This window comes from Mustela nigripes, chromosome 15 (assembly GCF_022355385.1).
Source record: "Mustela nigripes isolate SB6536 chromosome 15, MUSNIG.SB6536, whole genome shotgun sequence".
Taxonomy (NCBI): domain Eukaryota; kingdom Metazoa; phylum Chordata; class Mammalia; order Carnivora; family Mustelidae; genus Mustela; species Mustela nigripes.
In genome coordinates, this window is record NC_081571.1 from 28,328,416 (window position 1) to 28,447,090 (window position 118,675).

Here is a 118,675-nt window from a genome sequence, read left to right on the forward strand (position 1 = left end):
CATGAAAATGAGACCTGACTTTCCACATGTGTCCTGAATGGTTAGACTAAGACCACCACCTTCAGGGAACTATGTGAAGAAAATGAAATGGTTCCTACTGCCACAGTGGGATGAATCTTCTTAAAAGCCAGAGAGTTCCTTGTCTGCAGGGGGCTCAGCCCCAGCTGAGGAACCAGCAGGGCATGACACAGCTCATGTGTGGGAGAATTCTCATCCGGGCACCTCGGGCCAGGCTTGAATCCCGTCACCCCCAGGAGAGGACAGCATGGTTTGCCTCTGCTTGTTCACCACTGGTCTGCCACTCTCTGCTCTGAAGACTGGTGTCCCTAGGGTGTGTGCACACACGCATTTAGGGAAAGGGGGAGGTGGGGGGAGATACAGAAAGGAACAGGAACTACAAAATTCCAGTAAGTTAACAAAACTAAAGAGGAGAGCCAGGGGACCCACCCAGTACTTGGCCTCAGTGATCTCCAAGGTGCTCCTCGCCTCTGTGGATCAGCCTTGGGCACCTAGGAAGACCCTCAGGTCCAAAATATCTGCTGTGAACCCCCTGGAAAAGGGAAGGTTAAAATCGCTAAGTGGTCGCCTTCTTCTGTCTTCTAACAGCACCTGTAAAACCAAAAACGAAAACTGGACGAGAAATGTCAATAACCACGTTCCCCTCTTTAAAGTCCAGTTCAGAAGGTATTTACATTTTATAATTTGATGATGATTTTAAATGACTTGTGAAAGTTGCCGATCTACCCACGAGAAGGTAAGAAAAACAGAATCAGCCTGCTCCCAGCCAGAGAGAGACCTCCTTTTGACCATTTTAGACTAAAGCCATCTTTTTTTTTTTTTTTTTTAAGCCATCTTAACTAAGGCCTGTGGTTAAGGTATTATTTCCAGGGCTTCATGCAGGGCTTAGGGCTCAGGGAAGAAACTGAGCCAAAGGGTCAAAGGGCTTTCAAATGTGAATTAAAATTGAATTTTGAAGAAGGAGGAAATAGCATTCACCACTGGAATTATAGAAGGAAAGATAACAGGTTACCCATACTCAGTCTATTCCAAGGTATACTTACTGTATACCTACTGACATTTATCGTACACCTACTGCATATGGGGCAGGACACAAGATGGACAAAACCATCACACCCTCTGACAGAGGATAGCCACGCTTGTGTGTGAGCAAAGCAGAACATACAGAGTCCTATGTTGTATTCAGAACTTAAATTCTAATGCGCAAGACGAAATATGAACAAAGGGAGGGAAATCAATATTTGTTGAGTGTTAAGCAATAAGCCTCAGACTGCTGAAGATTATGAAAGCTACTTATCCTAAAACACATGATCTCTACCTTTTCTTCCCACTATTTAGGACGTCCTTTTTAAATTGATTCCCTTGGGCACCAAAAGGTTCAGATAAGGGGAGCCTGGGTGGCTCAGTCAGTTGAGAGTCTACCTTCTGCTCTGGTCATGAACCCCAGGGTCCTGGGATTGAGTCCCACATCGAGCTCCCTGCTCAGCAGAGAACCTGTTTCTCCCTCTCCCTCTGCCCCTCACCCCACCCTCCGTCCCTGCCACTTGTGCTCTTTCTCTCTGACAAATAAATAAATAAACTCTTAAAAGTCCCCATGATTTCACCATACCATATCCTATTAATAATTGCTCTTATTTTTCAGTATATGTTATCCCTGACGTGTCTCAGAGGGAAGAAAATGGTAAGCACCCAACATAATACATCCAAAGATCCCTGTTCCCTGCAGAGTGTCCTGGGCTGGGGATAGTGCCCCAGGTGGATGGGTCTCTTGCTGGTCCAGCTTGCACTGAGTCCTAGAGAGGAATTAGGGACATGCTGGGCATGTAGCCTCCAAACTTGGATGAGCTTCGCTGTCCTTCCCTGAAGAAGAGGGATAGGATGAGAGAGAGAGAGGGTCTCTGGAGCAAGATGGAATGACCTGGGACAGAAATCCATCTCTATATTCAAGAGCTCTGGTCTAGGGAGCCCCACATTTGAAGAGGGTCTGGGCTACCTAAGGTCTTGATTGGGCTTGACTGGGATGCAAGGGCCCCTCCAAACAGACTTATCCAATGGCACCTTGGAAAGGAATAAATTGGCACCCCTACAAATGGCACTTTAGTAACTTTTAATTCTTTATTAAGGAGGGCCTAACTGAATCCTATGAAAAGAAAAGAGAGAATCCTTAGGGTGGCAAAATCCCATCTTACACCTATCATTCCATAAACCAAAAGCCCCATAATAAACCAGGCCCACCTTATTAGAAGACAACTTAGGGACTACAATCTCTTGTCTTTCAGCATGGTGGGAGCCAAGGGGAGGATCAAGTCTCACACACACAGGTGGCTTAATAAATGAGCTCTCAGATTCTAGATAATGCATCCCACCCAGTGCCCACCACCTCCAGATGGGAACTGATCAAGAGAATTTCTTCATCTTATCCCATTCCCAGGGAGAGTTTAGAGCCATGCTGCTCAAACTTTAATGTATAGAATGATCACCTAGGGGGACACCTGGGTGGCTCAGTGGGTTAAGCGTCTGCCTTTGGCTCAGGTCATGAGCCCAGGGTCCTGGGATCAAATCCCACATCGAGTTCTCTGCTTCTCCCCCTGCCTGCAGCTTGGTCTGCTTGTGTTCTCTCTCTTACAAACAAATAAATAAAATCTTTAAAAAAAAAAAAAAAAAAAAAAGAATGACCACCTGGGGATCTTGTTGAAATGCAGATTCTAACTCAGTAGTTCTGCATGTCTCACAAGCTCCCAGCTGCAGCCGCTACTGTTGCTGAACCATGAACCACACTTTGAGTAGTAAGATTTGAGAACAGCTTAATAGATCTGTGCCCATAACAAGCACCAGACCAGCCAAGCCCTCCACCCACCTATGGATGCTAAAAAGGAATTTACTACAGGAAAGGTGGAGGAGGTGAAACAGACGGTCGCCACTGTGTGCCTATTTGTCAACGGCACTGGCTTGCTCGTTCTTCAGAGCTGGCCCCGAGGCCAGTCCAATACTCCCTCTCCCCGCCCTTATCTGCCCCACAGGGCTGACACACACTGCTCAAACTCCCCTCCCAAATTCGGGAACTACGGTTCTGCCAGGAAGAACCATGAGAAGAGAGGCACTGATTGGAAGGATAAAAATTTAAGATTTGTTCTTGATCAGATGCAGAGAAGACACACCGTACATGAGGGAATGGGGGACGCCTGGCGCTTACCTACGGTAGGGCTCTGGTCCGCCACCCTGAAGACGAGCCTGACTGTTCCCATGACACAGATGAGGGGCCCAGAGTGCCAAGGGGCTGGGGGACACCACTCAAGGGCCTGTCACTTCCCCCACCTGTAGAGTCACTTCATGGGAAGATAATGATCTCACTAGAACAAAGGGAGCGGTTGAGAGAAATCACCAAAGGAAAAATTAATTAGGCAGAAAGCTTTTCCTTTTCATTCAGCCCCAGTTATGACAATTACTGCATATTTACTGTGCTTGTCTTGACATGTAGACAGTGCCCACTGATGTTAATAAGGTTAATTACGCTGTTGAATCGAACACTTCTCAACGGTGCTCTTCAGTATCCAAGACTGCTGGGTCACCTTCTTCCCTTGAAAAACACCTAGTCTACGTTCCCTCCAATTAACTATGTATTATTCAATAAAGCCTATTAAACCAGGCAATCACAAATGATGGGGGTCTGCTGAGCTACTAGATCCAGAGCCAGACTCTTGCTCCCAATCGAGGGCAGGCACTTACTCGAAAAAATCTCACATGGGAGGTGCTGCCCCTCAGCCTGTCCAGACCCGTTCTCCCAGTTCCTTCCCCTCTCCTCCCCGGTGACACCTAAAAGGAGCTTCCTCCTCAGAGCTCACTGGGATTCCCATGGATTCTTGTCAGGTGTTCCTGGATGTCTTTTCCAAACTCTTCTCCACTGTTTCCAGGGCGGGCAGTCTGGGGACACACGGTGTTCTTGGAATCTAGCTGAAAGGGCCCCGGTGCCTTGCCAGCTCAGAGGACCCCAGTGTGCATGGGAGAACTAACAGAAGGAATTGCCAGAAGGGTTCTCCCCACACAGGGTCTATCACAGACATGTCAGGTTTCTGTCAGAGACATACCGAAGCTGGGATAGGGGGGCTGCAGGCAGATCTAGCCGAGTGGTGTTCTCTATCCCAACAGAGTTTTTATTACTGAACCAAAACTGGGGACAAATGCGAAGTTCATGTGTAGAGGGATCCTGAAGAATGTCTCTTCTCCACCTCCAAAGGTGTCATGGACACACAAAATCAGAAAGAATACATCTGCCCTGCACCAGCCTGGTGGATTTTCAGGGCTCTCTGGACAGGCCAGCTTGAAGAAGCTGCTGTCATCCTAAAGATGAAATTTCCCCAGGGATCCCATTACCGCATGAGAGCCAGTCCTCGAGCTCCCGCCTCAGGAGCCACACCTTCCCAGGAGCAGGAGATGGAGTCCAAGTTGTAATTATCAATTCCTTGATTTAATTTGCACCCCATCAACACTGGAGGCTCTAAACCCCTCTCCTGGCCCAGACACAGCAGGCTGTAGCAGACCTTGAGAACAAAGGCATTTACTCTCTGGAGGGCTCTTCATGAGCTCACTGGGTTGAGAATATATCTCATATACTTTAATTCACAATTATGAACCCATATGCAAGTGTAGAAATGGACAATTCTTTACAAAACTGGCAAGAGATAGGAAAATTTCTCAGGATTTCCAAGAGAAAATCACACTTAGAATAGACCTCTTCCATAATAAAACTAAAATCCTCGCCATAGTCTGCGGGGTCCTCTGCAGGTATAAGGTGGGATTTTGCCACACTACAGATGGCCCTATACCTCATCTCATTTCCACTCCTGCTACTCTCCACACTCCCTCCTCTCCAGGAATACTCTGCCTCTTACAGTTTGTCAATTATATCAACCACACTCCCACCCACTGTCACCACTGGGACTTTGCACCTCCTAGCCCCCTGCCAGGAATATTCTTTCCCAGCTATCTGCCTCCTTGCTCATTGCTTTCCTTCATTCAGGACCCACTCAAATGTTACTTCCTCAGGTGAACCTTTGCTGTCCATCAGGAACACACACTATCTAAAGTCAGCCACAGAAACTGACCCTTTTGTTCCTATTTTACTAATACCCCCCCCCCATTAAATTTTGGGTTATTTGGTCAATTTACTTCAAGTCTTAACAATGATGCATGCATTTTTATTTAAACAGGCAAGGATAAATGCCATAACTCTGTTTCCTTTTGGTTTTGTTTTTGTCTGTTTCTTGTTGTGATTCTTTTTCCAAATGCCTTTCTTTCTGCTGTGCCTTCCAAAATCAGAAGTCTTGGATTTTGTTACCAAAGAGAACTTTTTGAATGATTTATTAAATGAGCCCACTGACTCATTGGAAGCTGAGGGTCCAGGTGAGAAGGTAAGTCAAAAACTCAAGACCACCATCCTCCAAATGGGGCAGGGTGGCCTGAGGCCCGGTGGGAGCTGTCCCAAGAGCACAGGGATTCCTAGCTTCTCTCTGTTGTTAGCACAGCCCAAGAGAGATTTTCTTAAAACAGAAGTAAGTTTAAATGACACATACTACATCAAAGTGGGTCAGAGGAAAACCAAATGGAGTATTCCACAGCCCTACTTCCAGAGCCCCGCTGATAACAGAAACACACTCCTGTGTGTTTGTCCAGATCACATCTGAAGGTGGCAAAGCACACACACACAAAACAAAAAAACATTTATCTAGCTATCAAGGCAAATTCGTCTTTGTAGAAGCCCTCAATAAAAATGAAGTTCAATTCCAGAAAGAGGCAATAGATGTATTTTTCCCACTTAGCACAGCTTAAAACCCTAGACATTACCTATAAAACAAACAGAAGAAGCTTCTGGAAAGTGAACAGAAGTTGGACTGGCTAGGAACTGCAGGACCCAAGGGATGACATGGCAGTGAGTTCCCTGGGTTTTCGTTCTGCTTCATCTCTCCCTGGCAATGAAGTGCTGAAAGACAGCAACTCGGAAACCCCAACAAGCACAGACAACAAAAGCCCCCAAGGAACACCTGCTATCTCTGACCAAAGAGCCAGGAATGGGGCAGCCTGGCAAGACAGAAGCTGGAGACAACAGCCGCTGCCACCCAAGTGGACACCACGGCAACTAGCAGCAGATGACCCTCCCCAGATCTGTCACCTGCCACTAGCACCTGCAGAGGGGTGCAGAACCATCCCCGAGCGTCAAGGGATGTCCTTTCCCCAGCTGGAGCCCATAACCAGAGAGGAGATGGGAAGTCATAATAATTTAAATAAGCCTTATGTCTACAGTATGCAGTGTCTTTCCTGCATGAATATTTTATCTGCTGGTACAGCCTGGTGGCTCTAACTTCCTGTGTCAACTTACTTCTAAGACTTACAATGCATGTTGATGCAGACGGAAACATTAATATGCATCCTTTCCATTATGGCTAAGAAACTTTCTCAGGATTCCTGGTATTAACTACAATCACAAGAGTAAAATCTTGTGTCCATGGAACTCAAAATTGATATCTATTTTTCTAAATATACAACAGAAAAAGTAACAAAAAGAAAAGAAAAGGCAGGTATTTGGGTTTGTTTTTTTTTTAATGAGGAAAATTTCTGGTCTCAGTTTGTATTTAGCCCTAAATTTCTGGTTGTCCACAGCTATTTCTGTATACATCATATTAGTAAGAATTGCTTTTCAAATACAGGAAAACCACATTAAAAGGGAGAAGAAACAATTTCTGGAACTCAAGTTCACCTCACTGGATTTACTAAGATAGGAAAGTAAGCTCAGGCATTTTCGAAAGGTTGTTCAGCAAGAGCTGAAATCTCAATGAATTGTTTTAATTAGAAACTTAAATTATTCAGAACCTGTCAGCGTGCCTGTCAGCAGAGGTTCACTGTGGCGGCCGAAGCTGCAGTCGCAGGCAGAGGGGAGACATGGCCTGTGTGCTTGTACATGGTGACCTGGGAGGGCTCAGTGACTGCTGGGCTACACAGCCCCCTGCCCAGATGCTGGCGTTCTTATGATAGGCAGCTGTCCAGCTTGGAAAGCAGTACTTCGAGAAACATCATAGGTGGCAGATGTGGACAAGTGGGCCCAGAGCAGGACAGAAAGATCGGAATAAATGCCACATGGTCCCTGCAGCTCAACAACTTGTTTGCATGGCCTTTTGAGGCCCCTTTTGGAGGAATACCAGAAACCACAGAGGTACAAACTAAAGAGAGGCAGCTGAAGTCCTTCTCTTTGGATAGATGCTATCAACCTATACCTTGGGTTATTCTGACAGTTCAACACCTTTGCTCTTTTTAGTTCACTATACATTCTTGTTTTAGCTCTATGACATGCCCATGTGTCCCAAACCTTGTTGTGCAAATGCTTTTTGTTGTAAGAACCAGAGATTCCCCCTGGAGGAGTCTCTGGGCCTGGAGAACTCATCACTGGGGTACTTGATACACCTAGCATGATGAGGAGGACAGTTCTACTCTACAGGCAGGGGACACAAATGGGGCAAACCTCTAAGATGCCACATGTGCTGGCTAAATTGAATGGGGTGGCAACTCCTAGATGGGATGAGAACTTCAACGAGGCCCATCGATGGGTTTGTTGTCTGCTGGACCATGGTGGGCATCATATTTTCTCATCATATTTTCAAATTTTGAATCCGAAGGGGATGGTGAGAGATCACTGGTCTAGGCAAACAGGGAGTCTTTCCATCCCACAGGCTGAGTTGTCAACCATGAGGAGTTTAGGGGAAGACATACTGGCACCCTGGGCCTTAACCTCGCCGGGCTCTGAGGTGCTGACTCCAGTGTTAAAAGATAAACTGAGGCATATGAAACATTTTTATTGAGCATATATTGATTGGAACTGTGCATCCCCAAACTGGAAGTGGTTAGGAGTGCTCCACTGGCAGGAGCTGGGGGGAGAAGCGTTTATCAAGAAGAGGCAGAAGCGGAGCAAGGATGTTTTTGATTGGCCATCGCGTAAGACCTAATTGGCTGCTCGGAATTGGTTGTCCTTAGGTTTTGATTCATAACTTTGAGACATCAGTAGGCTGAGATTTTGGTTTGCTCACCTAGGCCCAGCATTTGAGCCACCTCTGTGGAATAGCCTGCTAATTTAATTAACACCAGTGATGGGAGAGGCACATACAGAGGCTGGGAATTGGGCAAGCCAGACCGGAGGCACCTCAGCTTTTCCCCAAACCTAGAAAATATGGTCAACCACAGGCTACTTTCTTATCTTTGTCCCAGCCCATATGCAACTTTGGCTCTGTCTGCCTTCCGCTTCTGACAGGAGGCTGATAAGTTAATGGTCTGCTATACATGATCAAATGTTGACCAACCACCATAAAGCCTCAGCCTGTAGGCGAGCAGGGCAACATGAAAGCACCCTGGTTTTCTTCGACAGTGAGCTGGATTTCTCCTCTGTCCAAAGGGATCCAGAAAAGAAACTCCAGTGAGGACTTACCTATGAGTCAGTCATGGTCATTAGCTTCACAGACTTGGGACAGAATGCTCCAATTTACAAAATCAAAAGGCAGCTGGCAACATCATTGCTTTGGAAGACTCTCTAAATACAGAATTGTCCACCTCTATAACATGCTAGATCCTACCCCGCCTTCCTGAAACTGCCATCCTTCATAGGGAAGCAACCGTTCCTGCCAGGCCTTTCCTGCAACTCAGAAAGCCTGTTACACTATTAAATCATGGAGGTGTTTTTATGTTCTATACCCATCTCCACATTTGGTAAAAGGGTAGTTTTATGGTCTGAAAAGATTTCTTGGCATGCTGTTATTGAAAAACAAACAAACCAACCTTGAGTGAATTGGGGAGTGTGGAGTCTGAGGATAATGGAAATATTCTTTAAAACAAATCTTGCCAGCCACTCTACTGTTCCCACTGTTCGCGTTTTTCTAGTAGCATGTTGAAATCTCACATGGCGCCTTTGGGAGTCAGGAAAGGGCTTCACTGGTAAGCTAATTCCCCTTTTCTGGGTCTTTCATTCTGTTCTTTCTGTAGCATCATAGCACCTCCTATCAGGCAGTGTTTAGGACCATGCTCAAAGAAATGGCGGCTCGCAAAGAACAGGAAGAGGATATTGATGTCCCGCTGACTGGACTTCTGGAGAGTGAAACCAGAAGGAAACTGGGAATTCTGTAAGTGACAGGAGGGATCAAGCTATGGGTCAGTGGGTTCAGGCAGGCTGGCAGTAGCAGTAGGAAACGTCTAAATTGGGCCAGCATAGAGAAAAGAGCAGGGTCAGGCGGGTTCCCTGAGTCAAAGAGCAGGCCCAAGAGCAAGGGCAAGTTCAGGGGGTGGGGGAACAGAATGATCTGGCTGCCAAAAGCCAAGAACAAGGAAATTTATAAGTGTGGAAGGGTCGAAATAGTATCAAAGGCTGGCAGTGACAGGGGATGGAAATCCAGGGTAAGAAAAGTCTTAGAGGGACCATGAGTTTATACAGAAGTCTAGGGAGCAAGGCTCAGAGACCTGGCCTTGTAAAAGAGGGGACAATGGGGGATCAAGGCATCTGCATCATAGGTTAGGCAATACTCTTCCATGCCCCCTGGAGTGGGAAAAGCCATGAGCTGCACCAACATGGGAGTCATGGCCAGAATCTCCAACTGGAGTGAGGAAAAATAAGGTTACTCCACACTTCCTGGCACCAAGTCTTCCTAGTTTTCATGGTCCCAGGTCACAAAATGCTCCCAAACTCTGTTTGTACTTCCAGTCTGTGATGCGTGATAAGCCTGAATTTTCAATTATTCAACTATCAGAAACCTTAGCAAGCAAGAAGAATGTTCAGGCCTCCTGTACATCTATTGCAGACTCTGGCAATGGTACCAAGGAACAGGCTGTAGGGACACAGGGTGCCCCACATAACCTCCTTGAGGAGTTGAAGCTTTCACAGAAACCAAGACTTCTGCTTTGGGTTCAGTAGACCCCTGGAGCCAGAGACCCCTGAGGCTTCTCTAGGAAGCAAAACACAAGGACCATCCAAGCTTTCAGATCCTTACAGAGCTACAAAAACAAATGCAAAGTAACCTCCATGTAGGTTATCTTGCCTCCTATGTGACAATTCCCCAACCTGTTCCATCCATTGAAGTCCATAACCAAGGTTCATTCTAATCTTACTGCACTCAACACGTATTTCCTGAGCACCTAGTACATGCTGATCTACTGGGTGCTGATCGATAGAGCAGTGTGTATCTCAGAGTCTCTGCTGTTGAGGAGCTAGCTGGCAAGAATTCCACCAGCTTGGAAAGGTGGGCGAGGAGCCAAAGGAGCAACATCTCCCGGAGGGCCTTGGGTGCCTCTGGCTGGGTCCCCTCACTGGACTTTACTCTTGCATATGTTTGGCAACCTGCTCTCAGCCTGTACGTCAGGCTTCACCCCAACCCCAGTTCAGTCCTTATTCTTTCACAGAGGATGGCAGGCTAGGTAACTGCTTTAATTCCACTCAAAGTGCTCATAGATAAAACAAAAAACATTTGATACAAATGGGCCATGAAGAGTTCGTTCTCAAGTTCCACCATTGCTTCCAAAGTACAAACAGGAAACCTGCTCCCTGCCAGGGAAAACAGCTCAGCCCTTCCCAGCAAAAGGCATTTGCTTCCTGGAGTTACTTGAGGTTAAATTATTCCTCTCCCCTTGATGAATCCAAACTGAGAACTTGAAATCTGTCCTGTCAAAAGCCGCCTTCTTTCTCAGATCCAGTTAAGCCTGGGAAGCTCACTCCTTCCAACACATTCCCTTTCAAAGGAGCTGTGATCTGAGAACCAGGAAGCATCCTGGAGACTACCCTTATTTAGAAGTAAAATAGCCCCAGCCATTGCAGTCCCAAGATGACTTGCTTTGTATATGGATAAGAGAATGGGGTAAGGGCTTGATCACTCTGAAGAGCTGTACCTCAGTGTGGCTTTCATGTCATTTTGAATAAGATTATTGGAAATGTTTCCACTCCATGCAAAGGGGTCTTGAGTGACTCTGCAGGGCTGTTCCTCCCAGCTATTTGCAAATGCAACTTTCTCTGGGATATGCACAAGCCATTGAAAGGTCAGACCTACATGAGCTTAACTCATAGAGCCAGCCTTGCATTTGGACTTCCCAGCCCTGTCGCAGCTCCTGAAGACCCTTGTTAAATTCATTTTGAATGGTTCGGGGGTCAGCTCAGAGTCCAGGATCAAGCACTGAGTCTATACAATGTGCTGTCCCTTTATTCCTGAGTCCTGACTGGAAGAAACAGTCTGAAAGCAGAGCCATGGGCCCGATTTTTCAACGATGAGAAACACCCAGGAGGCTCTAGCATTGTCTACAACGCATAGCATGACATGTACAACACATGAGTTTAGTCCCAGCTTTTTTTTTAAGATTTTATTTATTCATTTGACAGACAGAGATCCCAAGTAGGCAGAGAGGCAGGCAGAGAGAGAAGAAGGGAAGCAGGCTTCCTGCTGAGCAGAGAGCCTGATAGTCTCAGCTTTTAAATGTAATTCGCATTCCTTTTAGGTTGAAGAAAAATTTTGAAAAATACAGAACAACGATCCTCTGGATTATGAAGAAACGTGAAAGTAAGGACCGCTCTCCCATTTTCCATCCTGTGATCAGCTCTGCTGTGGGAATCTGGCTGCCTCTCACCTTCTGCCATGTATCCTAAAGGAGGCAGAAATGTTCCTCGCCTAGCTTGAGCACCTACTGGGTTTGCAAGGTCCTAGCTGCCAGGGATAAAACATCAAGCAAGATGGACACAGTCTGGGGCTAGCTTATCCTTTTTGGGGTGGGTTGGGGGGATATGGATGAGGATAGATAAGAAATCAGGGGCATTCACATATGCAAGGGTTAAGTACTAGAGTGGGAAGAAGAGCTTATGCAGCCCCATAGGAAAGAATTTAACCTAGATTTGTGGGGCTACCTAGATCAGATACTGAATGCATCTAGGTCCAGCTGTTAAGATTTGCATCATGGAGGTTGTCAATGTCTTTAAGTCTCATTGTGGAAACTTGGGCCAAGAGCCTAAGCTGTGAGCCTACTTCATTCAGAAACTCAAAGCCACCACTTATCTTTCAGATGACTAGGTACAACTAATGTAGAAATGGCAAGAATACCCATGGCAGACATAGCTAACCAGTCCTAACCAGTTTCTCACTGGGCCTCAGATTCCTTCCCAAGACCGTGTTCCCGTCCCCCAACACTGATTTATGCCAATGACCTCACTCTTCGGGAGTAACTGCTGTGGACTAGGTTCTCTCACATATTCCATATGATTCGAATAATCTTCCTAACCACGTGAAGCAGGATAAAGCAGCTAAGGCTCAGGGAGGCGAGGAGGAGACTTAACCTGAGATCATCCAGCCATTGTGAGGGCACAAGCCACATTCTGCCCAAGACCTCTCAGGCCAAACCTGGGGCTCATCCCCTTGGCATATTCAACAAAAGGCCAGTGTGTCTGGAGAAGAAAACGTGAGGGCCTTCTAAGCCTAGCTCTCGTGTCCTCACTGGGGTTAGGAGGCAAGGAGAAGAATGGCTACCTTCAATTTCCATAGTAAGAAGCCCCTGCCTTTCACCAAGACACACACAGCGGGGTGCCCCCAAAACAAGGAGGGGGGTTCAGATGCTCAGCTGCCAAAACACAACAAAAATCTCTTTCTCTTCCAATGCTATACTTGTCTACTGCTCATAGTTCTGTTCCCTCTGGGCTATAGACAACTGTGTCTTTCATCCCTTGGCACCTTCAAGCAAAGCACACAGTAGGCACTCAATAAGTGTTTTGTTTGATAGTGTAGGCATGCATGATTTTGTTTATCTGTTCCTGTGGGAAATTAAGGCCTACCAGGATACTCCACTGTCACATGGCCAGGGTAGGACTTCCAACTAGCAAATGAGATTTGATACGCCAGACTCCCATAGTGCCTCACCACCGCTCCTCGCCACTCCCTGCTCCTCTGGACAGCTGAAGCCTAGAAGGTTTGAGCTTTTTAAACAAACAAAAAGAGCAACATTTCAAATAGATAAAGGTAACCTCTTTGCGCTCTTGTTGTAACCAGTCCCAAAGAAACCTCCCAGCCTCTTTGAGATATAAACTCACTTACTTCCAGTAGGCAGACCCTCCCTATTGTAGGCACACAGCCCCAAGTCTCTGCACACACCGATTTCTGAGCCCAGGCTGGGTGCATGGGTGTGGGACCTGTGATCAGTCCCTTGGGGCCCCATACTTAGAGAGGCCCTGTGCTTGGTTTAATGTCCGCTGCTGTCATTGTCTTGAAATTCTTAATAATTTTAGAACAAAGACTCCTGCATTTTCATTTTGCATGGGGCCTCTTAAATTACGTAGCCTTTCCTGTTCAGAACCATCTCGTCTAGGAAAAGAGGTGGGAGAGTACTACACAGCCTAAATCATGAACGGTCAAAATTCAAAGCTCCTGCGTGAAGACCACAGATCTATGGACACTCCCCAGGCGGCTGGCGCCCAGCAGGCAATATTCACAGTAACTCCATAGGTCTCTATAGAAAGCATCATCCTATTTTAAGGAAACTGAGGCTCGGAAGGGTGGTCTAAAGCCTCGCCCTCATCATGGCAGAGCTGGAGTACAGCTCAGACCAGAATGTCCATGATTTTAGCATTCTGACAGGGAAACAAAATGAACATATAAATGTCTTCTTTTACCTTCACCTTTTTCTGAAATGCTATTAATTTCTAATGGACACTCAGGAACCACAGCTGGGCTCACGTCGCTTTTCCCCTCTGACAAATCATTATCATTTGTAAGCAGATACTAGAGCAGGAAGGTGCTCCTCACAGGGAGACTGAGACCTGCTTCCAAACTTCCTATACAGGTCTCCAAATGACCCTGCCCTGCCACCCCTGTTTCTGCCTCCCTGAGCTCTACTTGGTAGGTGCTTTAGTTCCTCAGACATGCCACGGTTCTAGATTCTCCTCCCATCCCCCAGCCACCCCTCCCCATTCTCACTGACTCTACCTCAAGAACCTTCATCTCTCCTGGGAAGGAGCTCTCCCTAGTCTCCCTGATTCCCTTCTCCTCCTCTCTCAGTCCTTCCTTTGCACTGTTTTCTGAATAATCTTTTTAAAACTCCTCATTGGCCCTCCATTGGCTCCAGGAAAATGCCCACCTTCCTCATATGGCTTAGAAAGCCCTCAGTTCTGGGATGGGCCAGACATCCCCTGCCACAGGGCCTTTGTACTTGCTGTTCCTCTGTCTAGAGCACTCTTGGCTCCAATATCCCCATGGCTTGCTCCCTCACTTTATTCAGGTCTCTCTTAACTGTCACCTTATCAGAAATAGTTTCCATGGCTACCCTTTATAAGCCAGTGTGCATACACCTACACGCGTGCACACACACACACACACACACACACACACACACACACACATTTTCCACCCTTCTCACCCGGCCTGACTTTTCTTCAAAGCGCTCCCAGCCATTTGGCATGTTAAGCTGTATCTGCTCACTTGTTTAGCATCAACCTCCTCTACTAGAATGGAAAGCAGGGACTACAGCAATCCCCAATACTGAGGAGAGTTCTGGGCCCCAGATACACAGATCTTTACTAAATGAGTGATCAAGGGAACGCCCTGCCTGACTCCCTGGAGTCACCAGTCACCTCTAACTGTCCCACTGTGGTCTTCCACGGCACCATACTTATACTGTAAATTCCCCTTACCTGTCAGAAGCTTACTTCCCTGGCTGTCTCCTCAGCCTCCAGGCCTCCTTGGGTCCCCTCCTGGGAGCTCTCCTGGCCCCTGGGGGACACCTTGGCAGGGCTCCGGGTGAAATTAGAAACTGGAGGCCCAGGAGAGACTCAAGAAAGCCCTCTCCAGACTGGTCGGTGGCCATCTCAATAAGCAAGAGAACTTACTTCTGAGGCTCATCTTGGGCAGCCGAGAGACAAGTAGATGTCCACACCTGCCCGCCAGGATCTTGCAAGTTGACCTAGAGGCCTGCACTGGGTTCAGTCCCAGGTCTCAATTCCATGCAGCTCTCAAGGCCTTGAAAAGCCTTGAAAATGGCTCTGGCTGTGGGAAGGGCTGGCGGGCAGAAGGTACATTCCAAGGATAGGGAGCAGGTGAGGAGTTTCTAATTGCCTGGCTCTACGTCAGAGGTCAACCAGTGATCCCATGCTCCCATTGACCTCCTCCAACAGTGCTGACCCCAGTGGTAGGACAAGGAAGCTCTCTTAACTGACACATACTCCCCACTCCCGCTGGTCCAGTTAGCTGCCAAGGGAACCGGGCCGCAGCCCCTCAGTTCTGGCTGTTTGTCTGATGCCTGTGGAGTCACTGGGAGCAGGGTTGTTCCTCAGCAGCCCTCCTCATTTAGTTCCAAAATTCAATGGTTATCAAAATGGACAGAAATGATGATAAAAGGAAACTTTATGCTGTGAAAAAAAAGCTGAATGCTTTAAAAAAAAACTCAATAGGAAAATAGCTTTTTTAAAAACCTGCTTTAAATTAGATGTGGACAAAACATACATTAAAGATTGAGAAAAAGGGACGCCTGGGTGGCTCACTGGGTTTAAGCCTCTGCCTTCGGTTCAGGTCATGATCTCAGGGTTCCAGGATCAAGCCCCACATCGGGCTCTCTGCTCAGCAGCAAGCCTGCTTCCCCCCTTTCTCTCTGCCTACTTGTGATCCCTCTCTGTCAAAATAAGTAGATAAAGTCTTTTTTAAAAAAAGTTCAGAAATTTCTAAGCATGAAGATTTAACAAAAAAAAAAAAGATTGAGGAATAGCTAAAACTTTTTAAAGACCATGATTCTGCACTCAGACTATTTAGAATCTACCAAAAATGAAAATTATAGATAATAAATTATGAACATGCTTTGAGCAAAAATGACCACAGAGCCTGTCATCAGATCCACCCACAAAGGAAAGACCTTGCCCTCGTTTCAAAATGGCATGCTAATACACATTTAGGTTTTAAGGTAAAATAGCATGTTTAGAGTATGTTTCCTTTTTTTTTTTTAATGATGCCCCACTTTTGCCTATTTTTTAAATGAACAGTTTAGCAGCCAGTCCAGTTAGTGGCATGGGGTTGGCATATCACCCCCAGCATCCCCAAGTCTGGCCTGGTTGGTCTTTAGCACGGTGTCTGGCAGCTAGCCCTGGGTTGGCACACGGTAGGTCTGGATAAATATATGTTGAATGCATGAATGCAGAAAATAAGAAAGCTGGAAATTCAATGCCTACATTTCTCTCCAAAGGTTTACTCTTTCTACTTACCGGGCAGCCTTCGTTACTTGGTGGATAGGGTCAATATCTCAAACCCTCGCCCTCCCTTTGGTGTCCTGAGAAAGATTGGGCTAAACTTTCTTTCTCTTCTCTCTCAGACTTACTCAACCCCAAAACTGCTGCAGAAGGCCCAGATATTTCTACTTTCACATTTCAATTATGGAATCAGCCACCAGAAGTCCAGGAGTCTGTGACAGAAGTAAAAAAACCCCGTCGTGTTTTTCATCCTAAGAAGAAATTAGAAATAGATACAGAATGGGTACAGAGCAAGACTGAGGTAGGTAGGGCAGTGCCTTGGGGTTTTCACTTTGTGTGGGGTTTTTGCTCAGATGAGATATACACACACACCATCAGGGAGCCATCAGAACTAACATGCAATGTGAAATCAAACAAGAAAACTGTGCTCCACATAGAGAGGCACACTTGAGTGTGTGGGTTATGGGCAGATTAACTGGGACTTTCGCTTGGGTTCATTGAGACTCCTCTACCTGCAAGGCCTGACTTAGGCAATTGGATGGGATTGGGAGGAGAGTAAGGGAAATATATATTACAATACATAAATTCCATCCCGTAATAAATTAAAAATCTCTATCAAAAATCAATCACATAGGGCACCTGGGTGGCTCAGTGGGTTAAAGCCTCTGTCTTCAGCTCAGGTCATGATCTCAGGGTCCTGGGATTGAGCCCCACATCGGGCTTTCTGCTCAGTAGGGAGCCTGCTTCCCTTCCTCTCTCTCTGCCTGCCTCTCTGCCTGATTATGATCTCTGTCTGTCAAATAAATAAATAAAATATTTTTTTAAATCAATCACATAGTAAATGGGTAAATAAACTGGTACATCCAATAGAATATTATCCAGTGCTAAAAGGAAATGAGCTATCAAGCCATAGAAAGACATGGAGGAGTCTTAACTTCATATCACTAAGTCAAGGAGGCTAAACTGAAAAGTCTACATATTATAGTGTTCCTACTATAAGAGTCACTATATGACTATTATAGAGTCACTACTATAGAGTCACTATAGTAGTGACTACAGAGTCACTACTATATGACTACTATAGAGTCACTCCAACTATAAGACAAAACTACAGAAACAATGTAAAGGAGGAATGCATAGGTTGAGCATGGAGAATTTTTAGGGCAATAAAAATAGTCTGTATGATACAGTAATGGTGGACATATGCCATGATACATTTTCCAAACCCATAAGATATGTAACACCAAAAGGGGACCTTAATGTAACCTATGGACTCTGGGCGATAATGACGTGTCAGTGTAGGCTCCTTGAGTGTGATGGACACTGTGGTGCAGGGTGTAAAATGTGGGAAAGGCTGTGCATGGGTATAGGGACAAAGGATGTATGGAAATCTCTGTAGTGTCTGCTCAATTTTGCTGCCATCTACTCTAAAAAATAAAGCCTATTAAAGAAAACACATGGTACATTTAAAAAATGTTTATTATAGGGACGCCTGGGTGGCTCAGTTGGTTGGGCAGCTGCCTTCGGCTCAGGTCATGATCCCAGCGTCCTGGGATCGAGGACGCTTGCTCCGCAGGGAGCCTGCTTCTCCCTCTGCCTCTGCCTGCCGTTCTGTCTGCCTGTGCTTACTCTCTCACCCTCTCTCTCTGATAAATAAATAAAATCTTTAAAAAAAATGTTTATTATAGTATTTGGATACTATCCAAAAGTAAACACCTCTCAAAGGAGAGTCATTCAGAGTGAGTGAACAACCAGGTCTGAAGCTCAAAAAAGAGTCACTAAAGTGGGAATGAGGAAGGTGTGATGGGCTCTATGCCTTCTGAACACATCAAGTAAGAACTGACTATGCCCCAGGGCCTCATCTAGGGGCTAGAGATACCAGGGCCAACAAAAAAATCCCCCGTGCCCATGGAATTTTTGTTCCAGGTGAGGAGACAGCCAATGTGTAACAAACTGTTGAGTGGCCAGCAGCCACCCAGGAGGCAGGGAGAACTCGGGGCCAGACAGACATCTCTCACAACACAGGGCCCGGCCCCAGAGGCAGAGTTTCCACTCTAGCAGAAATGAAGGATGGGCCAGAGATGTAGTCCCTCCTCTCTTAGGTAGGTAAGACTAGGTAAGACTAGGTAGCTCCTAGTCTCAGACTCTGTCCCCACACAAATGGTGATGAGGCATCGGCTTTTAGAGAAGCCACTTATACATTACATAATTCCCAGTGAGAGAAAATGCGACAAGTCCACCTCCAGGTCAGAGATTTTGCTTTGCCCGTGGGGTCCTCCTCGCAGGAAAACATCATTCCATGACAATTGAATTTGACAGGCAGACAGCATCTTGACGAAGTCAGGCTTTCAGGGGGTGCGTGAAAATAAGACCTAAAATACAAATATTCTCTCCTGAGCAACAGCTAGAAGCTCCTTCCGGGCCATCAGGAACAAACCAACCCTGGGTGTCTTTACAAGGCACTTTTTTAGGTTAAAACAGAAAAGGGCAGTGATGTGTAGCCTGAATGTGGGAAGTAGCTGGGAGCTGAATGGTTGGAGGCAGCGCATTCCACGGACGAGTCTGTAGGCAAGGGGCAGGTCACGGGCCTCTGGCTCTCCCCTCACCGGACAGCTTTGTGTATGTCATCTGCCCTCATCTTCAGGGGAGCCAATGATCATGTCTACCTAGTAGGGTCCTTGCACTGTGGAAGAAAGTGGTCGGCACAGTGCTGGGTGTAGGGATGGAGTCAGTTTGCAGACCTTTGTCACCTCAAGTGGTTCTCACCCGGATGCCCGGATTATGGTATTCCAAGGCCTGCCCTAAGCTCTTCAGAGAGCTGCAGCTTTGTCTTTGATCATCTCAGATCTGGGCATTCTGCTGTAAGCTTTCTTGAACAAAGCGGCTTCAACAGTTAAAAATACTAGCTGGAGAACCACTGACCCATTTAGAGCCATGTGGGACACTAGATGACCCCAAAAGCTTTCCTACTGCAAACATCTGGGAAATGTAGATGACACATAAAAAGTGTCAGTGTCAGAAATACAGAGCAGAGTGTGTAAGAAAGCAAGAGGCAGAGTCAACACCAGGAGGGAGAAATGGAGACACCGGAGGAGTGAGCGTGTGAGCAGGGGGTGGTGAGGCGGGGCGGTGAGCTGGGAGTGGAGGGCGAGAGGCGGGAGAACAGCTCATCTGAATAAGCCAGGGGCTTGGGTGTTCGTGCCCACATGGAAACACAAGACAAGGACATGTGTCCTTCACAAGGAAATAGCCGCATGTGACACACCTCCAATAACTGAGGACACCCTGGGCCACAAAACAAGCCTCAGCAAACGCTCAACAGCTGATATCACATAGACTGTGTCCTCTTACCCCAGTGGGGTGTTTTGTTTTGTTTTGTTTTTTAAAGATTTCACTTTTTTGACAGACGCAGCAAGAGAGGGAACACAAGCAGGAGGAATGAGAGAGGGAGAAGCAGGCCTCCCACTGAGTGGGGAGCCCGATGCGGGACTCGATCCCAGGACTCAGGGATTATGACCTGAGCCAAAGGCAGATGCCTAGTGACTGAGCCACCCAGGCACCCAGCCCAGTGAGTTTTAATTGGTCATAATAACATCACCCAAATGCACACCATGCATTTGCAAATTTAAAAACTCACTTGCAAATAAATTATGTGTCAAAGAAGAGATCGCCCTGGAAATTCAGAAATATTTAGAATGGAATGAATCGTAAACTTTTCTATTTGCGTGGGAAATAGCTAAAATAGTATGTTGAGAGCACTGCTATAACTTTTAATGCTGATATTAAGAAGGAGCATTGATTCGAATTTCCCTGATGGCTAATGATGTTGAACATTTTTTTGTGTGTTTGTTAGCCATTTGTATGTCTTCTTTGGAGAAGTGTTTCTTCATATCTTCTGCCCGTTTTTTGACTTGTTTTTGGGTGCTGAGTTTGAAAAGTTCTTTATAGATCTTGGATACCAGCCCTTTATCTGTAGTGTCATTTGCAAATATCTTCTCCCAATCTGTGGGTTGTCTCTTGTTTTATTGACTGTTTCCTTTGCTGTGCAGAAGATTTTATCTTGATGAAGCCTGGTGATGGGTATTAAGGAGAGCATGTATTGCATGGAGCACTGGGTGTTCCATGAAATACGTTCTCTTGAATCGTGGAACACTACATCAAAAACTAATAATGTACTGTATGGTGACTAACATAATAAAAATATATGTTAAGAAGGATTGGGCGCCTGGGTGGCTCAGGTCATGATCTCAGGGTCCTAGGATCGAGTCCCTCATCGGGCTCTCTGCTTGGCAGAGAGCCTGCTTCCTCTTCTCTCTCTCTCTCTGCCTGCCTCTCTGCCTACTTGTGATCTCTGTCTGTCAAAGAAAAAATAAAATCTTAAAAAAAAAAAAAAGAGTAGGAAGATTGAGAAGAAAGATGAAAACAAATGAGCTCAATATTCAATTCAAGTAATTATAAAATAGAATAATATAAAAAAGTATAGAAGGTACAAGTATATAAATGATAACATTAAGACTAAAAATTGATAAAATGGGAAACAAATAGAATAAACAAACCAAAAGCAAGCTCTCTGAAAATACTAGTAAAATAGGCAAATCTTTAGGTGAGGTTTATCCAGGGAAAAAAAGGAGAGAGAGAGAGAAGATAGTCATTATAAAAAGAATGAAGACAAAGTCATAACTATGGAGACAGTAGAGGGTTTTTTTTTAAAATACCATATGACAATAGTTTTAGGACAATAAATTTCAAAATTTACCTAAATTGAACAATGTCCTAAGGGTGCCTGGGTGGCTCGGTGGTTTGAGCCTCTGCCTTCAGCTTATGTCATCATCTCATAATCTTGGGTTCGAGCCCCACATTGGGCTCTCTGCCAGGCGGGGAGCCTGCTTCCTGAACCTCTCTCTCTGACTGCCTCTCTGCCTACTTGTGATCCTCTCTCTGTATCAAATAAATAGATAAAATCTTTTTAAAAATAATAAAAATAAATAAATAAATAAAATGAACAATGTCCTAGAAAAATATAATTCACTAAAACTGAATCAAGAAGAAACTTTAAAAACCCTGAATAATGCCAGTGTTATGGGTTGAATTGCATCCCCCTAAAGAGATGTATTTAAGTCCTAAGCCCTGGTGCCTCAGAACAGAACCTTCTTTGGAAAATTAGTCTTTAAGGATGTGGTTAAGACGAGGTCATGCTGAAGCAAGGTGGGCCCCTAATCCAGCGTGATGGGTGTTCTTTCAAGAAGATGGCCATATGAAGACACAGAGGCCCAGGGAGGATGGCACATGGTGATAAAGGTAGATATTGCCGCCAGGCACATACAGGCCACAGAACAAGGATCGCAGGTCATCACTACAACCCAGGAGAGAGGCACAGAAGAAATTCTTCCTGGAGACTCCAGAAAGAGCTAACCCTGCGGATTCCTTCATTTCAGACTTCTGGCCTCCACCTCTGTAAGAAAATAAATTTCTGTAGTTTTAAAGTGCATCCTTGGTTTATTTTGTTACAGCAGCCCTAGAAAACTAAAACAACCAATAACCAGGGCCCCTGGGTGGCTCAGTTGGTTAAGTGTCTGGACTTTGGCTCAGGTATGCTCTCGGGGTCCTGGGATCAAGTCTCGTGTCCCTGTCAACAGGGAGTCTGCTTGTCCATCTGCTCCTCTCCCCGCCTCTCCCCCCAGTTTGTGTTCTCTCCCTCTCAGATAAATGAATAAAGTCTCTTAAAGAAAAAAGAAAGAAAAACAACCAAGAACCATTAGAGAATTGAAATGATAGTAAAATCTGCACGCGCACGTACAAGCATACAAAGTGGTCCCTCTCTAGCTCCTGGTCACACAGATGAGTAAACCAAGGAGGCCCTGAGAGGCTTCCTACCCAGAATCCTCAGCAAGGTGGCAGTAGTGATGGGTGGGGTAGTGATGGTGGATTGGCAATGTGGACATTGGGAGAGTAAACCAATCCCGAGCACTCTAGTGACAACACCAGACTTTGAATTGGGGACAATCAGCCCCTGTGCACTTTCTATAATAAGCTCATCTCTTCTTCCCAGGTGCCTCACCATGACGTAAAATTAACCCTCTACCCCAGTGAGACGGTCTTCCAAATCCTCTTTCCTGATGGATCAGGCCAGATACAGTATCCACCAAAGCCCAGGGCCACTCACATTGACACACATGGCGCCTGAGAAGTGTGTGGGTCAGGGATGGGGCGTGATCTTCCTGAGGCCCATGTCCTCCACAGGGCTCTGCCTTTCCCAGGGGACCACAAGGGGCTGCATGTGCCTTAACTGTCTTGCAGCTATCCATCAGGAAAGCTGGCTCTGCTCATCCTCAGTACAAAACAGAGGGAGTTAACATTCATCATTCTGGAAGACAGTGAAGAAAGGTGTGTCCAGGCCCTTATCAACAACTCTGGGCATGCTACCTTCTATGATGAAAACAGAGAAATCTGGTAAGTTTGGGTTGGGAGTCCCAAACACACCTCTCCACAGAGAGGCAGTGTGGTTAAGAGTTGATTCCCAGTCCACACAGCCATCCTCCTTCAATGGGTTAGGTCTCGGTCTCTCTCTCTTGCGCTCTCTCCCTCATTTGCTTGTGAATTTGTTTCTCCGACCCACACATGTTGCAAACAGGGAGATGGGTATCATGGTGGCAGCAAGGCAGGTCCCTGACCTGCGGGAAGACACTCTGTCCTTGTCCCCATAGCTTCCCCAAGGGTAAAATAGCAATCAGAGACTCACGGTGACTACTTCTCTTGGTTCCATGTCCTCTACACCTCCTGAGAGTCAAGCCCGGTAAGAATTATCTTAGAAGGACCCAGGGCCCCTCTGTCCCAGGTGCCTCAGAGAGGAGGGTGTGGTGAGGGCTTTGGAGACACATGTATCATGCCCAAAAAACAAACTTCTAAGTATTTCATGATCACTCGAACTTAGTTCTTAAGTTCCCATTTCTGGCCATGGTGGGAAACTTCATCTTACCAAATCAAACTTCAGAATCTTTCTCCATCTTTTTGGGGGTAAGTACTCCATTTTTTGGTTTTTGTTTTTTTTCAGGATTTCCCTCTTCCCTTCCCCACTAAGTGGTCATGGAGTAGGAAAGGCCTACCATCTTATATCAACTTTCTACTTCCTTTCTTCTTGGTAGTCAAAACCAGACTTTGGCTTTTAATCCCCCCAAAATATTTTTACTCCACCAGTCCTGGTTTTTAAGACTATTTTCTTCCTTCTTTCCTTCCTTCCTTCCTTCCTTCCTTCCTTCCTTTCTCTCTCTCTCTCTTTCTTTCCTTCCTTCCTTTCTTTCTTTCTTTCAGATTTATTTTTTTGAGAGCGGCAGGAAGGGCTGGGCAAGACAGAGGAAAAGAGAGTCTTAAGCTGTAGGGCTTGATCCCACAACCCTGAAATCATGACCTGAGCTGGATCCAAGGATCAGACACTTAACTAGCTGTGCCACCCAGGCACCCCTTAAGAACAGTTTCTTAAATATTCTTTGAGTTTTTAAATTTTGTGTGTTTTTTGCTTTTTCCTTTAATTTTTCTTTTTTTTTCTTTGAGTTTTTAAAATGCTATTTCCTAATTGACAACTTTGTTCTCAGAGGTACCTGCCCTGCCCTAAGGGCCTTTTGTATAGAAACTGATGTCTGAAAGGTGCAAGAAGTACCAGGTGGCCAGTGGGCGAGAAACCCAGACAATTATTTCAAATAGTATCTGGCTACATTCTGTAGGGCCTCTTCTCCATAATGACACTTCCTTTTAGGGCCAGAAGAGACCTTAGGGAAATCTAGGAACTACTTTTATTTTCTTGACAAAGAAACTTAGAGAATATAAGTGACTTACCCAAAGTAATACATAAAATTATGGGCAAAGGGGGCTCCTGAGTGGCTCAGTCAGTTAATCATCTTGGGCTCAGGTCATGATCCCAGGATCCTGGGATCAAGTCCTGCACTGAGCTCCCTGCTCAGTGGGGAGTCTGCCCTCCCCCTACTTGTGCTCTCTCTCAAATAAATAAGTAAATAAATAAATCTTTTTAAAAAGTGTTGCCTGATCCCTCCTTGGTCTAGGGTGAGCCTGAGCCAAAACCTGGGCTACTACTTCCCCAAAGGCAAATACCAGAAGGCCTGGAACTGGTGGGACCTCAGCCTCCACGTCCATGCACCCCCTTTCCAGTCCATCTCCTTGAAAATCAACGAGTACATCAAGGTACAAATAAGGAGCCAGGATAAGATCATCTTCTGCTTCAGCCACCAAAAGAAGCAAATCTGCTTAAACCTGGGCACCAAGTACAAGGTAAGGTCTCAACTCCCTCCACCAGGCAGGTGCCCACTGGGCCATGCCACGGGCCTCTCTCTGGGACATGTTCTACATCACTGTGACCCAGAGAGCAACCTGGCCAACTTTGTTAACATGATGCTTGACAGAGGTGTTCATTTACCTTCCGAGTCCCTCAGGACTCCCAGCACCTAGAGATTCCCAGCTGAGGAACCAGACAGCCCCAAAGAGCCCAGATGCAAGCCAGACAATAAAGCGAAGATGTCAACATACATCTTCTCACCTGACACTCACATCAGCCCTGTCAGTTGGCAGGAACAGAAACCATGGGTAAATCTGTGTTCCCACGCCTGCCCTTGGTGTCCTCTTCTCCCCCAAATCACTCAAGGAGCACCTAGAGGTTCAGGGGGCTCAGCCTGGGCTGAGCAAGAAAGTAGCAAAGGTGTGTTCATGTCCTACGGTTGCCATGACAAATGACCACAAATTGGTTGGCGTAAAACAGAAACTTCAGCTCTCACAGCTCTGGAGGCTGTAAGCTTGAACTCCAGGTGTCAGCAGGGCCACACTCCCTCCAAAGAGCTTGGGGGAGAATCCTTCCTTGCCTCTTCCAGCTTCTGGGGGCCCTGGGTGCCCCCTGGCTTGGGGGGACATCCCTCCAACCTTCTACCTTCACGCAGCCGGCTTCTCTGTATCCAATATCCCTCTCCCTTCTCTTGTAAGGACACCAGACAGCAGATTCAGGGCCCACCCTAAGTCCAGGCTGGCCTCATCCTGAGATCATTCGCTTAATTATATTGGCTAAAACCCTCTCTCCAAATATAGTGACCGTCACAAGTCCTAGGGACTGGGAGTCAGACATATCTTTTGGAGGTCACAGTTCAACCCCCTACAAATGGGGAGTCTGCACCCTGGAGTTCTGACTGTGAGTGGGAAAGAAGGTGGGCTCCTGAGACCCCTCTCTCTCCAGAGTTCAAGACAGGAATAGGGTGTCCTTGGCCCCCCTCTGAGACCCAGACAAGACCCTGCTCGTGCTCTGGCTCCCCTTTCCCGTTCATGGAAGGCTCTGTTTACAGACCCACCAGAGAAGTATTCAAGATCTCTGCAAGTAGGACGGCCTGTCTGGGAGACAGACAGACAGACCTGTTTCCTGGGAGGTGAGCAGATGGAGAAGTAGGTGGATGGAGGGAAGAACCAAACAGCAGACTCTGCCAAAATTAAGCCATATGAAATTCTGGGAAGGAAAGCAGAGAACGTGGAAGGTTTAGCCTGCCCAGGACTGAGGTATTTTCCTGGACATATGACTCTGAGTGCTCAAACTGGGAAAGTTCCAAACAGATCTGGACAGCTAGCCCAGCAAGGCCTGCCATTTTATATCCTAAGTAACCACGTCCAACCTCCTTACCTACCCCGGGTCCCCCGGAGCAGCCAACCCAGTAGAGAGGAGGAATGTAGGTACACAGCACCATCCCCAGTGATCCACTAGCCTCCCCCTGCACAGCGGTGATGAGCTAAGGGAGCAGCTGGGGTGGAGAGGGTATGAGGGCCTGGGCCCCTGGACTTTGGATGACAGTGGGGTCCCAGTGATGGAGGAGGGCCAGGAAAGGGAGCCAGTGCCCAGGAAGGGCAGGTGAAGGGCTGGTGCAGGCAGAAAACCCAGGAGGCCTGGCAGCCCCAGTAGCTGGGCCAGTGCAGGGGCAGGGGGTCAGGGGCAAATGAAGCCAATAGCACACATGCGACTAGTCAGCAGGTCCACCAAGGCCAGTAGCCAGGGCACCCTAGGAAGAACATACTAGCCCCTCCTCTTGCCATGAGACACCAGGCAGGCCTCATGAACTTTCCGTGTCCGTTACTGCCTGCAAAAGGGACACCACATTATTGTAAGGATTAAATAAGGTACTAGTGTGAGAACATTTCATAAGCTGGATACGTCACAGAAACAGAACACACTGCTATGCCCCTTTATTGTTTCCCCCTCCAGGAGACTCTTTGCTCAGGCTCTGTAGCTCAGGCTCTTTGCTCAGGCTCTGTAGTTTCCCGCCTGCAGTAGAGCTTGTCTCCCCCACCCCACTTCCACGGTGGGAATCCATGGGGAGGAGCCGGACAGTCCCAGGAAGACAGCCTTGGCCAGGCAGGCTGCACAAGGGCCCCAGAGCTGGTAACCCATTGGTTTAGGGTCAGGCTTGAGTGTAGTCTCAGCCTTCATCCCTGTGGCTGTGTGGTCACAGGCCTGGGCCAAAAAAGGGACGTGTTGCCAGTGACAAGGCTGGGAGCACAAATTCGCCCTGGAGCGAGTCTCCAGAGAAAACTCAGTCCTGGTCCACGGGGCCTAATCCTGGGGTGGAAAGCATGGTGTCTGGGCAGCATTCATCCTCACGGAGCTCTCTGTGGATTCCCACAGTTCGTAACCCCAGAGGCGCTGAGTGAAATGAAGCAGAAGGCCATCCTGGAGGTAGAAATTGTTTCAACAGCTCGGAAGATGCAGGTCCTCCTGGGGAAAATGAATAGGATCCTGAATTTCTTGACCATCCCTGACTTGGAAAACTTCATCAATAATGCCAGGATCTTGCCAATCGACAACGTGGAACCGAAGGAGAACTCTCACCTCCCAAAGTAGGGTGGTCACCACGTCGTGCTGGGGCCTTTTCCTGCCACCGAGGACTGTCTCAGGAAAGTTACCAGGAGTGCTGAGGAAAACCCCAGAGCCCTGTGGATGTCCCTTGAGAGTTGATTTGTCATTTGGGACTTACCACAGCTCCTTGGTTTGAAAAAAGAATCTGTAGCTGGGCACAGAAAAACCCTCACCCGACAGCATGAGGAGCAAGTTGTTTCAGTAGGCAATACCCGTCAACCCCTGTCCCATGCGCCCTCACTGGTCACCTTTTTTGGTCACAAAATGCAGGCCTTTTGCAGCCTTCCTCTGTACATGGGTTGACTCAGTATGGAGACAGTCTCAAAGCATACCTCTGCCCGTCATTGGCTGTGTGACCTGGGGCAAGTCACTTTATGCCTCAGTTTCCTTGCCAGCAAAGTGGGTCTAGATACCCGGGAAGTTCTCACTAACCCTAACATCATCACAAACACCCATCTCTCACGTCTGCCAAGACACAGGGAGACCCAGACAGTGACCCAACGCCAGACTGCTGCAGGTCCCCTAACCCAGGAGCCCATCGGGAGCCCGAAAGCACACACACTCAAACCCCCTCCACTAGCTGGGACACTTCTGGTAACAGCCACTAATTCAAGGAGGTAAAGCAAAAAGGGACATGAGTCATATGGACAGAAGGTGCAGTGGGTCTCAGAAAAGGATCAGAGCATGGGAAGTCCCCAGAAGCTAGATGACTTCCATTCCCATCTCTGTGACATTCTTCAGGACATGTTGTCTATGCCCCTCACTTCATGTGGTTTTGCCTCCCCATGTCTCAAAAGACACCAGAGGTGTCTGATTGGCCTGGCTTAATCGGGAAGCCATTCTTGGTGCAGCCCCATGTGGTAAGGAGGGTGGAGCTATGTCTTGACACCTATGCACTGGGAGGGGCAGGAGTTTCTAGAAAAGGAGGACTCAGGAGCTGGGCAGCCCCCTCCAGTGTGCCTTTTATAGACCCCAGGGCATGGCAACTTCCCAGGATGACCTCCACTGCAGCCTAAACTGAGATGAGATAGGAAAACCCTTCCAGCCAGCCAGCCCAGCCTGGCAGCTGGCCATTCCCTGCTGTGACAATGACACCAGAGTCCCACCTTCATGGCCCTGCCCCCTTGCTGATCTCACACTGCCTGCGACCAACCCTCACTGGAAGTCACCATGACCCCGAACCATGACAACCCAGCAGCTGGGGGAGCCCTGGAGGTGAAGGCAGGGAGTGGGGTTGGGGGGTGGGGCGTCCACAGTCACCCCCACTATTTGCCACACCTTGCTGTCCTCAGCTAGAACAACAGTCACTATGGGGCAAGGACATGAGCCATAAATGACAGATGACCACCGCAGCAGCCCACACTCACAAGCCCACAGCAGAGCTTCAGTGTGCCCTGTGGGCTCCACACTCATGTTGCGCGCACAGAAGCCCTTTTCCTCACCCACCACGAGAGGCAGAAGCTTCTGAGTGGGTTTCAGCAACAAGAAAGTCTCCCCCCCGCCCCCGAGCAAGGAGCCCCTGTTTCCTCACCTGGAATAGCAGGGCAGTCCTGGAGCTCACCTCACAGAGCCACATGCCAGGGGTCAGAGGCAGTGGCATGGAGAAGACATTGTGCTCCCTGCTTCCCGAGTGGGTTCCCACCATCATCAGCCAGCTCCCCTCCATCCCTGATCATCCTCTTCCCACCAACCTGCAATCATCCTGCTACTCACATAGAGCTTGTGAACAGGCCGCCTCACCGGGGTGTTTTGCCCAGTCAGTCCTGTCCCATTGGCCAATCCTTCAAAAGACCAGAAATCTCACATAGCAGCACGGGGTTCCTGGTCCTCTGGGAACCATGGCTCAGTGCCACGGTCACCAGAGAGTGGACTCCGGGACTGTCCTCATGAAGGAAGGCGAATCACCTCACAGAGTGGTAAGGAAGTAAAGTCCCCAGCCAGATAGATGGCCAGGAACTGCAGAGATCAAGGACTCCTCCCCCCGACACCGGCACTGGGTGCCATCCACCACAGAAACTTACTGTTCACACTTCTAGAGCCTGGAAGGCCGAGATCAAGGGCTTCCCTCCAAAGGCCCGAAGGGAGTGTGTGTTCCAGCCCCGATTGACTTCTGGGTCCTGGGCTTGAGACAACACACTCCAGGCCTCACCTGGCCTTCTCTGTGGGTGTGCATCTCTGAGTCACAGTCCCCGTTTTTATATGGACACCAATCACATTGGATGGGAGCTGATCTATGCCGGTATGGCCTCATCTGGACTAACTGCATCTCCAACAGCCTATTTCCAAACCAGGTCACATTTCTAGGCACTGGGGGTTAGGACTCCAACACAGGAATGTGGGGCGGAGACAGGGGCACCTAATTCAACCTGTAACACTCTCTGCCTCACACCCTGGGCCCTTGCCAGGCCCTCACCTACCTGAGGGGACAAATCCTGCCTGACCTCCATTCTCTCTTCAGTGACATGGCTTCTCCTGGAAACGAAAATGAACAAAAAGCTGGGCTGTTTATGAATACCAACCTCTTCAGTTACACACAAGGGTCCTCTGAAGAGTAACAATCAGTGACTGCCCCAAGGCACACGGGGCTTCCTGCAGTGCCCACAAAATTACTAACAAATTCAGTAACTAATTAGGCCATGCAACAAATACACACTGAGCTTCCACCATGTGCTCAAGGTCGGAAGAGAAAGGAACAGGTTGCCCGCCCCCCCGCCCCCAGCGTTGAGTGGGGGGTGGTTTACAGACTTGGGGATCAGTGAAGCAAGCAACAGCAAAACAATGCAACTGTGGCTTTGGGGAGGAGCCCAGCACAGCAAGGACCCTGTGTGAGAGGGAAGGGGTAGTGGAATGAAGCGTGGGGGTGAAGGCGCATGATGGGCGTGCTTGGAAGGGAAAGAAGAACCTCGAAGAGCCCCCACCAGCACCAAAGCTAGGGATGGAAGCCCGCTGGCTTTGGGAGGGTGTGGGGGTACTTCACTGGAGTGCTGGGGAGCTGCCAGCTTTCACTCGGATCAAAACTCACTATAGAGCAAGAACCCCCCAGAACCCCCCGCGCTGCCACAGCGACCGCGTAGAAGGAAAAACTGACAGGCCAGCAACAGGAGGCCCCTTCTCCTGCGCCTTACAGTGTACCTCCAGCACCCCACAAAGCCTAACCTTGCACCCGCTGGGCGAGGAGGAATATTCTCAGGGCCCAGCTCCAGAGTATCCAATGAGGGCCCAAAAAGGTGGATTTGGAGCCGAGAGGCCATAAATCAGTACCTGGAACAGAGACGGTCTTCCGAGTCTGCCCGCGATGAACGTGTTGTGGGGACACTCAGTCCAGGACCACAGCAGCGGAGTCCACACCCACTCCTTCCGTGTTGAAGGAATAGCTACATCAGTGGGACTTTCTGCCTGTATCCCTCTGCTCCTGGAGCCTCTGGTATGTCCCCGGCCAGCGCCCCATTTCCTTCCGACAAAGCCCTTTCCGGCCCACGTGAGACAGTGACGTCATCTGGCACATGCGCTCACGGACCCAGACCAGCCTGGAGCATGAGCAGGGAGGAGCCGAGGAGACCCACCTGCCCTCAGAAAAGGTGAACAAGTGGAGAGACGAGCCACCACCAGGAGAAAAAGTGCTCCCGAGAGGAAACAATGAAGTTCCTCCTCTCCTTTCTGAGAAGCACCATTCTCTCACCAACACACCACGGTTTCCAGTACAAATGGCCCCTTTTTAAAAAATGAAGGTTGACTATTCTTTCTTGTAATAAATTGCAGAAGAGAATTTAAAGATATGGGATTGTTAAACCAGGGGGAAAATACAAACTCATTTTTATTTCTACTTACGTAACATTAAATTTCAACACGACTATGCGCTGAAGATGCACAGGAAATTGGCAGTTTTTGCAAACAAAGAAAAAAATTATCTTTCAACTAATGAAGCATTAAGAGGCTTCAAAAAATGCCTTCCCACAATAATTATCTTACCAAAAAAAAAAAAAAAATCCACACAGTACAGGTAAAACTGGGGAAATGTGAACAGACTGGTGGGGTGTACTTTTGTCCATCTTCTGCTTGTGATAACCTGTTCTACTTTCGCAAGATGTTACCACTAGGAGAAATCCAGGGAAAGGTACACAGAGTCTCCCTGTATTACATCTTGGACAACTACATGTGAATCACAAGCTAGCTCAATAAAAATTTCAATTAAAACATTATTTTTAGGGGTGCCTGGGTGGCTCAGTGGATTAAGCAGCTGCCTTCGGCTCAGGTCATGATCTCAGGGTCCTGAGATCGAGTCCCGCATCGGGCTCTCTGCTCAGCGGGGAGCCTGCTTCCCTCTCTCTCTCTCTGCCTGCCTCTCCGTCTGCTTGTGATTTCTCTCTGTCAAATAAATAAATAAAATCTTTTAAAAAAAATTATTTTTAGGGGTGCCTAGGTGGCTCAGTTGTTAGGCATCTGCCTTCGGCTCAGGACATGATCCCAGGGTCCTGAGATCAAGCCCCACATCAGGCTCCCTGCTCTATGGGAAGCCTGCTTCTCCCTCTCCCACTCTCTCTGCTTGTGCTCTCTGTCAAACTGATAAAATTGTAAAAAAAAAAATTTTTTTTAATTATTTTTAAAAAGAATCCATACAACAGACATGTGAAGACAAAGTAGGAAGCAAAAATCTTTATTTTTTAAAAAATTCACATTTATTAAAAACTGCAATTTCTAGCCAAATAATATAAAGCATTTTAAATAATTTGAAAGTATGTACACGTTTTGTATAAGTAAACACCTGAAACTGTACAGATTTAAACAAATATTCATTTAGCCAACAAGTTGGATCACTATTACCTACTCAGCACTTTCTACGATGTTTGAGTGTTTCAGAAAGAAAAGATTCAAAACACAAGAATGAGTGCCATCAAATATTTTTATCCTTAAGAATGTAGCCTGCTCTGTACATCAAATTAAATCAGTCACAGTACTGTACAATAATCATGCCCTCATTTCTTTGGAAAGGCTATTTAAAAAATCAAATGTACATACAATACAGAAAACAGGATATTTTACAGTTTATTTCATTAAACATGTATTTAAAATAGTTAAGTGGAAGTAAATACAATCTTCCTGATTCATTCATTTCATGTCAAAGAATGAATATGGACCCTCTTTCCCTTCTATCTTCCCAAAATAGACTATTAAGCTCTCTCAAGCCACATTCATCACCAATTTAAATGGAGTTGAAAAACAAATGACCTGTTTAAAATGACAGACATCAGGATATGTAACCTAACTACACACTACAAGAGTCGCTGCAACAGGACAAGTCCTGTAGAAGGAGGTCTGCTGGCTACATTCCAGAACCTTCTCCAGTGTTCCCTCTCTGGATAGTGTTTGAATAACTGAAAATTCCTTCTGAACCAAAAAAGCAGCTTATGTGAGGTGAAACCCATCCGCTCAGAAAATAGGTGTTTGTAGGAAAACTCATAGATGTGCATAATTTATCTGATGATCCCTGAATAATACAGTAGATTTTAAGGGGTGGGCCACCTTCATCCTCCTCACCTTTGTTGGTAAAATGTATCCTGCTGTGACAGGGCTGCACCTCCATGACACTGGTACATAGCACAGCCAATGAACAAACACATGGGACATGAAAGTGTTCACTGTTGAAAGAACTATTCATACCAAAGCAGTGTACAGAAAGCTGGTAACCCTCGCCTTTATACGTGAGATACATGATTCAGCAGGCTGCCTCCTCTCCCTTACGTGCCAGATTTAAAACAACCTAATTGGTGCTTCCCACTCACAAACACGAACTATTGTACCATGAAGATGATCATTAAACATACCGCACGTATCTATTATGAGGAGGCTCCAGGCCCTGCATTTAAACATTCTGCACCTAAGCAATTCAGGGAGTACAGAGGCTGGAACCTTACACGGGATCCTTGCATCTTCAAACTACCTCACATCATCAAACACATAGAAAGAGAACACCCCATATTCCCAGGAAAGCAGAATGTGTTCTCAGATGCACCCAATCTACTCCAAACGAAACTTCAAAGTGCTAGGAGAAACATTACATTAAATAGAGTGTAGGAGTAAGATTTCTAGAAGTAAAAAATAGCCCCCGTGGAATCTCTGTGGCTCAAAGTATTGCAGTGTTTTGCACTTTAACAAACCGTACTTGTAGAAGCTTTCTAATTAACAGCGCTTCTGTGTAAAGCTCTTCTTTGCACTACTCTTGTAACCTAGTTTCATTGCACATCTTTGCTAAGAACCATCTCCCTGTATGCCCACCATAGCTACCTCTAAAAAACTCACATTTCTCGTGACCTTTTCAAGAAGGCAGTTCTCACACTCCTAGATTAATCTTTGGCATTTTGATGTTTTTAAAAGAGAAACACCAATCTTCCAAACACTTTGCTTGTATTTCATGCTGCAGTCAGCACCGAGCAGCACGCCGGGGTGGCGCTTGAGGACACTCCCACATACGGTTCCTCGGCGTCCTACAGGCTGCCGGACCTCCCAGCCCACTCCGACCGCACAGACGCTGACGTGCACAGCCCGGCCAGCCTGGTTATTTAGCAACGGACAGCAGGAGGTTTACCTGAAAAGCAAAGTGAAGGGCTATGTTAGTTCTACCGTGGAATACTAATCCTCAAACACAGAAGAAGAGAAAAAGTCTATGATTTTTTTTTTTAAGATTTTATTTATTTATTTGACAGAGAGAGAGAGCACAAACAAGGGGAGTGGGAAAGGGAAGGGAAAAGCAGGCTCCCCACAAAACAGGGTAAGCCCGATATGGGACTCGATCCCAGGACTCCAGGATCATGACCTGAGCCAAAGGCAGTGGCCCAACCAAATGAGCCATCCAGGCGTCCCAAAGTCTGAGATTTTTTAAGAAGCCAAATGAACACAGCTGAACCCGCAATGCTGGTCTGAGTCACCACACGGCCATTGGGCAGGGGGCTTTGTGGTGGTCTGGGGGAGGATGCCATACTCTATCACTGAATTGATGCCCTCAACTTATTTAGAATCCAGTGAAAATGACAGGAGGAAAAAAAAAAAACAAAAACTACACACCAACCCTGAGAAGGGATAGAAATAGATCTAAATTATCAATTTCACCTTTTTCTGTGCAGAGTGTGTTGTGGGAAGAAGTGTGTGTAAGCTGAATTCCTTGAATGACCATTTTAGATACATAAAAACAGGCGTAAAGAGTGAATTTCAGCACAAACCCGAACTCTGAGCCCTAGAGACCCCAACCACTTGTGAAGGAGGGCAGGACATGGAGCCAGCCCCCAGGAGAAGCAGAGAAACCCACCTGGGAGAGAGCAGGGGAACTGCAGTCTGCCCATGGCCAATCTGGAACCCAAGCCCTAGAAGACGTGCAGCCAAATGAACCTGGCAGGGAACCCTTTGACATAACACAAACTATTTTGGTAATCAAAATAATCGCCCCCTCATCTCTTCTATAAAACTGTATCCCCAATGAGAGGGACTCTCCATCACCTCTGTGCTTTTCCTGCCCAAAATACAAAACCTCAATCTAATTATGATGAAACAAACACCAAGCTACACAGAATGATGGGCTCTGTCACTGGTTTTCAAACTACAGGCTGTGACCCACTGGTGCATCATGAAAACAATGTACTGGCTCATCAAGTGAACAGGGAAGAGAGGCAGAGCAGAGTAATCTGAATTATATGCAATGTGACTGATTACTGTCAAACTTTTAAGTTACGAACACACACACACACACACACACACACACACACACACAAAACATGTATCTTGCTGGCAGGAGTCCAGCAGGGCCCAGGAACTCTGCATGTTCTTAGCAAGCCCTGTCTGGCTACCCCACGTCTACACTCCTGCAACTGACTACATATTACTGGAGAAAACAGACAACCATGCTGACTGGCCTCTCTTGGATTCATAACCACTGAACTCAACTGAGCCTTGCTCCCCAAATCTTTAGTACCCCCACATTTTTGTGATAACCTCTTCCTGTTTCACTCACAGACATGAAGCAATCAGATGAGAGCTTCTATTGTCCTATCGTGTTCACCGCCTCCCTATACACATGCCCAAACACTGGGCCTTCTTTCCTTTTGCAACTGAACACATGCACCTAACAAAGGCTCCATCCTCCTTCCGACTGTCCCTGAGATTCCATCCCCCCTTTGCTACTCAAGAACATTTTCCAGCATCAATTTTTCCCTTTCTCCGGATCCTCCGCATGAATATAAAAACATGTATTTTCTATCTTTAAAAGAAAAAAAAAAGAAAAGATAATCCAATAACAAATAAAACAAAGGAAGGAGAAGGCTGGAGGGGTCTGAAAGGAGAGCAAAACACCTCCAATTCTATCTTGTTCTAGAATGCTGACTTGGGAAGCATGTTAATATTTTATATTAAAAAAACTAAATCAAAATGGTGGGGAAAAAAATCTCTAAACACTGAAACAAACCTAACTATATATCAAGTTAGTGGTATAATCACAGAGAATACAATGACTTCAAGTGACTCTTAAAAAAAGCATTTTAGGGGCACCTGGGTGGCTCAGTTGTTAAGCGTCTACCTTGGTCTCAAGTCGATCCCAGCATCCTGGGATCAAATCCCATACTGGGCTCGCTGCTCAGCGAGGAGCCAGTTTCTCCCTCTCCAGCTCCCCTGTGCTGGTGTTCCCTCTCTCGCTAGCCCTCTCTGTAATAAATGAATAAATAAATAAAGTATTTTAATTACAATCCTGGAACCACAAACACATCTTTTTAAAGTATGAACCATCTATCCATACAAAGGAATATATAAAGCCATAAAAAAGAATACAATTCTGATACATGCTACAATATGGAAGAGCCTTAAAAACAGTCTGATAAGAAAAAGAAGCCAGTCATAAAAGGCCATGTATTATATGATTCCATTTAATGAAATGTCCACAGTGAACAAATCCACAGAGACAAAAAATAAATTACAGAAGATGGAGGAGTGGGGAACCTGCTAAAGGGTATGAGGTTTCTTATGAGTGGGACAAGAAAACGTTCTGGAATTAGATAGTGGTGATGTTGCACAACTTAGTGAATATACAAAAAACCAATGAAATTTTATGGCATATGAGTTCTATGTCAATTACAAAAAGACTCCATTTCCCTTCCAGCTACACTTTTTCTCTCCCAAAGTGATAAAACCCCCCAAAGACTCACCCTCACTCACTGCCTCTCGTCCCTTCCCCAACTCTCCACCTACTCCTCTCAGGCTCCATACCTTACTACTCTCTCCCATACCCTCTAGTCCTGACATATATAAACTCCTAAGCTATACCAAACTTAAAACTGGAAATAAAATACCCTCCATAGCACCAGCCTACTCCTAATACATAATACATGCTCAAAAAAACTTGCTGGCTGTACTGAATGATAAATACAGACTAAGCTCTATATTCAGTTTTTCAAATTTAGGAAGAGAGAGGAAACAGAAACACTTCTAACATCAAATCCGTGAAGTAACTTTATTTCATGTGAAATGTGAGCCTCCTATCATGCATACTGTAAATAAAATTACTCAGCATCCTAAACACCATTATTTGAACTTTTCACAAACAGTTCGCTCATGTTAAACACAGCAATTTTCAATATCAGAAAGGATTAAAAAAAGCAATCAAAATTTATAAAGTCATCACTAAAAATTTGAGAGAGCAATTCAAAGTCTGAATTCTTGCTCATCAGAATAAAATAAGGTACAATTTTAAAATTAAAATTAAAAACATGGTTATACAAAGACAGACATTACCTACTCAAGTAAAATAACCAAATAATCAAGAATAAAAAGTAACAAGGATCTTCAGGTGATAGATTACCTGTTCCATAGAAGGACAAGCAATGATGTCCATATCTTCAGGGCTAAACTCTTCCTTTAACAAAACATGGAACTTCTGGAAGACTTGCTGAACATTATTCTTATAAAGAAAGGAAATCCCATTAAATGAGTTACTAGAAACATATGTGATCATCTCAAACATAAAGCACTAAGACTGTTAAATCTTTTTTTAAGTTTTCATTTAAATTCCAGTTAGTTAACATACAGTGTTACATTAGTTTCAGGTGTACAATATGGTAATTTAGCACTTTCATACATTAGTGGGTGCTCACCACAAGTGCCCTCCTTAAACCCCATCACCAATTTCATCCATCTCCCCACCCACCTCCCCTCTGGTAATCATCAGTTTATTCTCTATAGTTAAGAGTCTGTTTCTTGGTTTGCCTCTCTCTCTCTCTAAGAATATTAAATCTTAATGGTATTTGCCAAACAAGTAGAGGAAATGTATCTTTCATTGGATTACCAAAGACATATAATTCACACTTAATAATTCACATGCTAGCACAACCCAACTAAGCCTTATCAGATAATACTTCCTGGAAAAGCTAAACTCTAGTAAGCCCTGGCCCCCTCAGAGAATAATAAGAGCCTTCAGCAGCAATTTCTTACACAAAAGATAATAAAGTTCCCAGACACATAAAATGTACTTTAAAAACCAACCAATGCCTTCAGTAAAGATGTGAGCTCAACACAGAGCTGGAAGTTATGAGCACTAAATTTGCTCTGACATTTAATCCCTTGGCAGCCACTGCAAGCCATTTATTTCCACTACTCACCAGTAAAATGAAGCGTAATTCCTGAAATGCTGCTTTCTCAAGTACTGGGCCACATTCAATGTTAGGGTCTGATGACTTATTTATTTACTAATTTGTACTTTAAGGTCAAAATTACCTTGTCGCCAAAGGTAACAACATAAAGAACTTAAAACAAAGGCTGGGGTGGATATGATCAGGCCAGTGCTGGCTTTGTAATCCTCTCAGGAATTACAGTGATTATTAATCAACTTTACTAGAACAGTATACTAACACTTTTAAATGTCTACAGGAAGAGGAAAATGGTAGACAAGGCAAGAAATGAAAACTTGAAGAGACTGGACAACATTCAAGTAAAATATCACAATACTCACCCTCACAGGTTTAAACAAGATGAACTCTGTGTCTTTATTGGATAGGTACAATGACATACTTCTCAAAGTCAGAGGCAGCTTTGCTTTTATTGTCTTGTAGGCATTTGCTACAAGGTCACTGACCTTTGCTGGAAAGAATAAACCTCATTACTGTTACAAAGAAAAAGAGAAGAAACACTTCCATTTTCCTTAAGAGGGGAATAAGGGGAGAGAAAAACAGCAGAAGAAAGGACTCAATTTCTCCCAAAATTTTCTTTCCTTTTTCCTGTTTACTCACAAGTCCTATAAACATTCATTATCTTCTACATACAAAACTCTACTCCCCAAGGGTAAGGCAGTAAAAGAACTCCTCCAATACCCTTCAGGACATTCATAGGGGCTATACTATGGAGCCTTTGGAATTCAGAGATAGTTAAAATAAAATAAAAAATTATCTGCAGAGAGACAAAAATAAGAATCACTTCATTACGAATGAGCTTATTCATTTACAGAAGCGACTCACAGCAAGAGATGCTCTTTCGTCTTGTGGGATGATTCTGGAAACATCCACACATATTTAACGGTAACTAAAAATCCAACTGTTACTTTTTTTTTAAAGATTTTATTTATTTATCTGAGAGACCTAGCACGCACACTCGCACATGAGTAAGAGGAGGAGGAGAGGGAGAGGGACAAGGAGACTCTGCTAAGTGTGGATCCTAACATAGGGCTCTATCCCAGGACCCTGAGATCATGACCTGGGCCAAAACCAAGATCACACACTCAACTAACTGACTGAGCCACCCAGGTGCCCCCATCTGTTACAATCTTACACTGTATTGGGACAGAATTCCAGAAAACTGTAACTGAAATAATTATGTAGGCTAAGTGTAGTGTCTGAAAAGAAGTACAAATGGAAAAGAAGAGTAGTTATCTTTATGAGGTCATTTAAAAGAGGAAACTACCTAGAAAGCTATGAAGAAAAAGACTGATTCATAATTACAAAGACCTTCAACTTCACTCATAATTAAAGAAATATATATTAAAACAACTGAGGTATTTTCAGATTGGTAAAAATCACTAAGCCTGTGAGTACCCACCCGCATTTGGTAAGGGTGTGCAGAAACAAGCCTTCTTACTCACTGCTGCTTGGGAGTATAAACCAGGCAATGTTTAGCAAAACTGAAACTACACATATATTCTATCACTTAACATGCTGCTACTAGAAATTTACCTTACAGATATACTTACAAAATACCAAGATACATGTATACAGGGACATCTATTAAATAATGGATGGGGGAAAAAAACTAAAAATATTTTAACAATTAACAGAATTATTAAAGAAATTATGCTAGAGTGATGCGTGCCATGCACCATTAAAGAGAAGGCAGAGAGCCAGATATGCCAGTACAGAATGGGCTCCAAGACACCAAGTCATGAAATGATCCCCAGGAACCTGATCAAGACTGCATGAACCAGTCACCTTGGGTTTCCAGGGCCCTAGACAAGTCCCTAGGTTGTTCCTGATGCTCCCACCCAAAGGCCCAAACATCCCTGACATTGCAGTGTGGGCATCTTGTCCTAGAGATGAAGAAAAAGCATCTCCACAGCTCCTCACAGCTACACGGAACAGAAGATACAAGAATGGAGTGAACTGGAGTGCCACTGCTCTCTCTGCCAAGCCCTCCTCCCTTAGAAAGACAGGGAAGGGGTTAATGACAAAGCAGCAAGCCCTGCTGCAATATGTCCTGTCATCAGCTTCCTCTCATCCACTCCTGCTTTACTAATGACTGCGCTTGTAATGCTGGAGAGCACAATACACCTAACACCGGGAGCTCCACTTGGATCCCACTTGAGAAAATGACAGCCCGTTTTGAGTGAAAGGGGATCTTTCCAAAGAGGAAAGAAAAATACATTAATAATGCATCAAGCCCCTGGGCTTAGCTATATTAAGTACACCTAGGCCTGTTTGTTGGTTTCTACCTATTTTAAGAAAGATTTATTGCACCCAAGAGTTTCATTTACATAAACATTCAAAATAAAGTCAGCTCCTATTTCTATATAAGTTCTATCAAAGACTGAAACCTTGAGCCAAAGTCCCAATTAATCCAAAGGTGGTCAGAATTCCTTCTAGAATTGTGCTGAGTTATGGAGTGAAAAGTGCGCTCCTGACTGTGAGAGGTCAGAACAGGCGGCTACTACTACAGCTAACTATGATTAGAGTTTCCAGGGTGGGGGCACCTGGGTGGCTCAGAGCCATGAGGTCAAGGCCTGTCTGGCTCCATGAGGATCCTGCTCAAGATTCTCTCTCTCTCCCCCTCCCCACCACCCCTCCCTACCCGCATGCTTTTGCACTCTTTCTCTAAAAATAAATAAAATCCATTTTAAAAAGAACTTCCGGGGGCGCCTGGGTGGCTCAGTGGATTAAGCCGCTGCCTTCGGCTCAGGTCATGATCTCAGTGTCCTGGGATCGAGCCCCGCATCGGGCTCTTTGCTCAGCGGGAGCCTGCTTCTCTCTCTCTCTCTCTGCCTGACTCTCCGCCTACTTGTGATTTCTCTCTCTGTCAAATAAATAATAAATAAAATCTTTAAAAAAAATAAAAATAAAAAGAACTTCCGGTGTTATCAATAAAATAAATTGGTTTTCTTTCTTCTGACAGAATGTACTACTGCATCAAGTATGATCTCAGTTTGGTAAGATGTTATTTCAATCTCACATGATACAAAGGTATAGTAACCCTTGTAAACAGTAAAACAGTTACTGTCTCCATCACAGGTAAACAAAAGACCTAAAGCAGTGACAAAGTTCATATGCAATAAAGCAAATCAATGCAAACCCATATTGACATCATCAAAGTTCTTATGACAAATTGTTGAAATAAAATCCGCTCTTCCATTCAAACACAACTGATAATTCAGTATATTTACAAATCCTCCTCCGAGGTGCACAGCTACTCTTTTAGCTTCTCAGTTCTAGTTCAACTTCAAATTATCCTGAGCCATTATTAAGAATAATCAAAAATTTTTAGAACGGCCTCAATTCTTTTCCCCAAAAGAAATAAGTACCTGACAAACATATCATTCTGTCAATAAGGAAAACCAATCATATTAAAATCCCAACACTAGAGGCACCTGGGTGGCTGAGTTGGTTAAGCAACAGCCTTCGGCTCAGGTCATGAACCTGGAGTCCCAGGATCAAGTTCCACATCAGGCTCCCTGCTCGGCGGGGAGTCTGCTTCTCCCTCTGACCTCTCCCCTCTCATGACGTGTCTCTTTCATTCTCTCTCTCACTCTCAAATAAATAAATACAATCTTAAACAAACAAACAAAAAAAACCCTAATACTAGATTGGGTGCCTGTAGACAGTCAATTTCTTATGGATGCTAAACCTGAATTTGGATCTCTCTCATTTTCAGCAAAAAAGTTGCCCTACCAACTTAATACAGCTTATCTATAATTAAAACACGAATTCTTTTACCATTTTGCCCTTTTTGGTTTCAAAAGATCTCTATCCTGATGTAGGCCAGGGACCAGCCAGAAATACTAATCCTCTACAATGATTTATTCTGGCTTAACAGCAACTTAAAATGCCACAAAATGAACCAAAAGTAACCCCCAAAGGTCTGATTCTAAATGTCTGAGGTCTAATGCTAAAGATTAAAAAAAAAGAAGAAGAAGAAACTCTTTGGCACAGAAAAATTTACATTTAGGAAAGAGTAAAACTAGGAGCATCTCAAGCACATCCGCCAATCAGACAGGGATACTGTCTGCCAACTCCCCAGTGACACCACAATTTTTATAATTTTTTTGAACACTCTAAAAATGTTAACAGAGGATATAACTTGCATAAAATGTGAAACAAAGTAATGACCAACATCCTTCATCTAATACTTGAGAACAGTAGCATTTCCTCCCTAATTTCAGACTATCAAACACGGTACTTTCATCAAAGCTCTAATAACAACAAAAAGCAGATGTACAGAATCAGAGGATTTCCATGTAAGCCATGTTTTATTTTTAACTCTGCGTGTATTTTTTCTTTTTAATTCCTCTTTCCTTGAAAATTGCTTTTTAAAATGCAAGTAGTGCTGGACCATTAAGACCTGTCAGCTCCAAACTGCACCTAGCATCAACACAAACCACAGCAGAAGAAGGAAACCAACTCCAAGCTGTCAGAGACTATATAAATGCAAATTAATCAACAGGTAAAAAAAAGAAATCCCCGGGAGTAAAACGTGAATACCTGGCTGTGCCCAAGGCTGCTGTGAAAGCCTATACTTGGGTCCTCCCTGACTGGCCATCGTCTTTAATGCTGAAACCTGTGAGACAAGACAAAAAGAAAAACATTTCTTTTCATTTCATTGCTCTCCGAGGACATACAACACCATCTGGACATATTAAAACATAATGATAGTCAAATGTGCAATCCTAAAAAACTGCATCATAACTCATAATCCTTCCAACTAATAACACATTTTAGAAAACTTTTGTGATTTCAAGGCATCTGCTGTCTTGCAAAAAAACACCACTGATGTCCTGAGGTATTCTGCCTAAAACATTTTAGAGAAGGAAGACAAAACTGAGGACAAAACTGGTCCCTTTTCAAGTAAACTGTTATGTCAACATTTAATTATTATTGTATTCTGTTAGGAAAATGTCACCCCAGCAGGACAAAATCTCCTTTACATACCTAGAGATTCCTTTCCTTTATTATATCTCAGGCAGAGAATGTTATGAAAACAAACAAGATTTTCAAATAGCATCAAAGTGCTGGAGGCAGACCAACCAGTGCTATAGGCAGACTGGAATGCCCACCCTTTGTTCATGCCCCTTTTATTCCTCAGCCATTAGTACAGAGCAGCAAACGAAAAAATGTACATTTGGCTGCTTAGACAAGACTGCTCTTAAGATGTTCTCAAGATGGAAAACCATGGGGCGCCTGGGTGGCTCAGTGGGTTAAACCGCTGCCTTCGGCTCAGGTCATGATCCCAGGGTCCTGGGATCGAGTCCCGCATCGGGCTCTCTGCTCAGCAGGGGGCCTGCTTCCCTTCCTCTCTCTCTGCCTGCCTCTCTGCCTGCTTGTGATCTCTGTCAAATAAATATATAAAATCTTAAAAAAAAAAAAAAAAGATGGAAAACCATGGTGGGGTATATGGTAACTAAGGTGTAATTGGGGAAGGTGAAGGACAGAAACCGCATAAAACATTTTTTTAAATGGATTGTTAGGGGCCAAAGGTGCAGGCTGTGACCTTGGCCTCACCAGAGAGTCTCATTAGAAAAATCTGAGAACAAAAACTTTCGATTAAAGAAGGCCACAAAAATATTTAGGCAGAACACAGGCACAAGACAGAATACAATGTTAAGTAAGCTCACAGGCCTTTGCTCATGCTGCACATGTGTATAAAATCACCCCTTTCCTACAATCTATCCCTCTTGATATCTTTATTTTTATTGTGAGATGCAGCTTTAAAAAACAAATTATACATATTGTAGATTAGACAATGCTAAAAGAAAAACATGTTCGTTTAGTATGTATTATCCGAAATCTTCTCCAACATAAATAAACATACTAACGTGTCTACATTTACAAAACAGGACCATAGTGCTCTGACATCTTTTTTCCCCACCTAACTCTAAATTCTGGACATTTTTCAGTGTCCAACAGTTATGTTTTATTAGTAATGGCTGCCTATTATTCCATTGATTATTCCAGAATTTAACCAAGTTCATAATGATATATATGTTGTCTGTTTAGACTGTATTAATTATTTTTATATTAAGGACAAAGACAAACTTACATATCCATGTCTCTTTATTATCTAGGTAACATACTTCCCTTTAAGTCAAACTGCAGGGAGTATTTTCTTGAAAAGTTTTCCCCAACTAGCCCTATCTTTCAAAAACCCTACGAGATGAACAGAGACCCACTGTCTCATGATGACACTGCTTTACACCTCATAATGTTTACGTATTTTCTATCTTGATTTTCCATTAGGTTATTAAGTCCTTGAGAACAAAAATTAAATTTATAGGTCAAATTCTGTTACATGAACTACAATCAAGAAAAAAAATTTACATTTACAGTGTTGCTGAGGAATTAATAACACTTCAGAGGGAGTATTAAGAATAAACTTGTAGGGCACCTGACTGGCTCAGATGGTTAAGCGTCTGACTCTTGGTTTTCGGCTCATGTCATGTCAGGGTTGTAAGACTAAGCACTGAGCCTGCTTGAGATTCTCTCTCCCCTCTGTCCCTCCATCCCCCATCCCCCGCCAAATAAACTCGAAATACTTCAATAAATTGCTTGGGGAAAAAATGAATATTGCTAAATACAAGTCTTGAGTTTTTCAGCATAAACTGGTCCCACTAGGGGGAAACACTTTGAGCTTCATTATGAACTTGAAATGTACTTCCTTTAAAATGCGTTTATTCAGAATTTTTCCTAAAGCAAAACCTGCACTTCAAATTTGTCATATTTTCCTGTAACGTTTCTGCAGCATTTAAAGTACTATTACATATATGATCTTCTTTTGGTCCTTATAATAACCTTCAGTTGGGAAGAGGGATACCGTAGCTATCTCTGATGAAGAGATTAGAAAACCAAAACTTGGAGAATCTACCTTGCTACCATTTTACTCAGGAGGTGACAAAGGGGGGCTGGAGCTCAGCTTTCTGGAGTCAAAACTCTATGCTCTTTCCACCACACCCATGACCAGTCCAACCCCTACTTAAGGGTTCATTTCACGCAATATTCAGTATAATGAAATTCTAAGAAAACAGAAAGTATCGACAGTTTTTTGGTGGGTGCCTGGGTGGCTCAGTGAATTAAGTGTCTGCCTTTGGTCAGGTCATGATCCCAGGGTCCTGGGATCAAGTCCTGCCTTGGCCTTCCTGCTCAGCAGGGAGTCTGCTTCTCCCTCTCCCCCCTCCCCCCTACCCCCAGTTTGTGCGTGCTCTCTCTCTCTCTGTCAAATAAATAAATAAAAACTTGGGGGGGGGGGAGGAAAGAAAAAGTATCAACAGTTTTTGTGTTTAACAGAAGATATTTGACCCAAATTATTTTCCTATGAACTTCTACCCCCAACACTTAGAACAGTGTTATACTCCCTAGGGCCACCAAATACTTAGAAAAAAGATTATTTTTCAAGGAGCAGGAAATAGGATATGTTCTTTTAGAATTTATTTCTTTTTCTTAAGAAACTTCATTAGTTGTACCAAAATATCAGGGAAGATGTTTATACTAGTCAGATTAAGTTTGTAGAAATGATTGTCTTATATATATTGGGTCACTCTGGATAACTTTAGTTTCTCATTCTGTGAAATGAAGATGTTTTACTTACTCTAGGTGCCAGAGATGTAATGAGAATTAATGAAAACAAAGCATCTCAACAAGGAGAGTCAAGGAAGGAGCTACATAACAAAAAAGACCAATTCACAGCAAGTAAAAAAAGGACTAGAATCACACCCTGAATCTTTACACTCAAAAACAAGTCTTCAAAGAGCCTAAGAATGTTCTCTACACTCACACAGTTTGTTTTATTATGCAAACCCACATGTATTCTAAAAATCAGCCCAAACTGTTCTCAGCTGAGAACATTTGTTGATGAGGCTTACATCCAAATGGTAAAATCCTGAGACCTACAAGCATACGTCCAAATTGAAGATGAAATACTGTTCCCTTTCTGCACCTATGGATGCTGCTTCTCTTGCAATCATTTATCAAGGTACAATCACGGGCTGCCTTATAAGACGCCAACGATAATAAAAGAGGCACAAGATTCTGCACTTGCAGATTTACCTTTAAAGAAAATCATTTTAAAGTTTTAAAATCATTTATTCTGTGTCTGCTATTCAGAATACTAGTAACATCCACCAGATAAAAGTGAAAAATGTCTGGTCCACAAAGTCTAACAAGCAATGTCTTAAACGATCACATACATCTGTGTGAACCCTAGTGCTCATGATGTACGCCCTGTGCATGCGTGCATCTTTGTCTCTGACTCACTCCACTCCAACGGGATGGGGGAAGGGACTGAATTTGGAATAAGATAATGTAAAAGGGATGCTCAGCCCTCTAAGCTGTACTACCTACTAAATATTTTGAACAGACTCTGGAGAGCACTTAGGGACCAAGGTTGAAAAAAGAAAACGAGGCAACAGTGAATGACCTGAGCAAAGACTACACAGACTAAGCAGGGAGGACAGGACTGACTTCTCAATGATGTCAAGAGGCAGGGCCTTTCCCTCTCCGATCCCTCAGGGAGGAGTGTAGAAAGAGAGATGCATGACCGGCTATACAGGAGTCTCTGGTGCAGATGTGTAGCATTCCATGGAAAACCACTATATAATTCAGACTTGGAATACATGTTTTCTACATGTATCTCTAATTTTTAAAAAATGCTCATAGTGTCCAGAGCCTTCCAAAATGCACAATTACAGAGTTATACCAGATTTACCAAACTAACACTACCATCAACTTAGATAGCTACATCAGTGAATTTTCATTCTCTTGACTTTTACAAAGACTGTGCTTTTCCAGAAAAAGCCTTTAATCCTAGATTTCATTATAATCAACTTGCTTATGTCAGAAGATTCATTGTGCAGCTCTGCTATTGCAGAATACTCATCTACAATATTTCCTACCAGTACTAATGTGGATGCTCTCCCAAAAATACATACTACAATCTACAGACTGGCTTCCCATAAGAACAATTTCAGTAAAAACTGTAATGGGCTTATCTGTAAATTACAAAGTATCAATAGTTGCACCATTTTTAAAAATCAAAACCCAGTAGAAACCTTTCTACCACTCCCCCCTTTTAAACTGATTTGGCAGAGGAAAAAAACACACACACTCCAAATACTTGTTTGAATGGACTACAACCCAGTAAACAAGTACTATATGCCAATGATAAACAAAAGAGTAGTTTGACTGCTTTAACATTTCTATATCTGCTTTTTTGGGCATTTATTACTATTTTCAGAAACAAGTACCTTCTATCTTTTGAACAAATATCACAGGCTTCAGGCATACCAGCATCAATGGCCCCAGCAAAAAATTACTAACAGATAATCTGTTTAGCTGTCTCCTGGTCATTTCAGAGATACAGTTTGTCTCCCCAGTTAGGACTTAGGTAAGTAAATTTGAGAGAAAAGGGCTGTCATATTTTTACTCTTTTTATAATATACTCTAATTCTGGACAGACAGTAGAGGTAAATAAATGAAAGCTAATCTCAAGAATTTTTTTTTTTTAATTTCAAGGCTTTTAAAACATTTTTATGAAGTAAAATCCTTAGTAATGGTACTTAAGCATTTAAAAAAAAAAAGATTAGGTTGAAACGGAAAAGTCAAAATAGCCATGATCTCATTTTTGCATTGCTGGCATTAGCCAGTTGGATGGATTTTAGCAAGGAGAGGAGACAATATCTGCACTTTCTCTCTTAAAAACTGAAAACTATGCAAGCATATCTAAAAGTCCAAATCAAAAAGCTTCCATTATAGGAAACACAGTGATTTCCTAAATGGAATCATTAAGATTTAGGCTTACTATTTACTGTCTCCTGCCAGAGTTTTCACAAGAGGTTCATTCAAAAGGAAATCTAAGGAAGAATTCAAAATTACTTTATCAAATATGCACCAAGGTCTATACCTTTGTCAGGAACTCCTCCAGCTGCTCTACAAACAGCTTGGTCTGCTGCTGAATAAACTGCTCACAGGCCGATTTCAGATGACGGTCTACATCTTTTTTAGAGTCAAGATAATGTTCTCTTATCTCAGGAGTACCCTTAAAAAGAAGATGACAATTTCCTCCTGTTTTTATGTGCCTAGAAATTACCAGACGTGTAAAGAATGCTGTTTATCTCCCACCACCAATGAAACAGACTCCTTCTCACCTCCAACAAGAACTCTATCAAGGCATTGTTGCTATTCAGCCTAAAAAATCTTGGAACAGTCATAGGGTTCAGGATTTTAAATGCTGCATCTGTGAAACAAAATTACTCATCCAGTGAACAGGTACAGTTTTAAAAGAAAAGACGAGTTACCGTTTCAGTGTGTTAACGTACACTAGTTATCTATTACCACAAAAACAAAAGCAGTTTCATTTCCACCAACTCACCTTCATGAATGGAAGAGGGTGGGATTAGTGCCAACCATGGCTATAGTACCCACACATAGTTATTTTCTAGAAGTCAGACTTGAGAAATGACTATTAATCTCAACTATCCACTTACAGAAAAAAAAAAAAAAAGCTAAATGGTAACTGATACCTGAAAATTTCACTGCCTTATTTTTATGCTGCTAAATAGATTTTCCAGAAAACATCCATATACTTACCCAGCTTTGTTTGTTGAGTCCCTGGCTGGCACAGAAACTTATTCATTGGAAGCAGAATGAATAAACTACTGTGTCAGCCAGAAAGAAAACACCAAAAGGACGTATTTACCCCTTAACCTCCAGACTAACTAGAATCCACACAAAGTACTAACTGAGGTCTCATTGATGTTCAAATGCAATTAAGATATAATGTTAGTTATGAGAGGTTAGAGGTCTGAAAGTAAAGAGAGCAAGTATTCTTAAGTGATAGTCACAAAAGACCACTTCTTTGTTTTGCCACACCGCAGAAGCCAAGTATGAAATGCTTCCAACCCTGGTTTTTACAAGTACACACCACAACAGTACTAACTACCTTGACCCTGATCTTACTGTAAAAGACCTATCAGACTCAGTACTGAGAGTAAAGCTTTGTTTCTGCTGTCTTTTGTACAAGATAACTTAAAAGACTGTCTGCGACAGCATACAGTAGGATTATATAGGCTTTATGATGTTTTAGGGAAAACAGACTTTAAACGAGTATTTGCCAAAATTTTAGGGCATTTCATTATCTCACACTTCGATGGATCTATATAAGAACTAAGTAAGAAGCAACAAATTATGAATTAGAAAAAAATGGAAGAAAGTAGATCAGCCTTACTTTGTCCCATCATGTAAATAAAGTTAAGGACTATCAGCCCACGGCACTCTTCAAGGTTAGGGCACTACTCCCACACCTCACACCAAAAGGACAGAAGGATATCAACTAGACTGGTTGGGGGATGGAAGCCTCTGATAAGAATAAGCTTAAAAAATATATACACATTCTATAAAATGGCAAAAACCAGGATATGTGACTACTGTTTAAAAAAAAAAATCACAGGGCGCCTAGGAGGTACAGTCAGCTGAGCATCTGACTCTTGGTTTCAGCTCAGGTCACGATCTCTGGGTCCTGAGATCAAACCTAGCCCCTCATTCTCAGGCTCCACACTTAGCAAGGAGTCTCCTTGTCCCTCTTGCTCCCACTCTGCTCCCCTACCCTCTAAAATAAAACAAAATCTTTTTTTTTTTTTAATCACAAAATATGAGTAACATACAGGTTTACTATTCAAATTCCAACAGAACCAAAAGGTATTCTCCATGGCGGAAAGAAGAGAACATTAGGAAAAGAAAGAGTAAACTGTTCTAATATGACTCACGATGGCTCTCAGGTGAGTTAAGTCAAGCCCACTATTTTATAAACACAGTCACTAGGGAACTAATAACCAGCTACCCTTGGAAATACCGTATTTGGAGTTCCTCTGAACCAGAGTACAGGAAATAATTTGAGTGACTATTTTCTCAATTCCCCCAATACCTCAGAGAGAAGTTCCATTATATAAACAATGGCTTAAGGCATTAGAACTTAATTCCCTCAGCAATGGTTAAGAAAAGATAAAGTTTAGATAAATTTGTAAGTAAGTAAAGGAAACTAGGGATATTCATAGTGTATCCTTAACTGCTTACAATCAACATCTTAGAAAATAACTATTCTGATATTTTAGAAATCATCTATTAATTCAGTCAGAGGCAAATCATTAGGACAGATATGATTCAGTGTCTATTAACAACTCAAAGAGCCTAGCCACATGATTACCTAACAACCAGCTGATTAAATAATACCAATTAGGCTTACTTGAGCACCTAACGCTCACAAAGCTCTTCAACATACATTTTCATGCTTAATGATCTCAATAACCTGGTTATTGAGAAGTTATCGTGACAAGTTGATTCTGCTCATTTCACCTGGGATAGGAAAACTAAAATACCCAACCAAGATCACACAAGAGCCAGGAAATGATGGGCCAGGAACCCAAATCTTTCACTCTTAGATATCTGAATACTCGCATTTTACCATTTTACCCAGCTGGCTTCCTGAATTTTCATGAACTGACAAACTCTACTCAATGTTTAAAATCACCCCAATTGGCTGACACTGTTAAGTAGCTGTTACACTGATTTTTCATTTTTTAACTGGTTATGGTAATATGTGGCAGAGTCTAAGAGAAGTAATGCTATATTACAAATTGAAATGCTCAGAAACAGTTCCCTTCATAAAGAAAATACAGCAAGTTAGATGTAATTAGGACGCTGAAAGCTCAGCTCAGTATGAACAAGTAACATGCTTAGCAAGCACAGCATGCAAAAAAAATTGCAGATGAACATAAAATAAACCTATAACCTTTGCTGACACATTTGGACAGGTCAAACACACCCAACTGTGTCAGCCAGGACAATGAAGTACCTCTAGTTTTCTTGAGGTCCAGGGAAATTTCCTTAATGGTGAATTCAGTATGAAATGGAGCAATTTGTTCACGAAGAATCAAAAGATGCTTAATTAAGAAAAGTTGTCCATCAATCTGAGTCTAAATTATAAGACAGAAAAATGGGTATTATCAAAGATTAAATAAAAATGTGTAAAACATACAGTGTTATTAATCAACATTAATCTACCGAGGTGTATGGCCCTTAACCTAACTGTATGTACCAATACTCCTTTTGTGGTGCAATGAACTCTCCCCACGTTACCCATGTTAGAATTATCTGGAAAAATCTTACTGCAAACTCTTACTAACATTGTCACCCACTCATACTTCGTCAGTCCAAGAAAGCAAATCAGATAAAAGGTTATAAAGTAACACATTTAGAAAAAGAAATCAAATCTATTTTTACTTGATTTAGAAACAGAAGAGATAAAGTGACCTAATCTTGGCACAGAACAGGAAATAAAGAAAAGGTCAAAGCATAAACACAACTCTGACCTCTCCTGGTTTTCCAGTTTCTTTTCAAGCACCATGGCTCTATTTGGCCAAAGTGGTTTCAATATCCAGAATATCAGAAATATTCATATTTATACAAAAGGAGCTTCCAAATCCAAAAATGATTTGGGGTTACCATTTTGGATCATCCTGCCACCAACAGAGCACTGTCTATATCCTGAGTCACTACACTTGCATCTGCCCTGGCAGGACCCATCTAGAAGAGTCTTATGATTTAAATTTACTTCTCAAAGCTCTGTCTGACCCAATCCTAAAAGAGTGAATAACTGTAACTTTCACTTCCAAAAAAAGTCTGTATATTAACAAGAGCAAGGCTGCATCTGCTCATTCTTGCTGCTTAATCAAGACAGAATATTGCTTTGAAAATATTTCTAACATCATACTATATTAGGAAAAGAATAAAATTGTCCTTCAATAAACAGCAATAATTTTAAAGGGGTTATTAAACAACCTAACTCCTTTCTAGTGTCTCTCTCTCTCCTCCCTCCTTCTAAATAAACACATAATCAATATGCAAGAATGATTTATTTGATGGAAACTCACTTTGTACTCTGGAACACAGAGCATTAAATAAGTAGGAAGCACTACACATTTTGAATACTTGCTCTATTTTTTAAAAAACTAACAATTCCAAGGGGAAAGAACAGTGTAATACAGATTCACTTAACTAAAGCTGCTATAATCCAGCAAACATATTAGGTGTTCAATTAAGTATGGCAACAACTTCCTGCCTTAAGAAGCTAAGACATTAAGTGGTCATTTTCATTAATCACTTTTTTCTTGAAAGGCAAAAGTACACAAACTCAGCAACAAAAATAAATGAGCTAATGCTTGCCAAATCGAGAGCTTCCCCACACAAACTTAAACCCCTTCTAATATGCAGGAAGCAGAGTTACATAAAACAGGATAGCCTCATAGGGTATAATAATCAAAAAGCCCTTCACTCCTCCCTTTAAAAAAAGGAGGTGGTGTGCATGAAGACATATAAATTAGGTCATTTTTTTTTCCTCCTTATCATCTAAGAACTACATGCTCATTCTAGAAAACTGGAAAATAAAGAAGAGTGTAGTGAAAAAAGGGAAAATCATCCATATTCACCCAAAAGCTTTCAATGTTAATGTTTTATTGAGTGTTTTCATTACATAAAGTCATGATGTATATCTGGTTGTATCCTTTTTTTTTTTTTTTGCCTTAACATATTTAAGTTAAATGTTACTGCTTCATTAAAAAAATTAACGCCTGTGTAATTGTCTACTCTATGAAGTATGCCATAATTTACTTAACCATTTGCCTAACATTAGACATGTTTCCTGATTTCAGGTATTTTAAGAAATGTGAGAGCTCAGGCTTAGAAATACTTTTTAAAAATTAAATCTGCCTGTCTACAACTAACTTTCCATCTTCTTTCCAACATCTAAAAATGTCACTGCAACCTTTCATTCCATGACTGGGAGAATGCAGCAGTCACAATCAGGGGTACAACTCTCCTAGAAACGAATCCCAAATTCTTTTGAGGGAAGTTTTTTTTTGTCATTTGTTTTTTTTGCTTTCTTTTGTCTTACCCTAATTTATCTAAAGCCTTGAAGTAAGAAATCAAGTTTATAAATCTGGAAGTCCAAAAAAGGTTCACAAGTTTGAATACTCCAAACAAGCAAAAAAAGTTTCCCTGGAAACAGTCCCTACAGCTTAGACCCTTTAGGTGACAGGCATTTTAATGGACAGTTAAATGAAGCAACATCTTTGATGACGCTATTTAAAAATTCTCAGGGCCCCCGGGAGCAGCCTTCAGCCCCAGATTGCTTCTTGATTAAAAACTGTAAGTCATGAAGTCACGGCAACTACTTCTAGTCATGCAACCCATGGGCCACAGTTCCCTGTCTTCTAAATTGACTTGGCTGATTTCCTTCAAGTGAGGCCATGCAACTATTTAAAACCATCACTGAAGGGATGATTATAAATTGCTATGTTCTCTTATAAACACTGTTTTGGTCTTTCAGGGAAACAGGAGTCTACTACCTTCCCAGCTGCTAAGGCTATAGTAAGAGACCTTTACTCTATAGGATTTAGAACCAAAGTGGCATTTTCAGTACTTTTCAGCAAAGCTGGAACTCCTTCATACAGTGTGGTCTTTATTTAGCACTATAATAATACACAATTGAACCTTCAACAACATGGTTTGAACTACACTGGTCCACTTATATGGTAATTTTTTATAGCATTGTACTATAAATGTATTTTCTCTTCCCTGTGATTTTCTTAATAACATTTTCTTTTCTCTAGCTTACTTTAAGAATATAGTACGTAATACACATAACAGACAAAATGGGTGTTAACTGACTGTTTATGTTATCAGTAAGGCTTTCAGTCAACAGCAGGCTATTAGTAGTTCAGTATTCGAGGAATCAAAAGTTCTACAAGGATTTCAAACTGTGGGGGAAAGGATCTGAGTCCCTGTCTTGTTCAAGGGTCAACTGTTTTAACTTCTCTTAAAGGGCTTCAATTAAATCATATTAAACAAATCCTCCCGCCAAAATGGCTTTAAATTTCTGTGTTTACAAATAAATGCTATATTCGACAATATTATTATAGGTAACAATATTTCACCTAACACTTCATCAAACCTTGTTTTTGCTGATAGACTCTGATGCTCCAAGTAACGACTGAATGCAGGCAGACAAGGCTTCCTGTGATAATCCTTGGAACACTGCCCTCTGGTGAAATAAAAGAAAAACATTAACTGAAGTGCTTCACAACACAGGAACAGAAAAATTATATAAACAGAGAACAAGCAATTCATCAATGAATGCTTGCTTGCCCTCATCCACCGGATGAACTTATATTACTGGCAAATATTCCTCTTAGAGTTTCCTATTCCCATGCAACCTGTCTAGACCAACAGGTAGTTCTGTAATTTGCATCTCTCAAAGCTCTCCTGTGACCTTTCAGCAATATTTCCTTAGCACCTATTTCAGGCTAGGCTCTGTGCTAAATGCTGGATGCCCAGTGGTAGGTGGACAAGACAGATGTGGTTCTGACCCCACCAACTTTAAGACAAAGCCTCAGTAAACCCACTTCTAAAAATGTATCCCAAATAATCAGTATTGTATTATAAAATTCATGCACATGGCTCTTACTACATCATTTAAAACAGCAAAAAAAAACCCAAAAAAAACAAATAAATGTTCAGTGATGGGGGAGTCAAGCAATAAAATACTAGGAAATCCAAATTACAGGATACTGTGTATGAAATATAGGAATGCCGAAGGAGGTGGTAAAATCTTTTTAAAATATAATTAGATAAAAACAAAATAATTGGGTTACAAACATCATGTGAAGTATGATTCTTAATTCTGTCATTTCTATATCTTGTCAGAAGTGTGGCATGTCAAGGTCGCCTGCCGGTCCCTTGCCTCCTCCCTGCCTCCATTCCACCTGAGATGGAATTAACATGGAGGAATATGAGCAAAATATTTATTATGAGGCCACAATCCTGGGTCCTGATCTCTACTTGATGCTGTTCTCCTTTTGTACTGCTTCCCTCTCAGTTGTCTCCTATGCAGCTTCTGTAGTAAGAAAAGATTAGGGTTGCCTTTTGCTAGGTCACTGCTCCTGCCTGAGGAAGACCGAACATCAGCAGCCTCGACTAAGACCAACTCTTCCCCCGCTCAGTCTTAATGCGTTTTTCACTAGACTTGGCTTTCCTCGCCTTAGATGGTTAAAAGAGAGAGGAATAAGATTCAGACATAGCTACGTTATTAAAAAAACAAAACAAAACAAAACAAAAAAAAAAAACAGGCAGTCCCAGAAGATAAAATAAAAACAGGCAGAGTTGCGTCCTCAGGTCTATCCTACTGTTTGGCTCAAATCCCTCTTAAGCACCGAAAAGGCTTCACTAGGGTCTGTGATGACAATGGGTTCTGTGTGGAACACACCCCTATGTATCCCCCTGGTATCCCAGCTCTACTCTAGGGAGCTTCCTAATCCTAGCCTCATACTGTCATTGAGTACTCCTGCTAGGGAACCTGGGGAAGAGGAGATTCCAAAGTCCAAACTTCCCTCTAGAAGACAACTCATTAGCTGGACAAAAAGGCTGAGACATCTAACTGTAAAGGTGATCTTGCCGCATCCTAAAAGTCCCAGAATAGGCCAAAAGGTATTTTCTGGTTAAATTTCAAAATCTCTGCAAGTACAAACTCCGATAACTATGTAGCTTAAAATAGATACACTAAGTACTATGCACTCTACTGAACCAATGAAACTGTGCCACCTTGTTCAGCCCCTAGGCCTCTGAGATATAAAACATTTCTGCCGTTGGGGGGCATGAGGAGGCGATGAGGGGGCTGAGAAACATAGACATACCCCCTTTGGTCTCTATTCTTAAACAACAGCTTCAGGACAATTACATTGCTGTTGTTATTTTGTCACATTTTATATGCTATTTAAGTTGTAACAATCAAATTTTAAATTAAATTCACTGAATTTCAGGGGCACCTGGCTGGCTCTGTTGGAGGAGCGGGAGGAGCACTCTTGATCTTGGGGTTGTAAGTTCAAGTCCTATGTTGCGTGTAGAGATTACTTAAATAAAATTTTTTAAAAATTTAATCTTATAAACTATTTCAGCAGCAAACTCCTAATATGAAGTATAAACAACTCTAATCTTTCAAGATTGATAATCATATCATTAAACATTCTTGAATGCTTACAACAGCTCTGACCTAAAATCAATGCTTTATGTTTAAGGTCGTGCTTCAAAAAAAAAAAAAGGTACTACAATTTCAGCAATAACTAAAATTAGTCCATGGTTTCTTAGTGACTTAGGGGCACCTGGATGGCTCAGTCAGTTAAGTATTCGACTCTTGATTTCAGCTCAGGTCATGATTTCAGGGTTGTGAGATGGAAAGAGCCCCATGATGAGCTCTGTGCTCAATGCAGAGTCTGCTTGAGACTCTCTCTATCCCTTTGCCCTTCTCCCTGCCTCCCCGCCCTGCACTTTTGCTCTCAAATAAATAAATCTTTAAAAAAAAATGCTGATTAAAATGGAGTACAAAACTAAAATAAAGGGGTGCCCAGGTGGCTGAGTCAGTTAAATGTCCTAAGGTTTGCCTTAGGTCATGATCTCAGGGTTATGACATCAAGCCCCAGGTCGGGCTTAGCAGGGAGTCTGCTTAAGATTCTCTTCCTCTCCCATTCCCCCTGGCCCTCCCATCAATCCCATACATGCACCCTCTCTCTAAAATAAATAACCTTTAAAAAAAAAAAAAAAACTAAAGTTAAAAAAAAAGAAACTAAAGTAAATGCATTTAATAACAAATTTATATTAAATATGTACTATAGCCATGTGACACTGGACATTATCACTTAACCTTTCTGCACGTCTTTTTCCTTACCTATAAACTAAAACAGATGAATTAACCAGTAGTTTTTAAACTTTTATGTGGTCATAGTAAATGCAATGAAAGCTATAATCCTTCTCAAAAAGACACAAATATAAAGATACAAACACAATTTTACTCAAAATTTCAAGGTATCCAAAGACTTCCCAAAGGCCACTAGTGAATTGTAAGGTTCTACAGAACACACACATTAAGAATCCCTACATTAAGGGCATTTGAGTGGCTCAGTCAATTAAGCAGCTGCCTTTGGCTTGGGTCATGATCCCAGGGTCCTGAGATCAAGAGTCCCATATTGGGCTCCCTGCTCAGCAGAGAATCAGCATCTCCTTCTCCCTCTGCCCCTCCCCTCTGCTCATGCTTTCACTCTCTCTAATAAATAAATAAAATCTTTTTTAAAAAACCCCTAAATTAGACTGATCTTAAACTTACCTCTGTATCTAAAAATCATAGGATTCTAATTAAATACCAAACAAAATACTACACTAAGATCTTAAAATAAACTTAAAATTTAAAAATTTCACATGAAAGAGCAAGCAATTTACTGTAAAGATAAATAAGAATTGATACACGTACATCTATACATCTGTACAATTTGGAGAGACACACAAGAGTTCTTCGAACTGTAGGATACCACATTCCATGAAGATCTGCTGGAGAAATTGTGGTCTGTGGCCTCGTATTGAGGGATTCTGTTGAACCTAAAAACCCAAATGGAAAAAAAGACACATTTCACATACCTGGAGGTTTGTCTTATTTGCACAGTAAACATAAACTGTTTGTTCTTTTAGTTATCAGTAGCTAGAGGCATCCATTTTTTTTCCAAGTATTTTCACCTTTAATCAATAATGCCACAGGAACCCACAGGAATTGTGACAGCTGATATTCAACACGATTAGTGAGACTACACATAAATACATACATATATCCCACCCTCATATATATATGCTTAATTCAAAAGCTATTCCAAAACTGTGATCAATAATGTCTACGGAATGGGGGCACCTAGGTGGCTCAGACAGTGGTCCCAGGGTCCTGAGATCAAGCTCTGCATCAGGCTTCCTGCTCAGCAGGGAGTCTGCTCCCACCTCTCCCTCTGCCTCCCCCTTCGTGGTCTCTCTCTCTCTCTCAGATAAATAAAATCTGGGGTGCCTGGGTCGCTCAGTTGGTTAAGGATATACCTTCAGCTCAGGTCATGATCTCCAGGTCTTGGGATGGAGCCCCATATCAGGCTTCCTGCTCAGAGGGGAGTCTGCTTCTCCTGATCTCTCCCTCCACCCCTCCCCACTGCTCGTTCACTCCCTCTCTCTCAAGTAAATAAAACCATAAATAAATAATAGATAAAATCTTTAAAACAAAACAATCCTTATAGAATGAATAAATAGTATATATGCCTTATACAAAAAGGAGGTAGATCTGTAAGTAGTCGTGTGGAAGCTACTGGAAGCCAATGGAGGTAAGGAAATGACAAGAAAATAAAGCTATGCTAAACAGGAAAATTAATTAAAGCTGGTTTGCTTGACTGCTTGCCTTCCATGCTCTTAGCTGTATTACTTATAGGCCTACTTAGTCTATCCAATTCCCAATTGAAGAGAATTGTCCCCTCCTCTCTCCGAGACAGGGCAGACACTCTGGTGAGGGTGAGGAGGAGCAAGTGAGGAGCTTGGTTGAGCAAAGACACCTCTGTGAGGGAAGCACAATCATTTCAGCTCAATGGACGAGAGTTCCAATGAGCCACAACAGCAGAGCTAAGATAATACTTTGGAATAAGAGGGGATAATGAAATATGAACTGGGTATTAGAGGACATTAGGAAACTCTAAATGTTTTAGTGCAATAGGTTTTAGAGTTATATAGGAGATGTCCTTATATTTTGGAGAGATGATGAAATACTCAAGAGTAAACTGGCAATGATGTCAATAATTTACTTTAAAATGATTAGCAGAAGATTGGGGCGCCTGGCTGGCTCAACCAGAGGAGCATGTGGCTCTTAATCTTGGGGTTGTGAGTTTGAGCCGCACATTGGGTGTAGAGGTTACTTAATAAATAAATAAATTTTTAAAAAGGATTAGCAAAAGAATATATGTATATATAATGTGATAAAATGTTAAGCCTTGAATCCATATGGTGGGTAGTGGTGTTCACTGTTCATCATATCATTCTTTCTACTTTTCTTTATATTTGAAACTTTTTTCCATAGGGGCACCTGGGTGGGTCACTGGGCTAAGCCTCTGCCTTTGGCTCTGGTCATGATCTCAGGGTCCTGGGATCTAGCCCCACATCAGGCTCTCTGCTCAGTGGGAGTCTGCTTCCCCCGACCTCTCTGCCTGCCTCTCTGCCTACTTGTGATCCCTCTCTCTCTCTAAGGAATAAATAAAATCTTAAAAAAGAAAAGAAAAGAAAAGAAAAGTAATAGCCAATACTTAAAACAGTAAAAGTATAGCCAAGCAAAGCAAAATTCTTTAAAAAAAAAAAAAGCCAGAACAGCCTCTGCTTAGAAGGCCTAGAGTTTATGGTACAGATTTATGGGGAAAAAGAAAGAAGAGAACACTGTGGGTTAGTGCTTTCACTTTATAATTCTGTAAGCTTATTTTGTTTGCTTTTCAAAAGTATGTGATATTTGTGTAATTTTAAAAGCTCTTCTATAAGGCCTCACTATAAAATGTCTACTTTACATGAAGTTGACTCTCCTCTACCTCCATTGTTCTTTCACGTCAGCATCTGCTGAGGTTCTCTCCCCACATTTCTGCTATTGTCACTGTACTCTCTGTCCTAGGGGTGACCCTACACAAGCCCAAAGCGTCTCTACAGTCTTTATCTCTAAATCAGTCCTCTTTATAGCTCTAGAAAAGTACTGTCCAACAGAAATACAATGTGAGCCATACGTGTAACACGTTAAAATGCCCCATTAAAAAAGGTAAGAAGAAACAAGTGGAATGAATTTTAATGTACTTAACCCAATATATCTAAAATACCACCATTTTAACATGTAATCAAGACAAATTACTAATAAGGTTTTTTCATTCTTTATTTCATATTAAGTCTTTGAAATTTGATTTGTATTTTATATGCTAACAGCACATTCAGATAGCCACATTTCACATGTTCAATGGCAGGTGGCTGCCATATTGAACAGCATAGCTCTAGATCGATATACATAGATCTTCTCAGTTGTTCCATGTGAACGCTGTTAAGTCTTTCTCAGCCCCCACATCTAGTGTGTCATCAAATTCTACTGATTCAAGCTTTTCACCAGATGCCTCATCTATTCACTTTTCTCCCTACCCTGTCAGTGCCCTGGCTCAAACTTTTATCTTTCAAATGGAAAACAAAACAATCTCCTAACTAGGCTCTACAGTTCTGCCAACGATACTTATTTATTTTAAGGCCAAGCAAGGGTGAAAGAATAGACTTTACTGGGCAAAGGGAAAATGTATAAGACCAACGTCATTAAGATAGAAAAGTACTCTAGTCTCTCCACTAACTCTTGAAGAGATTTATTAGGACCAAAGTGTATACTAGAAACAAAAGGTATATGAAGACATGGCACAGGTTCTATTTCAAAGGAGGAAATCTTAACCCTTATGGCTCTATCTTCCTATGAAACAAATGTGATAAAATTGGCTTTGCCAGACAAGGAATACCCAGTTTGCTTGGCAGTCTGGGTTTGAGGTATCAGCTGTTCATAGAGTAACACACAATACCTGGAGATGCCCTAAGCATGGGGATTTAGGGACAACTGGGGCTATTAAAGCCTCCCATTCTCACTACCCCAACTCCCAGCCAATCCCAGCTCCCCAAAAACCTGAGCTTCAGTGTCTCCCTTACAGCTAGGAGGAGAGAGGAGAGGATCCCTGTTTCTCATCTAGCTTTTTGTCTACGTAACTCATAAACATCCAGGATGCTTCTTGGACAATTTCACTCCTTGCATAACATTTACCCTAGTCCAAGCCAGCCCAAATGTTTTTATCGGTATCTTACCCTAGTCACAGGCACTCCATATATTTACAAAACGCAAATCTGGTAGTACAATTATTCCAATACACTGTATTAGCAAGAAGTTCAAAGTCTCTGAGATTATCACCTATCTGGCCAGCTTTATCTGTTCCTCCCTCCAAATAACCTATGCCCAAACATACCTAACCACTTGACTTCCCCAAAGCAACCATAGTCTTCCATTCCTGCCTGCCCATCTCCATACTATTCTATCTTAAACAACTTTACTTCACCTGACTCACTCATTCCTACCTTTATAAAGAGTATAGCTTCAGACACCACATCTCTCACTGAACCCACCTTCCTGCACTCAAAGCTCACCTCCCTTCATAATTCTGATGCCCTTCTACCATGGTCCAAGAGTACACTGTCCATACCTTTAGGACATGGCCACACAGTTACAGCTTATCAATCTACCCCCACCCAAGTTTGGGCTCTTCAAATGCACAAGGTTGTTTCTCATGCTCAGAACATGACAAGTCCTCAACAGAAGTTTAAATGAATGAATAAAGTTGGAGTTAATCATAACATACCGGATTTTCTTAGATTATTAGACTCCGTTTCTTCTAACCGAACATCTGAAAATGAAGCTTCTGAAGGTACCTTCTTCTGTTCATCTTTTAAACTCTGTGCAATTTGCTATTATAAAGAAATCAGAAGAAAGATTAAGGTGTAGTTTTCAGCTGTGTTTGTAATATGAATCTTTCCATGAAGTTAAAAAAAAAACTAGTTAATAAATAAATGGACCAAAACAACCCATGGAAATGAAAAAGTTAAATTAGTATGGAGCGTCTCTACTCCCATAAACACATCCACAGTCTTTTGTGAACCACTAATTTCAGAACCATTACCAGGTATCTGCTGAAGGTTCATGTAATACACAAGTCACCTCTAGGAAGCTAATTTTAAACTTCTGTTTAGAAACAAAATTTAAGATTGGACAGAATACATTCGGAATATCAGAAATGTTTTTATCAAGTAACCAGCCAATCTAAACAACTGCTTTTCTCTTTATGTGAGAATAGCTACAGTAAGCTATTTTTGAGAGCCTTCTTCACTGCCTAAAGAATAACATCAAATATACACAGGTCACTAACTACTAAGTTATTGATGAAGATCTCACTAATTTACATTTATAGTTTTATAAAGGTAGAAATAAAAATGAAGGACCAACAAACGTAATTACTGCCAAAAGGAATGGCCCAGAGAAGTGTTTGGGATACAGACTCTGTATCACTTGGGCCAGTCCTAACTCTGCATGCAGAAACCAGAAAGTATAAACACATGGCACAAAGATGTCACAGCAGGATCACCTTGATGCCCCTGTGTCCCTCACCAAAAGAAAAGCAAAGCAAGCATATTTACTGAAAGTGATATCCTTAAACCAAAAGGTCCACACAAGAAGGCATCAGGACACTGGCTATGTGACGACTAAATAAAACATACTAAATATATCACTAAATTATACTAAATTATCACTAAATTATAAAGTAATCTTAATCACCTAACATCTTATCAGAACTATTAAAACAGGCATTCTACCTAATATAAAACCAATTATTCATAAAGAAAACAAAGAAATAAAAGGAAAAAAGAACACAATTCCCTAGACTGGACTGAGAAATAGATCTTGTCTTCATCATACCCACTTTGTGGCCTTCAAACCCAAGGTTTATCTGTTTCCTGGAATTATTAGCAACATTCCTACTATAAGCCTACAGAATAATGAAAGCAGGGCAATAAACAAACAGCCCCCAAACTATATGCCCTACCTACCACATACCTGATTCCTGCAAAGTTGATTTTATGTATTATTTTTTTAAGTACTATACAAATAATTAATATAACTATCCAAAATATAAATTTAAATAGAAGTCAGGAGAAGGGATGAAAGTTGAGAAAAACATTCTTAGATAAGGGCAGTAAATTACACAGCCTGGTGTATTTCAAGCATGCTAGCTTTAAAAGAAACACCCCTATTACAACATGTTTATCAGTTCAGGCACTAAAATAAGTTAGGGTAAGTTAAAATGCTGGTGAGGAGGTGTTGCAACAGGAATAGGTTATACATACACATACTTCTTTGCTATCAGCTGAGATGACCAAAATCAAGAACACTCTACAGCTATGAGCACACCTAGCACCTAGACCTTGTTTTCCAATACCATTCTCCAATAAAAGAAGCCAGGACTCTTTGGAGAAATGGCTGATTCTAAGGCTAAGATAGTAAATAGACAAAATGAGCCTAAAATGTCTTACAGACCCAAGAGATAAGGAAGTGCTCATAAAACAGTGGATAATATCCATAAATATGAAATAAGTATCCATGAGTTCATACTGATATCAATAAGTGAATAAATACATATATACATACTTACATATATAGAAGGAAAAAGATCTGCCTTGCAGAAAAATTCCAAATAATGTATGTAAATACTTTGTCTCAAGAAAGTAGCATAGCTTGGGGAAAAAGAGCAACTTTTCAATGAAGAAACCTAACAATGCCACCTCAACTAAGTGATCTATGTCAGTGTAAATCATATTGATGTGTCTACCCTGGGTATGATGTGATAAATATGGTACTTTTGGGTTTCCTTCCCCAAAACACATAATACCAGTCTAACCATGTGAAAAGCATCAGACAAATTCCAATAGGGAGGCACCCTATAAAATACTTAACAAATTCTCCTCAAAAATGTTAAATTAAAATCAGCAAAAACAAGGAAAGTCTGAGAAACTCTCAGAGCCAAGAAGAGCCTAAGAGGATATGGAAGAAAGAAAAAAAAAAATGCAAGGTAGTAACTACAAATGGATAATGGGATCCTGAAATAGAAAAAGACATTATATAAAAATTAAGGAAATGTGAAAAAACTACAGCCTCTAGTTAATATCAATGTATCATTACAGACTCATTCACCACCATAATTGGACCACAATAATATAAGATGTTAAATAACAGAGAAAACTGGATGTGACATACATAGGAACTCTCTGTAAGACCTTCTCAATTTTTCTGTAAATCTAAAACTGTTCCAAAAAATAAAATGTATTAAAAAAAAAAAAAAAAAAGAAAAAAGAAAAGTTGGGGCGCCTAGATGGCTCAGTGGGTTAAAGCCTCTGCTTTGGGCTCAGGTCAAGATCCCAGGGTCCTGGGATTGAGCCCCACATCGGGCTCTCTGCTCAGTGGGGAGCCTGCTTCCTCCTCTCTCTCTGCTTGCCTCTCTGCCTACTTGCGATCTCTGTCTGTCAAATAAATAAATTTAAAAAAAGAAAAGAAAATCAGGATGTGTGACATCCAGGAGAAGCAGTCTAAACAGAAATTGGATAATATCTGAGCCACATTTACAACTTAACAAAAGCAATTCCCACTTGGTATCAAAAGGTATGTTGATGAATATAGGATACACTTATGAAGAAATGGACTTTAAACCTATTTTTCATAGACAAATAAATTTAAGTCAGCATTCCAGCTGGAAGCCTAATTTGCAAACCTTGCAAAAATTAGACTACATTTTTGAAAAAACATTAGAAACATGTAATGACTTAGCAAAATTATTTCAGGGGATATTTTCAAATTCACTAGAATCAAAATTTCACTAGATCATGCCAATAGTTGTGAACAAAGCATCTAACAAAAACCAAAATTGTTTAAGATAAAAGCACTCAACAAACCAGGAATAGATGGGAACCTCTTCAACCTGATAAAGGGCGTTGTATGAATAACTCACAGTTAACATCATACTAAATAGGAAAGGCTAGAAGCTTTCCCCTTAATATCAGAATAAAACAGGATATATGGTCTCATCATTTCTATTCAACATTGTATTGGAGGTTCTACCTAAGCAATTAGGCAAGAGAGATACATGAAAGGCATAAAGATTGGAAATCAAGAAGTAAAACTATCTCTATTTGCAGACAACATGATCTTACATACATACATACATATATAGTTACACATATAGAAAATCCTAAAAAATCCACAAAAATCTATTAGAATAAGCTAGTCCAACAAGGTAACAGGATACAAGATCAATATATAAAAATCAAAAATATTTCTATACACTTGCAATCAACAATCAAAAAACAGAATTAAGAAAATAGTTCCATTTAAATAAGCTTCAAAAAGAATAAAATACTTAGGAAGATCTTTAAAAAGTATAAAATTTATCCTCTGAAAACTACAATATATCACTGAAAGAAACTGAAAAAGATCTAAATAATTTCAAAATATCTCATGTTCTTGAACTTGAAGAGTTAACATTTGTTAAGATGGCAATGCTCCCCAAACTGATCAACAGATATAATATAATCCCTAACAAATCCCAGCTGACTTCTTTGTAGAAAGTGACAAGCTGATTCTAAAATTCATATGGACTTGCAAGGGACCAAGAATAGACAAAAAAAAATCATTAAAAAGAAGAATTAGAATTCATATTTCCTGATTTTAAAATTTATTACAAAACAATCAAATCAGTCTGATATTGACATAAAAAGAGACATAAAGAAAAAAAAAAGAGAAAGAGAGAGACATAAAGTTCAATGTAATAAAACTGAGAGATCAGAAACAAACCCGCGGCACCTGGCTGGCTCAGTCAGTTGAGCATGTGACTCTTGATTTCAGCTCAGGTCATGATCTCAGGGTCCTGGGACCAAATCCTGAGTCAGGGTCTGTGCTCAGCAGGGAGTCTGCTTAAGGATGTTCTCTCTCCCTCGGCTCCTCCCCCCACTTGTTTTCTCTCTCTCTCAAATAAATCAACAGGAAGGAAGGAAAGAAGAAAGGAATGAAGGAAGGAAGGGAGCAAGGGAGGGAGGAAACCCAAAAATTTATTAGCAACTGGCTTCAACAGGGGTGCCAAGACCATCCAGCAGGAAAGAATAGCCTTTCAATAAATGATGCTGGGACAACTGGACAGAATGTTGGGATAACAAATGATGCAAGGACAATATGCACATTAAAACCACAATGAGGGGTGCCTGGGTGGCTCAGTGGGTTAAGCCGCTGCCTTCAGCTCAGGTCATGATCTCAGGGTCCTGGGATCGAGTCCCGCACCGGGCTCTCTACTCAGCAGGGAGCCTGCTTCCCTCTCTCTCTCTGCCTGCCTCTCTGTCTACTTGTGATCTCTCTCTGTCAATTAAATAAATAAAATCTTAAAAAAATAATAATAAAACCACAATGAGACATCACTCCATACCCACTTGATGCCTTAAGTCAAAAAAGTCAAATATTAACAAGAGTTGGCAAGTGGGTGGAGAAATCAGAACCCTCATATCCTGCTGGTGAGAATGTAAATGGGTACAGCCACTTTGGGAAACAGTCTGGCCATTCCTCAAATGATTAAACACAGAGTTATTATACAGTGCAAAAATTCCACTCCTAAGCATATAAACAAGAGAAATGAAAACACATGCATACATGAATGTTTGTAGCAGTATATTTATAACACCCAATAGGTGGAAGCAACCCAAGTATCCATCAGCAGAAGAATGAATAAATAAGATGTGACGTATCCATACAATGGCATACTATCCAGCATAAAAAGGAATGAAGTCTAACACATGTTGTAACTTGGATGAACTGTAAAAAGATTCTAAGTGAAAGACATCACAAAAAACCGTATGTTATATAATCCTATTCATATGAAATGTTTAAAACCGGGCAATTTATAGATACATATATATTTTATAGACATATATATACATACATATATATTATATAGACATATATATATAGACACATTTATAGAGTTCACAGAACTCACTGTAAGTTCTCTGATCCCTCAGACTGGGGTCAGAGAGTGACAGCTAAAGGTACAGCGTTGCTTTCTGAGATGGTGAGTGGTTTATAACCGACTGTGGTAATGATTGAACCTATCCATGAATACATTAAAAACCATAAATTATAGGGCTCCTGGGTGGCTCAGTGGGTTAAGCCGCTGCCTTCGGCTCAGGTCATGGTCTCAGGGTTCTGGGATCGAGTCCCGCATCGGGCTCTCTGCTCAGCAGGGAGCCTGCTTCCCTCTCTCTCTCTCTCTGCCTGTCTCTCCATCTACTTGTGATTTCTCTCTCTCAAATAAATAAATAAAATCTTTAAAAAAAAACAAACAAACAAACAAAAAAAAAACCATAAATTATAAACTCTAAATGGGTGAATTGTGGGGTCTATAAACTATAACTCAATAAAACTGTGTAAGAAAAAAGAAAGAAGTCCTCAAAGATTACAGGGACAAAATGACAAAGAAGCCATCTAAAGGACAAAGAACCCATCTTCCACTAGTCAAATCTGGGACAATTCCGAGCTTCAAAAAGAGCAATGCTAATAGATTATAATGACTTTTTAAAAAACTCCACTAATCTACTAAGGTCAGGGATAGGCAAAAGGGAGGAAGAAGGAGAAATTAATTCTTTTCAGCAGAATGCCAACTAATGAATGCAGAAGAAAAGGCAGATATGAAAATGGCAGGTATGAAATTTGCTACTCCCAACATAATAACTGGTTCAGGCCCAGATCATTAATGGTTGTAATAACCACTGGGTAAAAAGATGCTGGGGAATTCACATAATCCCAAAGTATCATTTCATCAGTACTCACTAATTACAAAGAAGGGAATATGCTTTTATAATGAAGAAAATTAACAATTACTAACTTAACCAATTGTGGAACATCCTGACATTACGTGCTTTTGATGTGATAAGGTAAGTACACATCAGCTGTGTAGTATTCTTGCCAAAAAAAAAAAGAAAGAAAAAAGTTTAATCTGAATCTAAATGTGAGAAAAACAATCAGACAAATCCAGAATGTGGCATATTCTACAATAAAACTGGCTTGGTCTCTTCAAAAAAGCCAGGTGATTAAAAACAAAAAACAAACAAAAAAAAACAAGTGGGGAGAAAGAGTAACCTTGACTGGATCCCACTTTTTAACTTTCTGATCCTGTTTTATAGATAGCTGAAGAACAACTGGAAAAATTTGAATATGTACTACATATAAATAATATGTTGAATTAATATTAATTTTTATATATGTAAAAAATGGCATGTGATTATGTGAAGAATGTTTTATTCTTAAGAGAGTAAGAACTAAAGTATTCAGAAGTGAAGTATCACTGTATCTATAATTTACTTTCAAGTGGTTCAGCAATAAAACATACACATAAAGAAAGTAAGTGGGACAAAACACTAACAACTAGTAAATCTGAAAAAATTCCAGACTTAATTGAATATTCAGTGATATTAAGTAACTATAATAATGTTTTTAAATGTGATAACCATATCATGGTTGTGTTAAAATGAAAAGTACCCTCACCAAAATAAGAAAGTGGGACTACCATCAAACTACAAAGCTTGATGATAAGGAATTCATATACAAAAGGTATAAAGAACTCATATAACTCAATAGCATAAAAACCAAATAATCCAATTTAAAATGGACGAAGGACCTGAATCAACATTTTTTCCAAAGAGGATATACAAATGGCCAACAGGTAATGAAAATGCTCAACATCAATAATCATCGGGGAAATGCACATAATGAGACACCATCTCACGCCTATTAGAATGGCTGCTGTCAAAAAGATAAGAGGTAACAAGTGTTGGGACGTCTGGGTGGCTCAGTCAGTTAAGCGTCTGCCTTTAGCTCAGGTTATGATCCCAAGGTCCTAGGATCGAGTCCCACATCAGGCTCCCTGCTCAGCAGGAAGCCTGCTTCTCCCTCTACCCCTCCTCCACTCATGCATGCAAGTACTCTCTCTCCCTCTCTCTGACAAAAATTTTTTTTAAAAAAAGGTAACAAGTGTTGGCAAAGACGTGGAGAAAAGAGAACCCTGGTGCTCTACTGGCAGAACTGTAAACTGATGCAGCCACTCTGGAAAACAGTATGGAGGATCTTCAAAAAATTAAAAATAGAACTACCATATGATCCAGCAACTCCACGTCTGGGAATATATCCAAAGGAAATGAAAACACTAACTCAAAGGATATCTGCACCTTTACGTTCACTGCAGCATTACTCACGATAGCTAAGACATGAAAACAACCTATGTGTCCACCAATGAATGAATGGATAAAGAAGTTACGGTGTATGCAGGCAGTGGAATATTATTTGGCCATTAAAAAAAAAACCACAAGGAAATCCTACCATGTCCAAAAACATGGTGAGACCCTAAAGATGTTATGCTAAATAACATAAGTCAGAGAAAGACAAATACTGTATGAGTTCACTTATATGTGAATCTAAAAACAAACAAACAAAAAACAAACAAACTTCCAGTTACAAAATAAACACTAGGAATGTAATACACACAATGACTATAGTTAACAAAAAACATCGTATACAGATAGGAAAGTTGTTCAGAAAGAACAACTTGTTCTTTCTTGTCACAAAAAGAAATTTCCTTTCTTTGGATTGTTATCTATATAAGATGATGGGTGTTAACTAAAGCTATTGTGGTAATCATTTTATAATGTATGTAAATCAAATCATCATGCTCTAGGCCTTAAACTTACTGACATATGTCAATTATTTCTCAATAAAACTAGAAAAAGACTTCACTGCAAAAACTAAAATGTGCCTTACCTTTTGATACTTTAGAATTTGCTCCAAAATAATTAATGGTGTGGAAGGGAGTAATGGAGCTCTAAGTGAAGTAAGACTGGCCACGAGGAAGCTGGTGTAATAATATGCAAGAGTCATTATATAGTTCCCTCTACCTTTCGCTTATATTTGAAACTTCCATTAAAAAAGTTCTAGGTTCTAGGGTGTCTGGGTAACTAGGTGGTTAAGTGTCTGACTCTTGATGTGAGCCCATCTTGATCTTGATTCAAGCCCCATGTTGAGCTCCACACTGGGCATGGAGCCCACTTAAAAAGAAAAAAAGGTTCTAGGCTCTAATTCTGGTTTAGTACTAATACCCTCAGCATTATTTAAACTCTGTCCAGCACTAAAAGAAAATAAAGATTCGTATATAACTGAATCAGTGAGCTAAATGATCAGTGAGGTAACTCTAGCTCTACAAACTGGACATCAGTACTGCAGAATTTTGAGGACATGGCCCGCACGATTTTTATGAGACAGGATGACACATGGCTCTATGACAATCAACTATGGTGGCTCCTATGTTATCAAGACCCTCTTCTGTGCCATTTATTTTAAAAAAGAGAAATCACAGGGAGCACAAATTCAATTTAAAAACTGAGAACACAGGACACCTGGGTGGCTCAGTCAGTTAAGTGTCCGTCTCTGGATTTCGGCTCAGGTTGTGACCTCAGAGTCGTGGGATTAAGCCTGATGTCATGCTCTATGATCAGGTGGGAGTCTGCTTGAGATTCTCCCTTTCCCTCTCCCTCTGCCCTTTTGCCCCATGCTCATGCACGAGCACACACTCTCTCTCTCTCTCTAAAGTAAATAAATAAATCTTAAAACAAAAACAAACAAACAAAAACCTGAGAACACCTATTTCCTACAAAAGGGGAGGGAAATGAATTATAAAATACAACTTGAAGGAAAAAGAACCTAACAGATTATGTTGTTCAATTTTTTTAAATTTTATTTCCTGTGACTTTATGGCAAGTTTATCTTGTTTTTACATCTTGAATGAGAATTAAAAAGAAAAATCCTATTTCTACTAGTACGAAACATCCAAAAAGTGTATGGGAGAAATCAAGATCAAATAAGAGAACCCTACCTCCATCATCACCAACTTATCAGGATATGCCAGATCTCCAGGAGCAGGTTTGTACCCCGTGATGTCTGTCTGAATGTAGATGTGGGTTCTGTATACAAGGCGCTCTTGTACATCTTCTAACATCTGCTTTACTCCAGCTGCAAATGCTCCCAGTTGTTCAGCTGATAAAAAAGTATAATCATCCATTCTTTTATATTTAGAAAAATATTTTCTTTAAACAAGCAAAAATATTACTCAAGTGTCCAGCAGTAGTAGGAAGCATTTTTCCCTCTGGGACTGTGGTTGCATTCTATTTCAGTATAACTCAATGACCTCAGAAAAACTTAATTAAATGTCTTTCAATTTCCTCAAATTTAAAATTGGGAAAGAAATTTGCCCTTGTACCTTTTTTCTGACACTTTGTGATATTATTTTTATTATTAACATGAATAATAAAGTCTGAATTTTAAAGTGTTTCGTGCTTGTTAAAAGTTATCTCATTCAGCTTCAGACCAATCCTAAGAGACAGCTAGGGCAGCTTATTTGTTGGGTTATTATCCCAATTTTACAAATAAATGAAGTCCCACAAATACAAAATGACTTATTAAGGTTTCCATAAAGAAATATGAGTAAAAAATTAAAACAAAGTATAAGTTCATATAGAATTTCTGCATTCCTAAGATGCCATCAGTGTTAAGACAAACCATTAATTCTGTAACAACTTTCCAAGGGCTGGGGAGTTGGAGATATGATATAAAAACATAAATATTCAAATTAATTTAATTCAGAGGCATTAATATGTAAGAAAATGCACATCTTAGAATAACTAAATGCAGCAGAATAAGAAACTCTGGAAACATAACAAACCTAGTGTCTCCTAAAGAAAGTCAAAGTAAGAACAATAATTTCTGCCAGTAAAGTATTACTTGAAGGGTTTTTTTAAAGTTACTTAAGTCATGTTTTCTATGACAACAGAATCAAATATTAAAGAATGTATCAGATGGTTAGAGTTTTCCAGAGAATTCATTTTATTTGTAATTTCAAAAAAGATAAGTCATTATTATATATGTACACTAAAATAATTCTTGTTTTTAAATTAAAAGTATGCAATATAGCCAATGACTTCAGGTATTTTGGTAAGAATGTATTAAAAATGTCTAGCTCAAAACTGACAGTTCTCTCTGACAGATGACAGAAAGAAAAGTGAACTATAATTTTATTAGCAATTTTGCCCAGATCTTAAAATTATTTTCCCATTTAATTTGAACCTAGTCAAAAAATAAGGTGTATCTTGATTTTAAAAGGCATCAAACCAGGCTATAAAAATAATAAATTTATATCGGTGAATGGGGTAAAGAATAGAGGATTTTGAAATTCATTGAGCCACAGATATAATTTTTAAAACTTTTGAAATTATCATTTCTAATTATTATTTACCATTGTTCTGTACATGATCTTCAAGCACCTCATTTTTAAGAATCCCACAAAGTTCTGACAGAGTTTCTAAATGAATAACATGAATGATCAATGGCCTGAAGACATCATACAATGACACACACAGTTTCTCCAAAAGTTCACTAAAATGAAAGAATAAAACATGGTTATAAGTAGTAATCTTCATGATTTTTCTAATGGTTTAAAAGGCATCATTGATTTCTTCTAGCCAATAAAAATAAAAATCTACTGGAAAATCATGCATGGGAACACTATTTAATGAGAAATCAAAGGGTGAAAATAATACTGTAGATCTTTCTTTACTTTAAAAGCGCAAAATCCATAAGCAGTCTTCAGCAGCCACTCCAAAGCAGCTGCCGTGGCCAAATATCAATTTATGTCAATTTATTACAACTTTACTTATTTAGCCATATTTTATATATGTCCTTTAAAACATGGTAACAAATATTTTGGTTGATATAATTATCCTTTTATATTCTACATCATTTGTGAATCAAATGTAACATTGTCCCTAGGAAAGATGAACTGAAAATTCTTTAATACTTGGACTTAGATAAAACTCAAAGTACTTGGACATACAAGTATTTTTGACAATTTTAAACATTTGAAAAGAAAGACTTAAGTTGTCTATATTCTTCATACTGTCCATAGTACTCTTCTATACATAGCATTTCACCAAAAGTGATCAATCTAATCAAAACTATAAGATACATTTGACTCTTCTTCATTATAAAAGTTATAATCTTGGAATCTTTCTAAGAGTCAAAATCACCAACATGAAGAAATCAAAAGTGACTAACACAGGAGCTGAAAAGACACTTTGAGAAAAATAAGGAAAACGTATTAAATATTGTCTATATTTTTAAATGTCTTTCACTAATTAGAACAATTTTTTAACTATAAGGAATTAGAATACTAGGTGGAGATAAAGGGATATACATTGCCAAGACTTAGTTTCCAATATAGGCTTCTTACTGTCATACCACATTGTCTCCATAGATATATTATAAATAATATAAAAGCATGTTGGCCTTTAAATTGCACATTTATTTTAAAATAATCACTTTCCATCCAATAATATTCTGTTCACACACTCATAAAAGTTAAAACACTTTGCAGTTAATTTTAAAATACTCCTATAATATAATAAGCCACAATGATCATTAGCATATTAAATCTTAAAAACAAGAGTTTGTGTACTACCTACTCTAATTTTGATGTTGGCTTTGTGAAAAATTCATTGTAAAGTTGGTGCTCATCCTGGCATACATGGACCATAAAGGCACAGCCACTACGAATCTGCAGGAAATAAACACACATTACCTACAGTTAAAGACACACAATGATTCCAGCATTTATGAATAAAACAAATACTCTATTTGCACTAAGATTATGCACATATATTCATAAAACAACCCACTGAAAAACAGAAATTGCTTGGTTTACAATGGTTTATGGCAAAATGTGAATATGGCTCATTTTTATTTTCTTCTTTTTTTTTCTAAACTTTTGACAGTGAAAATACTCTTCTAGTTTAAGAGGGGTATTTAATAAAACAATCTTTATGTATTGTTCTATAGTATGAATTAAAATTGCTAAACAAAAAAAGCACTTCTTCAGCAAAATCTAAATTAAATCATCAGTATAAATCCACAAACTCTGAAACTACATCTTTCAAGGAGTAATACTTGTTCATGAATCTTCATTCTTCAAAAACAAGATAAAAATGAGATTATTTTGATAAGCTGAATATTAATTACTTGATTCCTCATAACTGAAAGAAAAATTCTCTAAAAGCTTGTTGATATGGGATCCAAACTTATCTACCCAAATACAGCTTCAAAGACCAAAATATTTTAGAAGAAGGTTTAACATCAATCAAAACTAGCTGAAGCTTACCAAGGCACAATGATCTCTATTATTCTGGCTTGTTAACTCTGTTACAGTACAAGTGATGCTAGGGCCCAAAAGGAGCTCCCGCTGGTCAAGGTAACACTGATGGATGTCATTTAGCAGTTGTTGGTATCTGATGAAAAGCGAATGAGATTAGAATATAAATTTCTCATTTCAGATATGGAAATTAAATCTGATCTTAAATTCCAGAAAAGATTTCAAAACCTCTAAAGTGATAAGGTCACCCCTCATTTGCCCACATTAAATACTAGAAATATTTATGTATAAAAAGAAAAAACAAACCATAATGAAGTGTGGTTCAAAAGCTGTTAATTTTTATTCTTTTAAAGAAAGATTTATCTCCCAAGAGTACAGAAAGATATTACAACGTTAAAATTAAAAGAAAATACTGCTATGGGAAAAAAAGATGCCTTGCAAACTCAAAGTCAGGTCTACAAACTTTTCCCAAAATAAGTTATGTGCTACATAGTATGAAAGGTAATTGCTCAGAAAATACCAGGACCACATCAAGAAGAAGGTAGTTTGAAGAACTTCTAGGTACTCACTCAGGTATTTTTTCAGATCGCTGTTCTATTTGTTCGATAAGAGTCTGCAAAATAAAAGTATATTAAAATATATCTGTTTTAGTTATACTTTTAATTACTTCCTGATTTTAATTAATACAGGCTAATGTTAGAAAACCTGTAAATACAGGGGCGCCTGGGTGGCTCAGTGGGTTAAAGCCTCTGCTTTCAGCTCAGGTCATGATCCCAGGGTCCTGGGATCGAGCCCTGCATTGGGCTCTCCGCTCAGTGGGGAGCCTACTTCCTCCTCTCTCTGCCTGCCTCTCTGCCTACTTGTGATCTCTGTCAAATAAATAAATAAAATCTTTTCTTTTTAAAGTCACCTGTAATACCATAAAATAACCACAACTAATATTTTAGAATATTCTTTCAGTTACTATATTTAAAAACAAACAAAAAAACCTGGAATTATACATTCAACATGATTATCTGCTTTCAAAAAATTATATTCCAAAACATCATTCTACTCAACATCAGATGAAAACATATGGAAAGCCTTATTAGCACAGTGTCTGGCACCTAGTAAACATTTGATGACTTATTATTATTATTATTATTATTATTATTACTTAAAACATTATTTTAAATGGCTACATAATATACCCTTGGACAAATGTACCATAAGTCAAATATTGTGTTAGACATCTAGACTGTTTCCTGAGAAGAAAAGTCCAGTGGTTATGAGCTCTGGGCCTGGAGTGAAACTAGAAGGTATGGGTATCAGCTCCCCAGGAGCTGTCTGAGCTCAAGAGAGTGGGCTCACTTCTCTGAGTTTCCACTTTGTACCATATAGCAGGTATAATAACAGTACCTACTTCCCAGCTGGGGATCCCCAACAAAAGAGATTAATACTTATAGGTGCTTTTGCTCCATTCTCCTAAAATGTTTTTTGAAAAAGGAATTGATTTACCTCCCTGTCAGTAGTACTGTCTCCCTCACCAAAACCTCAAAAGGACTGACTGCTACAACTTAATCTGTCATTGTCTTGACCAAAAAAAAAAAAGTTGGGGGTCATCTAACCTTAAACTGCACATTTTCTCCACTGAGGCTACAGAGGCACTCATATTTAATGAACCATTTGCATTTTCTTTGCAAAATCTGGTCATTTATATATCAGATATTCATCTTTCTTACTGAGCTAGAAGTACTCAGTACATTAAAAAATATTAACCTTCTCACTTATCTATTGCAAACATCCTACTTTCTGCTTTTCTTTGGCTGTCTAAAATTCAGAAAATGTAATTTTTATATCCTGAGCCTTTTACTCTGTAATTTTTCCCCAGTAATTTCTGCTAGAGGTTTTTTTTTTTCCCTGCTAATTTTTACATTTAACTCTTTAGTTCACTTAGAGTGTATTTTGGTAATGCTATAAAGCTTATAGAGTTTACTTTTTCCCCCAAATACTCAGCAAGTCTTCTCAATATTATGTAGAAAACGCTAACCCTTCCTCTTTAAGACTGATTTTTTTTATATCAAGTTGTAGAATTTCTCACCCCAATGATCCATCAATGAATTCTTGAATCAGTATCAATGTATTTTTAAAATTTACTTGTATAATTAGTCTTGCTTATTTAGTATACCAGATAAATTTTCGCATCATCCAGAAAGAAATTACACTGGATTTCTGTTAAGATTATATTTGATGATGAATTATATTAGGAGGAACTGACATTTAAAAAATTAAGTCTCGGGATGCCTGGGTGGTTCAGTCAGCTAAGTCTCTGCCTTCAGCTCAGGTCATGATCCCAGGGTCCTGGGATTGAGCCCCGCATTGGGCTCCTTGATCAGGGAGGAGCCAGCTTCTCCCTCTGTCTGCGGTTCCCCCTCCTTGCCCTGCTCTCACTTGCTCTGACAAATAAACAAATAAAACCTTTAAAAAAAAATAAAAAATTAAGTCTCCTTGATCAGGAAAAAGAGAAGCTTATCATTTATTCAATCTCTTAAAACTTTCTGTCTAGTTTTGTCATTTTCTTCATCCTTGTATTTCCAGTAGAGTTATTTCTAGGTAAGTATTTATGCTGTCACTAATATAAATAGGACTCCATTGCATGTATTCATTGACTACCATTGATAAATGGCATGTAGGAAAGGAGCTGATCATTATATAATTAACTTTATATTTATCTACCACACTGAGCTATATCACACTTACCTATACCACTTCTTTTCTAATCAAATTTTTACCACTGGTATTTGACTACTAAGCAAAAGCAACAATCAGGCACAAGCTAAACCTTATACCATCAATGAACCACTATTCTCCTGTATCTTCTATAAATAAGACCAAGTGTCTCTTATTTCAAAAAACAAAAAACTGAGGGAGGAGTTAAGATGTCAAGATGTTAAGGAGTAGGGAGATCCTAAGCTTGTCTCAACCCTCAAACACAGCTTAATAGTCAAGTCATTCTGAACACCCAAGAAATCAACTGGAGGTCTGAGAGAACAAACAGTACGAATCTACAAGAAGAAAAGCAACCTCCTCTTGAAGGACAGGAGATGCAGAGAGTTGACTTGGGGAAGATATAGCTGTTGGTAAAGAGGAGGGAGACTGTTTACCGTGCCTACTGCAAAGTATTAGAAGCAGCACAGCACAATCTGAACTGTTAGAAGTTCTCTACCATGGGGGACGTGCCTGGCTTCAAGAAGCTCAGGTGGCAAAGTGGGCAGAATCCCAGCAGTGACATCTGGGTCTGAAGATCGCCTGGGTCACAAGAAGGGTGGCACCACTGTTTCCAGGAATAGGAGCAAGAGCAGTGGGTCTTGGTATCCGCTTTCTACTCTGTTTTGCCATAAACTGTGAGCAACTATGCAGTCATGTGACCACTTTCCTGGGACCTGCCAGCAAATGAAAAAAGCAGGGCAAGATCCTCCCCAGGAGAACAGCACAGGTATACACCAGGGGAGTTCCTAAAATTTTAGAGTTTTGAAACTAAGCCGCACCCCTGAGATAAAAAAGCTCAGACACAGGCATGGTGAACACAGGGTTCAGTGGGAAACCAAAACAAAGAGTGGTGACTGACTGCTCTTCTGTGAGGGCTCACTGAAGAATAAGAGCACAGACTTTCAGCCAAGACCCAGGCACCACTGTATTCATCCTTTTCATCAGTGCCTTCAGGGAGCAAAACTGCATACCTAGAGGAGGCTGGAGCGGCATACACCAAGCCTCCTGCACCCTGGACGCACATTTCCTTTAAAACAAGTCCACTTGAGAAGCAGGGCAGGAGGCCCTGGCCCACTACCCCCAGATGACAAGCACAAACTCACTGCCCAAGTTTACCAATCACAGAGGACTGCAAAGCTTCAGCTCTTGCAGAAATAGAATCTCTCTTCTTTTTTCACTTTTATTCTTTATTTATTTATTTTTCAATTATTTTCTTTTTCAAGTCCTTATCTTTTATTGTTAATTTTTAAATTTTTATTTATACATATATTTCTAATTTTTTGTTTATTTTCACTTTCTTTATTCTTTTCTTTTGGGACATAGATTCTTTTACAAACAGACCAAAACACACACAGGATCTAGTTTATTTCTTTTTTTGGTTTTTTTCTTTGTTTGGGTTTTTGCTTTTTTTTTTTTCTTTCTTCTTTTCTTTTCCAGACAAAATGACAAGATGGAGAAATCGACCCCAAAAGAAAGAATAGGAAATAGAACTCAAGGCCAAGGATTTAATCAACACAGATATAAGTAAGATGTTTGAACTATAATTTAAAACTACAATTATAAGAATATAGCTGCCCTTGAAAAAAGCATAGAAGACACCAGAGAATCCCTTCCTGCAGAAATAAATGAACTAAAAGCTAGTCAGACCAAAATTAAAATTAAAAGATAAAAACAAAGATGGACGAATCAGAGGAGTGACTCAGTGACAGAAAAGAAAAAATTATTAAAAATAATGAAGCTAAAAAGAAGAAGGAAAGAAAGGCAGACTGAGGAAATTCAGCAACTTATTAAAACATATTAACATTCATATCCTAAGAGTCCCAGAAGACAAAGCGAGAGAAAAAAGAGGAGGCTGTTTATTCAAACAAATTATAGCTGAAAATTTCCCTAATCTGGGGAAGGACACAGACATCAAAATACAGAAAACTCCCATTAAATTCAACAAAAGCTGGCCATTGCCAATGTATATTAAAGTCAAATTCACAAAATACACAGACAAGGAAAGAATCCTGAAAGCAGCAACAGCAAAAACATCCTTAACCTACAAGGGAGGACAGCTCAAATTCATAGCAGGTCTGTCCACAGACACATAGCAGACCAGACGAGTTGCAGAAAATATTCAATGTGTTAAAATAAGAAAAATATGCAGCCAAGAATTCTTTATCCAACAAGTCTGTCATTCACAATAGGAGACATAAAGGGTGTCCCAGGCAAACAAAAACTAAAGCAGTTCATAACCAATAAATCAGCCCTGCAAGAATGTTTAAGGGATTCTTTGAGTGGAGGAAAAGAAGACCAAAAGCAACAAACTCTATAAAGGACCAGAGAACATCACCAGAAACACCAACTCTACAAGTAACACAATGACATTAAATTCAAATCTTTCAATAATAACTCAGTGGCTCAGTCAGTTGAGTGTTTGCCTTCGGCTCGGGTCATGATCTCCAGGACCTAGGATCAAGCCCCACGTCAGGCTTCCTGCTTAGCAGGAAGTCTGCCTCTCTCTCTTGCTCTCTCTCTCTCTCTATGCCCCTCCCTACTGGTTATTCTCTCTCTCTCAAATAAATAAAATCTTTAAAAATAAATAAAAAATTAAAAATGGTCACTCTGAATGTAAATGGACTAAATGCTCCAATCAAAAGACACAGGGCATCAGAATGGGTAAAAAAAAATTAACCATGAGGAAGTGGTGATGCAACATGGGGGCTTAAGTGGGTAGGAGAAGAATCAATGAAACAAAATGGGATTGGGAGGGAGACAAACCATAAGTGACTCTTAATCTCACAAAACAAACTGAGGGTTGCTGGGGGGAGGGGGGTTGGGAGAAGGTGGGGTGGGGTTATGGACATTGGGGAGGGTATGTGCTTTGGTGAGTGCTATGAAGTGTGTAAACCTGGCGATTCACAGACCTGTACCCCTGGGGATAAAAATACATGTTTATAAAAAATAAAAATTTAAAAAAAAAATAAATAACCAAGACCTATCTATATGCTGTCTCCAAGAGACTCATTTTAGACCTAAAGACACCTGCAGTTTGAAAGTAGGGGGATAGAGAACCTTCTATCATGATAATGGACATCAAAAGAAAGCCAGAGTAGCCATACTTATATCAAACAAACTAGATTTTACAATAAAAACTATGATGAGAGATGAAGAAGGGTGTTATATCATAATTAAAAGGTCTATCCATTGAGAAGATCTACCAACTGTAAACATTTATGCCCCCAACTTGGAAGCACCCAAATATATGAATCAATTAATGATAAATATAAAGAAACTCTTTGATAATAATATAATAAAAGTAGGGAACTTAACACCCCACTTACAGAATTGGACTAATCATCTAAGCAGAAAATCAACAAGGAAACAAAGGCTTTGAATGACATACTGGACAGATGGACTTAACAGACAGTTTCAGAACACTTCATCCTAAAGCAGCAGAGTACACATTCTTTTCAAGTACGCATGGAACATTCTCCAGAACAGATCACATACTCAGTCACAAATCAGCCCTCAACAAGTACAAAAAGACTTGAGATCATACCATGCATATTTTCAGACCACAAAGCTATGAAACATGAAGTAAACCACAAGGAAAAATTTAGAAAGACCTCAAACACATGGAGGTTAAAGAACATCCTACTAAAGAATGAATGCGTTACCCAGAAAATTAAAATGCACATAGAAGCAAATGAAAATGAAAACACAACAGTCCAAAAACCTTTGGGAAGCAGCAAAGGCAGTCCTAACAGGGAAGTACAATGCAATACAGGCCTATCTCAAGAAGTAAGAGAAGCCTCAAAAAAAAAAAAAAAGAAGTAAGATTAGTCTCAAATACACAACCTAATCTTATACCCAAAGGAGCTAGAAAAGAACAGCAAATAAAGCCTAATGCCAGCAGAAGAAGGATAAGGAGACTGGAGCAGAAATAAATAATTCAATAGAAACAAACAAACAAAACAGCAGAATGAATGAACAAAATTAAGAGCTGGTTCCTAATTAAGAAAACTGATAAATCCCTAGCCAGACTTATCAAAAAAAGAAAGAAAAAGACAGAAATAAACCAAACAGATAAAATCATGAATGAAAGAGAAGAGATTACAACCAACACCACATAAATACAAACAATTATAAGAGAATACTATGAAAAAGTATCTTTCCAGGCAATAAGAAGAAATGGGTAAATTCCTGGAAACTTACAAACTAGTAAACTGAAACAGGAAGAAGTAGAAAATTAGAACAGACCCCTTAACCAGCAAAGAAATTCAATCTGTAATCAAAAATCTACCAATGGGGGTGCCTGGTTGGCTCAATGGGTTAAAGCCTCTGCCTTCAGCTCAGATCATGATCCCAGGGTCCTGGGATCAAGCCCCACATCAGGCTTCTGCTCAGCGGGGAGCCTGCTTCCCCCTCTCTCTCTGCCTGCCTCTCTGCCTACTTGTTCTCTGTCTGTCAAATAAATAAATAAATAATCTTTAAAAAAAATATCGGGGCGCCTAGGTGGCTCAGTGGGTTAAAGCCTCTGCCTTTGGCTCAGATCATGATCCCAGGGTCCTGGGATCGAGCCCCACATTGGGCTCTCTGCTCAGCAGGGAGCCTGCTTCCTCCTCTCTCTGCCTGCTTCTCTGCCTGCTTGTGATCTCTGTCTGTCAAATAAATAAATAAAATCTTTACAAAAAAAAAAAAATCTCCTAACGAACAGAAGTCCTGGGCCAAATGGCTTCCCAGGGGAATCCTATCAGGCATGTGAAGAAGACCTAATATCTACCTATTCTTCTCAAACTTTTCCAAAAAATAGAAATGGAAGGAAAAGTTCCAAACTCATTCTACAAAGCCAGCATTAGTGTGATATTAAACCAGACAAATACCCAACTAAAAAGGAGAATATCCCTGATGATCCCAATATCCCTGATGAACACAGATGTAAAAAATTTCAGTAAATACTAGCAAATCAAATTCAACAGTACATTAAAAGAACTATTCACCAAAATTAAGTGGGATTTATTCCTGGGCTCCAGCAGTGGTTCAATATTCACAAATGAATCATTGTGATATACCACATTAATGAAGCAAAGGATAAGAACCATATGATCCTGAAAAATATTTGACAAAACATAGCATCCTTTCCTGATAAAAACCTCAACAAGCAGGGATAGATGGAATATACCTCAACATCATAAAGACCACATATGAAAGACCCACGGCTAACATCATCCTCAATGGGGAACTGAGAGCCTTTCCCCCTATGATCAGGAACAAGACAACGATGTCCACTCTCACCATTACTATTTTACACAGTAAAGGAAGTCTTAGTCTCAGCAATCAGACAACAAAAAGAAATAAAAGGCATCCAAATCAGTAGGAAGAAGTCAAACTTTGACTATCTGCAGACAACATGATACCCTACATAGAAAGCCCAAAAGACCGCCAAAAAACTTCTAGGTATACATGAATTCAGCAAAGCTGCAGAATGTAAAATCAGTGTGCAAAAATCTGTTGCATTTTTATACACCAATAATGAAATGGTAAAAAAAGAAATCAAGGAATCAATCCAACTTGCAACTGTACCATAAACAGTAAGATACCTAGGAATAAACCTAAATAAAAAGGTAAAAGATCTGTACTTTGAAAACTATAGAACACTTACAAAAGACACTGAAGAGGACACAAAAAAATGGAAAAGCATTCCATTCTCATGGATTAGAAGAAAAAACATTGCTAAAATATCTTTACTACCCAAAGGAATCTACACATTTAATGCAATCGCTATCAAAATTCCAACATTTTTCACAGAGCTAAAACAAACAATCCTAAAATTTGTAAGAAATCACCAAAGACCCCAAATAGCCAAAGCAATTCTGAAAAACAAAACTGGAAGCATCACAATTCTGGATTTCAAGCTATATTACAATGCTGTAGTCATCAAGATAGTATGGGACTGGCACAAAAACAGACACATAGATCAATGGAACAGAATAGAGAACCCAGAACTGGGTCCATAACTATTATGGTCAACTAATCTTCAAAAAAGCAGGAAAGAATATCTATTGGATAAAAGACAGTCTCTACAACAACTGGTGCTAGGAAAACTGGACAGCAACATGCAGAAGAATGAAAATGGACCACTTTCTTACATCATACAGAAAAAATTCAAAATGGATGAAAGACCTAAATGTGAGACAGGAAACCATCAAAATCCTAGAGGAGAACACAGGCAGCAACCTCCCTGACCTCAGCCATAGTGACTTCCTACTAGATACATCTCTGGAGGCAAGGGATAAAAAACCAAAAATGAATTAATAGAACTTCATTAAGATAAAAAGCTTCTAAGGGCACCTGGGTGACTCAGTTGTCAAGCGTCTGGTTTCAGCTCAGGTCATGATCCCAGGGTCCTGGAATCAAGCCCCGCATCTGGCTCCTTGCTCAGTGGGGAGCCTGCTTCTCCCTCGCCTGTATTCCCTGCCTGTATTCCCTCTCTCGCCAACTCTCTCTCTGTCAAATAAATATAAAATAAAATCTTAAAAAAAAAAAAAGATAAAAAGCTTCTGCACACACACAAAAAACCAATAAACCAGATAAGAAATGGGCAGAAGACAGGAACAGACACTTTTCCAAAGACGACAGATGGCTAAGAGACACAAAGATGTAGAGAAAGAGGAACCTTCTTACACTGTTGGTGGGAATGCAAACTGGTACAGCCACTTGGGAGAATAGTACAGAGGTTCCTCAAAAAATTAAAAATAGAACTACCTTCCAATCCAGCAATTGGACTTTACCCAAAGGATATAAAAATACAGATTCAAAGGGATACATGCACCCTGATGTTTTTATAGCAGCATTATCAACGATAGCCAAACTATGAAAAAGAGCCCTAATGTCCACCGACTGATGAATGAATGAAAAAAATGTGGTATATACATACAATGGAGTACTACTCAGCCATCAAAAGAAATGAAATCTTGCCATTTACAATGACATGATTGGAGCTAGAGTGAAATAATGCCAAGCGAAGTCAGTCAGTCAGATAAAGACAAATACTGCATAATCTCACTCATATGTGGAATAGAAGAAAGAAAACAGATGCATATATGGGAAGGGGGAAAAGAAAAGAGAGAGAGAGGGAAACATAAGAGACTCTTAATGATAGAGAACAAATAGACAGCTGATGGGAGGGAGGTGGATGGGGAAAGAGCTAGGCAGGTGATGGGTATTAAAAAGGGCACTTATCACGAGCACTGTGTTGTATGTAAACTTTACTCCAGAAACCAACACTGCACTATATGTTAACTAACTAAAATTTAAATTAAAGAAAAAAAATCCTTCAACTGACTCTCAAGAGAAATAGCAAGAGAGTTGGAGGCAACAAAAGTAGACTACTCTTTCTAGTACCTTCACAATGAGTAGAAAAAAGATAAATGTGCCAGCTCCAGTCAACTGTATCTTGGATATCTTAAATGCGTAAATATTAACACATATACCTACTTTCTGCACCCTCCATTTCCAATCACTCAATCAAGATAAATATATAGTGCATTCCTTTATGTACCAGGCACTGTGCTAAGGAGAATAAATAAGGCACATGTTCCCCGCCTCAAGAATACACTACCAACGCCTGATCAACCCCTATTTCCCATGGACTACTGAAAAATCTTCCTTGCTCATCAGACCTCCCTGTCTCAAAACTCTTTTCACCATAATCCATTCTTCACAGCGCATCATTAAATCAAAAGAAATGGTAAATCTGACCAAATCATTCTATTTAAAAAACTTCACTTATTGGAGCCCCACATCAAGCTCCGCACTCAGCAGGGAATCTGATGGACATTCTCTCCCCTTATGTCCCTCCCCCGCCGACTGCTCACTCTAACTAAATAAATCTTTAAAATAAATAAATAAATACAATAAAATACTTCACTAGTTGTTTACTTTTCCTGAATTAGCATGACATGTGATACCCCTTGTGAAATGATGCCTACAGTCTTTCCTGTCTTTTTTCCCAACTGGATGCTATTAATGTCTGTGTTTTGATCATAACAAGTTACAAGTTCTCTCAAAATACATGTCTACAACTGTCCCTATACATATTGTTCTCTCTGTATAAATCACCCTTATCAATCCCCTCAAGCCCACTATAAATCTGAGCTCTTTAAGCTCAAATATCACATCCATCTAGACGCCTTCCCTGAGCATCACAGAAGAGCTAGGTGTCTCCTGCTCCATGCCCTTAAGACATCACACTGTAGAAGGGCAATGCCTACCTTTCACAAGTGTTCATTTCTGGTATAAGCAAAGGGTCTAACATACAGTAGAACTTCAAAAGGGCTGGCTAAATAAACTTCATAGCAATATCCTATTTATGTCAATAGACTTACTCTGACTTTGGGAGCAGCAGCTCGAAATTTCACATAAAATAATGTGAAGGCATTGTCTGCACTAGGTATGGATGCAGGATCCTAAAGAGACATGGGGAAGGGGAAGGAAGGAAGATAATTAGCAAACAAATAATTATTCAGAAAATATGACATCAAACATTCCAAACAGCTACTGCTTGGCCTATATACCAACCAAAAGCTTAGAGAGAAAAATCTCAAGAAGAAATTACATGTTAGTATTATTGCTACAAATGAGAAATACTTATGTGGAGCTGTCATCTCCTTCCTCTTCATCATTAAAATCTACCCGAGTTACATGATTTTTGGTAGTAAACAGACTTATTCAGACTCATGCTCAGTCACTTACTGACAGTAGAATATTGGTCAAATTACTGGACCTCTCTGAGATTCAGGGCATCCATTAAATGGTGATAATATATACTCATAAAGGGCAACTGGGTGGCTCAGGTGGTTAAGAGTCTGCTTTCACCTCAGGTCATAATCCCAGGGTCCTGGAATCAAGCCCCGCATCAGGCTCTCACCTCAGTGGGGAGCCTGCTTCTACCTCTCCCACTCCCTCTGCTGTGCTCTGTCAAATAAATAAATAAAATCTTTAAGTATGTGTGTGTGTGTGTGTGTGTATTCATAAAGGTTTTATGCAGCTCAACAGTAAAGTACTAGCTACTAGTACACAGTAGGTACTAGTTCTGATTAGGTATTAATTTCCTAAACTTTTTAAAAATTTTACAAAATAGAAAAATTATATAGTCTGGCCTTCATATCAGCTAAGAGCAATGTGAACTATAAACTGCAACCCCAAAATCAGTAGCTTTGAACTGAGAGTTCAAGATTCCATGTTCTTTAGAAAGTGAGCTTAAAAAATAGAACACATAATCTTTATTTTTATTTTCTTATGAAAGAAATGTATTTAATGATCATCTTGGCCAGCTCTACTCTTAATTCTTTTTTTTTTTTTTAATTTTATTTATTTGACAGAGAGAGAGATCACAAGTAGGCAGAGAGGCAGGCATATGGGGAAGGGGGAGCAGGCTCCCTGCTGAGCAGAGAGCCTGATGTAGGGCTTGATCCCAGGACCCTGAGATCATGATCTGAGCCGAAGGCAGTGGTTTAACCCACCAAGCCACCCACACGCCCCTCTACTCTTAATTTTCTAACATACCACTCCCCTCAATTTCCACCTAGCTTGCTCCTTCCATCTGTAATTGACTAATTTGTTTGTTTCCTTCTTCACTGATTACTTCTCCTGAATGTTAAGCACCATGAACACAGGGACCTTGCTGGCTCCTCTCGCTACCGTATGGTTCCCAGTACAATGCCAAGCCTTGAGAAGTCACTCAATAAAAATATATTTGCTAAACACAGAAAATTAGCTATCATACATAAAGAAAAAAATTCAAAGTCTCCATGGTATGTAATCCCACCTCTAAGACAGAACCACTTTTTATCATTTTGGTGTATTTCCTTCCAATATTTTTATGAATTAGATAAGAAAATGTTTTAAGTGACAAATAGTTTAAATCTTATTATTTATCATACAGTACTATTAAATATTCTTTGAAAATAAGATTCTGATGGACAGATATAATACAGCCATTTTTTTTATTATAAATAAAACTGAGAGATATTATTATTATTTTTTTTTTTTTTAAGATTTTATTTATTTATTTGACAGAGAGAGAGATCACAAGTAGGCAGACAGGCAGGCAGAGAGAGAGAGAGAAGGAAGCAGGCTCCCCGCTGAGCAGAGAGCCTGATGCGGGACTCGATCCCAGGACCCTGAGATCATGACCTGAGCCGAAGGCAGCGGCTTAACCCACTGAGCCACCCAGGTCCCCGAGAGATATTATTATTTAACAAAAGGTAAAAAAATGTTTTTAGAGTACTGAGTACTAATCTCACACTTAGATTATGAAAGATAAATGAATTAAAAAAGAAAAAGAAGAGAAAAAACACTTCACCAGTTAACTCACCCTTTTTAATAACTGATTTGTGAGGTTTTGTAGTATGTTCACAGTGTATGTCTTCATAAGGTGCAAAGCTTTAGAAAGACATTGCTTAAACTTCAGCAAATATACAGGATAATCTTTAAAATTTGGCTGTAAGAGAAAGGGAAAGATTTACAAAGAGGAAACAAAAACAGATAAAGTAAACAATGAAAACAAACCCGTCCTTTATATGGTCTTATACAGATTGTAAGCTCAGGAAAGACAAGTACACACTGCCCCTTCCCTCATACCCACCCAACCAAAGTTCACTTTAAGCCATATGGCTTTTATAAAAGACCTAAAATAGTACCTGTTTTCACTAACCAAAAGAAATCCACAGAGGATTTTCACTTTTCTGAAATGTTAACTGCTTCTTCACTTTATGCCACTTTGGCTTACAAAAAGTTTCATAGGAACATTCTACTTTCATATAATGGGGGAACCTAAACAGCTATAAATCCTTGGGGCACAGAAAGAGGCTGATTAAATGAAAGGGCCTGTTCCTTTATTTCCTCCCAAGTAACATTTTTTGTTTGTCAAAGAATTACCTAAAACAATAGGAAGTCAACAGCCTGAAAATCACTCATCCTTTTAGGTGGGATAGAATAGTGTCAGCTAGGATCTCTTTCTACTCCAGGGATTGCCTCAGCAACTGAAGTACTTTTTTATTTTTTACATCACTACTGACAATGTCTAAGAATTTACTACAGTCTTTCTTCAAGTATACTACAGATATATTTTTCCCTTCAGAAGAAATAATTACTTTATAGCATAAGAAATGATATAATAGGGATATTAAGATTTCTTAAAAACATACAGAAACCCCATGACTTACATGTGATGAGATATATGTTATACAATCATCTAACTTGGCCAGCATAGGTATAAATCCTTCACTATTAACAGACAACGTAGGAGAATTCAATTTCTTTAAGGAAAGAAAAAAAACTTAATTCACAAAAAATATACAGGCAAAAGTTGAAAATTATGTATTAGAATTAGCCTATTTCTCATTAGGCTATAACACAGTTATACTAGTATCTTTACATTTTAAGAATCACCAAAATATCCTCAAATATAGCCCATGTGAATTAATAATGAAAGGACAAAAAAAATACTGATTTAATTCAGTTTATTCCTAATTAGCTTTAAGAGGGCTCTTCATAAATTAACAAGTATTTATATTACCCCACTGTACAACATTATACTAAAATAACACATCAACTACCTAGATTTCCCATTTTCTAGTACTTCATAATATATACAAATTTTGTACTTTCAAACACTGGTGATTTTCTCAAGGTTAAAGGATTAACTAGCAGTCATACCATATTTAGCAGTCATATTACAAAAGTAAAACATATATAAGTAGAATATAAGTAAACACATATAAAAATATATGCAAGTAATAATAATGTAAGTACAAATATAATAATGTAAGTACAAATATATATAACATAAATGTTATATACTTATATATATGTTATATACTTAATATATAAAATTACACATTAGAATATATAAAACTACATACATCTTTAATATAATTATACAAAAATATAAATAATTTATATTAAAATATTTTTAAAAAGTCAATTATTTCTTATCTTGATAGCTTGGCAATGAACAAATTCCTTATATTCCACTGTTTACTAGCTCCTAGCTTTTATCTTTGTAGTAAATCACAATAATTATGATTAATTTAATAATTTTACTAACTTATATATAGTAAGTATGATTAATTTATGAGCCAGAAAGACATAGGAATATAATTTACACAGCAGTTTTAACTGAGACTATTATTTTGGGATACAAGTATGCATTATAAGGATTATACTTCAAACTAAACATGAGATTAATTTAAAAATATTTCAATTACTAATAATAGCACAACCACAGCAAGATTTAAAATTTAATATTCCTTCTTACAATCTTCACAGCTTACCAATAAGACATTATAAGTGCTAACTGACAAAAAGAATTTAATAATAATAATAAAATTTAAGAACTACTACTTAAATCATATTTGAAAAAATCTGAACTGGTGATATTTCCATCAGGTACAAATAGAAATACCTATCAGCAAGCAAACTATCAAGTTCAAATATCACTCAGTCTAATATAGAAATCTAAAAATTATATTTAGAAAGGGAAATATAAAATAAGGTCATTAACTTTACAAAAAGCAAAAAACCATGCTTACTGTGTTAATAGTTTCCAATTCATTAAAATAGGAAAGCTTTTGTTGAATGTTTTCAGCCAGATCAACAAGTTCCGACTTGCATTTTTTAAAAGAGAAAAAAATCAGTGTTAAGAACATAAGAATCAACACTCCAGTCTCAAAATTACATTGAACAGATTTATACCAGATAGATACGTTTATGTTTGACATAAGATTTCAGACTAATGCTCAAAGATTGCTGCAATTATGGACTAATAAGCAATGATTAATACAGCAACTTACATGTGATCTTTCATAAAACATTAAATGCCTTTTAAAAAAACACACAGCAGACATAGAAAAAACACAGATAAAATAGCTTCAATGTTCTATTTTTTTTTTTTTTTAAGATTCTATTTATTTATTTGACAGAGAGAGATCACAAGTAGACAGAGGCAGGCAGAGAGACGGGGGGGAAGCAGGCAGAGAGCCCGATGCAGGGCCTGATTCCAGGACCCTGGGATCATGACCTGAGCCAAAGGCAGAGGCTTAACCCACTGAGACACCCAGGTGCCCTAAATGTTCTATCTTTAAGTCATAAATATAAATGCAATCCAGATCAGTTCATCTTTTCATAAACCCCACCATTACTACAATCACTGCGCTTGTTTGAAAAATGTCATTAGTAAGAGTACACACAGCAAACTAATGTACCCTCTTCACTCTGAAATTGTGCTGATATAACAACTCAAAAACATAGGAAAGCTTGCTTTGCCCCGTTCCCTCATGTAAACTTATTTAAAATACAAAACAGTCTGACAATATAACAATTTGCATGCTTATTTAGCACAAGGCCTCATACAGCACAGTTCAATATATAGAGAAATTAAAGAAATTATAATTAAATTCTATTCATCTACTTAAAAATAAAATATTAAATATAACCACTAATCCTCTCCCATACTCCAAGTTACCTGTTCTTTTAGGAGCTGTTCACAGGCTTCATGGAGAGTTCCTGTCTTATTGGACACAAAGAGATACTGTTTCTGCAATGATTCCAGATGCTGAAGAGCACTGTTTACATCATTCAATATAGCATCACACTGCTCCTGAAACCCAGACAAGTAATCCCTCATCTGTCTAGAAAACAGAACCAAAAGGGGATTGGCAATAATATTTTCCCCCAATAAGCAGAGTCAATAAATAACAAAGTCTCATTTTTCCCCAAATGCTTGAATTTCAGGAAAGAAGTCTGACCATTCACTAAAGCTAATTATATGCAAAAACTATGTTAACACCTTTTTCAATAATTTAGAGGGAAATCACTGCAACTATAAGCAACAAAAGGAATCAGCCCTGAAGTCACAAGCTGGCTTTTCACATATAAGGTAACAAATCAACAGCTCAACTTTCAAAAACTAGGACACTAGGGCCATCCCAAGCTATGGAGCAGGTCAATCCCTCAAGTCATTCATGCCAAAAATCCCAGGATGGTGTGATGCCATGGAAAGAATTTTGGACTTGGAATTCGAAGACATGAGTACAAGTCCCAGCTCTGCCCAAGTCTCTATGACATTAGGCAAGTTAGGCCTCAGTTTGCACATTTGTAAAATGGGAAAAATAATACCTTTCTTCACACAGCTGCTATAAAGATTAAGTGGAATCATGTATCAAAAAGCCTAACATATTGCGTGCAATAATAGTCACTTAATAAATGTTAAATAAATGCAGTTATTCAACCCACAGTCCCCAAATCAGCTAGAAACTATGCACCATCATTTCTTCCATGCTATCAATACACACAAACAGAACAACATAGTTATATACAGTCTAGGTGAGCATTCCTAAAATCTCTTGGGTCTCTACTTCTAAAGAAAGCAACAAGTATCTCTTATAGTGCCTGTAAAATTCCCACTTGAACCCAAATCTTTCTAGGGTTATCTAAAAACTAATAACTGTACCTCTCCGCCTATTAATTATAACTATTTTTTTTAATCACACAATTTCTCTCTAGCTCTTTTTAAAGAAAATATTGCTGTTGGAATTTTGTTTGTGCCTTAATTTTGTTTGAAGACACAGATTATGAAATGCTGCAGATGACTATGATTTAAAAATCAGGATAGCCAACAAACTAAAGAACCACATACCTGTATTTAGTTCCTTCATCCTGCTCCATCTGAGTCTGTAGCTTTGCAAACCATGAGAAAAACTACAAAAATAAAGGGTATTATATTGTCAACAAAACTAAAACAGACAAAATGCAAAGTGGCTATATTTAAACAGCAAGTCAAAAGGGTAGACACTATCTAAGTCTTATTGTTTGGGGCTCAGATATTAATAATTACTTTTAACCAGGAGATAACAATTTAATTCCATAGTCATTATCTACATGCTAGGAAAAGCAAAGGATATTAAAAACACTGGCCATATCCATACCTAGAGTCAAACAAGGAGGACTATTAAAGATACAATATGTAAAAAATATACATTCTTTCCTAAGAGGCTAATGTCTATTTGCTACTTTGCTCAATTTGAGTAGGTAACTTAGGGTTTGGGGGTAAATGTTAATATTAATGTTTTCTAATAAGAAACGTAATAATATAAACTGAAATAATATAATAGAGTGGCTTAAGAACATGGATTTTCGTTAACAGCTAAACCTGGGTTTGAGTTCTGGCCCTACCACTTATGTCATGAAAAATAGCTATTATTAAAAAAAGGTGGAGAAGACCGACCTTAAGGAAACATAAAGGATGATGAAAATGTTTTATATCTCAATCATACTGGTAGTTACACTTGTCAAAACTCATCAAGTGATATACTTAAAACAAGTACTTTTTATTGGGTATAAATTACAACTCAATATACTAGTTTTTTTATTTTAAAGAGAGAGACATAAGTACAAATTTAGCCCAGATGACTTTTTTTTTTAACAGCCCAAATAAGTTCAGTGACACGGTGCAAGATTATCTTCTATAATTCTCAAGTGGGATTTGAAGCCAAGGGTATGCTTTATGCTCTCAAAAATATAAGGCTTGTCAAGTACCTTAGCTATCATTTATTGAACATTGACTGTGTGCCTGCCATACACTGTATTCATTATCTTACTTAATTTTCAGAAAAATCCCATGAATGGTTATACAATCATCCTTGTTTTACAGATTAGAAAACTAAAAGCCTAAGGTATAAGTAATTTGGCTAAACTCACAAAGATGGTAAGTCATGGAGGAGACTTTCAGATCCAGGTTGGCCTGACTTAAGAGGTGGAGCTCTTTTTCACTCTGCAGCACTGCCTCTTGATTTACTTACTACATATGCAATTCAGCAGGCTTCCTTTTTGTTTTACTTGGTAAATGACTAGGCTCTGATTTTTACAAGGCAGAAGAAGAACCAGAGGAAGTAGCAGAAGAAACTGCTACACATTTAGGTTTAAAATTAGGAATAAATAAAAATTAAGGGAAGATTACACACGTAAATTACTCAAAAGTAACTATAAATATTTCATCTAAAGAGAATACTTAAGTTCTTAAAAAAAGAAATTACAAAGCAACAAGCAGAGGGTGTATTTGCACATGTGGGAGTATGTGCGCGCACGCATGCACACACGCAAGCTGGGGGGGGGGCATTAACATAAACATACACTGGGGGAAGTCAAAAGTGCATGAACTATTAAAACCCTAATGACTAGCTATCAACATCCAAACTTGGAATATCATATCTTTATCTGTATTTCAAGTATAATTGGACAAAAGGTTAATTTAAAACACAAAACAGCCACAGGTAACACCAAATCAAGATTGTTCTAGAAAGATCTGATATTAACTATAGTTTCAAATGTTCAGAACTTTTAATTAGGACATTTTTATTAGCCCTGTCTTGAGATATTCAGAATAATCAAACGTCCTTAGAAACAACACTGCCATTCACCTGCTGTGCAGTTTCAATTCTTTCTTCTTCCATTTCTAAGGAAGTAAAACCCTTGGAGAGAATGTCTTCTGTAGATTCAGGTACTACCGAAGTCTGTGCAACGGACAGCGACTGGGATGTTATGCTACACATATCTTCGACCGGAAGCTTCAAAAAAAAAAAAAAAAAGAGCCCCCAAAATATTTAAATAACTTGAAAATTCTCTAAACTCAAGTTATTCCATCTCACTGTTTTGAAAGAGAAAGGAATGTTTTCTGTTAAACCATTTGAGGTAAATAAATGCCATATAATAATACAACTAGGCTCTTTTTAGTAAATGCTAGTCTCAAAGTATAAACGTGATACTGGTATCACACCACTAGTAAAGTATGACTTTTGAGTTACCTTTCTAAAACTGGTCATTAATCTATGCCAATCAATACACATTTTCTTACTTGAACATCTTGTAAACTAGCCCCAAAGGCAAAAACCTGTGTTGTTGAAAGTAGCTTGCCTTTCCAGATCTAACAAAAGAACTTGGCCTGATTAATCCACCAAGAGAAAATAAATCACACCCGAGAATTAACTATCAAAATTACCAAATATCTCCTTCTGCCATGTCTCCCCCGGCACACTTCACACACACCTTCTTAGTGACTATTTTGAAATTTCAACTGAGTAGAAAGAATTTCAGAGTTCCCCATTAGTTTCAGAAGAGCCCCACCTAGAAGGCCTCACTTTGACGTCCTCAGACCTACAGCAGTTTCTAGTTCTCCTATAGTCACACAGACATACTATTTTTAGGCCTATAATAAATGGAGTGTGGATGCAAGGTAAAGTAAACAGGCCTGTTTCATTTCAGTTCCAGTTTTTAGTCCTTAGGGCATAACATTTAAGACCCACCTATATAAAACCTTGACCCAGGGCTTTAGGAAATTGTCCCCATCTGTTTTTCTAGATATAAAACTTTCATCTGAAGATAGGATTTTGATCTTCAAAGCTTAAAAAAAAAAAAAAAAAAAAAGCTAGATGCACAATGCACCATCACCAATTTAGAAAAACAACCCTTTAAAAATAGGCTTTTTTGTGGGGCACCTGAGTGGCGCAGTGGGTTAAAGCCTCTGCCTTCGGCTCAGGTCATGATTCCATGGTTCTGGGATCGAGCCCCACATCAGGCTCTCTGCTCAGCAGGGAGCCTGCTTCCCCGCCTCTCTCTACTTGCCTCTCTGCCTTCTTGTGATCTCTGTCTGTCAAATAAATAAAATCTTTAAATAAATAAATAAATAAATAAATAAAATAAAAATAGGCTTTTTTGTATCTGAGTTCAAGTTGAGTGATACCTTCTGGTATAGTAAAGCATCTTACAGCAGGACACCTGGTTTGTCCTGATCTTGTATAAGCTGAGAGACGATGAGCAAATTACTTAATGCTCAATTTCTTCTCTATAAAATATCCTCAATTTTTTTTCTACAAAATAAAAATTACAGTATCAGGGCCTCTGGCTGAGGTCATTATCTCAGGATCATGAGATTAAGCCCCACATGGGGCTCCTGACTCAGTGGTGAGTCTGCTTCTCCCTCCCCAATGCCTCTTCCCCTGGCTCATGCTCGCTCTCTCTCAAATAAAATCTTTAAAAACACAGACGGCTTCCCAGGGGAATTCTACCAAACATTTAAAGAAGAATTAATTCCTATTCTCCTGAAACTGTTCCAAGAAACAGAAATGGAAGGAAAACTTCCAAACTCATTTTATGAGGCCAGCATTACCTTGATCCCAAAACCAGACAAAGACCCCATCAAAAAAGAGAATTACAGACCAATATCCTTGAAGAACACAGTTGTGAAAATTCTCACCAAAATACTAGCCTATAGGATCCAACAGCACATTAAAAGGATTATTCAGGGCGCCTGGGTGGCTCAGTGGGTTAAGCCGCTGCCTTCGGCTCAGGTCATGATCCCAGGGTCCTGGGATCGAGTCCCGCATCGGGCTCTCTGCTCAGCAGGGAGCCTGCTTCCTCCTCTCTCTCTCTGCCTGCCTCTCTGTCTACTGTGATCTCTCTCTGTCAAATAAATAAATAAAATCTTTAAAAAAAAAAAAATAAATAAATAAATAAATAAATAAAAGGATTATTCACCACAACCGAATTTATTCCTGGGCTGCAAGGTTGGTTCAACATCCGCAAATCAACCAATGTGATACAATACATTAATAAAAGAAAGAATAAAAACCATATGATACTCTTAATCGATGCTGAAAAAGCATTTGACAAAGTACTGCATCCTTTCTTGATCAAAACTCTGCAAAGAGTAGGGATAGAGGGTACATACCTCAATATTATCAAAGCCATCTATGAAAAACCCACAGCAAATATCATTGGAGAAAAACTAAGAGCTTTTCCACTAAGGTCAGGAACACAGCAGGGATGTCCATTATCACCACTGCTATTCAACATAGTACTAGAAGTCCTAGCCTCAACAATCAGACAACAAAAAGAAATTAAAGACATCCAAATCGGCAAAGAAGAAGTCAAACTCTCACTCTCTGCAGATGAGATGATACTTTATGTGGAAACCCAAAAGACTCCGCTCCAAATCTGCTAGAACTTGTACAGGAATTCAGTAAGGTATTAGGATATAAAATCAATGCACAGAAATCAGCTGCATTTCTCTACACCAACAACAAGACAGAAGAAAGAGAAATTAAGGAGTCAATCCCATTTACAATTGCACTCAAAAACATAAGATACCTAAGAATAAACCTAACCAAAGAGGCAAAGAATCTGTACTCAGAAAAACATAAAGTACCCATTAAAGAAATTGAGGAAGACACAAAGAAATGGAAAAATGTTCCATGTTCATACTGGAAGAGCAAATATTGTGAAAATGTCTATGTTATTTAAAGCAATCTACACGTTTAATGTAATCCCTATCAAAATACCATCCTTTATTTTTTTTCAAATAAATGGAACAAATAATCCTAAAATTTATATGCAACCAGAAAAGATCTCAAATAGCCAGAGGAATGTTCAAAAAGAAAGTCAAAGTTGGTGGCATCACAATTCCAGACTTCAAGCTCTATTACAAAGCTGTCATCATCAAGACAGTATGGTACTGGCACAAAAACGGACACATGGACCAATCGAACAGAATAGAGAGCCCAGAAATAGACCCTCAACTCTATGGTCAACTAATCTTCAACAAAGCAGGAAAGAATGTCCCATGGAGAAAAGAAAGTCTCTTCAACAAATGATGCTGGGAAAATAGGACAGCCACATGCAGAAAAATGAAATTGGACCATTTCCTTACACCGCACACAAAAACAGACTCCAAATGGATGAAGGACCTTAATGTGAGAAAGAAATCCATCAAAATCCTTGAGGAGAACACAGGCAGCAACCTCGACCTCAGCCGCAGCAACTTCTTCCTAGGAACACTGCCAAACGCAGGGGAAGCAAGGGCAAAAATGAGCTACTGGACTTCAACAAGATCAAAAGCTTTTGCACAGCAAAGGAAAGAAACAGTCAACAAAACCAAAAGACAACTGACAGAATGGGAGAAGATATTTGCAAACGACATATCAGATAAAGGGCTACTGTCCAAAATCTATAAAGAACTTCTCAAACTCAACACCCAAAGAACAAATAATCCAATCAAGAAATGGGCAGAGTACATGAACAGACATTTCTGCAAAGAAGACATCCAGATGGCCAAAAGACACATGAAAAAATGCTCCACAACACTCAGCGTCAGGGAAATACAAATCAAAACCACAATGACATACCACCTCACACCAGTCAGAATGGCTAAAATTAACAAGTCAGGAAATGACAGATGCTGGCGAGTATAACCCTCCTACACTGCTGGTGGGAACGCAAGCTGGTGCAGCCACTCTGGAAAACAGCATGAAGGTTCCTCAAAAAGTTGAAAATAGAGCTACCCTATGACCCAGCAATCACACTACTGGGTATTTACCCTAAAGATACAAATGTAGTGATTTGAAGGGGCACGTGCACCTGAATATTTATAGCAGCAATGTCCACAATAGCCAAACTATGGAAAAGAACCTAGATGCCCATCAACAGATGAATGAATAAAGAAAATGTGGTATATATACACAATGGAATACTATGCAGCCATCAAAAGGAATGAAATCTTGCCTTCTGCAATGACGTGGATGGAGCTAGAGGGTATTGTGCTGAGCGAAATAAGTCAATCAGAGAAAGACAATTATCATATGATCTCCCTGGCATGAAGAATTTGAGAGGCAACGTGGGGGGTTTGGTGGGTAGGGGAGGAAAAAATGAAACAAGATGGGATTGGGAGGGAGACAAACCATAAGAGACTCTTAATCTGACAAAACAAACTGAGGGTTGCTGGGGGGAGGAAGGCAGGGAGACAGTGGTTGGGTTATGGACAATGGGGAGGGTATGTGCTATGGTGAGTGCTGTGAAGTGTATAAACCTGGAAATTCACAGACCTGTACTCTTGGGGCTAATAAAACATGATATGTTAGTAATAAATAAATAAATAAATTTTTAATCTTCGGGAAAAGAAAAGAAAAGAAAAGAAAAGAAATCCTTGTATCTCTACTATGAAGCCATTGTGGAAAAAAAGAAAACACAGATGTGGGAAAACAGGCTTTTTAAACTCCTGGGAAGCTGCAGGCCAAAAAAGAAAAACAAAACTGCTTAGGAAGGTCCTTGATCTGCCTTCTCCCCACAAATGAGTCTAACTCAAGAGCCAGGAGGTTGTGGGTATATGTAAATACATCTTATTAAGAGCATCACTAATTCATGGAAACTACCTGAATGGTGACATAATACCTCAGTACAAAAGGACAGAGTAAGCACTAAGATTCTCAAACCCAGTGAGACTCTACCTTGAATCTGAAGCATCACCAGCAACTGTGTGCTGCCACCAAGGGTAAAGGGCCTTTGCTTCATTTCAATTCCAGTTTTGAGTCCGGAGGCAGAGAAGCTGTGCATTCACACTGCTCCTGCTCTGTGGAACCAGCCCAATTACTAACAACAAACAGCCTCTTTGGAGAGGGGGAGGTGACCCACCAGAAACAACACTAGGTGTATTTAGCATAAATCTCTAAATCAGAATCTAGAGTGCTTCTTGGGAACAGAACAGTCCATATGCTATTTTTATAAAATTATACCTCATTAGGAGTAAAACTTAGCTCTAAATGAACAGACTGTGACAAATTTCAAAACTATGGGATGCCTGGGTGGCTCAGTGGGTTAAGCGTCTGCCTTTGGCTTTGGTCATGATCCCAGGAGTCCGACATCAGGCTCCCCGATCTATGGAGAGTCTGCTGCGCCCTTGTGTGCTCTCTCTCTTTCCTCTGACAAATAAATAAAATCTTTAAAAAAAAATTAAAACATATGATACCTAAAAGGGAAAAGGGCTCCGAGGGAGATGTGGATCGGGCTCAGATTTGAAAAACATACTAAAAAGCAGGGATACTAGGCTTTTTTCTAGGCTAAGGTAAAAGAAAGCTGGACAAAGGGCTGCTGCAGTAGATTCATCAATGCACTCCACACAGCTAAAGCATCAGTGAAATTAAAGACAGTCAATACAGTCACCCAACAGTAAACACACCCAGGGAAAACGGAGTGAGAAAATACAAACTGAACACACCATCCAAGAACAGTGGGATGACATCAAATTACCTAGTATATGCATAATTTGAATCCCAAAAGGAGAGCGAATAGGATAGAAAAAAATTTTAGTTGAGAATTTTCCGAAAGTAGTAAGACATCAAACTTCAGCTCTAAACTCAGAGAATTCCAAATGGAATACACACACACACAAATGCACATCTAGGCACATGAAATTCAGACTCCTGAAAAACAAAATTAAAAAGAAAATCTTGGCAGACCAAGGAGAAAAGACTTCACATGCAGAAGAATGAAGATAAGAATTATGGCAGACTTCCCATCAGAAATTAAGCAAATCTTTTAAGTGATAAAAGGAAAAAACTTTGAATCCAGCATTCTTTATCTAGAATATCTTTTTTAAATGAAAGGGAAATAGAGACTGTTTAAACAAAGCTAAGAAAATGCATTTCTAGCAGACCTGTACTACAAGAAATGTTAAAGGCAGTTCTCCAAAAGCAGACAGAACATAAATACCAGATGGGAACCTCAATCTTAAAAAAAAAAAAAAAAATCAAATAAACAACAAAAAACTAAAGCTCTCCAGAAGTGCATAAAATAAAGATATATATGACAATTTTTAAAATGTTTAATTACTCAAAAAGATTTAAAGGTCAAAAGCAAACATAGTATCAATGTATCATGGGTTTAAAACATATGTAAAAGTAAAATACATAACAATAGCACAAAAGAGAAAAAGGAAGAATTAAGAGGCTACTAATATGAGGTTCTTATTCGCCCATGAAGTACTACAGTTCATTAGGCTGTGACTAATTGAAGAAATATGTTGTAAACACTAGGGCAATCATCTGAAATATTGAAAATCCACAGAGAACCTAGCAAAATTCAGTCCTTCAATACCACTAAGACCTATATCCATCTTTAATTCAATCCCTTTGAGAAAAAGATCTTAAATGTATCTTTAAAAATCATATAAATCAATGTCAAAATTCTGGTTGTGATACCAGGAAACACACGATACATGGTTTTGCAAAATGAAAATGTAATCATATTCTCTTATCAGAGTTTGAGGTCTTAAACGACATAATTTTGACACCACTTGACAATATATCACAAATTACAAATGAAAAGTAAAATTCTACTTGTTCCAGAATCATTTATAATATCCATAGCAGTCCTTTTAAACAAAGGAACTTGAAAAGATAATAAATTCACATGGTACAAAGTTTAAAGGGCATTCAGTGAAAGTCCCCTTCCTGTGGACCCATCCTCCAACCATCCAGTTCCTTCTTCAGAAGCTATTAGAATTTTCTCATGACTCTCTCCTACAATAGCCTAAATACACACAAGGTTAAGTGTACCTTTGTAACCTGAATAATAGTATGCTATACACACTTTGCCTTTTCCAATTAATATACATCATTTTCAACTGTTTTTCAACAGAGTATGGATTTTACTCTCTCACTTTAAATTCATAACTGTCACTAAACCGTAAAAGGCCAATTATTTTAGAAGTCCAGGGGAACAGAATGGTTATTTAAGTAAAAATCAAGTCGTCTTCTCCTCTGCCCTCCTAGTTGTTCTTCTCTAAGACAATACCAGTGTTTATAATCGAGAAATTCTGCTAAGAAATTTGAGGGCAGAATGAAGAACTTAAGAAGGAATGAAAGAGATAATTTATAATTTTTAATCAATCTTCCCTTATAGAAATTATTCAAAACACAAAAACATAATTTTATTCTAAATCATCAAAAGAGGGTGCCTGGGTGGCTCAGTCATTAGGCATCTGCCTTCAGCTCAGGTTATGATCCCAGATTCCTGGGATGGAGTCCCACATCTGGCTCCCTACTCAGCAGGAAGCCTGCGTCTCCTTCTTCCACTTCGCCTGCTTGTCTTCCCTCCCTCGCTGTGTCTGTCAAATAAATAAAATCTTTAAAAATAAATAAATAAATAAATATCATCAAAATAATTACAATAGAAAAGATCCTTCCCCTAACCCCCACTTTTAGCCAATTTAACCATTTTCAATATTTTTGATGGTTATCCCTTAACTCTAAACAGATTTACACAAGTCTTCACTCAATTCAACAATCTGAGGTCCCCACTAAGTAAAATGAAGAAATGAGCATCCCTAATATTTTCCTCTACGCTTAATCTCAAATCCTGTCATTTATATCATCTCTTTTGTAGCTCTTCAAAATGTAATATTTATACTTTATTCTGTAATTAAATCTTTAGATTTTTAAAATGGTAATACATTCTTCCTGACTTCCATAAATTTACCAGAACTACAAGTTCACTGATAATGTCTTTCTTCTTGGGGTGCCACAAATATTACTGTCATGTCAAAAGGACCAAAGGTGTCATAGAAATGTGGTCACTCTGTCATCTTGAACCAAAAAATATTTATCCTCTAGTGGTGCCTGGGGGGCTCAGTGGGTTAAGCCTCTGCCATCGCCTCAGGTCATCATCTCAGGGTCCTGGGACTGAGCCCCGCATCGGGCTCTCTGTTCAGCAGGGAGCCTGCTTTCCCCCTCTCTCTGCCCGCCGTCTGCCTACTTGCGATCTCTCTCTCTGTGTCAAATAAATAAATAAGATCTAAAAAAAAAAATTATCTTCTAATTTACTCCAGAAACAAAATCATATGAAAAACTCTAGATACTTGAGAAGGTAATGCAGGAATTCCAGATATAATCTATGATGCTATGAGTAAACATGGTAACTTAAATACATGAAAAAGCATTCTATGTGATTACTTTATGTACAAATCCTAACTACTTTTCATGCATAAGGACTTTTATTTTATTTTTAAAGATTTTATTTATTTATTCGACAGAGCAAAAGCAGAGGGAGTGGCAGGCAGAGGGAGAGGGAGAAGCAGGCTCCCAGCTGAGCAGGGAGCACCATGTGGGGCTCTATCCTAGGACCCTGACATCATGACCTGAGCCAACTGAGCCACACAGGTGCCCTGCATAAGAACTTTTAAATACCAGAAGCAGAAGGAGGTTTCCTGTCCTGTTTCCTTGTTCTCACTAACACAAAACCAATTTCTCTCAAACCAAGCAAGAGAGAAGCCACACTGACCAGTTCTAATAAGTAATTTTTAATAGAAACAAAACAAGTTGCTTTTTGGGGCGCCTGGGTGGCTCAGTGGGTTAAGCCGCTGCCTTCGGCTTAGGTCATGATCTCAGGGTCCTGGGATCGAGTCCCGCATCGGGCTCTCTGCTCATCAGGGAGCCTGCTTCCCTCTCTCTCTCTCTCTGCCTGCCTCTCCATCTACTTGTGATTTCTCTCTGTCAAATAAATAAATAAAATCTTTAAAAAAAAAAAAAAAACAAAACAAGTTGCTTTTTAAAGAGTGTGAGAAAATGCCCCCATTAGGTACATTTGCTCAACTGTCTTCCTTTCTCAAAGCACCTGGAACAGAAAGGAAAATCAAGAAGAGGTGTGATGGTCACAAACTTTCCTGTTTTGACCTCCCATTCGCTCCTGGCTCTCCTGGCTGGCTCAGGCAGTAGGGCATGCAACTCTGCATCTGGGAGCTGTGAGTTTGAGTCCTACACTGGGTGTAGAAATTACTTTATAAATAAATAAATAAATAAATAAACTGGCTCTCAAGCACTCCTGAGTCCTCTGGCTCACTTACACTGTATTGGCTGCTAGAGAGAACTGACATTTACTACCAGAGAGAGAAGAACACAGATCTAGGTTCCTAATTGGCAGTCCTGGAGAGTTACCGAATAGTTTACTCAAATGGTACATTAACATCTTAAATAATAATTACAATAAACTATCAACCTTACCTGACCAGCTAAGCAGGTCCAGGAAAAAACAAATAAATAAATACACCTTTCTTTCCCAAACTTTACTTCTTGCACAGTTCTGGGTTAGACAATATCACTTTCATAATCCAAACACTTCATTCCTTAAACGAGCCCTGATGTTACTTTCTCTCTTTGGAGCAAATCACTGAAGAGGTATAGATGGAATCCCAGAACCTTCCTCAAGGCACTTAACCTCTTCTTTTTTTTACCTTTGGTCTGAATGACACCTGTACCAGCTCAGGATCATAAGATTCTAATCTATTCTCTCAAGTTATTAATCATTTGGGGGACAAAAGCATAAAATATAATACTACCAGGACACTTGCTGTGTGCAGTTTACATACATGATTTCACTGAATTCTCACAATTCCCCATCAGACAAGTAAGGTACTATTATGATCCCCATTTTATGAAGAAAAAAAGAGGTTAAATATATAAGAACACACAGCCTTTAGGAAAACACTGTTGCAGTACATTTCAGGTACATTTCAGGATCAATTACTGTAGCCTTTATCAAGAACTACTAAGTTCAGCAAAAAGAAAAAGGCCCTCACTACTAAAAAATTTGCCCTGGCTACAAGAAACCAGTCTACTTAATACTCTGCAAACTCTTTTATCTAACACCAAAAAAAAAAAAGATAAAACTTCTTTCCAAGATAAGACCAGTTCCCCTTCATAAAAGAGAAAGCTATTTTCTAAAGAAGTTAACAGCTTTATGATATTTACTGAAGCGTTAGCTGGTCTTTTGCTGTCCAACGAACCTGCTTAGTTCCAGTTGTTCAGGAAGTAATTAATCTTATGAAAATTGTGAAACACTACAGAAAATCCTTTACAGAAACACTTGATGAAATAAAAATTGAGGCATTCTTTTTCAGCACCAGTGTTAAGAGTGGTAAGAGATAAAGAATTCAATTCCAATGTTCCTACCAGACATATAAATACTTTAGTAAAGGTAAATGAAGACTGTAGAGAGCTACAAAACAATGATCCCTCTGAAGGATCCCAGACAGGTAAATAAAGGTCATTACATTCTCGTAGGAATCCGGTATCTACACTTTGTGTACAAGAACACCTTCACTGAATCCCTGAACTTGTCAAGCTCATCTCCTACCCATGACTTTCCATTGTTTTTTCCTCCACCTGGAAGGTTATTTCTCTAGTCTTTTTGCAAGGCTGGCATCTTGTTTTCCACCATGAGTTCTCACCTTAAACTCTCACTTTGTTAGGCTTCCTTCCTTGTCCAGAGCACATCTCATCCCTTTGTGTCACACTATCTTGTTTTATTTTCCTTGTATCATGCATGGATCACTCTCTGAACTTACCTTATTCTTTTTTCAAGTTCATGATCACAATTATGTCAGCTCCATGAGACTAGGATCTTGATTTTCCTACCCTTCTAGCCTCAATTCCTAGCCCAGAGAAGGCACATAATATATATTAAATGACTGCATAAGGAGAATGTGGGCATTATACTACATAAATATGAAAAAAAAAATGGGGTGAAAATGAAAGATTCCATTTACCTCCTCCAAACCCCTTTCCTTCATGCTCAATAATAACAGTTTATAAGCTAAGATAATAAAAACAAATTGGGTTACTATTCTTGTGGACTGTGTTCCCCACAGGTGAGGCAATGTCCAAGCATCCTGCTTCTGTAACAGGCCAAATCAATTATAAACAGACTGGAACATTTATAGAGCAAACAAGTTCTATTATCCAGAGCATAAAAGACTTTGATAGCCAAGCCAAAGAAATTTCCACCTGTTTCCTCCTTTATTTCAGCACAGCATCCTACAGGTGGACAGAGGAATACAAGAAAGAACACCTGTACTTTATCGTGCAGCACTTAACAGTGAATTTTCAAATCCAAGTTCTCAACCTCTAATATTTGAGGGTAAAAAAGAAAAACTTTAAGTCTCTAAAAACAATCTGCCTTTGGACACAATTCCAAATCGTGTACAAGGAGTGCTTCCAACATAAAAAAATAACCATCATCATTAATAAAATGATAATCCCAAACCTGGCCCTCGAAACCAGAAAAAAGTCTGTGTCTGTCAAGCATCTGACAATTCATAAGACGTACTTCTTGGTATTGCAACTGCTTGAACTGAATCACACAAGCGGTAATATACATAATATTTTAATGAAGATTAAAAATGTTGACACTAACACCGAAAACCAGCGTTACCTAATAAGGTACTGACCCAGCTTCCAAAGAAAATTCGTTTTTATGGCTTCGTTATAGGTCAGATCAATCGATCTCCCATAACCCGCACTTGGAGAGCTTAGTGCTCAATGTGCGATGGATGAAACCGTCATTCGGGATCAAGTTTTGTCTCTCCAAGTGCCCCCGTGGAAAAAGGAAGCTGGGTTACTCATCACGGTGGTAAACGAATACCAGTAGGAAGAAGGTTGTCCTGAAGCAAAGCTCTTCGGGTTCGGTGCCCTGTCCTGGGAGATGGTGGGCAGCAGGAAGGGGTCTCAGCTGATAGCAGGGACACGGGGGGGCAAGACGCTCAGGGCAAGGCTCCGCGCCAACCGTCCCGGAGAGCTGGGTGCCAGCCAACACCAGCCACTGGACGCCCCCGCAGACGTCCCCGCGCGAGAGTCGAGTCGGCGGTCGCCGGCAGTGCAAGGCCTGACAGCCCCGGAAGGTGAGGGGGCCTCTCCCACCCGAGCCGTCACCGTGGCTGGGGAGGAGCGAGGAAAGCCCCGGTGCAGGAGGCTGCAAGGCCGCGGTCCGCAGGCGCGCCCGAGGAGCACCCCAGCCCCGCCTCCTTGCCGCCCCAGCCCGGTTCCAGCAGGTCACCTCACCTCGAACGGAATGGGCAGGTTCTCTGCCGCCGCCTTCAGCTCCAACACCGAGTCCATCTGCCTGTCGGTCAGCGGTGCCGTCGTGTCGGGTCGCCGATCCCACAGAGCCAGCTTTTCCCGAGCGTCCCGCTCTGCCGCCGCCTCAGGCGGCAGCAGGAGCGCCGCCTCTGCCATTGCCGCCGCCCCTGTGGGCCTCAGCAACACCGGGGTGGTGGGGACCCCGACAGAGAGGCCCGGGCCACTTCCGGGGGAGCCAGGGCTTCCAGCGAGGCACCGGCGGCAGGGCGGAGCGTAATAACCTGACCCCGGAAATGCTTCCACAGTGTGTGTGGGCGGGACCGAGTCCAGGATAGACGTGGCTCTAAACAGAGTACCAATATTTCCGGTTGGGATATAGAAGAAGCGGGCGAAGAAGACAGGCCCTGACGGAAATAGAAATGCCCCTACCGGTAGCCTCTTTCTCAACTTCAATAACTTTATTTTTACGTGTTCTTCAGATTATTGACAATTGAGCTACCTGACCCTGCCGGCAGAGGTCCTCCCGAGCTCCAGGATCTCGTGCCTCTGCTCACAGCTGAGTAGTCTGCGTGGAGTGCGTGGACCGTGTGATTTCCGTGTAGACATGTTGACAGTTTCCACCGCCTAGATCACAACCACCAGTATAAACTTTTCCAATGTCCAATAAATCTGCTGTTAGAAAATTAAGTTATGAAAACAAAATTTCAAAGATTTCTGTATATCAAAAATTCTTAATAGTATTAAATAACGAAACAAATGTCCAACATTGAAGAACTGGATTAATTCATGGCATTGACACGTAATTAAGGTCCTATTCTGTCCAGGGGCGCATGGGTGGCTCAGTCCGTTAAGCCCCAGCAAGCGGCAGACCCTTGAATTCGGCTGGGGTCCTGATCTCAGGGTCCAGGGGTGGGTCTCCATGCTCACCCAGGAGTCGGTTTGGGCTTCTCTATATCCCTCTCTACCCCTCCCCCCTGCTCTCATGCACTCTCCCTCTCTAAAATACATAAAAAATTTTTTAAAATACTCTCCTTTTAAATCATGTTGTAGTTTTTTTTAATCATGTAGCTTTGACAAATAATTAAAAACAAATAATTATACTGGATAATTTATAAACTTATAAAAGTTATATATTCTATAACTTATAGAATAAATAAATATCTGTGAGTCCATACTGATATAAATGATTGAGTAAGTAAATGGGGGATAAGGGATAATTCTACAGAGGAATTCCAATCAATAAATATAGAACGAGCACTGAAAAATAAAATTAAATTTTAAAAAAATAATAGAGTGAGAAAAATAGTAATAATTGATGGACAAAATCTAAAAATGGATTCTAAAATTAGTGGGTGAAAGTTTGAGGAGAAAAAGTCACATTGTATCAAATGATCTCCCCAAGGTATTTATTAATAGCAATGAGGGAGGCGGATATTAACTTTACAGTGGAGAAACCTGACAAGTATCACCTTAACCAAGCCACAGAGGTCAATGTCATCATCATGAAACTCCCAACATGATAAGTTGAGAAGGACACAGTTATCACTTCTGTGGTGATACTGCAGGTATTCCTGCCAAAAATGCAAAACTACATTCTAATTATAAGGAAACATCAGACAAATTCAAATTGAGGGGCTTCCTGTAAAGCAACTGACCAGTATTCTTCAAAAGTGTTAAGATCATAAAAGACAAGGAAAAACCATGGAACTGTTACAGCCAGATACAGTACAGGAATCAGGGTTAGATCTTGGGACACAAAAAAGGAAAATTATAGAATAAAATACAGATATTTGAATAAGGCCTACAGTTTAGATTACACTATTGTACCAATGTTAATTTCCATTTTGATTATTGTACATGATTTTGTAAGATGATAAAGTGGAGGAAGCTGAACAAAGGGCACACCTGTACTCTCTATTACTTTTGCAACTTTTCTGAAGTCTAAAATTACGTCAAAGTCAAGAGTTAAAACTCTCATGCTATAGAAAACATTTATCTATCTAAATGTAGGTGGTTGGGATTACTAATTATGGGTTTTTTTCTTTTCGTATCTTTTTTTTTTTTTTAATCACTCAACCCAGTTTCAGAGCATTGTTTCCCCATCAAACCACTCCACTGCTATTTCCTAAAGAAAGTCTTCTTGTAGAAGCACCTGGGTGGCTCAGTGGGTTAAGCCTCTGTCTTCGGCTCAGGTCATGATCTCAGGGACCTGAGATTGAGCCTTGCATCAGGCTCTCTGCTCAGCAGGGAGCCTGCTTCCCCCTCTCTCTCTGCCTGCCTCTCTGTCTACTTGTGATCTCTCTCTCTGTCAAATAAATTAAATCTTAAAAAAAAGAAAAGAAAGTCTTCTTGTAGATCCATAGAGACATGTGGATCTATTCGTCAAAGTACCTAAACACACCAAGTACTTAAAACACTTTCTCTTCTTGCCAGACTGGTCTCTAGTTCCAAAAATCTCAGAAATAAAATTAATGCTGTTGAGTTTTGTGATGTCAATTCCTCACCAAACATCATCCTTTTATATTTATCCAAATATAAGCATTTTTCCCTCCCAAATGTGTTTCTATTGCGGATTCTCCTAAATCTACTTTCTTCTAAATATTATGTTTAATTCCTTAACATATTTTTAGTAACTGGTGATTTGTGATGCTAAAGTGTTGGAGGAGGTCATCGAGAAGACAAGACCGCCAGTTGACCTGAGAGCTGGACTTGCGACCATCAAGCCTCCTCACCTCTTCCCCTGTCCTTAGAATGTAACTTTTGCCCACTGCTCCCATGGGGGTGGGGGGGCTCTTTTCAAGGACACAGCCTTGAGAGAATAATACGTTGTTGAGACAATCTGGACTGAATATATGACTAAACCCACTGAAGGCCTCTGTCTTGGAGTGGCCTGCTACCTTCTTTGGCCTCTCCATTACCTTCCAAGTGTGGCTGCCAGTTTCTAATTTCAGCCATGGAATTTCCAAGGCTTCAAGCCGACATAAAGGAATGCAATGTGGGTCATGGTACCCATGGCCAAGATTCGGGTCAAGGCTGAATGTTTAACTAGCTGCTGTGAGATCAAATGAGGGGAGAGGACCATAGATATGCAACACAATAATGCCTGGTCTGTTCTTGAATCCAAGAACCGAGAGAGCTAAGGAAGGAGTGCCTGGGGGATCCAGCAGTCACCAGCTGGCCCTGCAAGGACGGGAGGAAGATAAGAACAGGGAAACCGAGTAACAGCAGTTTGCATGGGGTATTTTAATCTTGTGGAGCACTGGCATAGAAATATACACCTGCAAACAAGGCAGAGGTTGCTCTAGGTTGTTCTAGGTATACTAGAAATGTGGTGTACAATATAATAATTCTTCAGCTTCAGACAATAATGCTCTTTTCTGTATGGACAAGTATTGTCTGGTCCCCCCACCCCCACCAAAAAAAGTACAAATTTCCTAAAATGAATCCACGTTGATACTTTGTATTACAAGTCATCTCCTGTTTTCAGCTGGTGATTAACTTATTCCCGGAAGTTCTAGAGGCCATGACAAATACAATTAGTTTTAATTCTCTGCTATAATTCTTACAAATGTACTTGAGTCAAGAATTGCTACCCTTTCCCATAAAATCATTCAAACTGATATAATGAAAGCTCATATTGCAAAAACCCGTACATCTATAAGATACACATTTGTGTTCATACTGTGTGCATGTGCGGGTGTTGGTGTGCAAGAGGAAATAAGGATTGATTGCATAGGCTATCTTGGGAAAATGACAAAGATGAGGTCAGAGGAGCTTCATACCCAAATGATCAAGGTCCCATATCACAATAGATGACATTTTGTGCTTTTCAGATTTCACTTTTAATCTCTTGATCAAAAATCCTATGAGTAAAGCAGCATGGCAGTTCCTCTCATTTACTTCACACAAGATAGTGAAGAAAGTCTTCAACGACATTTGGGGGGGCCATGGGAAAAGGCCACTTTTATATACTCTTTCTAGAGGGAAATTTGCCAACTCCTATCAAAGCTGAAGAAATGGGGAGAGAGAAGAGAGATCTCTCTCTTTTTTTAATTTATTTATTTGAGAAAGAGAAAGTGAGTGCGGGTGCCCAAGAGAGGGGGTGGAGGGGGGAGCACAGGGGGAGAACCTCCAAGCAGACATGGAGAGAAAATGGATACAACCTAAATATTTTTTGCTTATAAAAGAAGTCTTGCTCCTATTATCTACTGCTACCTAGCTGACCAAACCAAAAATTTGTGGCCTAAAAATAGCCCACCATTTTGTTATCTTTCATAACTGCACGCATCAGAAAAGTCTATAGGGCACAGCAGAGAAGACACATGTCTGCCTACCACATCTGGAAACCACAGCTGGGGTGACTCGAATGGCTACAGCCTGGACCTCCCAGGGCTGTCTGCACATCTCTGCACCCTCACAGGTCTCTCCACAGGCCTTCTCCAGCACGAAGAGTATCTGGACTTCTTACAGCAGCTTGAGGCTTGGAGAGACTGTTTCCAGAGGCTTCTGACCTCCCCTTCAAAGTCAATGGGTCACTTCCGCTGCACTGTCAGGAGAGTCTCAACAGGCAGGCCAGATCTAGGAGGCAAATGACTCCACTTCCCAGTGGAAGGAGTTGCAAAGAACAGGCAGCATTTTGAATCTACCACACAAGGCCGAATTTGGTAACCATTGAAAAAAATGAAATGTTTTATCAATTCTGCTTCCATGCAACCCTATGGATTACCCAGGGGCACAAGGAAGCTTCTGAAAGTGATGGAAATGTCCTGGTTTTATCAAATGTTATCTTGTATCTATTAAATGTCCCATCTCTGTTGTGGTCGTGGTCTCACAACTGTACACATGGGTCAGGATGGGTCAAACTGCACAGTTAAATAGTATATGTTTGCACATGCGACATATTCATTACACCTCGATAAAACCGGGGTGAGGGGGAATGAAGCAGATCTTCATGGAAGATCTGACATGGAAGAAGATTCGTCATATATTATTGAATGAAGAACGCAAGCTTCCAGAGCACCTGGGTGGTTCAGTCAATTAAGTATCCAACTCTGGATGTCAGCTCAGGCTGTGATGTCAGGGTTCTGAGATCGAGCCCAATGTCGGGCTCTATCCTGGGCATAGAACCTGCTTAAGATTCTCTCTCTCCCTCTGTCCCTCCCCATCCACTTCCTCTCTCCCTCTCTAAAAAAGGAAGAAACCAAACAAATAAGCAAGCTGCGAAACAATATAAATTTAATCCCACATTTAGTTTAAAAATCACACAGGTACACAGAAGCAAAAGAAAGGTCTAAAAAGATAAGTAGAGCAACTTGTTTTATATATATATGTATATATATATATACATATATATATATGTAGTTATCCCCTATGAGTTGGATTGGCAGAGCAGATAGAAGGGTATAGGACAAGGGCTTCATTATTCTAAGATTTTTTTCTTAAGATTTTATTTATTTATTTGAGAGAGAGACCACAGAGGGAGAAGCAGATTCCCCACCCAGCAGAAAGCCCAATGAGGGTCTCGATAGGACCCTGAGATCAGGACCTGAGCCAAAGGCAAACACTTAACCCACTGAGCCACCCAGGTGCCCCTTTAAGATTGTTTTTGAAAAAGAATTGTTAGGGGTGTCTGGGTGGCTCAGTGGGTTAAAGCCTGGCCTTAGGCTCAGGTCAGGATCCCAGGGTCCTGGGATCAAGTCCCGCATGGGGCTCCCTACTCAAGCAGGGAGCCAGCTTCCCCGCCCACCCCCCCACCCCCCTACCCCCCCACCCCCCGCCTGCCTGCCTCTCTGTCTACTTGTGATCTCTGTCAATTAAATAAATAAAACCTTAAAAAAAAAATTGTTAAAGAATGAACATACACTGGGGATGAGACAAAGTGAATTGTAGTTTGAGCTCTGCTGCTAACTAGCTCTGAGTCCGTATCTTCGTTTCCTAAAACAACATGTACTTGTTCACAGCAATACTCCATTGAGTCCACTCTTCACACCCACCCAAATCACACAACCCCTCCCCGTGCCAAGCTCATGAGGAGGAGGGCCTCTCTGGGCCAGGGAGCACAAGCAATCGCCTGCAGCTGGCCAGCTGGGAGCAGCTGTTCTGACCTGAATCGGGGGTGCAAGGCAATGCATGTTTTCCACTCTGCTGGGGCCTCTTTTCAGGCTACCTCATTTGTGTTCTGGGGGACTGTGTTCATCCCTAATGTTCTACAACCCGTGAGCAACCATTATTGCAAAACTATCATAAGGAAACTGAAAGGGTTCACTTGATGGTTATTAAAATATGTATTTTTCAATGGTTTGAGGAGCCTTTCAGAAAAGGGTGGAGGAAAAGAGATCTACTGCTGCTCTCTGACATGAAGAACGTTGGCATAGACATCACAGTAGCCTTGGAATTCAGCGACAGCTGGGGAAGCGGAGGCACGTTAGGCCTTCGGAGGACTGACCAAGCGCTGGAAACCCATCTCCAGTGGCCTCTGCTCCTCTTAATCCCGCACACAGTACTCACTCAGCTTGCATTTCCACTGCCAGGACCCCAAGCAGTTACGGGTATAAAATCTGTAAAAGTTATTAACATGCATCCCTGGGAAATCTCAGACAAATGAGCCCTGGTCCAAGGTCTGAAATGGGGGGCCCTCCTCCCCCAACACACACCAGAGGAGGTTCCCTCCTTGTTCCTATCTGCAGGGACGGCGGGGAGCGCAGGTCCTGGTGATCCGTGAAGGCCTTCTACGGGTGGAGATTGGGCTTGGAGCTCTCGGGTTTAAAACTAACAGCCTGGTATGTGAATTTTTTGTGCGGGAATAAAAACACAACAACAAAAAAAGCAAGAAATGTATGTGTTTTCTTTCGAATGAAAGAACTTTCACGATTGCAGCATGGCGTAAAAGGCAGCTACGCGACCAGCCTCATCTCTAGGCTGTATGTTTACATTTTTGTCTGCAGATTTCATTACGTCTGGCTGGCATTTTGTTGTACACAACCGACAACCCTAAAGAGGGGAACGAGGAGAGAAACATTTTCTAAAAATTTTTACGTATTTATTTTGACTTCCTTACCGGGATGTGAGCTTGCTAAAGAACAGCTGTGGCCCTATGACGCAGAGCAGCTGTGTCTGCGGTGCTGGGTCCTGGCTTCCCTTCCCTCGCCCGCTCCTGAGCCCCAATTCCGCGTACTTGGGGTTAGCCGCTCAGGCAGAGACGGCGGCCGCTGCGCTCAGGGGCGCCCCCAGGTGGCGGCTGCTGATCCGCGGGCGCCCGACCATCCACTCGCGACAGCCGCGGGGAAGAGCCCGCGCTCTCCCCGGACCGGGGCTGCGACTCCGGTCCAGGCAAACCCTGCCAACTCCGGGTGAGGGGCGCCGAGACAGCCCTTGCCCATCAGTAATGGGCTGCTTGGGGACCTCCTGTCCATTCTTGGCAGATTCGAGACAGCCACCGCTCAGCTAGAGAACGCAGGCCTCGGATCTCTTTATTTATCCCAAACGCTGCTTGAGCGCTACATTCAGAGCTGCCAGGTTGCAGGTCTTCCCTGGGGGTCTAGTGGTTAGGATTCGGCGCTCTCAGAGCTGCCAGGTCTACCCCAGGGTCTGCAGCCCGGGGTGTTGCCAGCTTTTGCCTGTGCTTGCCTCTGTGCTCACACCATGCTTCACAGCCCCACCACCCAAGGCTGAACCCTGGATCTCCTCTACACATGAATATGGGCAAATTGAACCTCTGCGCCTCTGTGTCCTGGTAGGAAAATGCGCACTAACTAAAAATAATTTTAAAATAAAATATATAGGGGCGCCTGGGTGGCTCAGTGGGTTAAGCCACTGCCTTTGGCTCGGGTCATGATCTCAGGGTCCTGGGATCGAGTCCCGCATTGGGCTCTCTGCTCAGCAGGGAGCCTGCTTCCCTCTCTCTCTCTCTGCCTGCCTCTCCATCTACTTGTGATTTCTCTCTGTCAAATAAATAAAAATCTTTAAAAAAAAATAAATATATATATATATGTGTGTGTGTGTGTGTGTATACACATATATATATATAATCTCGGGAATTTTGGAAATTAGGATATGGACATAGATATAGAGAGATATATATATATGAAAGCCTTAGAATCAAACATGGGAGGTGCTTAGTAAGATTTAGCTGTTGAAGAAGGGAGGGGAGAGGGGAAGGAAGAAGAAAGAGGAGAGGGAGGAGAGGAGGGAAGAGAAACTGCCTAGTTGTTTAGATTTTAATCCCTCTGGAATTCTCCAGGCTGACCCTCCAAAGCCTCCAGGACAGGGTCACAGCTGTACCTCTGCCTGTGAGCATCTTCCAGAAATGCACTGTGTGCATTCCAAGGATAAATTCCTCAGCTGCTTTCCAGGCATTCTTCTGTGTCACACCCTAGGGAGATCTGATGCAGTCCCAAAAGCAAAAGTGGGGAGGGGGGAGAGGTCTATTTCAACCTTGTTCTCAAGCAGGGTAGGGCTCCAGACAGGGAAGCCCTGATTTTGATGACCACCCCCCCCCCCCATAAGGAGTCATCGTCATACACCAGGGTGATCCAGGGTGAGTGCCTTGCACCTGAGTAAGCAACACTGATGGAGGCCTTCCTTCCTCCACGGGGTCAGGGCAGCCCCAAGCAGCCTCCTGGTGGTCTTCGAAGTTTCTGGCTAAATGCACAGCGACTTCAGCCTTCGTTCTCAGAGTACAAATAGCACCAGCCAGTACTTGGCTGTGTTCCCAAATGAGGACTTTGACTTCTTAAAGAATAGAAGTTAGAGCTGGAAGAGAGTCTAAAGATATCATCAAACCCCTCCATTCCACAGAGGAGCAGACTGAGGTGTACTGAGGTGAGATGACGAGCCCAAAGTCCTCCAGGTGATTAGTGTCAAAGGCCAGTTAGAACTCAGATAACCTGACTTGTGCGGCTGATGGTCTCATACTACCTCAGAGTTTCTCCAAGTTAAGCGATGTGCAAAGCCCTTTAAAGAAAATTAGATTCCCAACGTTTATGTAAAGAGTTGTAGGATGTTTCTTAAGTATGCACAAGAAGTATGACTTGTGGTTAAGTCTGACTTAAGTATGACTTAACTTGTGGTTAAGTATGACTTCAGGTTAAGTATGACTTAACCTGACATGAACTTTGTGTGTTTACATCAAAATAGACTTACCAGGGGCGCCTGGGTGGCTCAGTGGGTTAAGGCCTCTGCCTTTGGCTCAGGTCATGATTCCAGGGTCCTGGGATCAAGCCCCACATCGGGCTCTCTGCTCAGCGGGAAGCCTGCTTCTCCCTCTCTCTCTCTGCCTGCCTCTCTGCCTACTTGTGATCTCTCTCTTTGTCAAATAAATATTTTTTAAAAAGACTTACCAGTCTCATGCCAATAAAAGTATAAAACTGGTAACAGTCCATGTAACAACACTAATGAGAGGGAGGCTGTTGTCTTGCTGGGAAACAGAATTGCCACTGGCAACATGAAGATGGTGTGGACGGCTGCCACACAGCTGTTTTGGGGTTCCCGTGCTTGTGTCATACCAGCAGCATGCTCCATTCCCCTGCCATTTGCATCACCAAGAAGCCTTCAGTCAGGCTAGCTCCCTAATATCCATATTGCCATTAACCAGCTTCGATCTACCATGTGCATACAAAATCAATCCCTGTTCTTTTTTATTTTTTTATTTTTTTTTAAAGATTTTATTTATATATTTGACAGAGAGAGATCACAAGTAGGCAGAGAGGCAGGCAGAGAGAGAGAGAGAGGAGGAAGCAGGCTCCCCGCTGAGCAGAGAGCCCAATGCGGGACTCAATCCCAGGACCCTGAGATCATGACCTGAGCCGAAGGCAGCGGCTTAACCCACTGAGCCACCCAGGCGCCCCTCCCTGTTCTTTTTTAGTAGCCTTTTTTTTTTTTTTTTAAGATTTCATTTATTTATTTGAGAGCGAGAAGGAGAGAGAGCACATAGAGGGAGAAGGAGAGGGAGAAGTAGACTCCCCACTGAGCAGAGCCCCCCCAACATGGGGCTCAATCCCAGGACCCTGAAACCATGACCTGAGCTGAAGGCAGCTGCTTAACACATGGAGCCACCCAGGTGCCCCGTTTTTTAGTGGCTTAACTATAATAATCTATATAAACAAACAAGGAGGGTGCAGGCTGAAATCGCACAGCAACACTAAGCTGTAAGATAGTCATGTTGGTGATCCAGAATATTCATATAATTGTCTAAATATATGAAAAAAAACCCACATTTTATTCATTTTTTTAAAGATTTTATTTATTTGACAGAGATCACAAGTAGGCAGAGAGGCAGGGAGAGAGAGAGAAGGAAGCAGGCTCCCTGCTGGGCAGAGAGCCCGATGCGGGGCTCGATCCCAGGACCCTGGGATCATGACCTGAGCCAAAGGCAGAGGCTTTAACTCACTGAGCCACCCAGGCGCCCCAAAACCCCACATTTTAAAACTTTGTTCACAGACTCTAGTTTGAGAAATGCTGCACCCTGTCCTGCTGTCCTACAGGCACAGACAGTCCCTGTCACCTGCTACAAGAATCTGAAACTCCACATTCCAGAACCATGCCTTTGCTTAAGATTTTCCATCCATCAGGATCTTAGGATGGGGCACTGGTGAGGCAAAAATGTGTAAGGGACAAGCAGCAGGGTTGTACCAGGTCAGGAAAGGGTGGGAAGCAGAACAGATAGGACATAGGAATCCAAAAACCTTCTTAAAGTGGGTACTGCAAAAATTCACCTTGGTCAACCCCACTCAATGATTAAGATCGGAACACTTCAGGGCCCTGCTCATAAAGCAACATTGCAAAGCTAGCCCATGTTATAGTTACAAAGTATCTCCCATCTGCTTCCCACTTTAACTCTGGGAAAGAGTTGGTAGATATCATCCATCCCCAGTGAATGAATGAAGAACTGAACCCCAGGCAGGTTTGTGACCTACTTAAGCTGATGATCAGCAGAGGGCAGAATTATCACTAGAACAGGGATGCCCGACAAGGCCTTCTCTCTTCCCTCTACACTAACAGTATGAAAGTGAGTGACACGGGGACGTACATTGGAACCAGTTAGTCCTTTTCTGTAACGGGACATTCTAGCAAGGATGGGTCTTAAGGGTGACTGTTACAAATTCAAAGAAACACCTCCAGGAGGAAAGGGCTTAAAGCTTTGGTATGTTCTGTTCTATCTATAATAAGGCAGGAGTAGTTCAAGTCCCAAACACTAAATCATGGCATCATAGAGGAGGTAGGATAAAACAAGAGGCTTCTCGGATCATGCTCCATTTGCTGTCTTCACTTACCATAAAGTTGCAAAATGGAATAATTTAAAAAGAAAATATTCTTATGCACACCTGCAACTCCGTCTTGAATTTTCAGAGCACGTTAATTTGGAATTGATGAATTTCTTCATGTACAATCACTAGAACCACTTCTCCTGGGATAGTATTTGTAGTTTTATCAAGTGTTTGAAGATCTGCTTGCTTTTGCAAGTTATTTCCTTGCTGACTCTATCAATTTCTTTTACACATCAGTGAACTGGACAAATCACCTTAAACTTTGACAATTAATTTAAACACAGCTAAGACTTTATTTCATGCTAAGAGAAGAATTGCTGTCCTGGACCAGACAAATGGTCCTCCAGCTTAGAATTTAGAATCCATATTTACAGTCAAGTCATATTTGAAGATACACATAATTGCCTTCCAATATTTCGACCTCAAAAACCTATGAGGTGCAACTTGGCTAGTCATAAAATTAAAACAATGCAATAAAGTCATTATCACATGCTGGTGAGGAGAATAAACATTGATAAAACATCTTTGGAAACATCTGTCAGTGGCAGTTTTTTAAAATTACTTCTGGGTTTTTGGTTGTTGTTGTTGTTGTTGTTTTTAAGATTTTATGTATTTATTTGTCATAGAGAGCATAAGACCAGCAGGCAGGGGGAGAAGCAGACTCCCCACTGAGCAGGGAGCCTGATGTGGGACTCATTCCCAGGACCCCAAGATCATGACCTGAGCCAAAGGTGGCTGCCCAACTGACTGAGACACTCAGATGTCCCTCTTTGGGCTTTTTAAACAACTGGTAATCTTAAATATTTTTAAAAAAAATCTTTATATACAAAGATGTTCATCATGGGATACCAACAAACATTTGGAAGCAATTTAAGTCAGAACTATAGTAAACCTGTTTGATGGTCTACTAGGCAGTCATTTAATTTTTTTTAATTTTGCTTATTTATATGACAGACAGAGATCACAAGTAGGCAGAGAGAGAGAGGGAAGCAGGCTCCCTGCTGAGCAGAGAGCCTGATGTGGGGCCTGATCCCAGCACCCTGGGATCATGACCTGAGCTGAAGGCAGAGGCTTAACCCACTGAGCCACCCAGGCGCCCCAACCATCATTTTAAACTGCTTCCATTTTACTTGTATTTTCTGTTTTTTAATATTGTTAAGTGTGTATTTGTCACAGTGTGCATATATTATTTACTCCTATATATTTTTATGTGTGTGTGGGGGTTGTGTGGGTGTCTTATAGGTGTGTGTTATAGTGTTAGGGATCTCAAACCATAACCAATTCATTCATGAACCCAACCACTTATTAAACATTTAGTGTGTATCTACTATGTGTCAGGTGTTGTGCTAACAAGTCTGAGTAGTCAATACTAAAGAACATTCCCTGCCTTCAAGGACCTTACAATCTAGTGAGAGAGACAGAGAAGTACTGGAAAGTACAATACAATATACGATTGTATAGATCATATATATTATTCCAATATATCATTGGAGTAAACATTGATGATATTATATAAGGCACTGAAGCAAAGCATCTAATCCATTCTTGGTAGTTTTATTTCCTGCAGGAAAGAACATGTAAGCACTGTGCTTGGCATACAGTAGATGCTCAATAAATGCATTTTGAATGAATTGGTATCAGAAGGGCAATGGGGACAAACAGAGGAGAAACCCTTTCAAGACAAAGGAAACATCACGTGCTCATGCCCAGAAGCCAGAGTATAGAACACTTTCAGGAAGTCACAAATTGTCCAGTATGGCTGGAAAGTGGAGTTGAGTTTAGAAAAGTGACAAGAGATGAAGCCCAAGGAGTGCATAGAGACAAATCTATAAAACCCTGGATGTCATGCTAAGGAGTCTGGCCTCTTCGCTGAAGAGAACGAGCAGGGAGGACATTGCCAGATGCATCATGTGGAAAGGTCCTGGACAGAAGGACACATGCAATAACAGGAGCCCAGTTGGGAGGTAGGGATGCAGCAGAGACTGTTTCAGTTGTCTAGAAGACCTGAATACAGGAAAGTCCGTGGAGAAAGGCAGATGCCTGGAAGACATTTTAGGATAAAATCCACAGGGCTTGAAGTTTCACTGAGCGTGAAGTAAAATGGACAGGAGGAGAGGGGGCCTGGCAGTGGAACGCGGTACACAGGGGCACCATGGTTTCCACAGGATGGAGCACAGGCACTTGCTGGAGGCGTGAGGAGGTGGCTCGGACTCCCCAGGCATGGGGCTCTGCTGCATGGCTTCCTTGCCCTCAAGCCACACCTGCGGCATCACTGGGATTTCCCTATGGCCAGAGGAAGGAAAGACCTAGGTCTGCTTATAGATG

The 118,675-nt window shown here is 40.8% G+C and overlaps 2 protein-coding genes and 1 long non-coding RNA gene across 3 annotated transcripts; 1 reads left to right on the top strand and 2 right to left on the bottom strand.

Annotated features, from left to right (window-relative positions):
• The first annotated feature begins 8,397 nt into the window (after positions 1 to 8,397).
• Positions 8,398 to 27,116, top strand: ERICH6B (glutamate rich 6B). The gene is made up of 8 exons (XM_059377781.1): positions 8,398 to 8,424; positions 9,037 to 9,173; positions 11,527 to 11,597; positions 16,393 to 16,541; positions 22,290 to 22,375; positions 22,538 to 22,690; positions 24,295 to 24,520; positions 26,901 to 27,116. Exons 1-8 carry the CDS (start codon positions 8,398 to 8,400, stop codon positions 27,114 to 27,116), a joined length of 1,065 nt encoding a protein of 354 aa, XP_059233764.1.
• Positions 27,117 to 28,849: 1,733 nt separating this feature from the next.
• LOC132002582 (uncharacterized) lies at positions 28,850 to 30,560 on the bottom strand. Its single transcript, XR_009399953.1, has 3 exons — positions 30,393 to 30,560; positions 29,549 to 29,603; positions 28,850 to 28,912 (listed from the first exon to the last, which is right to left on the bottom strand). It is a non-coding gene; the product is annotated as an uncharacterized LOC132002582 (long non-coding RNA).
• A 1,209-nt stretch (positions 30,561 to 31,769) lies between these two features.
• Positions 31,770 to 105,362, bottom strand: COG3 (component of oligomeric golgi complex 3). The gene is made up of 23 exons (XM_059378214.1): positions 105,069 to 105,362; positions 92,829 to 92,975; positions 91,049 to 91,110; positions 89,876 to 90,041; positions 88,944 to 89,018; positions 87,576 to 87,668; positions 86,726 to 86,851; positions 84,735 to 84,815; positions 74,184 to 74,227; positions 73,624 to 73,750; positions 72,932 to 73,023; positions 71,707 to 71,846; positions 70,291 to 70,451; positions 61,144 to 61,249; positions 57,192 to 57,316; positions 53,847 to 53,936; positions 50,691 to 50,811; positions 47,989 to 48,077; positions 47,745 to 47,879; positions 42,338 to 42,413; positions 38,113 to 38,240; positions 36,967 to 37,065; positions 31,770 to 33,714 (listed from the first exon to the last, which is right to left on the bottom strand). The coding sequence occupies exons 1-23, from the start codon at positions 105,240 to 105,242 to the stop codon at positions 33,685 to 33,687; spliced, it is 2,487 nt and encodes an 828-aa protein (XP_059234197.1). The 5' UTR covers positions 105,243 to 105,362; the 3' UTR covers positions 31,770 to 33,684.
• Between the last annotated feature and the right edge of the window lie 13,313 nt (positions 105,363 to 118,675).

Bases quoted from the DNA above. Each gene is read 5' to 3' on its own strand.
- ERICH6B (XM_059377781.1), top strand. From the start codon at position 8,398: ATGAAAGCACCCTGGTTTTCTTCGACA. The intron at 22,376-22,537 runs GTATCCACCAAA...ACTGTCTTGCAG, and splicing joins GATGGATCAGGCCAGATACA to CTATCCATCAGGAAAGCTGG. The intron at 24,521-26,900 runs GTAAGGTCTCAA...GGATTCCCACAG, and splicing joins ACCTGGGCACCAAGTACAAG to TTCGTAACCCCAGAGGCGCT.
- COG3 (XM_059378214.1), bottom strand. From the start codon at position 105,242: ATGGCAGAGGCGGCGCTCCTGCTGCCGCCTGAGGCGGCGGCAGAGCGG. The intron at 71,847-72,931 runs GTAGGTAGTACA...CTTTCATTTTAG, and splicing joins AAGCCAACATCAAAATTAGA to TGAACTTTTGGAGAAACTGT. The intron at 50,812-53,846 runs GTTTGATGAAGT...CTTATAATTTAG, and splicing joins AGTCTATCAGCAAAAACAAG to ACTCAGATTGATGGACAACT.